Source organism: Ochotona curzoniae, unplaced genomic scaffold (genome assembly GCF_017591425.1).
Source record: "Ochotona curzoniae isolate NIBS_2020 unplaced genomic scaffold, NIBS_Ocur_1.0 contig_430, whole genome shotgun sequence".
Lineage (NCBI taxonomy): Eukaryota > Metazoa > Chordata > Mammalia > Lagomorpha > Ochotonidae > Ochotona > Ochotona curzoniae.
The window spans coordinates 29,506,095-29,650,273 of record NW_024466219.1 but is presented as its reverse complement, the minus strand read 5'-3'; the positions used below and the strand labels follow the sequence as shown (position 1 = coordinate 29,650,273).

Sequence of the window (144,179 nt, the reverse complement as noted above, 5' to 3'; positions counted from 1 at the left end):
TACAGTACCCAACACTGGGCACTGCCTCCCTGTGCTTTGACACTGAATGTTTGAGCTTCACCTGAAAGACCACAGGCAGAAATAAAAGGCATCTAAAGAGACCTGGGACTCTGACACATGCTGAGAAGTCTCCACGCTCACTCATGGAACACATGATGTTGACCTGACGCTTCCATCTGTACTTCCATTCTTTAACAGCTCCCATCCCTCCAATCACACTCCAGTGGTTTCAGTCACCCATGCCGGGGAATAGAGAGGAGATTCAAGTTTCCAAGTCCTACTTTTTCTGTTTGGTTTTTAATTTTGTGACATAATTTTGTGACATAATTCCATAGACTCTGGGATTGCCCTTACACCCTTCCCAAATTACCCTTTTCCCCCTAACCCACTGATTGATTTCCCCTATATTATTATAATAATATAGTCCTTCATAAACAGTCATAGGTCCATCATTCTGCTATTTGTTTATCCTAATATTACAGCTACAGAGTCCAGCATCCTATTATCAAAATATGTTTAACAGTTCTATTGACAGTCCATCTTTGATTTGGAAGTAGAGATGTATACTGCATTGTATCACCACATCTGGATATGATGGTCTCTATTACACAGTTACTATACATCCCCTTAATTAAAAGCCATAAAACAAAATAACAGCAGGAAGAAATTTTAAAAATTAAAAATGCCATGGAGCTAAATAACGTGTTACTGAACGACCAATGTGTCATTGAAGAAATGAAAATCAAAAACCTTCTTGGAGAAAATGATGCCACTGTATGCAACTCCTGCTTTTTTTAAAAAAATACATGGAACCTGAGGTCAGGACAGAACATTCCAGCTACAAAAGTCAGAAGGAGAGGTGGGAGTTTGAACTAGCAGCTAAGATATCCATGTCCGTGTGCCACATCGTGGCCTTGCTCTTCACTCCAGTTTTCTGCTGCTGGGAGCAGAAGTGATTTATGAGCTGCTTGAGTCCCTGCTGTCCACGGAGCAGACCTGGACTGAGTCCTGCTTTCATCCTGGCCTCATCCAGGATGCTGTAGGCACTGGGGGAGTGAACCAAAAAGTGGGAGGCTTTAGGGGAGGGGAATCCCAAATCTTAAAAAAAGGGTGTGGGGGGGGTGTCAGGGAATCTTTTTATTCCATTTGACAAGTGCCTACTGGATAATTCTTCTAAGATGTGCTCAATACTAAGTAGAATGCACTTTCTCATGGGAAATCTCTCAAGATATTGACAGGCGGGGACAGTAAGAATACTATTACAAGAGGAAATAAGCAGAGTAAGACAGGGACAAGTCACAGATGACAGGCAGCATTCATAGGAAGAAAAAAAATCATTGTCAGAAAGTAAGCTGCAAAGCTTCGCCTTGCAAAAAAATTAAAAAATTGAAAGACAAAAGCTCAAACACAACTCCTGATGGATGAGAATCAATATGCATAAGAAGGAAAATTTTAAAGATATTTCTAGAACCAACAGTAAATACATAAGCAAGCTCATATAATACTGTTACAGATCTAATGCTGAAGCAGAGAAAAAGTTGCAAATGTTGAAGGGATCAGGCCAGCAATGAAACAGACTTAACAAGAGACAACGGACAGTGGCAGGCAAGAAAGGCGGCTGCCTTGGCACACAGACCCGCAGAGAGCATATCTCTATGATGGAGACACGCCCGCACCTGACGTCTATACATAACTGAAAAGTAAAACTCGCTTTGTACAATTGTTTTTGCTGTCACTGCAAGAGAATCTAGAAGCTTTACATTCAAATAGGACCTGCTTGGGACTGCCTTTTGTGCCACAGAGGGATAAGCTACCAGTTGAAGCAGATGTACCCCATCAGCAGAGTGCTGGTTGCAGTCCCAGCTGCTCTGCTTCTGATCCAGCTTCCTTTCAATAAGCCTGAGAAAGAGCAGAGCACACCCTAAGAACATGCATCCCTGTCACCCACTTCGGAGACCCCGAAGTCTCAGGCTTGCGCCTTCAGCCTGGTTCAGCACTCGCTATTCTGAACATTTGGGGGTTTAACCTGCAGGAGAAGCATCTGTCTCCCTTGCACAGCAGCGCAGTGGCCTGGCAAGCTGCGCCTCCTGCAGTGCTGACATCCCATAGGGGTGCCAACTCAAGCCCCGGCTGCTCTGTTGCTGATCCAGCTCCCTGCGTGTGATCTTGGAAGGGCAAATGAGGAAGATGGCTCAAGTCCTTGGACCCCTGCAATCACGTCAGAAATGAGGAGGAGGTCCCTGGTCCCTGGCTTCAGATCGGCCCAGCTCTTGCCACTGTGACCTTCTGCGGAATGAACCAGTGGATAGAAGATTTCTCTATCTCTCCTTCTTTCTTTATAACTCTGCCTTTCCAATAAAAATAAAGAAATTTTTTAAAAAAAACTCTCTTTCTGTCACTCTGCTTCAAATAAATAAATCATTTTTAAAATAAATAATAAAATTTGACCTGCTTTGTATGTTTCCTAGTTGGTACACAATACACTAATAAATATACATAAAGGGAAAGAAAATTTCTATTACAAATAAATAAAATAGGGCCTGGTACAATAGCCTAGTGGCTGGGGTTCTCACCTTACCCATACCAGAATCCCAAATGGGCACTGGTTCTAAACCCAGGGGTGCCACTTCCCATCCAGCTCCCTGCTTGTGGCCTGGGAAAGCACTCAAGGGCAGCCCAAACCCTTGGGACCCTGCACCCACGTGGGTGACCTGGAAGAGATTCCCGGTTCCCGGCTTCAGATCGGCGCAGCACTGCCTGTTGCGGTCACTTGGGGAGTGAATCACCGGATGGAAGATCTTCCTCTCTGTCTCTCTTCCTCTCTATATATCTGACTTTGCAATTAAAAATAAATAAATCTTCAAAAAAAACAAAGTTCGGCAAGACAAATGTACTCTGAAGAAACGGATCCGTTCTGAGCGTGCTGAGGCCAGAAAGAAACGAGGCCATGGTGAACGGCACCAGCACCTTACCGTCAACCACAGACTCTGCACTGACAAGAGGAATAAAAATAATTCCAGAATTCACATTAAACGGAATGCAGCAGCTGACGGTTCAAGTCGTTGCATCTGCCATCCACCATGGGAGCCCTAAATGGAGTTCCTGGGCCACAGCTTCAGCCCAGCCCAGAGCCAGTCCTTGCAGGAATTTGGGGACGTGGGGTGGGAGTTCTCTCTCTCTTCATGTCGGTCTCTATGCTTATCAAATGAATTTTTTTAAGATTTATTTATTTTTATTGCAAAGTCAGATATACAGAGAGAAGGAGAGACACAGAGAAAGATCATCTGTCTGATCATTTACTCCCCAGTGACCGCAATGGCCAGTACTACGCTGATCCAAAGCCGGGAGCCAGGAGCTCTTCCAGGCCTCCCACAGGGGTGCAGGGTCCCAAAGCTCTGGGCCGTCCTCGACTGCTTTCCCAGGCCACAAGCAGGGAGCTGGATGGAAGTGGGGGGCTCATATGGGATTAGAACCAGCGCCCATATGAGATCGCAATGCGTTCAAGGCGAGGACTTTAGCCACTAGGCCTCTGCACTGGGCCATCAAGTGAATTTTTAAAAGTAATTCATCAATTCACACATGGAGAATTCAAGGCATATTTAAAAGGGGGAAAAAAAAACTAGTTGAGACAGGTATTGTGATGCAGCAAGTTAACTCACCATTTAAGATACCAACACCCTGTATCAGTGCCTCCACTTCCTGTCTGGCTTCCTGGACTGCACACGGGAGGCCAAATGATGCTCAAGCACTTTAAAACCATGAGGGAGATCCAGACGGAGCTCCTGGCTCTGGTTCAGTCTCTCCCAGGCATTTGGAGAATAAACCCACAGATGGAAGATCTCTCTCATTCTCTCTCTTTGTCTTTCTGTCTCTCTCTCTCTCTGTCACTCTGCCTTTCAAATAAAAATGAATAATTAAATGTGGCTTTATGTATTTTTAAAAACTGCTAATTAATGATTTACATTTAATTAATCATAAACATTAACTGATACTGAAAGCTATAAAACATGACAGAATTAATATAAATCATGAAAGAAGGCTCACACAATTTTTAAGTAATGATTTTGTTAAGGCTGTCATGATAGCTCAACTGGTTAATTATCTGCCTGCAAATACCAGCAGCCCACATGGGCAGGGGTCAGATCCCAGCTGCTCCATTTTCCATCCAGCTCCCTGCCTGTGGGCCTGGGAAAGCAGTGCAGGACAGCCCAAAGCCTTGGGACCCTGTACCCAAATGGAGGAAACAGAAGAAGCTCCTGGCTCCTCGTTTTGGATCAGCTTTGTTCCCCCCCCCCCATGTGACCATCTGGGGAGTGAACCAGCAAATGAAAGGCTACCTCTGTCTCTCCTTCTCTCTATAAATCTGCCTTTCTAATAAGAATAAATCTTTAAAAATAATAATTGTATGATAACATATTGGGGGAGAAATTTTCAAAATGTGCAAAACACCAAAGAGTAGTATGAACAGACAGTATCTGAGCATATGCTTTCCATATCACATGATCATGGTTCATTTATGAATTGATTAGGAACTGCAAGGTAATTCTAGACTACTGGACTTCTGCTTCTAGTTGAGACGGATTAACGAGGGCTAAACTTAACATGCGCTGAAACCAACTTAAAAAAAAAAAAACAGGAAAAACATATAAAACAGTGATTTTGACAGAAGGAAACCAGAGTCTTACATTGGTCCACCTTGCTGAATGGCAGAGGGACAGAGAGTGCTCTCATCAGCAGGTTCACTCCCCCTGATCCTCGCATGGCCGGGGCTGGGCTGGGGCCCATGCCAGGAGCCAGCAACACAAGCCTGTTCTCTGACATGGGTGGCAGGAACCCAATCAGTACAGCCATCCCAGTTACCTCCCAGGACCTGTGCTGGCAGGAAGGTAGAGTCAAAAAACAAACTGGGAAGTGAACCCAGGCGCTTAGTCTTGGGATATAGGGCTGTAGGCCACACGCCCACTCACTCTGGAACTTTGAAGACACTCCCCAGGCTATGGCACAGAAAGACAAAGGAGAGCCAAGTGAAAGCCTGTGGTCAACCTGCATTTAGGACCCTGATGTGGGCACAGAGGAAGGTCAAGGTGGCTGTGACCACAAGACACTGCACCACAGGCAAGAAAGCTGCACAGAGGGAAAGCCCCAGAGACCACAGGGGTCCTCACCGCATCCTTAGCTGGGTGCTGACCTGCATGTGTGCGTGAGGAAACTGAAGGCTGTGCAGGTCACAGGAATGGCTGGGAAGAGTCCCCATGAGTCACACCTCGACAGGAGTGGTTCCCACCCCTACCAGACAGAGTGAAAGCCTCATCAACGCCGGGGCATCTGCACTGGAGGCACAAGTGCTCAGCGTCAGTAACCAGGACTGAATGCTGCTCTGGACCCAAAACTAATATTAAATCTGAGATGTGCGAGAATGAAACTCTCACCGGGTAACCAGACACATCCCATGCGACAGGACCAGTGGTCCCAACAGTCTCACCTCCACTTTGCTGTTCCAGCCACTGTGTTGTTGCAGCTGGATCTCATGTTGATGGGTCAAGCACTGAGCCCCTCAGAAAGTAATGCCAGTCAAGACCATAAAGGCAAGGAAGGCAAACCATGCCTGTCTGGTACAGCTTACACAATCCACTGTGCCTTCCGTGGTAGAAGGGGTCCAATGCAATCAACCTGAAACCAACTGGCTGCTTGATCTTCACACAAAACAATTTCATATGAAGTGTTCGGCATAGGTCTCCGTTCCTGGAGACTGGCATCATCTAGACCAGGCTTGGTGTATGACAGTCCAGGTACCCGCTGTGCCAGCACTGAGGCAAGCAGTGAAACAGGCCCGCTGGCATCAACTGGCCAAGCTATTCTGCTAATAAGTTGTTAAACACTTCTGTAGTAGACTCCACGAGTCAGACCTCAGCCAGAACATTTGCTACCTTCCCCTTTTCTTTGCCACTTCCTCGTTAGGAAAAAAAGGGGTGGGGCTTTTTTTTATTATTATTGGAAAGTGAAATACACAGAGAGAAGAGGCAGGGAGGAAGATCTTTTGGCTACTGATTCACTCCCCAAGTGGCCACAACAGCTGGAGCTGAGCCCATCCAAAGCCAGGAACCAGAAGCTTCTTCCGGATCTCCCACGTGAGCTCAGGGTCCCCAGGTTTGGGCCGTCCTCCACTGCTTTCCCAGGCCACAAGCACAGAGCTGGATGGGAAGTGGGACTGCTGGGATTAGAATTGGTGCCCATGTGGGATCCTTTAGCGGCTAGGCTACCGTGCCGGGCCCTGACTCTGTGCTCTTTTAAACAACTCCATAGCGCCTCAAGGGTCAGGCCTTCATGGCTGTTACTCTGACCCCGTTTCTCACTGTAATAATAACACCACCCCCCTTTGCTTCCGATAAGCAAGTACCACGAGCCGACCTGTATGATTCGGTGGTCCCGTCATCTTCACTGCTATAAGAGAACCCTGTCCTGTAACGGTATCTCCTGTTGATATGGCTTTAGGCAGACAGTTCAGGGTCACTAGTTCTGAGCCACACCTCCCCTGCCATGTAATGCTTTTTGCCCACCTGTATATCAAAGGAAAGCATGGCATCATTACCTGGTACCTGAGTGGGGGAAGGTGGGGTATGCTGCCTTGTTGCAGAAACACTCCCCTCTCAAACTACTTCAAAGCCCACGTCGGGGAGGAGCTCATTCTCTTGGTCCCATGCTTCATGCTTGTCACTCTCACGTCGTCTCTATCTCTCGCATGCTTCAGCTCTTGGCCTCTTGTGTACCTGCTTGCTCTCTTGTTTCCCGAGGACGGACTGCAAGAACAGAGGTAGCAATCTCTTTCCTTTGCCTTTTAGCTTTCTGGTCTACTCTCCCTGAACATGGACCACATAAGCCTGTATTCTTCATCTTCTGAATAAACTTTACCACTTGCTTAGGCCGTGTCAATGCCCGTATTTAAAATTTTCTAGCTTCTTGCTTTTTAAATAAGAAGCAAGAAGCTAGAAAATTAATATCTGGCCCAAGGCTAGACCACAACACTACTGTGTCGAAGAGAGGCACCACGGAGCTGCGCAGGGACGTGCAAGGACTCCTGCCTCTAGCACCTTCCTTGTTATTGTTTCCAAACCTGTGCACTAAAGAGCAGTCACCAGTGAATTTTCCAGCCTTAGAGAACTTTCCTCTCCAGCACACAACCCTATCCCTGAGCACTTTGAACCCTTCTTTCACTGCCAACAGCAGCATTTTTGACATTCCAACTTCACTTCACACGAGCCTTTCTAAGCTTCAAAGAGCATGCTAGCAACATATCAGCACATCCCCCAGAGCCCCACCAAGAGAAGCAGTCCATGTTGGTACAATACCGTGGTCCAACTTCATATTCTCTTTTGATTTGAAACTCTCAGCATCTTGTCCCAGCCACACTCTCCTGGCTCTTATCCATCTGCTCCTAGGGGCTTACACACCCCCTGGAGTACAGTGCCTGACCCACCACAGGAGACCTGATCCTTCCACAGACAGGCATGCCACAGTTCAACCCCCATCTGTTGAAGAAGGAGGGAGTTCTAGTTTCAACAGAGAGCCGGCCACTTCTGTAGGCTAGAGGCCTCAGAGGAATGTAGAAGTTCAAGATCTTGTCCACCCACATGTCCACCCACTGCAGATCTCAGAGCTGCACTTTGCTCAGCTCCAGGCCCCGACCTTGGAGCAGCAAATTGCCAAAGCTGAGAATTCTGTCTCCCCTGAGACACTGCTCCTCTCATTAAACTCTGAGCTGCGCCCACAGCCTCTTCTGCCATCTGGCTGCAGGTTGACATTCAGGTCTTGAATCAGTGATTAATCACCCCTAGTCTGCACTATCTTCCTTCAGTGCATTAATTGGTCCCATCTACAGACATCCAATTCCATGGGGTCATGTTTTAAAATTACCATTTGCCCTGAAATTGGTGCAACTGCCACCGCAATGTGAAATACTGGCTTCATACATGGAGGGATCACAGAATGTAAGGTTGCCGGATGGTTGGATGAATAGAAAAAGTGATGGGGTGCTGCTGGACCTGAGAAATGGCTCAGCTAATACTGAAGACCACTAGAATTTCCCAGCCAAGCATTTTCCTTTAAGGAGAGTAAGTACTACACAAACTTCAGAAATAGAGCAGTTCTCTGGGGCCATCTGTGTTATCAGTGACAATAAATCAGTAAAATCACAAATGAAATGGACAGCCATGGCCAAACATGACTAGGAGACATGTACCAGAGGTGGACACTTGGCAGAGATACCATTTGGGATGCCTGCACCCCGTGTTGTAGTGCCTGGTTCAAGTTTCGGCTCCACTTCCATTTCAGCTTCCTGCTAGTGTGTGTCTTGGGAGGCAGCAGGTGGTAGTAAGTTGAGTAGTTCTGTCCTGTTAGTCATATGGAAGACCTGGGTTGAGTCCCTGACTCCTGGCTTCAACCTGGCCCAGCCCCAGCTTGCTCTCACACCTTCTGTCTCTGATAAATAGCAAATAATTTTATTATTAAATTTTAATAACTTTAGTTAGAATAACTGTCCGTTCAGATCCAAAGGAGATCCCGTGGCTCAGATTTGAGGCCTAACTTCCTCCCACCAGGCCATAGAACACAGTAGGTTACAGGTACCTATGTCACTCGCACCACCACTCCTTGTAGGATATTTTGCCAGGCTGGGTTTATGGCACAATTAGCAAGTAAAGCCCAAATATGGGAAAGGGAAGGATTTCTTCATATGGAATAACTTCTGTTATTGTGTCCAGATAAATCCAGTGTTGTCAGCACTCCCGACACTTCCTCAGTCATTTGTCAAATTGCCAAGGAAGCTGGGATTGCTTCCACGTTAGGAAACCTTTCTGTTCTGGAGAATCCTAGCCCTCTGTTAACCTAGCCTCTTGGAAATGATGGGCATGGGTGTGCCACTTAGCTAATCACCATCTTATCACTATCCATTACTACTTCAAGCATCCTAATTATGTGACTCAGTGTCTTCCTTCTGACTTCTGATTATTACATGTTGTGTTGCTAAAAATAGGTGTGCTCCATCCAAGGCCCAGCTGTGCTCCATGTCAAAGTCGCCCCATCACTGCCTCTTTGGGCCTGGTGTTCATTGAGTGTCCCCGGAGGGCAAAAGGGTGTCATGAGTGCACCTGTGTTTATCTAACACAGTCAAGGCTTCTGCTTGACCTGAGGATCTCATGCAAATAGGAAGACATGCTACAACTCCCAAAGGCCAAGGGGAATGAAGCCTCCCTGCACAGCAGACTGAACAGGGGGCATTTTATATCATTTTTCTCTGGAATCTGTATTCAAAAATATGCTGACCTAGGGCCGGCCTGCAATGCCAGGATCTCAGACCTGTGCTGGTTTGTGTCACACCTGCTCCACCTCCCATCCAGCTCCCTGCTAACATACCTGAGAAAGCAGCAGAAAATGGTCCAAAGCCTTGGAGCCCTGCATTCATGTGGGAGACCCAGAAGAAGCTTGTAGATCCTGATTTCAGACTAGCTCAGCTCCAACTATTGTAGCCATTTGGACAGGGAAACAACAGATAGAAGATATCTCTCTCTGTAAATCTGCCTTTCAAATAAAAATAAATCTTTTTTTTAAAATGTACTGAAGACACACTAGAATCCCAGTGAGGCTCCTCCTTTTTCTTTATTCTCCTAGAGCTGTAGATTCCAACTCCGTCCTTCCTCTGACTGCCTCTCCAACTGTCTCCCCAACACTGCTCAGGTTCATCTTTCATTCTCTCCCAAAACTTGCAATGGGCTCTGGTCTCAAGCCCCAGTGCTCCTTTTTTGTATTCCGCGTTAAATGATGGCACCAGTTTGCCACCTGGAAGGCAAGCAGCATGGGAGAGCACAGATGCAACGTCTGACCACATTCTATCATTCATTTTTGTTTCCAAACCATTTCTGCTCTTACCAAAGCCCCCTGAGAACAAGTGAGGGAGATGATGGGTTAATATATTCAGATTTTGCTTTGAGTAGAACTTCCACAAAAGAGGCACTCAGATAGACAAGAAAGAAATAAAGCTTGGTGTTATGGACTGAATTGTGTCACCCCAAAATTTATGTATGGGAAGTACTAACCCCCAGTTACTCAATATAAGACTCCATCTGGAAATACAGTTGACCCTTGAACAACGCATGGGTTAAGGGCACAGACTCCTGCACAGTTGAACATCCACACAAAATTTTTTTAATTTATTTTTTCATTTATTTGAGTTATAGAGGGAAAGATAGAGTAAGAGAGAAAAATCTTCCATTCCCACAATCTCCATTCCAATCTCCCAAATGGCCACAACAGCCAAGGCTGGGTCAAACTGAAGCAAGGGTCTCCCCCAAGGGTGTAGGGAGGAGCCCAAGAACTTGGCCATTCTCTGATGCTTTCCCACGCTCATCAGCAGATTGCTGAATAGAAGTGGAGCCACTGGGACTCAAACAAGAACCCATATGGGATGCTGGCAATACAGTCGGTAACTTTACCTGATACACTACAATGCTGGACCCCAGCACATAATTTTTGATTCCCCAAAAATTCAATTACTAACAGTCTGCTGTTGCCCAGTCATTGCTAATAACATACACAGTACATAGCATATAGCAACAAATTTTACCTTTTACCAGAATATAAAATTTATTGCAGAGACGAAGTGTTCATACAAGGATGACCACTTCATAGGGTTTTGTTTGTTTGTTATCTATTTTTATTGAAAAGGTAGATCATATTTATGGACATAAGGAGAGACAGAAAGATCTTCCATCCTCTGGTTCACTCCCCCAGTTGCCGCAATGGCCAGAGCTGAACCAATCTAAAGTCAGAAGCCAGGAGCTTCTTCTGGGTTTCCCATGCAGGTATAGAGTCCCAAGGCTTTGGGCCATCCTCTATTGCTTTCCTAGGCCGCAAGCAGGGAGATAAATGGGAAACGGAGCAGCTGTGTCATGAACCGGCACCCATATGGGATCCCAGTGTGCAAGGTGAGGATTTAGCATTGAGTCATCACAGTGGGCCCCCTCACAGGTATTTTAAGTGGATCCCCAAAACCCTGCAGCTCACCAAACCACAGCAAGTGACACCAGTTAACTTCACACAGTTATAATTCAGTACTGCATTTTAGCATTTGTTTACATTTCTTCCCACTGCAAATAGCAGCAAAGATGTTCAATTTGTACATAATAAGTTTGATGAATATTATCCTTTTATGATAGATTTGCACTAACTTTATTGTAGCAAATGATAAAACAGACCATTATCTACATACATTTTGCACATTCCTAATGTAATTTTTTAATTATCTCAAAATCTACATCATGCAGTTTGCCTGCAGGTTTCAAATTGTCACAAATTCCCCACACACACACACACACACAAATCCACCTGTGAGTGAATTCACCAAGTCACCACAGGCTGCCTGGCTGGATAGCCAGGTCCAAGTTCTGGTCCTGCTTCCCATTCCAGCTTCCAACAATGAGCACCCTGGGAGGCAGCAGATGACGGCTCAAGTACTTAGAGTTCTGTCATCCACATAGGACAGCTGGATTGAATTCTAGGTTCCTCACCTTGGCCTGGTCCAGAACCAGCTGTTGCAAGCAGTTGGGAAGGAAAACAGCAGATGAAAGATCTTTGCCTGTCTCAATTTATTTCAAATAAAATTAAAATAAATAAGTAGAAATTTCAAATAAAGAAAACAAGCTACAAACCTGGGTGGCAGCAGAGAGAGGGCTTTAATATACCAGCTAATGCCAGGGTCCACAAGCCAGAAAGCTTGTGCAACAAAAAGAACTTCCAATCTTCCAACAGTTATGGAACCAATCCAGCCAAGAATTCAGATCTAGGATCTGATCCTGCGGGCTGCAGAATTATAATGTACAGACTCACTAGGTCTCTCACATGACAGATGAGTCAATCTATCAATTAACCATCACATTACTGTTCTAGGTCTTGGAGACAGAAATGAACGAGACCAGTAATGTTTCCATACTCAGAGCAAAGTCCACACAAAGATCAGAAGATAAGGCATTCATTCTATGCAAAGCAAAAGGCAGGTGTATGTCCCTGAACTCTGCCAGCATCATGTGCATCAGAAGAAAGACCACTGTGGCTGGAATCTAACAATTTAGGGAATGTGGAAGAGATTAGGGATGGGGCTAGAGGGACAGCAGGGCTCAGGTCTGGGTAAGGCTGCCACTGATCCCAGAGTTCTGTTACTCTGATTTAGTAAAAGCCACTGGAAAGGTTGAGCAGCCAGTGTAACGTGAGTCTGTCCTGACAGCAACAGCCGGACTCAGCACAGACACCAGCAATTAAAGAACCATCATACAATCAGACGACTTTTCTTATGCCAATCAGCGGTATGTGTGCAGGTCTCCAGACCACCCCCACTCCTGACCTACTGGCTACACAGGCAGTGTGTGTGTGACTTCGCAGGTTCAGTCACTCACCAGAGAAGCTCACTGAACTCAGGGAAAAACTTCATTTGTTGTTTCAGATCAGACCAGCCAAAGAAGAAAAACCCAAGGCCGGCTCTCAGAGGGTTCTGAACCTGAGCTGCTGTGCCTTGACCTGGTGGGATCATGCCACCCTCCCCACCCCAAACTACTGTACAGAGTTGCTGCTTCCTGTTTGTGGGTCTGTTTGAGGATTATTTATGACAATAAATACATATTGGCTGCCTTTATTTATGTTATGCAAATAGTTAAAGGGAAAGTCAACACAGTTCATTAGAAGAAGCAGGAATCAGGCACCTAGTTTTCTTGTTCTAAAGGAGAATTTTATGCTGCTTTCAAGTTGTTACTAGAAAATGTCATTTAAAATGTGGCTTCTGTGAATGCTTGCCACTTTTAGTGATGTTTTGAAAAACCACATCTCACAGCTCACACATCTTAAAGGAAATTTAACATCGACGTGAACAGGGTAGCTGTAAGATTCAAACAGCCATGGAACTAATAGGAACACTGAACTATCATCCAGCATTTCAACAAAAATCTACAGAGGACTAGTGTGTGCCAGGCATCACACCCAGTGCTCATGGGTGAGTACAGTCACCCAGCTCTGCCCTCAATAAGTCCTCACTGAAACAGGCACACAATAGCTATGATGAGACTTAATACATGCAACAAAACCTTGCTCTAAAATCATCTCAGAAAATAGCCGTGTCGGGTTTTCTCTATAAAAATAAACCCAGGGTTTATTTTCCATCAGGGTTTCATTATGTGGACATGACTGAATGAATGCTCATGTGACTGAAGAAACTGCCAGCCTCCGTCCCTCCCTGGAACCCCCACGGTCAAGCTGATATCAGGTAGGTCAAAGCCACAATCCTCTAATCACAGGATGGGCCGGTCTGCCTACCCACAGCCTGAATCACCACCTCATTAGCAGAAAATGTCAGGATGCACCTAACAAAGACACTCCTAGTCTTGGGAAATTCCACTGGCTTTAGAAGCTTTTTGCCAGGAACTCAGGACAATGACCAGGTTCTTCATAGTAAATTAGTTTTAGAGGTTCATAATCTGGATTAAATTTTAAAGAAATCATTGCAGCTACTACACGTACTACAGGAGGCAAGAGTGGGAGGAGCTTGCGGTAGCAGCCAAGTTATATCAGCCCAGGGGGTCACCGGGCTGCCTTCTGGCTGCCGAGCTCTCAATCTCTAACCCTTCAATGATTGTATGAGTTATATAATGTCCTTGTGATAAGTATTTTCTGCCTAAGCTAACCAGAATTGATTTCTATTGTTTTTCTACCAAAAACTGCAGCTATAGTGCACCCGGTCTTTTCCTTTCTACCAGTAGGTTTTGTAGTTTATTTTCCATAAAATAGAATGTGGCTGATCCACAGTTCCTAAGTTATGTGTTCCAGTTCCTGACACCCACACTGGTTTTCAGTTCCATTTCCAAACCCTACAGAAAAGAAAAAAAAAAAGAAAGAAAAATTCAATCCATCCCATTTGGGTCACAAGTACTGTCTTAGTTCAACCACACGTGACAAGACAGGTAGCACCAAGTTCTGAAACATGATGGGTAGGGTCTCATGTGTCTGAGGTTATAAACAAGGCTGACAACTTAAATATTGTTTACCACAAATAGGTGGGATTCAGATAGCCCAGGAGTATGATTTTCAAGAAGCAAATCATGAGTCTACTTTGCACACAAAGGATGCAATGGCTATGGGTTTTGTTTTGTTTTGTTCTGATCTGTTTTGTTTTGTTTTGTTTTCAAACAGCAAGCACCTAATAGGAAATGGGAAAGACTTGGGCTTAGGCAGGAAGGATTGAGCCCTATTATGAAGGTCTCAAACACACGACAGAAAAGCTTCAACTTGTGTAGAAAATTTGAAGCCTTTGAATGCTTCCCCCTTGGGGAAAAGTCTGACATAGAATGCTGTTATTTGATTTTATTTATTTGAGAAGCAGAGAGACAAACAAGACAGACATGGAGCTCCCATCTTCTAGTTCACTCCCCAAATGCCCACCAGGGACAGAATTGGGCTAAGCAGAAGCCAGAAGCCAGGAACTCAACCCTGGTCTCCCAGATGGATTGGCAGGAACCCAACTACATGAGCCATCACCACTGCCTCCCAAGGCCCCATACTTGGACTTGAACTCAGGCATCCTGATATTCTCATATTCCCAACTTCTAAGCCAAATACCCACGGCTGATAAAGCATTATCTAAGCTATGGTAGCAAGCTAAACTGCAGGGGTCATGGGTTTGGGTGGACTTTGGAGGTGATGAAGAATGAGAGACAGGTATAAATTTTTTTAAATAGGATATGATAGCTTTCTTTTTATGGAAAATGAAAAAAACAAATGACTCAAAATTTTGCTTTGACAAAAATCAAAGTGGCAAATGAGAAATTGGAGTGATGCCTAAAGCATGCGGAGTGAGCCACACTGGGTTCCACCTGTGCTTTGACCCTGAGAGCCTGTGCCCTTGAGGGCAATAGCAGGGCCTGTTGCTGCACAGGATTCCCAAACCCAGGCAAAGAGCTTTTTCCTTCTTTAAGGGGGCTCATACATTTTGGCTGGCTCAGCACAGTCCAGTCAATTCAGGGAAGTGGTTTTTCCTTTGCCTGTACACCCTCCATAAGAGCCTTGTTTTGCCTCTCATCTAGCTTCTGCTTAATGATCTCAGGAAAAGACCCCTCTTTGGCATCCCCCTCCTCCATCTTTCCAATTTTGAGCCAATCAGAAATGACCCTAATCATGAATGATGAGTTTAAAGCAGTGCCAGTAATCCATCCAGATGAGGGGGAAAAAGAAGGGTACACATTTGGAAGTGGGACTTAATGTCATGAAGGACCAACAGCACCACAGTAAAAAGCCTTGGAAAGGACCCAAATTTCCCTCCTGAGTCTCCCCACAGTACTCATCCATAGTCTCATCCTTTAATTAAATCTGCTTTTCCTCAGGCACCATAATTTAGTAAAAAATGAAAACCTTTCTTAATAAATTTCAGAGATGGGAGATTAAATGACTTACATAAATGCTAATATTGCAATGGAAATGTTTTCTTACTACATTTGCTTGCAAGTATACCATATGGCATCAATATTATGAGTTGAAATGGCTTTAGCAGGCTAGTCTGGGTACCCTGCCACATTTATAACGGTATTTTTACGAGAAACGGCATTCTATCTTCAAACAAACAGACTTTCAGGCTGATTTCTGGAAATTCCAGTTTTTTAAAGTTGCACACCACTTAACTCAATAAAAGGATTCTAATGAGGAAAGCAAAATTATGTAATCCTTTTCAGTATAGTAATAGAGAATTCCAAAATGCAAGTTCAATGCAAATGACTTCCTTTTCTCAATATTTAATTGGTTTTGGGAAGCAGCCAGTTCTCTATTTGTTGTTTTTAAGCTGTTATTATGAATTCTGCCAGCTCAGAGTGAAAAAAAGCTAAGCTAGAGGTATGGGTTTTGCTGCATGCATTTTACAAATATATTTATTAATGCTGCTTAAGTTATCCTCAAAGCTGAATGTCCCTCTCAATTCCCAGTATCTTCTCATGGAGTTTAGCAGCACGGTCTCACTGGTATTGTCCATACAGCCAGATGCAGCTGCACTTATTTACATATTTTTAAATGAATGAAGCTCTCCACTTGTTGGCATATTGGAGAGTCTAGAACAGTCACACTTAAAGTCATCCACACAACTACATCCCACTCTGCAATGGCCTTAATTTTCAAGAGAAACATTTGTATGAAAATGAAAACCTTATGAAGTCTTTATCATTGGATTGCAGACACATAACAAACTACGTTGGTTGTGTTGCAAGTTTCCCACTGAAATTTCAAATAAGGGCCATAAGACAAAATCACAGGGGTGAAAGGGAACGAGGGGCCAGCTGCACTGCCGTATCCGAGTTCCCATTAACTACTTCCCCCAGAAACTACATTGTGTGCTTTTGAACTTTCGGCTGTAGTGAAGACCAGAAATTCTGAAGCTCTGATTCAAGGTCATCCTAATTTTATTGTACAATGTGAAGAGCATCCATTCATTCATCAGTACTTTTTGAAAACCTACTACAGGGCCCAGCATGATAATATAGCATTTAAGGTCCTCGCCTTGAATGCACCGCGATCCCATATAGGCGCCAGTTCTAATCCCAGCAGCCCCATTTCCCATCCACCTCCCTGCTTGGGGCCTAGGAAAGCAGTCAACGATGGCCCAAAGCATTGGGACCCTGCACCCACATGGGAGACCTGGAGGAAGTTTCTGGCTCCTGATCGGCGCAGCACTGGCCGTTGCGCTCACTTGGGGAGTGAATCATCAGACGGAAGATCTTCCTCTCTGTCTCTCCTCCTCTGTGTATATCTGCCTTTTCAATAAAAATAAATAAATCTTAAAAAAAAAAAAAAAGAAAAGAAAACCTACTACAACTTGAACGACTGTACGCACTGATAAAGATGTATAGCCCATTGCCCGGAATGCCAAAACTTTTGGCCCCAGTCATGAGCCAAAACTCCTTGAACAACCATAAAAACTTAATACCCTTGAGCTGGCATTGAAGTGCAAGGGGATTGTAGCTCTTGCAATACCAGCATCCTACATCAGAGTGCTGCTTTGAGTTCCAAACTGTTCCACTTCTGATTCAGCTCCTTGATAATATGTAGCTCAACTACTTGTACCCCTGCCACCCACATGGGAGACCTGGGTAGAGTTCTAGGCTCTTGGTTTCAGCCTGATGCACTCCAGCTACTGCAGGGATTTGGCCAGTAAAGTAGCAACTCAAAGATCTCTCTCTCTCTCTCCCTTCTCACCCCCACCCCCATTACTCTAGCTTTCAAATAAATCCGTGAGTCTTAACAAACCAACAAACAAAAAACCCACCTCTATATCCCAACCCATTTACTGCAGACAAATCCAAGAAAAACTTGCCTTTCTCTTGCTACGCCCGCTAGGGCAAGCTGCCGCCCTTGTGAAACAGGCCTTCAGATGACTCACACTGGTGTTCAGTGCTCTTTTCTTCGGCAGCCCACGCTGGAGGTGATTCCAGCTGCAGGTTCTGAGCACAAAGCAACATCTGAACAGCCCTTTTCTCATTGCCGTCTGGCTCCCCCTGCCTCTCACGCTCTGCAGTGCCCTACAGAAACCTCTGAGATCTGAGGCCCCATCACCTGCCCAAGTTTTTCTCCAGATCTTTCTCCCCACCAGCCACAATCCATCTTTGTACTTTTCCTGAATCACATGATTCTTTTTAACCCCATGCCAGGTCATGACCTTTCTTGTAACAACCCTTGGCATCCAAGAGTGTAGGATCGCTATTGTTCATGCCGTATTTGCTGGGTTTCTCATCTCTATGTGTGCCCCAGGGCCTTTGAGCATGAGAAGGATCTACATGACTTTAAAGATTTATTTGAAAGTCAGAGTTACAGAGAGAGAGAGAGAGAGAGAGAGAGAGAGAGAGAGAGAATGTCTTCCATTTGCTGGTTCACTCCCCAAATGACTGTAACATCTGGGGCAGGGCCGTCCTACGCCAGGAGCCAGAACTCCTTCCAGGTCTCCCCTACAGGTTCGGGGGCTAAGCACTTGGGTCATCTTCTGCTGCTTTTCCAGACACCTTGGCAGGGAACTGGATCAATAGTGGAGCAGCTGAGAAATGAACAAGTGCTCATATAAGATGGTGGCACCACAAGTGATAACTTTATCTGTGATGCCATAGCTTCAACCCCAAAAGAATCTACATTTGAACCTACTATTAAGAGACAACTAACTTTCACAATTAAAAAAAAAATGTGCTACCAAAATGCAAATGTGCTTCAAAGAGGAAAATTTTGTAACAGACACATCCTTGAAGAGTAAAATCAAAGTTGGAGAGAGAATGGCTATTCCTGGCTGGCTCCCAGGCCCATCTGTCACTGTCAGTCACATGCTCCAGCCCCCCCCCTCTGTCTGGGAGCCCCACTCTCTCCTGCACCTAGGCTCCTGACCTGCATAGTCTGCAGCCACAATCTTTATCCTCCAGCTTCTGACTGGGAGACGCCAACAAAACACAGAGGAAGGACAGAGCAAGATCAAGCATTCTACCCCCTGGTTCCTCCCTGCTTCATTGCAGCTAACAGTGTTCACCTGCTACTGTCCACAGAAGGCCTCAAATCCTGCTGGGCAACCATACAGTTACCACCCTCCTCAGCTCCAGAAGGAACTCACACCGCCAGCCTAGACACAGTGACATGGTGATGACACCCAATGCTGCTAATCCTAGTGATTGGCCCATCTGTCACCATCTCTGCAGGTCCCCCAAGCCCTGTCTACATCTCTCCAATCTCCCCTCATTAAAGCCCCCTCATTAGGCCCCATGTGATGGCCTAGTGCCTAGATCCTCACCTTGCATCCACAGGGATCCCTCTTGGGTGTCAGTTCTAGTCCCAGCTGCTCCATTTCTCATCTGGCTCCCTGCTTGTGGCCTGGGAGAGCAGTGAAAGTCGGCCCAAGGCCTTGGGACCCTGAACACATGTGGGAGACCCCGAAGAGGCTCCTGGCTCCAGGCTTCTGATTGGCTTAGCTCCAGCCTTTTGCAGCCACTTCAGGAGTGACCTAGTAGAAGGAAGATTTTCTCTGTATCTTCTTCTCTCTGTAGATCTGCCTGTCCAATAAAGATAAAATAAAATAATTTTTTTTTAAAAAAGTCCCCCATTTACAGTCACATATCACTTTACAATGGGGAACTGCACCCTAAGAGCATCACAGAGGGACCTATCACACACCAAGGCTGCAAGGTAGCTACCACTGTATGTGCTGTCAGTGACCAAAGCACTGAAATGTGGCACATTTGAGGCTGTCCTGCCATACAAGCTCCCCTTCCAGGACATGCGATGCCCAGCAGCCCCGCATACACTGTAACATGCCGCCAACATTAGTTAAGCCCCTGAGGATTCATTTGTTTGCAAAGTTAGCTCAATAGAAAACAGCAATGCAAGAAAATGAAACCTCACACTGCTAAACATTGACAAAAGGGACAGTGCACTGGTTTTCCTGGGTGGCAGGCACTCAATGTGGTACCCTGAGCACTGACAACAGACATGTATTCTCTCCCAGCTCTGGTGGCTAGACACCTGTAAGCTGGGTGCAGGCAGGGCCGTGCTTTCTCTAACTTGTATGGGAGAGATCTCTCTGAGCCTCCTCAGGCCCCTGATATCTGCGGACGCTCTTTGCTTTGCCAGGTGTCAACCCCACTCCTCCGAATTTCCAGTTTCATCATGAGAAGTGATTCCAGCCTTCTGTTTTAAGTTGATCATGAGAATACAAAGAAACTACCAGTGCTGCTCCTTTGGGCATTTTTTCTTATGATGAGCAGGCTAGACGGCACTGCAATTCCAGCCTTTCGGGGGATTATGTCTGCACCCTCTGATTAACTGTTAGCTGCTCTTCTATTCTTTTTTTCTTTTTTTTTAAAGATTTATTTTTATTATTTTTTTTTATTGGAAAGGCGGATATACAGAAAGGAGAGACGGAGAGGAAGGTCTTCCGTCTGATGATTCACTCCCCAAGTGAGTGCATAGTATCGGCCGATACTATGCCGATCTGAAGCCAGGAGCCTCTTCCGGATCTCCCACGCGGGTGCAGGGTCCCAAAGCCTTGGGCCATCCTCCACTGCTTTCCCGGGCCACAGGCATGGAGCTGGAAGGGAAGCAGGGCTGCCGGGATAGAACCGGCGCTCATATGGGATCCCGGGCGTGCAAGGCGAGGACCTTAACCACTTGCGCCACTGCGCCGGGGCCCTATTCCTTTTTTTCCTAAAAAACTGTGCTTAAAGGATTCAACCCTCATAGTTTCTCAGGTTCTTTTTCCTCTCTTAGAGCCCCCTTGCTCGTTGCCATGGTCAGAGGTTTCTGATTTAAGTTACGTCTTGCTTTGCTCACTGCTTTGTCCACATGGAAATTCGTCTTTGATGTGAAACAAGAACCGAGGTTGACTCCTTCACACCTTTTTACCTGCTAATTGCTTGGCACCCTGGCCAGATCCAGTTTCAATCAGACTCCAGCTAAAACTGATTGTTTTGCCAGACAGGTGAGCAGGAGGGGTGCTCCCACTTCTGAAAACCTCACTGTCCTCGTTCAGTAACTTTGCCTCTCTCTCTAGAACACCAGGCCCCTGTCAGCGAGCTACAAGCAGTTAGTGTGGCTGTGGGGCTTAACACTTGCTGACTAGGCTAGAACAACTCCCTGGAGTGAGACTCTGACCTCTCTCTCTTGGAGATTGGCCCTTCACGAGGAACGGGAAAAGGCCCTGGCTTTGTCCAGATTTACTCTACCAACTCCATTGCTGCTACTTCCTGTTTCACACACACACACACACACACACACGTATGTGTGTGTATGTATATATATACATACATATATATATACACATACGGTCTTTTCTGAGACCACAGGCCTGCTGTTTGGGTGTATCAAGCTGGCAAACAGTATTTTTAACAGCCATTTAATTTTTTTTTATAGAATTGAGGTTAAAAAATCTGAGAACATCTATAAACAGATTTAAGATCTAAAATCTTTAAATGTCAAACTATAAACTTTAATTTTCCACTGCTTGGGCCCAGCACAGTGGCCTAGCAGCTAAAATCCTCACCTTGCATACACTGAGATCCCATATGGGCACCAGTTCTAATCCTGGCAGCCTTGCTTCCCAACCAGCTCCTTGCTTGTTACCTGGGAAAGCAGTCGAGAACAGCCCAAAGCCTTGGGATGGGACCTGCACCCATGTGGGAGACCTGGAAGAAGCTCCTGGCTCCTGGCTTTGGACTGGCACAGCTCCGGCCGTTGAGGTCACTTAGTGAGTGAATCATCAATCAGACGCGAGAGCTTCCTCTCTGTGTCTCCACACACACACACACACACACACACACACACACACACACACACACACACATATATATCTGACTTTCCAATAAAAACAAATAAATCTTAAAAAAAAAAAAATTCCACTGCCTGGCTCCAGCAAAGCAATTCATCATTTAGGTAACAAACTTTACACTTGGACAAAACATGTTGCATCTCCTCACCTGACATTTCAGATCCTCAAGCCATCTCTCTTAATTAACTATGAACATAGTTTCTATCTAATTCCATGCCATTCATTTGTTCATTCAACAAAGGATCAAATTGCCTACTATTTGCCTAGCAGCAGTATGAGTTGAACTGTGTCTCTCAAAAAACCATGTTGATGTTTTAACCCTTAGTACCTGTGAATATGACCTTATTTGGAAATTTGACCTTTATGTACATGTCATCAAGTCAGAAGGAAGTCACACTGGAATAGGAGCTCTGGGGCTGCTGTGGTGGTGTGGCATAGCAAGCCAATCATCTTCCTGCAGTGCTAACACCGGTTCACATCCCAGATGCTCCATTTCCTATCCAGCTTCTTGATTGTGGCCTAGGAAAGCAGTAGAGAATGATCCCAGGTCTTGGGACCCCGTACCCATCTGGAAGATCTGGAAGAAGCTCCTGGCTCCTGTTGCAATCGTTTGGGAAGTGAACCAAAAGATAGAAGTATGTGTGTGTGTGTGTGTGTGCATCTCCCTTTCTCTTTAATGCTGACATTCAAGTAAAATAAAAATATTTAGGGAAAATAAATAAATATTTGGGGGGGTGGAAAGAAGCCCATATGAGAAATAGAGACAAAGCAGAGATAGACATGGCAGGAGTGCCAGTGGGTGGACAAGGCCACCATCAGGGGACACATCCACAAGTGAAGGGAGGCCGAAGACTGCCAGCAAGCCCCACAACAGAGCAAAGACAAGGAGTGCGTCCTCCCTGGAGCCTTCAGACAGAGCAGAGCCGTGCAGAGCCTGCCAATACTTCAGGTTCTGGACTAACCACCACCTCCAGAACAACGAGCAAGCAGACATCTGCTCTCTAAAGCCCCAGATGCATGGTGGTCCCTAAGGCTTCCGGAGGAAACCAAGAGAGCAGGGAGGACCACTAAGGTCACCCGAACTGAGCCCCTTCTCTCTCTTAACACTTTAAACTCCAGCCCTACTTTATGACTTCCCTGTAACACGTCCCTCTGGTTAGAAAGTCCAGCCTTTGGGCCTGGCACCATAGCCTAGTGCCTAAAGTCCTCACCTTACACACACTGGGATCCCATAAGGGCGCCAATTTGTATCCCAGCTGATCCATGTCCCATCTAGCTCCTGCATGTAGTCTGGGAGAGCAGTTGAGGATGGCCCAAGACCTTGGAACCCTTCATCCGTGTGGGAGACCTGGAAGAGGCTCCTGGTTTCAGATTATTTCAGCTCCAGCAGTTGTGGCCACTTGGGGAGTGAACCAGCAGACAGATCTTTCTCTATATGTAAATTTGCCTTTCCAATAAAAATAAGTAAATCTTAAAAAAAAAAAAGAAAGAAAAAAGAAAAGGTCCAGCCTTTGTCATAGCCTAACCCAGGCACTTCTCTGCCCTGTGAAGCCCCTTTAATGTCTCTAGGCCACATCAATCTCTCCTGAACAGATTAATTTAATACATATTATTATAATGTGTATTATACAAAAACTGCCATTTAGTCCTTCACTATACATCTTGGTATATTCTCTTCCTCACCCCGTATTATCGACTCAATTTCCTGGGCCTCAATTTCCTTACCTAGAAAATGGGAAATCATAGTTTAGCAAAATTCATCTTGCGGCAAGAAGAGTCTAGGCAGTGTTAGGCCAGGGGGCTCAGGAGACAGGAGCCCTTTGCAGTGTGGAGGCTGTGAAGGGTGACCAAGCCAGGTCAGACTCAATGCCCGGGACTTGGCCCAAGGACACCGTTACCACACCGTGACCAAGTCCTAGGCTGTTAGGCAGCCAATGCACCCACTGGGCACCCAGGTTCTGCCTGCTGGCCACCCAGCAGTGAGCTCTAGGGTTTTTAGGGTATATAATTGCCGCCTAGGGACATCCATGGATAAGGCCAGTGTGAGTGTAGGTGAGGGATGAATTCTGGATGATGCCCAGATGGGGTCACGGAACTTGCTTGCAAGTGTGGGGACTGAGAACTGGTGGTTTGGAGGGGAGAGTCCATAAGATCTCTTGGGCCAGACTGATTCAGCAGCCCACATGGGAATCCTGAGATGGGCTGTCAGTGTAGAGCATCACTGACTACCACACTAACAGTCCATACAAAAGCTATGACTGTGGGCCTGTCTGGCAGGGCTAGGTACCAGCACCTGACTAAATGGTGGAACAGGGGACAGGTCACACTCGACAGGGACAAGACACTAACACGTGAGAGAACCAGGTCCGGGGGTAGATTCTGTGGGGGATATGTGGGCCAAATGCTGTGGAAATACAAGTGATGGCCTGAGCTAGGTGTGACCAAGGAACCGGCCATCACTCACAGGTAAAGGAACTGACAACAGTCTAGGCAAGTCAAGGCGCCAGCACCCGAATGTGCATGCTAAACAAAACAGGATGTGGGGTGGGCCGAGCTGCAACTGGAAGGGGGCAGACTGAGCAGGGCCGAGTAAATCTCAATTCGTGAGGAAGAACAGAAATCACGATGTTGCACAGGTCATGCAGAGCTAGACTCTTACACCAACTGCTCTGCATGAGCCAGGCATACTAGGCCAAGCATTGAAGGAAAAGGCTGAGACAGGTGAGGGGCTAAACCAACTGGGTCAGAGCAATCACTGGCACATATGTAATCTAGGGCTGGGAACAGGCCCATTTGGGGAGATTTGAGTGTACACCTTGGCTGGGTTGGGGTTTCCACTGGTAAGTGTGGGGGCCGGAGTGGGGACTGTGTTCTGGTCTGGATATGGCTGCAGTCTTCCTTGGCATAAGTGTGGATTGGGACTAGGCACACCAAGCCTGGCTAGACTACAGCACCATTTGGGGCTCTGGAGAACCAGGGTAGATGTAGGACAGACTAAGCTAGGTCTCTGCCCCTACTAAGCCATGTGTGAGCTGTGTCTGCGTATGGATAATCCTTGACTGGGCTGAAACATCCAACAGTATGAACCGGAATGGGTTGAAGGCCAGTAAAGAAAGGCCACTGTTACTGCCAGGCCAGGAAGTAGACTAAGTAGGGCTGGCTCATGGACCCACCAGTATGTGCAAGATCTGGCACTGGGAGAGGTTCTGACGGAGGAGCTTGGGAAACTCCTCTGTTGGGACACAGTCTCTGCAGGTGAGCACAAGAACCACGATAAGGACCAACCCAAACCAGGCCAGGGAAAGGCACACTGGCATACATTTAGCATAGGTCAGAGGCAAACCAGGCTGAACAAGTTCACATCACCCACGAATCCGAGCACCAGAATAGAGTGTGGGTCGGGCCAGGTTCAGTCGTAGCACATACCAATGCACATTACAGCTTGGATTGAATGCCTGCTGGGCTGGGTTAGGCTGAAACCCTCACCAACGTCAGCTGGAATTGGGGGTGGGCCGGGCCAGGCCAGGCTACAACACCTACTGGCAACGCCAAGGCAAGGTGGGCCGTACCAGACTGGGCCACAGCACCCAACCAGCACGTGTGAGAACCAGGGAGGAAGGGGACAAAGCCAGCAGGGGGAATGTGGAGGGCTCCCCTGCTGGACAACCACTCCAACTGGAAAGCGTGGGCTGGGATGAGGGCAGACCAGACCAGGCAGGGCAACAACACCTGTGGGCATCATGTGAGCTAGATCAGGGAAAAGCCAGGCTGGACTGACTGTTCCGACTGGTGCAAGCAAAAAATCAGAGTGGATGAGGGTTGGTTGGGCTTTGCCACAGCATCAGCTGGCAGAGGCTGGCACTGGGGGCTAATTCTGTCAAGTTAAACTCCAGAACAACCTGGAGAGTGCACAATCCAGGAGTGGGAGTGACCCAAGAGGAAATAGTGGACACCTCCCTCTTGGGTTACCATTCCTACTGGAGAGCATGAAAAACAGGTCTGGGGCCGGGCTGGCTAGACAGAATAGCACCCGCCAGCACGGGAGTGGACTAGATAGTAGGACTGGTTGGGCTGAACTAGACTTCAATGCTCATTGACACGTATGAGAGCTAAATGGGATGTGGGAACGACTGAACAAGTCTGTGGTACATAGTGGCAAGCATGGGAACCAGGGTAGGGGGTAGGCCTGGTGGGGGGTTGGAGGAGTCGCCCCAACTAAGCTGCAGCTCCTACTAGGTTTGCGTGAGGACTGAGCATGAAATCACTCTTCTTTCTCTAAATCTGCCTTTCAAATAAAAGTAAATAAATCTTTCTAAAAAGCTTTCTTCTTTTAAAAAGATTTATCTTATTATCTTTATTAAAGAAACAGAAAAATCTTTGTCTGCTGGTTCACTCCCCAAGTGGCTACAATGTCCAGAGCTGAGACAATCCAAAGCCAACAGCCAGGAACTTCTTCCAGGTCTCCCACATGGGTACAGGTCCCAAGGCTTTGGACTACCCTCTACTAATTTCCCAGGCCACTAGCAGGGAGCTGGATGGGAGGTGGAGCAGCTGGGATACGAACTGGCACCCATATGGGATCCTGGCAGATGCAAGGAAAGGATTTAGCCAACAGGCTATCACACCGCCCTCCCACCCGAAAAAAAGGTTTTGAAAACCAAGCTACTACTATTTACCTGCTCTTGTGACTGCATTTTACTATCTATTCCACAGTCACAATATATCTTGCGAGTTAGAGCTCAAACTCAGAGTCCAGCTGTTTCTCTAACCTCTGCTGCCATCACCCAGCCATGATCCACCATCAGTCCTCAGCTGTCAGAGCCTGTGCTAGTATGTGTGCTCCCCCTGACTCCCTACACCTGACCATGTCACTGCACATTGCCCTGCCACTTCAGATCTTCCACTGGCCCCATCTCAGTACCCACATCCCCAAGCCAGCTGTGCTCAGCCTCTCTTTACTCTCTGCCCTTGTCCTAACCCTGGTCTCTGTGTGCCCCTCATGCACATGTCTAGAATATGTACACTCCCCAGATACCCAGGGAAGGATTTACTCATCCAGCCAGGATGGAGAATGGAACAATGGGAAGGAGAAGAAAGGAATGATGGGGAAATGTTGGATTTATGTTCAGAAATGGAAGGTTCAAATTCCAGTCCTGCATCGTGACACTGTGTGGTTTTCAATGCCTTGGTTTTCATATCTGTAAAGTATGGACAAACCATCCCTAAATCACGGGCCTGCTGAAGCATACATGAAACTGTAATATGAGAACATTTCATAAGCTCTAAATTCTGCAACATGCAAATGTTAGTTAACGCTGTTAACTTACAAATAATTACATTTCAACAGCCAAAATGCAATTTGGGACTATAATTATGGGGCTTAATTGACTCCATACACAATAAATAACTGAACAATCACTCGAAAATAGAGGCACATGGAAATTCTACAAACCAAATACACTACTCCCTAACTATTAATGCAGACATGCTCTTACATTCTTGTCCATTCAGTCTTCCCCCTGCAAATGACCTTATCCCAGGCTCTGGAAAACTGCAGAGCATGTTAGACAGAAACTTTGGCCAGGTTCTAGGCTTCAGAGATGTATAACTCTGCTGCCCCCCAAAACAGACTTCTTTCCATACCTCACAGCACAATGCGGCCAGTGCGCATAGCAGGTGCTCAGAAAACAGGCTGCTTTTCCCACCCCACAGCACAATGCGGCCAGTGCACACAGCAGGTGTCTAGCAATGCCAAAGGGGCTTCCCTCCAGGGTTCTTCAGGTTCACTATGGCCAAAGCAGCGTTGGCTTTTGCACTTACATCAGCATGCCAATGTTACATTTATTTATTCAAAGCGCAGAATGGCAGACAGACTGAGAGATCTTTTACCCAGTGCCTTGTTCACCAAATGTCCACAACGGCCAGAACTGGAAACCAGTAACTCCATCCTGGTCTCCACACAGGTGGCAAAGATGCTAGTACTTGGGACACTATCTACTGTCTTCCCAGGTATATTAGGAGGAGCTGAATTGGAAGCAAACTAGCTGGGACTCAAACTGGAACTTAATATGGGATGCTAGCATTGCAAACAGCTGAATCTATTGTACCAAATGCACACTGAGCCCACGCGCAGATATTTAGAATCACATCCATAACTATGTGCTCATCCCCTTTTGGGAAAGCATGAAGGTAGAGTTAATGATCAGACAGAAAGAAGTACTTGCAGCAGGTAAAGCCTAACAACGGAGATCAAAGGAGTATGCCAAACATCTCTTCTTTTTCCCCATGGAGAAAACACAAGGAAATAACCTTCCCTTCTCTGCCTCCCTGCCTCTTTGGCCCTTTAGTTTCTGCCGCCCTCTCTGCTGCTCACTGGTGGCACATGAGCTGCACGTGGTAGGGCATCACCAGTTCACTGCTCTTCTGGGTCTGTCTGGACAGACGCTAGGTCACTCTGAGGACTCAGAGTGGCACATCTCCAGCACAACCCTTTCTTCTTGCTGATATCAACCACAGTGGTAGAACTCCTGCCTGCACCAAAGAGGTGAGGGCGTCCTTGCTCACCACTCCACGAAATGTTCAGTCTGCTCCACATCCTAACATAGTCATCTCTTCTTGTAAATTTGCTGATGAATGCTGGCAGGTTGATGCAGATGGATGTCTCAAAGTGGAAGAGCTGCTCCTCTGTGTCCCAGAGGCCACCAGGACTTCAGCAGAGCACAAAGTGAGAACAAAGCCGAACAGCTGCTCTGGACCTAACGGAACTGGCAGCCCTGGCTCAGGAGGCCATCTGACCGCCTGACTCGCCTTCCCTTACTGCTTCATGTGAGAGCAGGAGGAACTGCCTGAGAGATGTGTCCTGGATGACTGCCCCTCAGTTCCCATCTCCCCAGCCCTGGCTCCCAGACCATGAAATCAATGCTGTCAGCAACCTGACTCCCTGAGGCATGTGGACACTCTCAGGAAAACAGCCAAACATCTTAAATTCCTGGTTCCAGCCTTAGCCTCCCAATGACCATGAACAAGCATCTCTGAGAGGCAGGGAATTTGGGTTAAGTGCCACACATGGATACAATCATGTCAAAAACACATCATCATTTTAGAAAAGCTGGAAATATAAAAGAAAATCAGATTCCCTATAAACCTTATGGCCTAAAGGTACTCATTGTGAGCATTGCGCATTTTCCTTCTAGCCTCACACATGTGTGCATTTAAATGTGGCTACACGTACCTGTGTGTATCAATGGACTCCTACAAAGGGTCTCTATAAAGTTGTGGGGAATGAGAACTGTGAAATAATTGTGCATGGACTTCAAAATGTTTTGCACCAAAATAAACTCATCTTTTTTATTTCAATGTTTTTAACAGTAAGTGGAATTTTTTTTTGAAGAACCTTGGTGTGTGTATGTATAGGGATATATAAAAATAGATGGTTTTTATAACCTCTATATGTTGTATCCTTTATGTCTTTATTGACTAATGATGCATCGCTGTATTAAGGTCAATTTTACATGATTACACAAGTCTTTTTTGGGAACTGTTTAGTGTGACATTCTCTGTAACACTGCATCCTAGACTCTTAGTTAAATCATGCAGCGCCGTAAATACCAACGGACTTGCTGGGAATGAAATGTTCATCGCACAGCACGGTATCTGCACGTGCCGGTCCCTGTTTTAGGGTCTGCTGCCTTTGTGACAATCACCAACGCTCCTTATTTTATTCAGCAGCCATTTTACTGGTGCTTTTGTGACATAAAGAAGGTAAAGTCTTCTGCAGTTAAGAGAAAGTGTGTTCCCTCTTCAGGAGTTAAAACCTTATCTTAGTGGTTCACAGGATTCCTTGAACAGATGGGTAATAAATAACTGACTGTTTACATTGTCAGTCAGGCACAACACTGATAGCAAGCTAGAGCATACTACTGCCCCTCCCCTAGGCAGTGCTAGCTCTGGGTGAACCTGTGGCAGGATTCATCTCTGGGTCCCTCCAGGCACCTGCCCACGTGTACTTGCAGAGAGGACCCAAGATCAGAAAGGGAGGCAGGCGGTGAGTACCTAGAGAAGCTTTCAGCCACTGGCCACTGAAGGATGCTCATATTCTAAATCAGACTGTGTGGAATTGATGGCTTGGATGGAGTTCTGGGCTCCTGGCTTCAGCCTGGCCCAACACTGACTGTTGCAGGCAGGCATTCTGGGAATGAACCCAGAGGTACAAGCACTCCCCTTCCCCTCTCCTTCTGCCTTTCAAGATGAAACATAACAAATAAACATTAAGAAAAAGACAGATTTCCAACCCATTGTCTTCTCATTTAGGTAAGAAAGGCTGCACGGCACCAAACACATGTGAAGCCCAGGAAGGGTTTATGCATTTCTCATTGCTGAACTTGACCCTGGGACTCTCAGTCCTGGGTTTCAGAAACCCAACTGATATGGCCTCAAGCAAAATGTAAGGTGTTTTTGTTTATTTGTTTGTTTGTTTTTGGTACACTGAATTAAAAGGTAGAGAAGTGGAACTGTTGCCAGAGCAGGGCTAAGAACATCAAACTTGCTCCTCACCCCCATCACCTTCCATTTTCATTTCTGTGGGTTGCATGTAGGCAGGCATTTCCCATGCAATAACAAGATGGTCCTGAATAGCTCTGGCTATTCCCAACATCTTGAATGAATGGAAAGGGGGCTTCTCTTTCCCAACAGATTTTTCAAAACCTTAGGAACTGAGGAGTGCATCGTGGCACAGCAAGTTAAGCTGCCACTTGGGTGGCACCCCTCCCACATGAATTGCCTGGGATGGAGTTCTGCCTTCACTTCTCACCCAGCCTCCTGTTGAAACACACACCATAGGAGGCAGCAGGGGATGGCTCAAGTACCTGGAACCCTGCTACCCACATGGGAGACCTGAACGCAGTTCCTGGCTCTGGGTTTCAACCTGGCCCAGTCCCAGCTATGGCAGGCATTTAGGGAGTGAACCCGTGAATGGAAATCTCCCTCTCTCTGTCACCCTACCTTTCTAATTAAAATAAATAAACTTTTTTTTTTAAAGCTCAGTGATTGAGTCCCATAACATGGGGTCCTGGCTGGGCTCACTCGCCTCTCTCTAAATCGACTTTGCTCACAGAAAGGGGTAAATCACACAGTCTGAGAGTTGGGAGAACCTGTTTCCCCAGCAGAAAATCAGGCTGCTATATCATAAAAGGAAGATGTTGCTACTTGAAGAAAAAATAAAATGAGAACATGCATCTATCATTCCCCTCTCTAGAGGCTATCCATTCATTATTATCTACCTATTATGTTATTATCGATATACATCATTTCTTCCATTTGTGTGACTTCAACAATCCCCATACCTGACAGGAGGTAATTATACCTAAAACCCAAATCATCCTCTCATCATGGATAACTCAAAATCATGCCCTGAAGACCCACAGTCTTGAGGTCTTGCAGATTCCTCTCAGTGAGGCCTGGTGAACAGTACCATTTTAACATCTTAGAAGCACCATCCCCAAAACACTCAGTGTACAAGAGAAAAGAAGAGATGATATCAGAATTTTCCATTTGGGAATGAGAAGGGGAAACAGCGTACAATCACGGGTCCTTTACCTGCGCCATGCTGTGCTACGAAGACAGCAAGGACACATGCTCTTAGCAACAGGGTGAAGCCCAAGACAACCCTACCCACTTACCTTGGATCTTCTCCTTGAGGGCCACTGTCTCCCATCAGCACAACAGAGAGAGGAGCCTGGAGAGGGTCTGACAGTGGCCCACCTACAGGTGTATGGGTTTGGAGATCGTGGATGGCCTGAGGGATGAACAAGACCCAGGCCCTTGTTAGTCATCCTGGGAGTTTTCAGGCAAAGCAGCTCTCTAAGAAGTCTAGTGCTCAGGACTCTTTCAGTCAATTTGCATCTGGTCATTTCATGGGATATTAACTAGCACATGAGGCCCTGTCCTTCATCTTCTAGACACTGGCCTGAGAGCTCTGTTTCTCTGCAGAGGCCTCAGGTCTCTACCCTTGGCCTCAGGCCTCAGCTGCAGGGTGGGGAGGGGAGCACTTTGTCCCCTAATCAGTGGAATTCAAAACTGGGACCAGAATGGGGAGACTCAAGGCTAATCTGGCTCTTGCCCTGCTGCATAGGATAATTACTGTTCTAATGAGTCACTGGTTTGTTTCCCACAGCCACCTCTATTCTTCCATAGTCTATACTTATAAGACTCTTCAAATTCTTGTTGACATACAGCAGACAAAGAAGTGCAGAATCCTGCAGTTCCAAGCTCCTCCCATGTGATGATACTGATTACAGAGCAGTAAACAACCAGTACCTCCCCAACTGCTGACATTCACAAGCTGGCATGGCCTGGACAAAAAATTAAACCTAAATAACATTCAGTGAACTAGCACAGCAGAAGACAACCTGCTCCCAATCCCCAAACGGGCACCAGCAAGATCAACGAACAAGACAACTCAGCAGTGGGTGACTTATGGTCGGGGGTGGGGAGGGGTGGAATAGGGCAGAAATAAAACAGTTTCAGAACAAACATGAACTCCTTGAATTGGAGTCCTGTCAAAGATTAAAGGTGAGTCATCATTAACCCCAATCTAAGCCTTACATCAGGACAGCAGAAAACCAGAGAAATAAACAGAAGCCCCGACTTAGCCAACATATTGCTGAAACAGCTCAAACCAGGTGAGAGGGTCTCCTGTACCACCCCGTGCCGCCCCAGCCTCTCTCCCACAGAGGCACCACATTCAGCAAGCATATGAAAGAGAGTTAGGAAGGAATGGAGAGAAATGAGTATCCTAAGAAATGGAAAGAAGAATTTGCATGTAACTCAGCCTATTCATCTTCCTAGCTTATATCATACACTTTCACAAAAATAGAACTTGCCAGCCAGGATTAGTCCTGTGGATTAAATCGCCTGCGATCATTGTTCCTGCAGTGAGGAAGGGACCGACAGAAGACAGAAACAGAACTGTGTAGGACTGTGTGTGGAAAAGCCAGTGCCCTCCGCCCCGGGGCCCCATGAGGCAAGGCATCAATTACCCTCGTAAAGGCACTGGTATCTTCCACCCTGACCATTTTCCTGAACCTGCCTCAAATTGGGTCCAGTGCATACAGTGACAAATATTTGTCCTTGGGGCTTTAATTGGTTAGATTTTCTTTTCTGTGACTATTCTTGGTTTTTAAGCCCCTGTTTTCCTATCTGAAATCCTTGGTCTCCTCAGTTCTTTCTTATTGGAAATCTTAACCTTCCTGGGGCTTGTGGTCTGTACCATAGTGTGGGACAGGATTAAAGTGAAGCTCATTCACTACCAGGGTATCAAGTTGCCCCATCAGTGACATCAAAGATCCTAGCTCCCAGAACAAAAACATCACACAGATCTCCAGTACAATCAACACAGGGGCAAAGGGATATATCCTCCAAGCCATGAGGAGCGGAGCTCAAGCAAGAAACACTGGCAAACATGTCCAATGACAAATTCCATTCATTATAGATACCATTTCCTGGGCACCTCCCTCGCATCTCTGAGCCTGGAGTGAGGCAAGTTTCATCACCAAGTCACAGTCATGACTGTCACTTCTTCAGGGCTCACTAAATGCCCAAAGCTGCGCCCAGCGTGCTACAGACTTATCCTGCTGCATTGTCAGAAGAGCCCAGCGCTGCAGTGGGTACTGCTGTTTTTACAAGCAATGAGACAAAGACTGCAGAAGGTCATTCTTGGAGACCATGCATGGTTCCGAGAGATCTAACCCATAGTGCCAACTGTGGCTAACTGCTAACTGCTATCCCCACCCTCCCCCCCACACGAGAAGTGAGAACTGAATTCAGAATCCGAAGGCCAGGGGCTAGCACTCCTTCATGAGTCATCTCTTTGGTGCCGAACACTTGTTTCATATCTCTGAACCCGAGCTTCCTTTTGACAAAAAGAGGCTGGTTCTTCTGCCCCATATTTGTCACAAAGTTGTCACGTGACCACAGATTCCCACCTCAACTTGCAGTCCCCCGCACAGCATTTTATATTCAATAAATGTGGATTAAAGGAACACCGCACCCCAAAGCACTTAGAAAGCTGAGGCATGTCATAAAATACAAGTGTATGATGAGATTCATAAATTGCTGCAGCCCATGGCCACCTATGCTGAGGCCCAGCTCTGCTGCCGTGACCTCCCCAGGAATCCAAGTCCTCAACGGAACACCCCTTGTAGTCTTTCAACTCCAGTAAAGCATCATGCTGAAGGCCCAGCACAGTAGCTTAGCAACTAAAGTCCTTGCCCTGAATGTGCCGCTATCTCATATAGGCGCTGGTTCTAAACTTCCCATTCAGCTCCCCGCTTGTGGCCTGGGAAAACAGTCGAGAACAGCCCAAAGTCTTGGGACCCTGTACCCACATGGGTGACCTGGAAGAGGCTCCAGGCTCCTGGCTTCGGATTGGCTCAGCTCTGCCCAATGCAGCCACTTGGGAAGTAAATCACGGATGGAAGATTTTCCTCTTTGTCTCTCTTCCTCTCTGTGTATCTGACGTCACAATAAAAGTAAATAACCCTTAAAAAAAAAAAAGAATCATGCTGAGTATCCACTCCCCTAGAACAGCTCATGTTCGCCCAAGTTTATGATGAGAGAATTTACTGTGGGACTGATACTGTGGTGTAGTCGGTAGGGTCATTGTCTACAACACTGACTTCTCATATAGGCACCATTTCAAATCTCAGTCATTCCACTTCCAATACAGCTTCTTGCTAATATATCTGAGAAAGCAGTAGAGGACAGCCCAAGACCTTGGGCCCCTGCACCTATATAACAGACCTAAAAGAAGCTCCTGGCTCTTGGCTTTGGCCTGGTCCAGCCCTGTACATTGCAGCCATTTGAGGAGTGAACCCATGAATGGAAGATCTCTCTATCTCTCCTCTATAAGTCTGCCTTTCAAATAAAATTTATAAGTAAGTCTTCAAAAAAAAGTCTGCTGTGTATTCCCGAGCTCCTCACCCTCAGTGTCTCACACCATCCCCTAGGCCTAGCATACACCATCTTAGCATCTTTGCAGGTTGTCATAACATCGTAGTGTTTCTCCAAAGGGAAGAGTTGCTCTAAAACGAAAGGAATAGGTTTGCACTCAAAGAAAATGCTCTGAAAAGCAAGGCACTGGATGTTGATGTAAGGGGATAAGGAAGCCTTAGTGGGGCCACCATAAGCCCAGCCTACAAAGATGCTGCATCTGCCTTCCAGAATCCTGGGTTATGAGACAGCATAGCGTAACTGCCTCCCAGTCAGGCATTAGCTACATACACACACCCCAAGGACCTGAGAACATGGCTCCCCTCTGAGGTGTGCCTACTAGCTGCCCCTACTAGCCTGGCGACTCAGGGCTGCAGGCTCCATGAAGGCTTCTCCCTGCTACCAGACACATCCTCGCTCAGGTCAGAACCAGGACTGGTGAAAGCCCCCCCACACACACACACTCCACAGCCAGAACAGTCATCTGGCCCACTCATTTTGCAGGCTGCTCCAGCTTCAGGGTCCAGGTGAGAGCCCCCACCTCTGCACTCTAAAAAGAGCTCTCGACTTCCCAGTCCCTGGAACACCAGTGGGACTGAGGCAGTGGGTGGAGCCATCTGGCCTATACCTTTGTCTCCTGAAAAAAAATTCGGACGAGGCCCAGGAAGGCCCCCCAGGAGCACTGAACGCCTGCAGACAGATTGTCTGACAGGGATGATGCAACCATGGTAGAGGGTAGGGGAATGTGCTGCAGGGTTTGCAGTCCGCCCCATCTGTTCAGCACTACTCTGGCCATGGAGGCACCGAATAGCTCACCAGCCAGGAGCCATGCTGCCTGAAAGAATCTTTAGGGACAAATCAGACCCTACTGTGTGGGGGGCTACCAAGGGCTTCCACAGGCTCAGAACAAAAGCCAAGACACACATGACCCCTCATGCAGCCCACTGATTCTGAGGTCCAAGAAATTGCCAGCCCTGGCCTTGAGCAGCGCTCAGGACACAAAACGATAGACAAGATACCACGGCTGCCCCCTGCAGGTCACAGGTTCCTGGGCAGCCCATGACTGCAGTTAAATGGGGGGACGCTGAATTGATGGCCAAGAAAGGCTAACTCCAGCTGGACTGTGAAGGGCTTTCTATGCCAAGTCAAAATGCTTACATTTTATCTCTACATTTGTGAGGCACAGGACATGATCCAGCGTGCACAGGAAGAAAATACGAACATGTTTCATCTTCATACAATTAAATATAGGGAAGTCAGCTTTGCTAATATCTACCATGTGCCAGGACTGTCACCGGGATCCCTCATTCGCCGTCACAAGTCATCCAGGCTTCAGAGACATCCCAGCAGGAGGTTGGGCAAAGAGTAGACGTTTCACAGTGGACAGAGCTTGACTGTGGCTCCCTTGAGTGTGACCCGTTACAGACAAGCCTGGATTATGCGAAACTAAGAGAGAACTTAATTTTTAACTAATCTAACTATCCCCCAAACAGAGAAGTGGCTCAAATATTTTTTTCTCCCAAAGAGAAATTGTGTGTGAGATGACTGGCCAAGATGAGAACCTGACAAGTCCCTAGCCACATTAAGAGGGAAAACAACAACAACATAATCAGATCTCACAAATCAGTCAGAGAGTGAGTGAATTACCAAGAAGCTTACTTGAAACACAGCTTTGCATAGACCGGTGATAATAAGGGGTCTGATCCTAATGTAAATTGTGCTCAAGACATTAGCTAATGACAGTAATGAAGCCACTGCAATTAACAAGACATCTAAGAAGCCTGTTTACTTATCTTCACTGAGGTACTTTTTTTCAAATTAATATTTTTGCAGGCTTCATGATGAGCAAAACTCGTTGGTATGGTAATGCAGGTAGAAAAGCACAAACAAATGAGACTTAAGGATGCCTGCTGGGAGTGCACACACAGCACTCTCCACAGCCCACTGCTGGGAAGCCACCCTAGTGAACAATGCAACTCAGAAATGGCCTCAACCCTCATCCAGGCCCTACTGCTCTTTCTGAACACGTCTTTAGCTTTCACCCCCAACGACAGACAGAAAAACACTCAAACAGAGGCTCTCGGGAGCTGGTATTGTGTGGCAGAGACTAAAGGCACCTCCTGGGACAGCTACATGTGTTTCAGAGCATCAGCTGCCCATGCTCAGGAGCTGTCACCTGCTCCTGTGTGCTGAGAGGCACCAGGGGATGAGGACGTGCGTGGTTGGGCCCTGCCACCAACATGGCAGACCCAGATGGACTCTGGGCTCTTGGCTTTGGCCTGGTCCAGCCCTAGTTGCTGTAGGCACTGGGGGAGCAAATCACCAGATGGAAGAGATCCCTTTCTCTCCCTCTTTTATACTCTCCCTCTCTCGCTCTACCTTCCAAATAGATGAAAATAAATATTTCTTTAAAAGATTTCAAAACACAGAGGGGAAATGGCTGCCTTCTTCCAGCTTCGTCAAAAAACACTGATCCTTCCAATCCAGCTCACTGTTAGTGCTCCTGGAAAAGCAGCAGAAAATGGTTGGAGTGCTTGGACCCTTGCTCCTATATGGTGACCTGGAAGGAGTTCCAGCCTCTTGTTTTGGTCTGTCTCAGATCTGGCTTTACAGCCATTTGCGGAGTGAACCAGCAGATAAAAGGTTTCTCTCTGTCTCTGTCTCTCTCAGAGTATATGTCTATCTATAATCCTTCCTTTCAAATAAATTTTAAAAAAAAAATTTTTAAGATGCCAATAGGAGACCATCGTGGCACAACAAGTTGAGCCACAGCCTGTGGCACTGGCATCCTACATGGGTGCCAGGCCTCCAAGCACTCAAAGGGATACCTCCTGTGTCTTCCCACTCCAATAGGGAATCCTGCTGGGTCTCCACTCCCCTGGGACAGCTCCAGATCATCCAGGTTTGTGATGAAAGAGTCTGGAGGGACCAGCACTACAATAAGCATAGCCAGTAGGGCCACCACCCGCAACACCAACACCCCATACAGATGAGTCAAGCTGTTCCACTTTTTTTTTTAAGATTTATTTATTTTTACTGGAAAGGCAGATATACAGAGAGAAGGAGAGATAGAAAGAAAGATCTTCCATCCACTGATTCACACCCCAAGCAGCCACAATGGTTGGAGCTAAGCTGATCCAAAGCCAGGAGCCAGGAGCCAGAAACCTCTTCTGGGTCTCCCACGCGGGCCCAGGGTCGCAAGGCTTTGGGCGCCCATATGGGATTCTGGATCTTTCAAGGCAAGGACTTTAGCCATTACGTTATCGTGCTGGCCCACTGCTCCACTTCCCATCCAGCCCCTGGCTGATGAACCTGGGAAAGTAGTGGAGGATGGTCCAGCTACTTGGACTCTGCAACCCACATGGGAGACCGATATGAAGGTCCTGGGCCAGCACTCACTATTGTGTCCATTTGGAGAGAGAACCAACAGGTGAAGACTTTCTCTCTCTCTCTTTCTCTCTAATTCTGCCTTTCAGGTAAATAAATAAGGGGTCAGTACCGTCACATAGTAAACTAAACTTCTACCAATAGCACTGGCATCCTATATAGGTGCTGCTTTGAGTCCCAGTTACTTTACTTCCCATGCACTTCCTAGTTAAGATCAGGGAAAGCAGCAGAGGATGGCTCAAGTCCTTGAGTCAATGTGGGAGACCTGGAAGCAACTCCATAGTTCTGGCTTCAGATGAACTCAACTCTGGTCACTACAGTCATTTAAGGAGTAAACCAGCAGGTGGAGGACCTCTCTCTCCTTTCTCTTTGTCTTTCTCTCTGTAACTTCACCTTTCAAATAAAAATAAAATAAAACAAAGCTTTAAAACTAAATAAATTGGGGCCCAGCATTATAGCGTAGCGGTTAAAGTCCTCACCTTGATATGCCGGGATCTCCTATGGGTACTGATGCTAGTCCTGGCAACCCTGCTTCCTGTCCAGCTCCCTGCTTGTGGCCTGGGAAAACAGTCAAGGATGGCCCAGGGCTTTGGGATCCTGCATCCAGGAGAGAGACCCAGAGGAAGTTCCTGGCTCCTGGCTTCGGATTGGCTCAGCTCCAGCCATTGCAGCCACTTGGGGAGTGAACCACCAGACAGAAGATCTTCCTCTTTGTCTCTCCTCTTCTCTATATATCTACCTTTCCAATAAAAATAAATAAACTTTAAAAAAAAAAACAAAATAAATAAATGTTTTTTTAAAAAAGATTATTTTTATATTAGCTGATCCAAAGCCAGGAGCCAGGAGCTTCTTCCAGGTCTCCCACACAGATGTAGGGTCCCAAGGCTTTGGGCCATGCTTGACTACTTTCCCAGGCCACAAACAGAGAACCGGATGGAAAGTGGAGCAGTTGAGACATGAACCAGCACCCATATGGGATCCCATGCTCGCTAAGGGAGGATTAGCCAATTGAGTCATTGTCCTGAGCTCAAATAAAAAAATATATATATATATATATTTTAATGCCAGTGGACTACTGTTTTTAAACACAACAACAAGGAGTACGTAGCAATAACAACATATGAGAGAAACCTATACTAGCAGATCCTTGTCTTGTGCCGGGGCCTGAAATTCTGTGATGATTCTTGTCTCATACACATACAAACTAAAGTACTGTAAAGTCCTTCCAGTAGATCACAGGAGGCAAAGCAGCGCATCCCAGCTCTGACAGACCGTCTGCCTCTCCTGCACTCTGGCCTGATTTATGATGAACGAGGTGGCTTTTTGCCCTGACAGCTTCTGCCGCCGTTGGAGGCAAGGTCAGGGTTAGAGTTCTATTTGTTTGTTGCTTTAATAAATAATGCTCTCCGTTGCCACGCCACTGTGGGAATCTAAACAGCTTACAGAAAGGGTGGTGAGCTAGCAGACTATCAGGAACTGTCGCTGTCACTCACCCGGACTCCAGCCTCTCCAGCACAACTGTGTGGGTTTGGTGCCCCCTGCTGTCCCTTTCTCTTTTCTGCCAGAGGCGGACATACCGTCCATGGAGGCTCAGGTCACCAGCAGCAGCCTGTGACAGCTGGGAGAGCCACAGTCTTGCAGAAACGCATCTGAAAAGTGAACAGCATGTGACTCAAGACAACAAGGAAAACAAATCCAACAAGGCAGTTCTGAGTCTCCCCCTCCCACCTATCACTCTGAATTCTTGTGCAACCAGAGGGACAGCAGCAGGACCTGGGAGGGACAATGTACCAGCCTCCTCATCGGGGCAACTGTCTTCTGCGTGCCCTGGAAACACGCCTGGCGTTGGTACCTACCCTTCAGTGCATCTCAGCTGACACTGGGAAACAGGCCCAGTCATTTCCATCATTTCTTCAAGAAGCAAGTGCTAAGCCTCTCCACCAAGCCATGAGGCTCCAATCACGGCACAGAGGGCCATAGGCTTGGGACACAGGCCCTGCTCTCAAATGCCTTTCTGCCTAGAGAGCAGGGAAAAAAGAGAGAAAATGACATACTATGGTTAATAACATGAGCTGCCATTTATCGATCCTGCCACTCTGTCATGATTTCCAAGGTTAACAGCAACCTAGAGGCTAACAATTACCATGGTACAGATGGACACAGGACACCTCAGCAGGGGCAGGCCTCCAGCCTGGCCAAGCTCCCTGCTCTGTAGCTTGGTCTGCTGCACACATGGGTAAAACTGATCCATCTAATCGATACACACACACACACACACACACACACACACACACACACACACGGCTGCACAAGCAAGGGAAGCCTCTCACACCACGGGCCTGGGCATGAGGGGCGTGGGGTGGCATGGGGTGAGGGCGAGACAGTGTCTTACTTCATTTGCTTCAAAAACAAACAACATTTGGGCTGACATTGTGGCACAGCAAGTTAAACCTCTGCCTATGGCACTGGTATCCCAGACAGGTGCTGATTCAAGTCTGGGCTGCCTCATTTCCAACACAATTCCATGCCAATAGTCTGGAATAGCAGCAGAAGAGAGCCCAAGATGACCAGAAGTTCCCAGCTCCTGGCTCTGGACCAATCCAGCTCCAGCCATTGGAGGCATCTGGGGGTGAACCAGGACATGGACAACATCTCCCTGTGTCTCTCTCGCTAATAAATCTTAAAAGCAAAGCAAAGCAAAAAGATTTAAGGCTCACAAATATCTCATAGAATTATGTGAGAAAAATACTGTTAAATGCTAATGAAATTATTCATTGTAAAAACTGCCAATATTTGCTCATTTGGGTAGGTGAATACACGGTTTTTCATTATCTTATTCTCAGTAGAATCCTCTGTAGTTTTCAAAATTCTCCTAAAGTATATATTTTTAAGAAGAGACAGACACTGGGAAGAAATGAGTGTTCTCCAAGGATCTGAATGTGAAATCAGAAACAGCAGTTTGCCCACTTAACAATCACACAGGAGCCTGCCTAGGAACCCACTCGCGTATTCAGCAGCTCGCATCTGGGGATCTCTGGGTGCTTCACAAACACCAATTAACTGCTCCTGTTGCTCCCTGCAAGATGGAGGTGTGTTCTGCAGACTGTTAAATGGAGTTCTGGGAAAGCCAAGTGTCTGATCTCACATTGCACTGTGAGTTAGAGACTGAGCTGAAAACATAACTTTACAAGCAAGACACTCAGCCCCGTGGCTCAGCCACGGCTACGAAGGCGTCTCATAGAGCTGAGGCGACCTCACCTCCACCCCCACAACACTCATCCCCTCATCTTTGATTTAACACGTCCAGCCAGGTTTTTCTAGAAGGAATGAAATCTCTCCCCTTCCCCTTCCTGTCTTCCACCACTCAGGAGACACAGCCTGGGGTCAGTATCAGAGCCAGCACAGCAACTGTGTACTTCACTTTTCTCAGGAGTGAGCACTCTCCTTAGGACGCCCACATCTCACACAGGAGGGTCTGGGGTCTGTCTTTCTGATTCCCACTCCCTGCTAATGCCCACCCAGGGAGCCAGGAGACGACCCTTGGATGTCATCCACCCACGTGGGACATCAGGAAGGAGTTCCTCGTTCCTGGCTTCCACCTGGTTTGCAGGAATTTGGGGGAAATGAACCTGCCAATGGAAGAGAGAGAGAGAGAGCCAAATAAAATGAAAATAAATAAATCAGAACTAAAATGCAAGCAACAGCAAATCCCCTTTTGGAGCAAACTCTTTCTATCGTGTGATCCTGGAGCTCAATTCCTCTTTGAGCACCTCTAGGCTGTCCACATGATTCCCAAGGCATCTAGGCCAAGGGCTGACCCAGACACTCACAAGGTGCCAGCCTGATCAGTCTCCTAACTGGCCTCCATAGTTTCCAGCTACTGGTGGTGATATCCTACATGGCCATGTCATGTGGCCGCTGAAAACAGGACCACCACACTGGAGGAGAGCTAAAGTCCTTCGCAGAGAGTATGGGACAACCGGGACCCCCTCCTCCTCTGTTCCCCCTCCTGGAAACAGAAGCCCATGGTGGTCAGCAAAGAAGAAGGGGCTGATGTTCAGTCACCAAGTATAAACAAGGTAGGATTAGAACCCAGGGCCAGCAGTGAAACTGAGAGGACCTCACAGGAAGTGAGTTGAGAAAAGGTCTGATATCTGCCCACAGCAAGTGGCCTAACTGGCACCCTCTCTGGGTCCTGTGGGCAAAGGCAGCAAGGCATTCGGGAGGACACACCACAGCCTCCCAAGGGGGAGGGGCTTTCCCAGGTGGGGCAGCCACGCCTTGCTGGTACAGTCCCCTGGGACCCTGAGGAAGGAAGGACCCTGCTGTGGAAAAGCTAAAGAGCCAGGTTGAAGCACCAGCATGATGCAAGCTCCCTCGAGCTGTGGGACACAGAAGGCCAGAGCCTGGGGAGCAGGGAAGTCTGCCTGCGGCGCCCACATCCCATATGGGAGTGCCTGAGTTTGAGTCTCAGCTTCAGCTGTCTGCTAATGTGCATCCTGGGACACTGTAGATCCCAATCCAAACCTTTTGTCTCTGGCACCTGTGTCAGCCAGGAAACGTTCCCAGCTCCTGGCTGCAGCCTGGCCCAGGCCCTGGCTATTGTGGACAGTTGGAGAATGAACCGGTGGATGGAAAGTGTCTCTGTGACTCTCTTTTTGTTTCTGCTTTTCAAATAAGTGAACACAACATAAAATTTAAAGAAAGAAAGAGGAAAGAAGGAAGGAAGGAAGGAAGGAAGGAAGGAAAGAAAAAGAAAGAAAGAAAGAAAGAAAGAAAGAAAGAAAGAAAGAAAGAAAGAAAGAAAGAAAGAAAGAAAGAAAGAAAGAAAGAAAGAAAGAAAGAAAGAAAGAAAGAAAGAAAGAAAGAAAGGTAGATTGATTCAGGCCAGAAACTGAGAGTGAGTGTCCTGGTAACAGGCCTACATGTCCCCACCCTACCCCCACCTCCTGAGTTTGGGTTCATCTGTGGCCAAGAGGGAGCCTAGAGGCACCCCTGGGAAGCCATGCACCAGGTCAGGGTATGTTACAGGAGCTACTCTGGCAGCTGCCACGGGGCAAGGAAGAGGATGACAACAAGAGTCCAAGGCAGGATAAGTCGGGAGAGGGGCCTGAATGGACCTGGGCACTGGGTTTCCTACAAGGGCTGAGGATATGAACAAGAGGCAAGCGTGGAGCTGAAGGAGACAGCAGAAACTGCAGGGAAAACTCACGGATACAAAGCTGGGTTTGTATTTACCACACAGTGCAGCAGACAGAACTGGTTACTCCTCTCAACACATTTTACCTTCAGGTTTTGCTAAGCTGTGAGTCAGACTTAGCCACAAAAATCTTACATGGTGGCCCTGATCAACAGGTTAATTCTCTACTTGCAAGCACCAGTATCCCATATGAGTGCCAGTTTGTGTCCCAGCTGCTCCACTTCCCATCTAGCCTCCCTGTGTATGGCCTGGGAAAGCAGGAGTGAACCATCAGATGGAAGATTCTTTCTGCCTCTCCTTCTCTCCGTAAAACTGTCTTTTCAATAAAAATAAATATTTTTAAAAATCGTATTAATCTTTGAACCTCCAGGGCCTAACACTGTACCTTCTCCCTATTAAAAGGTGCCAAATAAACAAGATATGATTGGCTAGAATGCAGAAATATTTATAACTATAAATAGCAGAGCTGATGATGCTTCATCTGAACTGCTTGGAGACAGAGGTGTTTCAGATTCCACAATTTCTTGGCTTTTTTTTAATATTTGCATAGAAAATGAAATAATCCAAAATCCAAAAGTTTTGAGTGTGCTGTTGGCACTAAGCTTCCAATTTTGGAGTATTTCAGATTTCTCGGCTTTCAGAGTTCTGCTGACATGCGATGATGACTAATCCTACTGGGTTAGTGCAAGGAGCTGCAAGTTACCATCAAAGCATATTTTATAGGCTGCATTCAATATGAAGTTGTTGAGGTTTTATAAGAGGGAGAGAGCCATTTGAATCAGAGCTATCCTTGGGAAAACTAAACTCTCCAAGATGTGCTTAATGGGTTCAAGCAGGGAGCAACTAGTAGCGAGGTCAGGAAAGCTGCATCCATGTTTCATCTTAAACAGTTTCTGCCCGGAGTGTCACTAGTGGTCCACGGCCGCATTCTACAGGCTGTAAGCTAACTCGCTTCCTAACCATTAAGTGAAAAAAAAAAAAAATCACATCTTAGGGATTTCAATTAAGTCAGACACACATGCAGTATAAAGGCAAACTGTGCTATTCGGATCCAAATATTTCCATCTTTGCTGCTAGCATCACCTCCTTCAGATGCCAAAAACCTCCTCAGCTCCCCCAGAGTGGAGCCTGTGCCACGCTGAGTACGAAAAGGCCCACATCTGGCTTGAATGATCATTGTCCATAGAAAGAAACTTATCTCCAGAACTGGAGAAGGAAAAGTTTGTTTCAGGGGAACAAAGAAAAAGATGCATTTTATCTCAAGCCATCTTGCTTCAATTTTATAAATTTCCCCCCTGCCAAACACATTTCAGGCCAAGTTTCTTACAAAGTTCACATGTCCCAGAAAACGGGACTCCCAAAAGAAAATGCCTCCTATGGATCACCCTGGTTTGGCAGATTGCCTCTCCTGATAACCAGTAAAACAGACTCTGCTCTCAGAGGGGAAAGCCTGCAAAACAACCAAGCAGTGGTCCACGCTACTCAGAACAGCTGAGCATCGCCTGAGCACGTGGAATATGGAAAAACAACACTCCCGAGCAGGGACCGGGACCAGTTTGCGTTCACATCACTACAGTGCCTTGTGCAGAGTCCACGTTTCTACATGTGAACACACACTTGCATATGACCAGGTTTATGAAACATCTCAATTCCTGAGGTACAGCCCGGGAGAAGGCATTCCATTCATTTTCAGAGTAAGGTGTTTAGCTGCAAGTGGACAAGTAGCCTGCACAACAGATTGCAACCCTGGGGAAAGTTACAAGCAGCCAGCTAGCACAACAGCGAGGTCACACCCAGACAGCTCTTAGGTGACACAGGAGGGCCTAGGTGGCCGACATAGCTGAAGCAAATACGGGAAGATTGTTACCCAGCAGTGCTCAGCCAATGAGCAACTGGGGAGGGGCCTGTGTGCCAGGAAATACATCACTTGGTGAAACTGCACCGGCTGTGCCCGCCTGCCCACCAAGAACCCTCTCTTGCAAGATCATTAATGAACTCTCCCTTTGTACTTCGCGAGCCTGATCCATCCTCAGAGTGGAAGGGGACGCTATTCCTCACATAATCATCAATATGTCTCCCTACTATGGAAAATTTGTGGGGTTTCTGCCAATCCTCAGGAGTCCAACCACAGAACACGACACCATGCGCCTGACACACTGTGTTAGTGCAGCAGAGATGAGGGTGAGTTTCGGAGCTTGGACTGTGTTATGCTCAATGCCTTTCGGTTTAACTGTGAACCTCTGGCTGGCAACTAATGCTGCTGCATCAAATACCATGTTACATGTGCAAGTATATGTACATGTATGTATACATTATGTGTTATAGACATTCGTTTTCTATAACACACACATATATACACATCAAAGAAAGGCACAGATACAGGCAGATTTAATATTTAAATATAAGTGATTATATGCCAGGCACTATTTTGATCACTTTAAAAGTATTCACTCATTTAATACAATGTTTATAATCCCAGAATGAAACTGCTTTTTATTATCCTCATGAACAACTTTATCTGAGACATGGAGAAGGTGCATGACTATTACATGACACAGAGTTAAGATTAGAACTGAGAGGGCCCGGCGCCGTGGCCTAGTGGCTAAAGTCCTCACCTTGAATGTACCAGGATCCCATATGGGCGCTGGTTGTAATCCCAGCAGCTCCACTTCCCATCCAGCTCCCTGTTTGTGGCCTGGGAGAGCAGTCAAGGACGGCCCAATGCTTTGGGCTCCTGCACCCACGTGGGAGACCTGGAGGAAGTTCCTGGTTCCCAGCTTCGGATTGGCGTAGCACCGGCCGTTGCATTCACTTGTCTGTCTCTCCTCCTTTCTCTCCTCCTTTCTGTATATCTGACTTTGTAATAAAAATAAATAAATATTTTTTTAAAAAAAGATGAGAACTGAGAGTCGGGTGTTTGGTGGAGCAGTAAAATTGGTTAAGTTGCACCTCGGGAGCCCTGCATCTTGCACCTGACAGGCAGCAGGTGGTGGCTCAAGCACTGGGGCCCCTGCCAGTCATATGGGAGACCTGGTGGAATTCCTGGCTTCAGCTAGCCCCAGCTCTGGCTTATTGTGGGCATTTGGGAAGTGACCCAGTATAAGGAAGACCTATGCTTGCCTATCTGCCTTTCAAATAAAATGAAAATATGAGGTGTTTTTTTTAAAAAATATATTTATTTTATTGGAAAGGTAGATGTACAGAGAGGAGGAGAGACAGAGAGGAAGATCTTCCGTCCAATGGTTCACTCCCCAAGCAGACGCAACGGCTGGAGCTGAGCCGATCCGAAGCCAGGAGCCTCTTCCGGGTCTCCCACACGGGTGCAGGGTCCCAAAGCTTTGGACCATCCTTGACTGATTTCCCAGGCCACAAGCAGGGAGCTGGATGGTAAGTGGAGCTGCTGGGATTAGAACCAGCACCCATATGGGATCCCGGAGCGTTCAAGGCAAGGACTTTAACCATTATGCTATCATGCTGGGCCTGAAAATATGAGTTTTTAAAAGTGAAAAAATAAAAAGTACTTGATCTGTATCTTTTTGTTAAAGATTTATTTATTTTTATTAGAGTATCAGATATACAGAGAGGAAGAAAGACAGAGAAGATCTTCCGTCCACTGGCTCACTCTCCAGGTGACTACAACAGCCAGGGCTGAGCTAAGCTGATCCAAAGCCAGGAGCCAGGAGCTTCTTCTAGGTCTCTCATGCAGGTACAGGGTCCCAAGGCTTTGGGACATCCTCAACTGCTTTCCCAAGCCATATGCAGAGAGCTGGATGGGAAGCAGGACTGCCAGGATTAGAACTGGTGGCCATATGGAATCTTGGCAAGTGCAAAGTGAGGACCTTAGCTGCTAGGCTACCGCACCAGGTCCTCAGTCTGTATCTTAAAGGTAATATCAGACCTCACACATCTTTCCCAGGTTGCTATAATTCTCTATTTAATTTATACTCCAATTCAAGGGATATGCAGGGGCTTCAAAAAACCCAGAGAAAATTCAGATTATTTTTAAATTCACCTTTCCTTGGACTTTTCGAAGCCCCATGACATGCACCTGTGGCTATGACTTTGAGCAGCGTGCTTCTCTAGCGTTATGAGTAAGAACACTGCTCAAGCAGCTGGTGGGTTGCCGGAGAATCAAGCCACCGTCACACTCCCCCAAGCCCAGTGCTGGCCATCACCTAACTGCCTCGAATCCCAGGAAGAAAAGGGCCTCATACAAAAACAACCAATTCAGTTTCTGGCTCCCCTCTGTTCTCATGTTCTTACCCAAAAGGTTTAACTAGAGACAAAGCAATCTCGGTCCTCATTTACCCTTCCCCCCTTCCATATGTACAACCGAGTAACCCAGGAACACACAAAAGCAGCAAAGCCACTACTGGCCACAGACCTTGGGCTACTGTGGCCAGGAGCAGGGCAGAAAGAGCAAAGTCGTGGTGCCTGGCAGAGGGGCCCAGCAGCCCGAAGCAGGGGCGAGACAAGCCTGAACATGCTAGCTTCCCTCCTTTGCCCAACTCTCCTACATGACAGGGCTCTTTAGACAAAGAGGAGTGTCTGTGTGTGTGACTGAGTGTGACTGCGTGTGCTGAATGAGAATGAGGACCTTGCCCTGGTGCCTCTGGCCGCCACCATGTCGCTGCCAAATTTCGGGGTTTAAGGAATTCCCGAGAGGGGTTTATGCCGCACGGGCCCCCCACCCACCAAACACCCCCGGCCAGGGATTCAGTCTTTCAAAATCCCCATAGTTCAAAATTCTAGAAAAGTGAGATTATTTTTAAACCAGAAAACTGCCTGTGGACCTTGGGCACCAAAATCAGCCCGCACTCTGGCACCCTTTCCAGCTGAGGGGAGGGGCAGGAGCACTCTTAGGATGACAAACAAGATGAAGCCTCCGGGCCAATCATCTCAAGAGAAACAGTCAAAGCCGCTGTGCCGCAGGTCCAGGGATCAAAGTGCTGCTTCGGTGAAAGCTCTGGCCGGCTCCAGGTGCTCTGCGCCTCCCCCTTTTTTTCTTTTTGTAATCCACTGGCATTTTACCAAGTTAGCTGAACACTAAGGGTTGGTATGCTGTGGGGGTAAACCACAAATAAAACTAAAATGTAGAATCTGTCTGCAAAAACAGTGAAACTGAAAGGTATGACAATGGAAAAACAACGAAATAAGATCTGGGCTTCAGACAGACCTGACTTGGACTCCCTTCTCTAGCAGTGGCACTATCCAGGTCATGTTCATCTCTCTTGAGCCCTAAGATTTTCTCACTGGTAAAATGAGGCTAGGATAATTATGCCTGCCCCAGGAATTTGATTTTCTTGCGAAAGTTTAAAGAAGATAACACGTGGAATTGCGCAATGCCATGTAGGATAGGTGTTCAATAAAAAGAAGTTCTTCCTGGTGAAAGGGAAGAGCAATATGGCAGCATTGCAACCCAACACCATTCTGCAAAGATCGTTTAACCCAGACTGGGGGGAGGGTTCTTCCCCAGGCACTTCACTGTGAACCCAAGATGAGAGGTCTTCAAAAAGTGTGTGGAAAATGCATGTTTTGAAAAAAGAAAAAGCATGGGTTTCAAAAATTTTGCACCAAAAAAACCCTCTTTTAATGCAGATACTCTCATACTTGCACATGAGAGTTCGTGTTATGATAAGAAAAGCTAAGACATAAACTGCTTTTAAACAGCTTACAATCAAGGCAGGGAGGCAAAATGTCCATATTAAACACTCAATGGTGTTATAAATAAATAAATAAATCCCGAGCCTGCTGTAAGCACCTGTCATGTGTCGAGCCTCCAGTTGGAACAGGCTGCATCTGATCCTGCTAACAATCCAAGGAGGTGGTTGTTGCAGTTTCCCATTTCCCAGATAGGTAAACTGAGGCTTAGCAAAGTTAAACCACTCGCCCAAGGTCACAGAGCTCATCTGTGGGGCTTTGAATTGGAGCTGTCTGGATCCATAGGCACCAGCATGTGGGCAAAAGATTAAGGTGGGGCTGGGCTGTTAACATGAGACTTCAGAGTTGGATTCCAAAGAAAAGAAATTGGATTTGGAATGGCAGAAGGGAGGGGCTGGGAGGCACAGGGAGCAGTCCCTGAAGGAAGAGGCAGAAGGGACCATCCTTGGGGGAGACAAACCGGAGCAGGATGGTTTTAACCTGTCCTGCCTGGGGCCCAGAACTCCATCGGGTCCACCTGTCCATGCTGTCCTACTTAAAGCAAGGACATGCTGCAGTTTACACAATGCACGCACAATACCAGCCTGTGCGGTGATGTCAGCAGGCCACCTTTCCCCACCAGCGTGAGGGGAGAGCTGGTCCAGGCTGCTTCCCCTCAGCATCTCCCCACGACACAGCAGAGGCCAAGGCTGGCTGAGCCAGGTCTACCTCCCCGGAGGCAGGATTCTGAAGCCTGCAGCCCTCTGAGCAACCTCAGGACACGGCAGGGCAAGCACCTGTGCCCATTTTTCAGAGGAAGAAACCCAAGTCCAAAAAACAGAGAGGAACCTTCAGTAGTTCACTAATAATTAAACAAGATGACACTGAGTCCTGGCCCCACCCCACCCCGCCCCTGTTTGCCTGCCCGCCGAGCCCCTTGTTATTCCACAGAGCTGGCACAGAGGGCTGGGCCGGGCTTCCTGTCTATCTCGCGGCCACAGCTGTCCCGTCGCCAGGGAGAGCCGCCCGCCCCTCCCGTCCTGGGAGGGCTCCCCCCTGCTAAACAGCCGGGGCTGCCGAGTGCCGCCCAGGGTTGTGCGAGGATAAGATTAGGAGAGGCGGGGCAGTGAGGCTAGACCAGCTCCCACACCAGGGCTCCCCAGGGCCTCTGCTCCAGGCCGTGGGCTTACCCCTGGACCGGGCACTGGGCCCCCAGGCTGCCCCTCGGGTCACAATAGAAGGAACAAGGGAAATGAAAGGGAGGAGGCTGACAGAGACAAAGGGCTGGAAGAAGAATCCACAGGAGGGAAAGTGGAAGAAAGAGGGAGGAAGGGAGCCCTTCCCCGGCTGGCTCTGAGTGGGGTGGACATTCCGGCCCAGGCTCCGTGCAAGCCAGGCTCGTGGCGAATCGCATTCCACACAGCTCTAGTGCGCTGGGCTCTAAAGAGCGCCTTGGATTTCACCACAAAGTCAAGGCCATCTCACCTCCTCCCCACCCCGCAGGCTCCGGGGCCCCACCTCTCCCTGGGGCTGCTCTCTGCCTGGCTCCCAGCGGCTCTTGGGCTCTTCGCTCGCCGTCCCTCCCCCTGCACCGCACCTGAGCCCGACTTGCAGCAGAAGCCTCCAGCCCACACTCTGGCACCGTCTTCCTAGGCCTTGCCTTCAACCTCTCCATCTTTCTGGCTCTGTCCCTCGCCATTCATACGGTGTCTAAACCCGCCGCTTCCTTTCCGTGGTTAGAGAAGGGATAAAGGCTTTCCTTTGTGTTTGCCAAGGTTTCAATGACTTCTGAACACACCAGGCGGGGGGGTGGGGGGCAGGAAAGGGCTACAGTAGTCTTTTTTTCCAGATGATTGTTTATGTAAAACTTGGCAGGGCCTGGCAGTAGCGGCTCACTGGGGAAGGAACCCCCTCACCTGCCCACCCGCCCACCTGCCCCTGCCTCTGTCCCCGCCCCCGCCCTTCCCCGCCACCGCTCCCCAAGGCTGGGCAGCCTGGGCAGGGTGCTTCCTTGTGCTCACCAGAGCCAAGACCTCTGCACGGAAGAAGCTTTCAACTCCAGCCATCTGGCTGTGCCTGTCAGCAGACTCTGGCTTCTCTGTCCTTGGCCATGGCCGCAAACCCACTCCCCTACCCCAGCTCTATCCCCTTGAAATTTCCCTAGGGCACCACCCCAGAGAACCAGCCCTGCTCTCACCCAGCATCCGGGACCACAGTCTCACAGGACTGACTTTGTCCTACCAGTTGTCAGTGGGCTTCTAAGTTCCATTTCCTTGGTCCAGTACAATGACTCTGAAGATCCCAAGAAGGCAAGGGCCTTGGTCTCCAGGTGCCACACTACAGCCACCCTCCTGGATTCTGTCCTAAAGGAAGGCTTTTTGGTAAGACTTCCCCCAACAAGGCCAGAGCTTCCTCGGGGCACCAGCCCCTGTCTCCCCCACCCCCTCCACTCTTCACCCCTCCATGGAGCCCCTGATGCTGCTCAGGAACTGCAGCCCCAGCTCCTTGCCCTCCACCCTACCTTGCCACAATCCCTCTTCAGAAAATCACCTCTAATAGGGACGCATCCTTCGGCAAAGTGTCAGGGTGCAAACAAATGTCTGTGTAAAACACCACAATGCTGAAAAACATACATTTAACAATCCAAAGAATACTAGATTCAAGCCTCCATGCTGCCATCCACTAACTATGCAATCTTGAGCAATTCATTCACTTCTAGCACTTTTTTCAAGATTTATTTATTTTTATTGGAAAGTCAGAGATACAGAGAGGAAGAGAGACAGAGAGGAAGATCTTTTATCCAATGATTCACTCCCCAAGCAGCCGCAATGGCCAGAACTGAGCCAACCCAAAGCCAGGAGCCTGGAGTCTCTTCCAAGTCTCCCACGCAGATGCAGGGCCCCAAAGCTTTGGGCCATCCTCGACTGCTTTCCCAGGCCACAAGCAGGGAGCTGGATGGGAAGCAGGGCTGCCAGGACTAGAACTGGTGCCTATATAGGATCCCGGTGCATGTAAGGTGAGGACCTTAACCGCTAGGCTACCACACTGGGCCCGCTTCTAGCACTTTTTAAGACAATGCTTATTTATTCATTTATCTAGGAGGCAGAGAGACAAAAATCACTTGACTTTCCGGTTCACTCAATACCAAGCAACAAGTCAGGAATCAGGAATTCAGTCCTGGTCTCGCAGGTGGGTGCCAGAGACTCAAGAACTTAAGCCATCACCTGCTGCCTCCCAGGGCACACAGTAGCAAGAAGCTGGAAATCCAAAGCAAAGTGGGGAACTTCAACCCAGGAGCTACAGCATGGTTTTAGGCATCTTAACCTCTAGGTCAGATGCCTGTTGCAACTCTTACACTAAATTCCAGGAAGGTTCCTTATGTGCAAGTTGTGTTTGTTAATAATAGTACTGAGACTAAATTCCTATAATACAAAGGCAGGACCCAGCCCAAGGTGTCCTTGCTTGTCCCTTAGCAAAAGGATTTCACTGACTTGAGGAAGTGGTACAGCTGGCCCTACACGGACGGTTCTAATCACCACACTCAGAAAGTCACTTGCTTCTGCATTAGAGGATTTGTTAGGAGGAAATCCAGATCCAGGCAGGACAGTTTCAGGTTTGGGACAGAAACCTGCATGGAACCCCCCAGCTCCTGGATCAACTAGAGCTCACCTGGCCATCATAAAAATTCCCTAAACACACTGACCAATCAAAAAAAGATCATGAGCACCACTGACCAACCAGGAACGTGCACACGAGCTGAACACTTCACAGCTCTAACTTCAATCTGTAGGAACTTTGACCTCTAACTCCTCCAAGAGCCAGGGATTAAGCAATAGCTGCCCAGCTCCTTGCTCTGCACTGCACAATAAATTCCCACTTTCTCCCACCATCCCAATGGCTGTGACTGGCTTTCTGCATGTCAGACCAATTAATCCAGGGTTTGGGGTTCTCTAGCAATACCTCCAACTAGTTTGAGAGAAGGGTTGTGTAACAGCAACCATGTGATAGTGTCGTCTCCAAGATTAAACCAGATAAAATAAAATTAGGTGAATGAACTTTTTTTTTTTAAATAATCTTAGTTTATTAGGGTACAAAGGGTCAAGGGCTACTGGGTGAAAGTGGGTAATATCATTGTTTCCACACTAATATAATCATTTTGCCATCTGGGGCTAGGGAAGTAACAAAGGGAAAAGCTCCACCCTACCTCCCACCCATCCCCGATCCCCAACATGAGGTGCGCTCCAAGGGTCCTGCTCAAACAGTTTTGATAGTTCATCAGTTCTGGATTGCTGCCAATCTCACCGTCCCAACCACAATGAAACCTATTCAGAGTCCACTGGCTGACACTCTCTTGATGGTTGGGGTTCCAAGATCAGCAGTTCAGTTGGAGAGATATCCAAAGAAACTTCATCTGAGTTGTTCCCAGATCTGATTCTTGAGTGAGTTTGCTAGTACAGACTCCAACACCGTTCGTCACACCAATCAGCTTATGCATATGCTGCTCGTTGCGATTGCTGGGTCCATTCGGCTTCCAGCCCTGTCTTCCTTGTGAACCAACGGGTGTTGTAGTCCAGCTTGATTCTACCCACTTCATACTCGGTCTAGGTGAATGAACTCTTAACAAAGTACTTTAACACAATAAACTTTCTAACCATATCCTTCTTTTCCATCAGCATTTACTCAGCACTCAGAAGCCCCAACAATGAACATGGCACATATAAACAACTGAGTATAATGCAAAGCCGAACTAGTAGATGCTCATTAGACATGGGACAGAAGCACAGGTGCTTTATGGGGTACAGGGATGGATGCAAGATGGATCCCTCCAGAACAGAGAGGCACAGAGGCTGAGATAACCTCCGAGCAAGCCCTGGAGGTGTGGCCAGAGCTGTGTCAGTGGGAGTAGATTGTGCCTTCGGGAGGGAAGGAATGGAAATGCAAATGCAGCATGCACGGGATGAGCAAATGCCAGCTGCTCCAAGCCCATCCTCCCTCCCAACAGTCCCATGTCCATTCAGGGTTCCACTCTGTTCTGGTGAAAGCCCTGAAGTAAAAGGAAATCTTGCAGCAGGCAAGTTCCCTCATATGACACAATCAAGTCTGATCAAGTTGTAGAAAGTTAGGAAAGCTGCAGCAAAGTCATACTTTCTTCAAAAACAAAGAAACACAATGCCGTAGGTACCCATTAGGCGACCCCAAGAATCCAACAGAAAGAAATTGGGTCTTTGGAAACATCGTCGAACTGCTGGATCAAGCCCTGCCTGAAGTTCACACCCACACCAGTATCGTTTTGACCAAGGAACAAATAATTCCTCTACTTTATAAGCCAGTTTGAGTCACATTTTAGCTTCTTGATATGCAATAAGTGATCCAAAATCAAACATAGCAAGAATGGCAGGTAAAGGAAGAGCTATAAGAGAAGGTGAATCAGAGAAATGCCTTGCTCTCTCTTCCCCATGCCACGGCGCTGGCTTCATGCAGCCAGCAGGAGACCCCTCTGAAAACCACAAGGGAGAGGGTGCAGTGGCATAATGTAATCTGTTTTAGAAAATTAATTCTGGAGGCAGGATGAGCAACAGAATGGAAGAGGGAGGGATTTGAAGCAAAAATATTCTTGATTAGCAATGAGTCTGGGAGAAGGAGGTTTTATCAAATATCCCCAGATGTCACCAGGGCCTGGAGTGGAGGAGGAGGCAAGCAGAAGCCCTGCTATGGCAGCCTTGCCTCCCATCACCAGTACCAAGGGCCTTCCCACGGCACTAAAGAGCATGCGGTGCTCAGCATTGTCCAAACCTCATGTGCAACACCTCGGGAGCTAGCTCGTTATGCTATGGGCCTCAAAGAATGGAACGAGGGACCGGTGCTGTGGTGTAGTGTGCAACAGTGGCATCCCACATGAGCCCAGTTCAAGGTTCCACTTCCAATCCTGCTTCATGTGCTTAGGAAATCAGCAGAGGATGGCTCAAATGCTTGACACCCTGCTCCCTCTTTGGCATACCTAGAAGAAGCTCCTGGCTTTAGCTCGGCCCAGGCCTGGCATTTGTGACCTGACCATCTAGGGAATAAATGAGTGAAAAGAAGATCTCCCTCTCTTTCTCTGTAACTCTGACTTTCAAATTAAAAAAAAAAAAAAAACCCTGAAATTAAAAAAAGAACAGGATACTTTTCATTAATAGATTTTAAAACAGGCCAATTTGAATTTAGGAATTTTTAACTAGTGACACTTCTAAAGGGTGGGTAGAATGCATCCCCAAAACAGCAGGGCATCACAAAGTATCTTGTTCTCCAAAGCGTGTGAATCACTGATCTAAAGTGACAACATGCCCGGCTCGCTGGCAGGAGCACCCATCACACGGCCCAGTGCCCTGGGCCCCAGGGTTCAAGCAGATCCACCCAATAACCGAAGACGTCTTGGAGCAAGGTAAGTGCTCTATCCGCTGCCTTTCCAAGGCTGTGAAGGTTACACACATGCACATACCTGTGTGCGTACACATCTATGTATATTCACATGTGTGCATATACACCTGTGTACACATGCCCATACACACACCTATGCACACACATGTACACACAGCTGTACACACTCACACCCCTACGCCCATACACACACATACCTACGCACTCAATCACACCTGCATCTTCTGGACTGCAGCACGTGACGACCTGTCTGCTCCCCCTGACTCATCCCCACAGGCACACTCCCACCTGCATTCCAAACTGACTGCTTCACTCACATAATTCTAATCTCTTTCCTTGCCAGGCTCCTGGTTTTGGTGAACTCCTAAACAATTTTTTTTTTAAGATTCAGAAGAAACAAAAGCCCAGCTCACAATCCCCCTGTACCAAGGGAGGACTCAAGGAAGCCTCTGTCCACTGCTTTCCCTTCTTGTTTTAGAACAGAAGGTTAAGACGCACCCAGTGGTTTGCAGCCACAGTCTCGTATAAGCGTTGGACCTCACTGATTTTCACCCTGGCGGTGAGAGACGAGAAGCAGACCCGGCAATAACTCATGACCACCACTCCTGCAGGAGCTGCCCTGGCCTCCAACTTAGCCTCATTCTATGCCAGTGAGAAACATGATTTGCTTTTTTTTTTTTTAAATGTTTGGTTACTTATTTTCATCTTATTTGAAAGACAGAGTAAGATCGAGAGAAAGTAAGGGACAGAGCTTCCAACCACAGGTTCACTCCCCAAATGTTGGCACAGCCAGAGCTGGGCCAGGCCCGGAAGCCAGGAGAACTCTAGCTCTTCCACATGGCTGGCAGGAATCCAGAAAGCATCTCCTGCTGCTTCCCAGGATGTACCAGCAGGAAGCTCTGACAAGGGATGTGGGGATCCAGGGATCCTAAGCCCTAACCAGCTGTGCCACAGCACCTGCCCTTCCTATACGTCATCATTGCCTGGATCTGAGTCCTGGAGAATTTGAGGGTGCCAGGAAGGTGCCCATGCATCAGAACTTCCTTCTCTCCATGAGGCTGTGAAGAGCCTCCTCTTGTCCTTCCTTTAAGGATGCGAATACAATGCCAAAGGGCCACTCACATGCTCAGCAGGGGATTCGAGGGGTGAGCTCATTTTGGAAAATACTCATCACCTGAGAGCAGAGGATGGACGGGATACTGAGATGACGATAGCCCAAAGGCTGCCAGGCAGAAAACACAAACCAGTGTCACCAAATGTTCAGTCTTGCCCAGGACCTGGCATGACTGCAGAGCCAACACAGGGAACTCACCTGTTGGCCAGGGCCATGGTTCAGGGACTTCCCTGTTCCAAGACTGTCTGCAGCACACACAAGCTGCTTTATGAAAGCAACAATGACCCCTCCCCCCCCCCAAAAAAGGCCACAAGCCATGTCACCCCACAGCACAGACCGTCAGCACATCTACCGTGTGGCTTCATCATCATGGCCACCCAGGAGAGAACGCTGCTGCTGACTACCCTGGTGGAGGTGGCAGGTGACTGCACAAATTAATCTGACCCAAGTCTTTGGATTCAAAATTCAAGAGACTTCAAAAAGTTTGCAGAAAATGCTGAAAATGAAAAAAATATATATACACATACATGCAGTGATTTCAGCCTTTTTTTTTTTCACACCAAAATAAACCTATTCTGTTTTCCTTCAACCGTTTAGAAACGTACTTCTGTCTCACACATCCCAGTACGTATAACCTCGAAACTTTTTAGAAATCCAGATGTTGGGCCCGGCGCAGTGGCGCAGTGGTTAAGGTCCTCACCTTGCACACCCCGGGATCCCATATGGGCGCAGTTCTAATCCCAGCAGCCCCGCTTCCCATCCGGCTCCCTGCCTGTTCCCTGGGAAAGCAGTCAAGGACGGCCCAAAGCTTTGGGACCCTGCACCCACGTGGGAGACCCAGAGGAGGCTCCTGGCTTCGGATTGGCATAGCATCGGCCGTTGCGCTCACTTGGGGAATGAATCATCGGACGGAAGATCTTCCTCTCTGTCTCTCCTCTCTGTATATCTGCCTTTCCAATAAAAATAAAATAAATCTTTAAAAAGGAAATCCAGATGTGATTTAAGCAACACAAAATTCACCATTTTGAAGTGCATAATCCAGGGCTGTTTTAGTCTGTGCACTGCACTGTGCCACCCACAGGAGGACTTAATTCCCAAACATTTCTACCATTCCAGAACAGAACCTTGTACCAATGAGCTATCACTGCCCAGTTCTGTCCCCAGCCCCAATCCTGACAATCCCTCTGACAACTGCTCCTCCACTTTGTGTCTCCATGGATCTGCCCATTTAGTCATGTCCACCACGAGCAGAATCATACGATGGGTGGTTTCTGTGACTCACAAGAGTTTTTTCAAGATCCATTCACCTCTCAGTGTATGCGAGTACTTCATCCCTTCTGTGTCATTCACTATAATATTTGTCATGTGCCTGCTTTCAACAAGAATTTGCAGTCTCCTGGGTTGATATGAGGTGGCGGTTCCTCGTCCCTGGCTACTGGGACGTGTGGAAAGTTGTGAGTGGTTTTCCCCTTTGTTTCTCCCCTTCCCCCCGCCAGGAACAACAAGAAAAAATAGCAAATTTGAAAGCAATGAACTCACCCAATTTTCCCTGAACCTTGATCCTGCCTACCCTGATCAACCATGTAATTATTATTTTATATATATTTTTAGTTGGAATAGGAAAAAAAATTAATAAAGTTTCCAAAAAAAGAAAAAGAATTTGCAGTCTCCCCACCACGGTCACAGGCTGTCCCACCTTCCCCATAGCACCTGTCACCCTGAGTGGTCCTTCTATTCCCACACTGCCCAGAGAGTTCCTGGAGGGAAGGGACCCAAGAGGGATACGCTAAATGGTTCCTTTAATAGAAGTCAGCATTACCCACTGCACCAGACCAGAGCAGCTGCCTGTAGCACAGCCGGCAGGGCGTGAAATGTGTGGATGTGAGAGCTTTGTCAGCAGGCTCTGTGGGATACTGCACCAACCAGACCCCCTGATCCAGAGATGGTAGGCAATGAAACTCAAAAGAGACAGAGAGGAGGAATAAGCCACGGCCCCAAGAACGCAGACGCTCTGGCGGCCCAAGGAGGACGGGTACTTGCTCGGTAACCGAGGCACTGGCGAAGAGGAACAGAGGAGACATCTGTGCGGCTGACAGCACCAGGAACAAAGGTCTGCATTAACATGGGATCTGAAAAACTGTTTCACTTCCCAGGCTATACTGCACCGCATGAGAAAACAGTGCCTGTATTTTACTCTACTTCTTCCCTGTAGATGCCTCATAATCATTTTTAAGTTTTATTCATGTCTTTGAAAGACAGAGGGAAATGTTGCATCCATTGCCTCACTCCCCCACACGTCAAAGATAGGATCCAGAAACTCCACCCAGGTCTCGGGTAGGTGGCAGGGACCCAAGTACATGGGCCATCACCTGCTGCCTGCAAGGTGCATTGACGGTGGCTGGATGGGGAACAGGGGTGGGACTCAAACCTAGGCCATCTCACATGAACTGTAGGAACTCCAAACTATGTCTTCTGTTTTTTGGAAGATTTATTTATTTTTATTTGAAAGGCAGATTTACAGAGGGGAGAAACAGAAAGATTTTCCATCACTGGTTCACTTCCAAAGTGGCAGCAACAACCACAGCTGAATTGAACAGAAGCCAGGAACATCTTCCTGATCTCCTACATGGGTGCAGGGTCCCAACCAAGGTTTCGAGCCATCTTGTACTGCTTTCCCAGGCCAGAAGCAAGGAACTGGAAGGAAAGTGGAGCAGCCAGGACACAAACACCCATATATGGGATCCCCAGCAGATATAAGGTGAGAATTAAGCCACTTGGCTATCATACCAGGCCCCCAAGCTACTTTTTTTTTATGATTTACTTATTTTCATTGGAAAGTCAGTTATACAGAGGAGGACAGAGAGGAAGACCTGCCCACTGATTCACTCCCCAAGTAGCCAATCGGATGCAGCTGAGCCGGTGCAAAGCCAGGAGCCAGGAGTTTCTTCTGGGTCTCCCACAGGGGCATAGGGTCCCAAGGCTTTGGACCATCCTCAGCTGCTTTCCCAAGCCACAAGCAAGGATCAAATTGTGTCTTAACCCACTGTGCCGGGCCCAGCACTGTGGCCTAACAGCTAAAGTCCTCACCTTGAACGTGCCGGGATCCCATGGGGTGCCAGTTCTAATCCCGGCAGCCCCACTTTCCATCCAGCTCCCTGCTTGTGACCTGGGAAAGCAGTTGAGGACGGCTCAGAGCCTTGGAACCCTACACCCGCATGGGAGACCCGGAAAGAAGCTCCTGGCTCCTGGCTTTGGATCGGCACAGCACTGGCCATGAGGCCACTTGGGGAGTGAATCATCGGACGGAAGATCTTCCTCTATGTTTCTCCTCCTCTGTGTATGTCTGCCTTTCCAATAAAAAATAAATAAATCTTAGAAAAAAAACCCACTATGCCACAGCACCTGCTCCTCATATATACATCCGAAATTCAACTGAATTCAAACTAGAATTCTTTTTTTTTTAAAGATTTATTTTATTTTTATTGGAAAGGCAGATATACAGAGAGGAGAGACAGAGAGGAAGATCTTCCGTCCGATGATTCACTCCCCAAGTGTGCGCAACGGCCGATGCTGGCTATGCCGATCCGAAGCCAGGAGCCTCTTCCAGATCTCCCACACGGGTGCAGGGTCCCAAAGCTTTGGGCCGTCGTTGACTGCTTTCCCGGGCCACAGGCAGGGAGCTGGAAGGGAAGCGGGGCTGCCGGGATTAGAACCGGCGCCCATATGGGATCCCGGGGCGTGCAAGGTGAGGACCTTAACCACTGCGCCATTGCGCCGGGCCCCAAACTAGAATTCTCCATTTTTCTCCTCCTACTTGACTTCCCAACTCCCTAGCCTTCTGATCTTCTTTACCCCTGGGCTCCTTTGGTCCAGACAATTCGTCCATGACATGACATGCACTCCTCTTCCTCATTCCCCAGGCCCTCCTCTCCCCAACACACAGCAGATGCCCGTTCCTCCTGGAACTTCAGCTCAGTGTCACTTCCTGCAGGGCGGGAGGGGTCAGGGTCCTCTGGGGAACAATAAGTACCTCTATTCTCCCCCCTCAGAGCTGCATCATGTACAGCTGGCATGTAACCTACAGTTGTGACAAGCACACCAAGGAAGACTCCACCACAGTCTATATCCAGTGGGACCGTCCCCTCCTGCCCCAGGCAGACAACAGCTTGGCCCAGCAGGCAAAGGGGGTGGGTTCAGGATTAGACCCCTGAGGGGGGTATCAAATCCTCAACTGAGGTTTCTGAAGAGCCAAAATCTTGGTGAGTCTCAAGCTAGGAGCTGGGGACAGCTGAGACTACTTTTTTTCTCCAGGGAGGACAGTATTTGGTGGGGTCAGTAGAGAGTGTATATGTGTAAATGAGAATGCTGATGTGGGAGTGTGTCTTGAACTCCAGTCGCGAGGCAAGGGCTTGGAGCAGAGCCCTGATTTGCGGAATTGGAGGCAAGCGGAGAGGTCAGAAGAAAGCAAGCCACTTCCAAAGCATCCCACCAGAAAGTCTGTGAGGAGCTCGTGTAACCATCTGACCCAGTGCTGAGGTTAGGGGGAGGTTGTCGTAGACTTCAGAAGCAAACCAGTGAGGGAACCAACCGGTGGACACTCACAACTTAAAAATGTTTTCTTGTGGGCTGGCATCATGGCATAAGCCAGTATGTGTGATGCCAGCTGGCATCGTGGCACAAGCCAGACCTGTGATGCCAGCATTGCATATGAGCACAGGTTCAAGTCCCAGCAGTGCCTCACTTCTGATCCAGCTTCCTGCTAATGAGCCTGGAGAAAGCAGTGGGAAGTGATCCAATGCCACCCATGTAGGTCAGGATGGAGTTCCGTGTTTGTAGATTCAGCCTGGCTGTCGTGGCCATTTGGAGAATGAACTGGCGAGTGGAAAATGGTCCTCTATGTCTGTGTGTGTGTGCATGTGTGGTGGGTTGGCATGTGTCTCCCTCACTAAAATAAAATAAAATAATTCTTTAGGGCCCGGCATGACAGCCTAGTGGTTAAATCCTTGCCTTGCAACCACCGGGATCCCATATGGGCACCAGTTCATGCCCTGGCTGTTTCACTTCCCATCTAGCTCCCTTCTTGTGGCCCGAGAAAAGCAGTGGAGGATGGCCCAAAGCCTTGGGACCCTGCACCCGCATGAGAGACCTGAAGAAACTCCTGGCTCCTGGCTTTGAATCAGTTCAGCTCCAGCAATTGTGGCAGCTTGGGGAATGAGCCAGCAAATGGAAGATCTTTCTCTCTTTGTATCTTCTCTCTGTGGATCTGCCTTTCCAATAAAAATAAGTAAATGTTAAGAGAGAGAAAAAAAAAAACAGAAAGAAAAGAAGAGAGGAGAAGGAAGGAGAGGACAGGACAGAAAGCCAAGCCCAATGGCTTCTAGGATTGTAAGCCATTCTCACTGCTGCTGCAGAGGATCTGCAGAATCTTCCGTTCTCACTCTGCTCTGCCTCGTCAGGCCCATGTGCTCAAGTGGAGATGGCAGTGAAAACGCTGCAGCACAGCAGCTGGGCTCCTCTTGGCTCTGTGGCAGCAGGGACAAGCACCAAGTCATGTCCATAAGGGGATGCTGGCCTGTCTTTTAGAGGCTGCAGGTGAAATTCTGCACGGGGAGCAGTCGCCTCCGTCCTTCCTGGCCCTGTGCACACAGCTTGTTTGCTCCAGGCCTTTATTGCTGGGCTCCAGTGCCAGTGAGGGAGGGCAACCTGAATTACCTCCAATTTACATAACCGCAAATCATCGGTGAGCTCCAAGGCCTTCCCTGTAACTGAAAGGGAGTGCTGGCCAGACACCTTATGCCTCATCTGGGCATGTGGCTGGGGAGACTACGCAAGGAGCTGACAGATTTCCTGGAAATAAAAAGACCGGCCTCTTGGCTTTGCAGCTCTCCCCTCCCTGATCACTGAGGGGATAAGAAAGCTGTCTTAAACCCTTTGCAGTTCTGTCTCATTTAACATGCCAGCCTAGGTCTTGACTCGGAGTGCATTTGGGTTTTTATAATCATACCACCTTAAGCAAATAATGAAGAAAAATATACCTACAAAGATGGTGAGACATCATGAAAAAGGCTTATGATTCAATGTGGAAACGAAAAACATCACAATCAAAACTGCATAGAGCCTGACAGAGTAGTCTAGCAGCTAAAGTCCTTGCCTTGCATGTGCCGGGATCCCATATGAGTCCTAGTTTTAATCCCGATGGTCCGGCTTCCCATCCAGCTCCCAGCTCCTAGCTCCCTGCTTGTGGCCTGGGAAAGCAGTTGAGGACAGCCTAAAGCCTTGGGACCCTGCTCCCATGTAGGAGACCTGCAGGAGGCTCCTGGCCCCTGGCTTTGGATTGGCCACTTGGGAAGTGAATCAACACATAGAAGGTCTTACTCTGTCTCTCCTCCTCCATGTATATCTAATTTTCCAATTAAAAAATAATAAAACAAGTCTTTGAAAAACTGTATAGACATTGGGCCCGGCGCAGTGGCGCAACTGGTTAAGGTCCTCGCCTTGCATGCCCGGGATCCCATATGGGCGCCGGTTCTAATCCCAGCAGCCCCACTTCCCTTCCAGCTCCCTGCCTGTGGCCCGGGAAAGCAGTCGAGGATGGCCCAAAGCTTTGGGACCCTGCACCCGCGTGGGAGACCCAGAAGAGGCTCCTGGCTTTGGATCGGCATAGCATTGGCCGTTGCGCACACTTGGGGAGTGAATCATCGGATGGAAGATCTTCCTCTCTGTCTCTCCTCTCTGTATATCCACCTTTCCAATAAAAACATAATAAAAATAAATCTTTTAAAAAAACTGTATAGACATTGATTACGAACTTTAAATGACATAGACACCCACCTGATACAACTTTGGAGTAGAATTTACCAACAACAGCAATAGCAACACTAAGATGATGAAATTTGAGCAATTCTTTTACTTATCTCACTTCTCAAACCATCTAGAAAGATGTTATGATATAAATCCTATATACTATTTTTCAAAGCTACAAAATGTAAATGAAAATAACTGAAAAATCCTTAAAAGACAATGATTAAATTGTGCTATCAGTATGTATCTGCATGTCAAAGGGTTTAAAAGCTTTCCTATGGCCCATTAAGATAATGTCTAAATATTAACAACCAAAACCAGAAAGTCTATCTAATTCAGATGTGAAGAGTGACAGCAGTAAATTACAGTCGGTTTCCATGTGCCTGTGTGCAACTCTTGAGGCACTTTCTGTGCACGGGGTAGCTTGAAGCACAGGTTCAAACAGAAACCTCTCCCCTGCGTACTCTGCTCTACCTGGGGCCCCCCTTCTCCTCTCTGACACTCCTTCATATGTACTTCTCATTATTTTTTTACAAGATTTCTTAAATGTTGATTGGAAAAACTGATTTACACACAGAAGGATACACAGAGGGAAAGATCTTCTGTCTGCTGGTTCACTCCCCAAGTGGCCACAATGGCTGGAGCTCAGCTGATCTGAAGCCAGGAGTCAGGAGCTCTTCCAGGTCTCCTACGCGGGTACAGGGTCCCAAGGCTTTGGGCCATCCTCAACTGCTTTCCCAGGTCACAAGCAGGGAGCTCAAGAAGTGGAGCAGCTAGGACACAATCCGGGGCCCATATGGGTTGCTGTTCTTGGAGGTGCTGGATCAAACAGTTGAGCTATAGTGCTGGGCCCACTTTTCCTTATTTTTGCTTACACCAGTCATACCCCTACCTTGAGTTCTCAGGGTAGACTGAAAATACATGGGAAGAAGCATCCCAGGTCCCCAAAATATTCACACAATCTCTTCTCTCTGTCTGTCAACATTCATTCAAAAACCCAGGTAGGTCTCCTTGATCTCTATTAGCTAAAGACAACTTGGAATGCCAAGAAATGGCATGCAAATTTCCTTTCAGGTTCTGCAAATAAACAATGTCTGCATGTCTATTACACAAATCTGCCACCTACCCACAACCTCTTCATTAGCTATCAAGGCAATTTCATGCATAGAAACCAGCAAAATTACTTTCTACAGACTGATTCCTTTAAAAAAAAAAAAAAAAGAAGAAGAAGAAGAAAGGCAGATTTTTGTTTCTAGGCTTAAAATAACCCTTGTCAGCTGGTGACAAATAAAACAAGATCCTAAGGGACAATTAGAGGTCAGTGCCCTCACTCTCCCAGGAAATCACTGACCAAGTCCGTGTGAGTACATTAGGCAGCTCCTCCAGGCTGATGCTGTTGGTTGTTATAATAAAATCACCAGAGTTATTTCATCTTAGCATCAACAGATGGTGTCTGCTCTCCCCTCATGCTTGTCTAAAGGCGTCTGCTACAGATTCAGAAATAAAACGAGAGCTTGTTGAAGCAACCTGGGAGGATACGAGTAAGAGCCCAGCAGAGACTCATGCCTGAAGACACCAGACTAGACTGGAGTGCGGGCTTGCTGGTGGGCAGTGACGTCATTCCGAGACACCTGTCAGTCAGGACTCCTGGCACAGAACGCCCAACAACTTGGAGAAGGCAAACTACTGAGCTCTTGATCGGCAAAAAAGCTAATTTCCTGGGATTAAATGAACTGATGAATGGTGGTTAATGTCTATGTTTAGTGAATATATGAGGGAAAAACCCTTTTCTTTCCTCTATCTGTAACTGAAAATTTAACATGAAGTACCTGTAAAAACAAGAAGGAGACATGCAAATGGTCTATTGTTCCAACATCTCTTCTCAAAACTCAGCAGGAAAATAATTTCTTAAAAGAATTTTTAGTCTGTATTTTAACCTAGGAAAGTAAAAGAAAAACTTTATAATTTAATAGTTTGGGGACAGGCATTGGGGTGCACAAAGGTAAGCCACTGCTTGGGACAGCCACACCCTATACGGAAATACAGGTTCTGTGTGTTGTCTACGGCCATACCACCCTGAACGCGCCTGATCACGGAAATACAGGTTCAAGCCCCAGTGACTGTTCTGGGAAGCAGCAGATAAAGAATCAAGTGCTGGGGCCCAGCGCCATGGCCTAGTGGCTAGGGTCCCGCCTTGAATGCGCTCCGGGATCCCATATCGGCGCCGGTTCTAATCCCACCAGCTCCACTTCCCATCCAGCTCCCTGCCTGTGGCCTGGGAGAGCAGTCAAGGACGGCCCAATGCTTTGGGCTCCTGCACCCACGTGGGAGACCTGGAGGAAGTTCCTGGTTCCCAGCTTCGGATTGGCACAGCACCAGCCGTTGCACTCACTTGAGGAGTGAATCATCGGACGGAAGATCTTCCTCTCTGTCTCTCCTCCTTTCTGTATATCTGACTTTCCAATAAATAAATAAAAAAAAAGAATCAAGTGCTGGGACTGCAGTCACACAGATGGGAGGTCCAGGTGGAGTTCCAGATGCTGGCTTCTGGCTGGAGTGAGCATCCACACACACATGATCTACCTTCCAAGTGCATATAAAAATATTTTAAAATAGCTATGAAATAGGAATCCTATAGAATAGATTAGTAGAGTTTATGTTCACACTATCTAAAACAGTGGTTAACAATGGCTGGTTATTATTCCAAGTGCCTTATGCTTTATTTTCTATAATCACGTAGCTATGAACCGCCCTCTGGGGCTGGCACTGCAGAACAACACATGAAGCTGCTTCTTGTAACACTAGCATCTTGTGTCAGGGCACCAACTTGAGGCCCAGCTGCTCTGCTTCTGATCCAGCTCCTTGTTAAAGTTCCCGAGAAAGCAACAGAAGACAGTCCAAGTGCTTGGGCCTCCGCCACCAATGTGGGAGATCCAATGACGTCCCAGTCTCCTGGCTTCTGCCTGGCCCAGCCCCAGGTGTCTGTTACAGCCATTTGGGGAAGTGAATCAGTAGATGGAAGAGCTTTTTCTCTGTCTCTGCCTTTCAAATAAAATCTTTAAAAAAAATTCTCTTTCCTGTAATGCTGAACTAGACAAAATCTAGTCTGCAACGATAGCCATTACATAACTACCATTCAGATGGGAAGGACAATCGCTTCTCGGCCTTTTGGCTCAGATCAAGTGCAGACAGGTAGGACAAACCACCACAAAGGGGCAGGATGATGCTTCACAGTTCAGAGAATGTCCACAATGGTGGCTATCTATAAGTATGCAGCAACCTGTTCTCCAGAGGAAAATGACTACCGCTTTGTAAGGGCATTTGCCCATTTCTGGGGTGCAGGTACTCTCATCCTGGCTAGTTTCAGTTTGACATCACTGAACACACAGTTTGGAAAAATGATCCAACATCACACCATTATGAAGACTCTCTGGAGCGAGTTGTTTGGCATAGAGCATAAGACACCCATATCCTATACTGCAATCCCCAGGTTCAAGATCTGCCTCTGGCTCCTGATTCCAGCTTCCTGCTAACATACAGCCTGGGTGACAATGGTGAGCTCAAGCAGCTGAGTTCCCACCACCTCTGTGGGGCAGCTGGCCTGTGTTGCAGGCTCTCGGCTTCAGTCCAGTCCTGCTGTTGCTGGCATCTGGGGTGGCATTCATTACATGGAAGCTCTCTGTGTCTACTGTTCCTCTCCGAGTCTCTGATTCTCAAATAAATAAAAGAAGGGGTGGGTGTTGTGGTGCAGGAAGTTAAGTTACCACTTGGGATGCCTACACCCATGTCAGAGTGCCTAGGATGCAGTCCCACCCCTGCTTCTGCAGATCCAGTTCCTTGTTAACTAAAGCACACCCTGAAAGGCGGCAGGCTGATGGCCCAAGGACTTGGGAGTCCTGCCACTCATATCAGAGTGCCTGATGGAGCTCCTAGCTCTTGCCTTTGGCCTGCCTACACCTGACTGTTGCAGGCATTTGGGGAGTGAACCAATGAATAGAGGATACTTAAAAACATTTTACGTATTTTTATTGGAAAAGTAGATTTACAGAGAGAAGGAAAGACAGAGAGAAAGATCTTCTGTGCACTAGTTCATTCCCCAAGCAGCCACAAGGATCAGAGCTGAACTGATCTGCAGCCAGGAGCTTCTTCTATATTTCCCATATGGATGCAGGGTCCCAAGTAATTGGGTCATCTTCTGCTGCCTTTCCAGGCACATTAGCAGGGAGCTGGATCAATGCGAAGCAGCCAGGACACAAACCAGCAGTGCCCACAAGGGATGCTGGCGCCACAGATGGAAGCTTAGCCTGCTACGTCATGACACCAACCACTATTTGAAATATAATTTGTTTTATTTGTAGATTATAAAGTCTAATTTCTGATAATGCTCATTTTTAACAGGTAGCTTATAAACTTCCTGCAAATTAAACAATGAGTTTCTGTGTAGCAATAGGAGGCAATTCCAGCAAATGTTTCCCAAAGTAAAGCGGGTCTTAGCAGGTCATAAATATAACAAGCATAGAGGTTTCCAAAAAGATACCCTTAGAGTTACAGGAACTTCAGATCAAACCTCACAGAAAAAATGGTATGTTTTTTACTGCTTCGTTCAGTAGATGAGCTAATATGGCCCATGATTTAATTTTGACGCATAAAAGTAAATTATAAACATAGAGGATTTATGAGTTAAGTCTCAAACCAGAAGGCTCTGGTTTATTACCAATCTGTAACAAGATGTCATTGTGTATTAATATCTCTTCCATACCATGTAAATAAAGTAAAATCCCAAGTTATACTGAAGCAAACAATCTTGAAACAATTGATGAGGTCAAGCCTACATGTTAGAAGGGGATCTAACCATTGAAACTGAGAACACTCCCACTGAACTTCCTCCTACCCCAAAGAGGGGTTGGGAAGTACTTTGTACACAGAAACAGACAGACACACACACACACCCCAACACCAAAGAACCCTGGCAGGCATTGAGGCACCCATACCCTCTATCTTAGTACCTTCTAGAGTCGCAGCTGCTTCATTTCCAGCCCAGCTCTCTGCTTGAGGCAGCTCCAGAAGACAGCAAATGATAGTTCAAGTGCTTGACCCTGCCACTCATGTAACAGACCTTGATGGAGTTCCATGTTTCTGGATTCAGCCTGATCTGGCTGGTTGTAGGTGTTCAAAGAATGAGCTAAAAGGCAGAAGTTCTTTCGCTCTTCTTCTTCTTCTTTTTTTTTAAAGATTTATTTTTATTATTTTTTCATTGGAAAGGCGGATATACAGAGAGGAGAGACAGAGAGGAAGATCTTCCGTCCGATGATTCACTCCCCAAGTGAGTGCAACGGGCTGATACTATGCCGATCCGAAGGCAGGAGCCTCTTCCGGGTCTCCCACGCGGGTGCAGGTTCCCAAAGCTTTGGGCCGTCCTTGACTGCTTTCCCAGGCCACAGGCAGGGAGCTGGAAGGGAAGCGGGGCTGCCGGGACTAGAACCGGCGCCCATATGGGATCCTGGGCGTGCAAGGCGAGGACCTTTAACCACTTGCGCCACCGCGCCGGGCCTCGCTCTTCTTTTTTAGAGAAGATAAGCAAACAACCCACCGGTTCCTTTCCCAAATACCCACAACATCCAGGGAAGCCAGAAACTCCATCCAGGTCTCGCACATTGGTGGAAAGGACCCAGGTATTTGAGTTGTCATCCACTGCCTCCCACGCTACATCAGCAGGAAGCTGGATTACAAGTAGAGCAGCGGAACTGGGACTAGCACTCTGAGATGTGGGTGTCTCAGATCAACTTACGCTATAATATCTACTCTAATAAATAAACATTCTCTAAAGCATCATTCTACATAACTCTCATCCCCAAAACATAAAACCTTGAGGCATTCTAGTAGGACACCAACTCCTTTAAAAAAAAATGCCTGCTCCCCAACTTTCACAGTGATGTCTGAAGACAGGTCTTGATGTTTGTCAGGATTAAAATCATATGGTAAAAACCTGGTGTGTTTTCTATTAAACAAGCCTTGTCTTTCTAAAACCTACACACCCTTGCAAACTTTTTACAAATACAATTGTTTCTTAAATGCTTTTGTCTCCAAGTCTTTCTTTGGTCATAATTTGTTCCACTGTCCCTCTGTTTTGGTTCTACATATCTATTGATTGCCAAGATCTGAATGCTTGTGTTTCCCAATACACAGACACTGAAAATGCAATTCCCTGGTGTGATGACATTAAGAGGTGGTGGGAGCTTGGGGAGTGGTTAGGTCAAGAGGATGAGAGCCTCATGCATTTATAATGGATTTTTGTCCTTACAGAAAGGCCTCTGCAGGCTGCCTTGCCTTTTCCACTGGGTGAACACACAGTTAGAGGACTCCATCTGTAACCAAGCAGACCTTCACTAGACACCAGATCTTCCAGCACCTTGACTTTGGGCTTTCCAGCCTCTGGGAAGGGTTGTGAGAAACAGATGTTATTTATAAGCTGCCCAGCCTATGGGATCTTACTGCACCTACCCAGATGAACTAACACACCTCCATAGGCCCCTCTCCCAGTTATGGTCAAATCGCTCCTAACAGACCATCCTTCTCACACATAACAGCTACCAACTATGGACACCACACAAAAATGAGTATCTGAAGACACAGAGAAGCAACCAAGCAGAGAGATACAGAGGGGAAGTTGACATGGAGGGAAGCTGACATCTGGAAAAGAAAGGCACATGGAGAAATTCCCACTTTTAAAACATGCTTTATTTATTTATTTACAAGGCAGAGTTATAGAGAGGTTTTCCATCTGCTGCCTCCTTCCCCAAATGGCCCAGTCCTGGCTTGAGCCAGTAGCTAGCAACTCCATTGGGTACCACCCAGGTGGCAGGGGTCCAAGTACTGGCCCCATCACCAGCTGCCTCCCGGGATGCATATTAACAGCTAGGTGGATTGGAAGTGGAGCAACCAGAACTCATGCCAGGTACTTACACATTGGATGCCAGTGTCCATGGCAGCAGCTCAGGCCCATGCCACAACATCTGTTCCAGTTATAGGCTTGTTTAGTCCATTTTGTTTTAATAATTTATTATATTAACTTGAAAGAATGACAGAGAGAGGGAAAGACACAGCAGAATATTTTCCATCTATTGGTTCACTCCCCAGGTAGTCCATCCCTGGCTGAGCCAAGAGCTAGGAACTCCATCAACACCTCCACATGGGTGGTAGGCGCTTCTTCTGCTGCTGCCTTCTCATGCACATCAGCAGGGAGCAACTAGAACTTGAACTAGCACTTCAACATGGATGCCCACTTCACGGACGGCAGTTAAACTCACAGCACCATGACACCGGCTGGTAGGAATACAGTTTCTATCACGTAAGAGAGAGAGATATCTCATTGTTTCTTCTTGCAGGGTTTACAACACCCTTTGTTTTCAAATCTTCCCTAGGTAATCCACCATGATTTGACTATTACAACCCAGCACTGCTGCAGAGTGGGAAGGGAGCTCAGGTGGGCTTAGCTGGTATGGCCTCTACATAGCCCTTTCTGCCCGCCTCCCACCATGCTCATTCAGGACAGAGGGGAAGGGATGGCCGTCTATACACTGTCCACTATTTTCATCTTAAATTGCCTTTACCTCGCAGACAGAACAGATGTCCTCCTGGTAGCTACAGATTGTGACATGTGATGCTTTTTCACAAACCAGTAAAACAAGAGAAAGCAGTTAAGAAAGACCATTTCTCTACCTTGGGAAGAATGCACAAACGTCTGCACAGCTCTCCAGAAACTAGGGTGCATAGGAGCAATGAGTGTGTGTGTGTGTGTGTGTGTGTGTGTGTGTGTGTGTGTGTGTGTGACAGAGGAGAGACAGAAGTAGAGAGGCAGAGTAGAGGTGTTGTCTGTGTGACACCCCCAAGTGTGCCTCGGTCTGTTCACAACTGCCTGGGAACAAGCTGGGGCTCTGCAAACCAACCCACCCACAGGGAGCTGAGCACAACAGCCCAGCAGAGCTACCCAAGTCTCCCAAGCTCACTGCAAGCACAGCTGTGGGAGTGTGGACGTGGTCTTGGACACAGAGCCTGAAATTCAAGGCCTGGAATCATAAGTTCCCTTGAAATTAGCTGCTGAGACTGTCTTGTTTCACCCGTAAAGATAGAAGCGGAAATCTGACTGCAGTGTGTTCACAGGAGGCACCCCCCAACCCTCCCGCAAGTCCAGGAAGTGGCACTGATGAGTCTGGGGATGAATCATGAGTCTGGCACTGGCTCTCTAAGTGACTGCAGCCAGGAGTTGGCTCTCTCTGGGGCCTAGAGTGGGCCAAGCTGTAGGTGATCCTCTATTCCCCACTTCACAGCAGTGCTGCATCTGTCCTCACTGGAAGGGCTGTCATTTCCGGAGTTACCACTGTGCTCAGGCACTGAGAGCAGCACTCAGCCTGCACTATTCCGAATCCCAACAGTCACCCTGACCAAGGCTGTGATTCATGTGTAGAAGGCAAGCTTTAAAAAGCCACCCCAACTAAGACATGCTAGTGCCAGGATTCTATCAGGTGCCTTATTGCCTTATGCTCCTCTGCCTTATCCATTGTGCACGGTTGACGTAAGAGTCCCATATGCATGTATACATACCCTCACACAGGAGGAAAAAGAAGAAAAGTTAGGGACACATTTAAGGATTGAAAACCCAGGTGAAAGATGAGTTAGGCCCAAATCAACCAAAGTTCCAAAGCCACCCCTGAAGTGCACAAGGACAGAAGCCAAACAGCCTCACAGAACACCTTTCACGTATTATGAAAAATTACGTGGGCCAAGCACAAAGGCTTAGGGGCTAAATCCTCATCTTGCAGCACCAGGATCCCACATGGGCACTGGTTCAAGTCCCAGCTGCTCCACTTCCCATCCAGTTCACTGCCTGCGGCCCGGAAAAGCAATACAGCATGGCTCAAAGCTTGGGGATCCTGAAGCCTTATGGGAGACCCAGAAGAGGCTCCTGGCTCCTGGTTTGGATCAGCTCAGCTCTTTGTGACCATTAGGGGAATGAACCAGCAGATGGAAGATCTTTATCTCTGTTACTTCTTTCCTATGTAAATCTGCCTTTCCAATAAAAATAAATCTTTAGAAAAATCTATGCATGGACTATAAAATTTTTTCATAAACATAAATGTTTTTCTTCATTCTATTTTGTGGCAGTTTTATTAGGTACCCTAGTATGTGAGGTGCTATGGTAACCTCTGGAAATCACTAGAGACTCTAGTTATCATACTGCTTGCCTCCTGAAAAGGAAAATAAATCATGTCGAAGGGGAGCGAGTTCCTTCACACATCCCCAAAGACAAAAAAACCAACAACATTGTGCATTCTCTACCACATGATTTCTTATGTAACTTGAAAACAAATCTCTAAAACTTGCAAGTCAGAAGCATTAAAAAAAAAAAAAAAAACACCTGCAGTTTCAGAAGTTGGTGATTGTCAATAAGTACGTTCATTGTAGCATTGTAGCCGCCTATTCTTTCCATGCTCAGAATTTTCCATGGATAAACCAAAGAACAGGGAAAGGAAAAAGAAAAAAGAAATACAGCAGTGTTCATGGAATGCACATAAACAAAGGAGAAGTTACTTTATATTATTTTCACTTGAAAGGCAGACTTACAAAGAGAAGGAAAAACAGAGAGGTCTTCCACGTGCTATTCACTTCCCAAAAGGCTGCACTGGCTAGAGCTGAGCTAATCCGAAGCCAGGAGCCGAGCTTCTTTTGAGTCTCTCTCATGGGCGCAGGAGCACAAGGACTTGAGCCGTTCTCTGCTGTTTTCCCAGGCCATAAGCAGGGAGCCGGATGAGAAGTGGAACAACTAGGAAATGAATCAGCACTCGTTTGGGATACCGGTGCCACATGCAGAAGCTTAGTTTACTGTTATGCCAGGGAACCGACCCAAAAAAATTTGGGGAAAAAATTCATATATGAAGGAGATTCTTTCCCCTACTGATCAGTTGTTGCAGGGGCCTTGAGGGAGAAAACTTGAGGAAGACACTTCTATTAAAGCCTGTGAGTGTGCTTAGTTCTGCTAATTAAATAATAAAAACAATAAATAATAAAAATAAAATAATAAAACTACATCAAAGCACTCACAACTGGTCATGAAGAGGGAAAAAATTCTTGAAACAGCAACAACAACAACAAAAAAAAACACAGATTTCAAATATGAAGATGGGGGAACAGTGCTGTGGTGCAGTGGCTGAAGCCTCCGCTTCGGACACTGTAATTTCACACAGAAGAAGTGTTCTGCCTAGGAAGGCCACAGGTCTGGGAACTTGAATTCTAGCCACCTGTGTGGGAGACCCAATGGGTCTCCCTAGCTCCCAATGGAGCTCCCTAGCTTTGGGCTGGCCCAGCCCTGTGGTCATGTGAGAAATGAATTAGCAGTATATCTGTGGGTGTGGGTGTGGCTCTGCCTTACAAATAAATAAAACTCTTTTTTAAAAAAATAAAAATGTTTTCAAAGAATTTTTAAAAAATATCTCTCCTTCCCTTCCCTTCAGTACCAGACCAGCAGCACAAAAATTATGAAAACCACAAACAGGCTAGTCTGTTGCTTGGGATGCTCATGTCCCCTCAAGAAGCACGTGGGTTCCAATCCTGCTTCTGATTTCTCTGTCTCTGTCTCTCTCCTAGTTTATTTATTTGAAAGTCAGAGAGAAGAAGCAGAGAGAAAGAAGAAGAAGCAGAGCGAAAGAGATCTTCCATGTATTGGTCACTCTTCAGATGGCTGCAAATAGGTCTGGGACAGGCAAAGTTAGAGCCAAGAGCTTATCCGAGTCTCCCATTTGGGTGTAGAGGCCCCAGGCACTTGAGCCATCGTCAGCTGCTTTCCCAGGCACAGCATCAGGGAGCTGGATAGGAAGGGAGCTCGACCTGCAGTGGAGCAGCCAGGACCCCCATACGGGACACAGCCATCCCCATACGGGACACAAGTTCTGCAGGACGCGGCCCAACCTGCTTGCCACACCCCACCAGCTCAGTCTTCTCTTCTTTCTTGGCACTCGGGTGATTTGGATTGAGTTCTCATCTCTTGACTGAGGTTTGGCCGAGAACTGGCTATATGGGCATTTGGGAAGAGAAATTAGTAGCTGGAAGATTTCTGTCTTTTTCTCTGTATCTCAAATTAAAGGAACCCTGAAGGCAGGTGAAATACGACACTATATGCAAGTATGGCTCTAACCAAAGGAATGATAATTGCTGAAAATGGTTAATATGTGAGTAAAAACATAAGATGATCTATTATTACTTAAGTCTCTTTAAAGGATCAGTGAATACTCGGCAACATGTTAATAAATTAAATTCAGCTATGTATAGAAAGAATTATACATCATAACCAAAAGGAAATTATTGCAGGTAAGACTGATTCAATGTTTGCAAATCAATCAACACCATCAGAATATCTACACATGATGAAAGAAATAGTATATGATCATATTAATTGAACAGAAAAAGCGCTTGACAAAATTCAATTCCCATTTATTATTTTTTAAAAGATTTATTTATTATTATTGGAAAGTCAGATATACAAAAAGAAGGAGAGACAGAAGATCTTCCATCCACTGGCTCACTCTCCAAGTGGTTGCAATGGTTGGAGCTGAGCTGATCCAAAGCCAGGAGCCAGGAGCTTCTTCCAGGTCTCCCACATGGGCAGAGTCCCAAAGCTTTGGGCCATCCTTGACTGCTTTTCCAGGCCACAATCAGGGAATTGGATGTTATGTCTCAACTCAACAGAGAATCTATGGGGCCCAGCATAGTAGCCTAGTAGCAAGGATAGCCATGTTTATCAATCTCTTTTGCTTTAAAATTTATTCTATTTATTTGAAAGGCAAAGTTACAGAGGAACAGAGGGAGACAGAAGGAGAGGGAGAGCGAGATCCTTCATATGCTGTATCATTTGCCCAAATGGCCACAACAGCCAGGGCTGGACCAGACCAAAACCAGCAGCCAGGAGCTTCACCTGCACCTCCCATGTGAGAACTTGGGCCATTTTCTCTTGCTTTCCCAGGTGTGTTGCTAAGAAGCTGCATTAGGCACATAGCAGCTAGGACGAGCCAGCACCCATATGGGATGCTGGCATCACAGGCAGTGGCTTAGGAAAGAAGAAAAAAACAGATTGGGAAGTATAACAAAAGAAATTGCCCCTACTTTCAGATGACAACTTTTTACATTAAAAAAAAAAAAGTCAGTAAACTTTACTCATTTGAGATGTAGAGAGATGGAGAGAAAAACAAATAGAAAGAGAAAACTCCCACCCACTGGTTCACTCTGCAAATGCCCACCATGGCTGAGGCAGGGCTGCGGCCACAGCTGGGCATCAAGAAGGAAACCCACTGAGGCAGCTGAATCCCACTTACGTGGATCATCACTCCCAGGTCTGCAGCAGCAGGAAGGAGCAGTCAAGAGACAGGACTACATGCCACACTCTGATGTGAGACAAGGTGTATTCATTGCCAGGCTCAATACCCACTCCAGTAAATCTACTTTTTAAATTGCTTTTTTTTTTTTAAAGATTTATTTTTATTTTTTTTTTTTCATTGGAAAGGCGGATATACAGAGAGGAGAGACAGAGAGGAAGATCTTCCGTCCGATGATTCACTCCCCAAGTGAGCGCAACGGGCCGATACTATGCCGATCCGAAGCCAGGAGCCTCTTCTGGGTCTCCCACGCGGGTGCAGGTTCCCAAAGCTTTGGGCCGTCCTCGACTGCTTTCCCAGGCCACAGGCAGGGAGCTGGAAGGGAAGTGGGGCTGCTGGGATTAGAACCGGCGCCCATATGGGATCCCAGGCGTGCAAGGCGAGGACCTTTAACCACTTGCGCCACGGCGCCGGGCCCTAAATTGCTTTTTTAAAAAATAATCTGCAAAGGGACCAGCATGACAGTGTTATAGACTAAGCTTGAGCCTCAGTGTTGGCATCCCAGTGAACGCTGGTTCAAGTCCCAGCTGCTCAATCTAGTTCCCTGTTTGTGGCCTGAGAAAAAAAGCAGACTGTTTCACGGCCTTGAGAACCCTGTACCCATGTGGGAGATCCAGAGGAGCTTCCGGAAGGACCCCTGGCTTCAGATCAGCTCAGCTCCAGCCATTGCAATTGCTTTGGTAGTGAACTAGCAGATGGAAGACACTGCTGTCTCTCCTTCTCTCTGTAACTCCGCTTTTCAAATAAAAAAATAAAACAAATCTTTAAATAAACTAATAAATAATCTTCAAAGTCACAAGACACAAGAACAGCACACAAAAATCAACAAACAAATACACAAGTTATCGTTGAAAACGATGCATTTACAACTGCTCCAAAGGTAACAAAGACTAAGTTAAAAATGTAACAAAACATGTACAGATCTTCGCTGAAAACTACAAAACATAAGGAAAGAAATCACAAAGGATCTGAACATCTGGTGAGACATGGTACTTATGATTTAGAAAACGAGATATAAGAAAAATGTCAGTTTCTATCAAAATCCTAGCAAGGTTTTCTTTAGAGAGAGAGCACATTATTGTAAAGATGGTAAGCATAAAGAACCTAAAATCATTTTTTTAAAAATCGTTTAAAGAGAAAAATGCAGTATGAAGAATCACTCTAGACAACGTTATAGTTTACAAAATAGTTTCAGCAGTCAGCACAATAAAGTACTAGCAGGGAGATATACATAGATCAACAGAACATACTAAAGAAATCAAACTGGAGGCAAGCATTTGGCCTAGTGGTTAAACACCAGCCTGGAACACTCACATTCCACAGCAGAGCTGGCTCCAGCCCTGGCTCTGCTTCCAGTGCACACCCAGGATGGCAGGAGGTACCAGCTCAAGTAGTGGGTCCCTGCCACCCACAGGGAGTACCTGGATTGAGTCCCAGCTCCTGGCTTCAGCCCGACTCAGCTCCAACTATTGAGGACACTTGGGGAGTAAACTAGCACATGGGAGATCTTTCGGTCCCTGTCTCTGCCTTTCAAACATATTTTTTAAAATAAACAAAACATTTAAAAAATAAATGTTATTTGATGACAAAGAAGATTGCTAAGAAAAGGAGACAACCCAAAAGCTAGAGGGAAATCTTGGAAGGGTGTGGGCATTGTGGCACAGTGGGCTTAATTGCTACCTGTGATTCTGATTTAAATCCAGGATATCCTGCTTCCAATCCAGCTTCTAGCTATTGTGCCTGGGGAGAAAGCAGAAGGTCCTAGTGCTTGGATCCCTGCCACCCACATGAATGACCAGACTAGAGTTCCTGGCTCCTGGCTTCAGCAAGGACCAGCCCAGGCTGCTTGGTCATCTGGGAAATACAAACAGATGAGCATCTCATTCTCCCTCTCTCCCTCTCTCCCCCTCTCTCCCCCTCTCAGTTGTCCTTGCAAATAAATATTAAAAAAAAAAAACTTGTGAAACACACATTTGATAAAGGATTTGGATTCACATTATGTGAATAGCTCTCAAAAATTGCTAATGAGCAAGCAATTCTCTCCTTTTTGAGTTTATTTGTTTGAAAGAACATTACAGGAGAGATAGGGAGAGAGGAAGAGACCTTTTTCCCTCTGCCTCATTCCTCAAATAACCCTGACAGCAAGAGCTGGGCCAGGCTGAAGCCAGAGCAGGAGCTCCATGCAGGTCTCCCACATAGACAGCAGGGGCCAAGCCCTTAGACCATCATCCATTGCTTTCCCAGGCACATGAGCAGAGAGCTGGATCAGAAGCGCAGCGGCCAAGTTGCAAACTGGTGCTCTAATAAGGGATGCTGGTGACATAAGTACCTAATGAACACACTGTGCCACTGTGTCAACACCAACCACTTGACATTTAAAATGAGCAAAGCATTTTAGCAAAATTCCTATCACCAAACACTTCGCTAAAGAAGAGATATATGGTGGTTGAGAAAGTACATGGAAATGCACAAGGAAAAGAGCAAAGAAAATTCAGGGGGTTCTTGGCGGCTATTTGGGGCAGAAGGCAGGTCGCTGTTTGGGATGCTTACATTCCACATTCCACAGTTTGGGCCCAGGCTGCTCTGCTTCTGACCCAACTTGTAGCTAACAAGTAGTGGCACAAGTACGTAGGTCCCTGCTACCAACACAGGAAACCCAGATGGAGTTTCAGGTTCCTGGCCCAGTACTGACTGTTGCAGCCATTTGTGCAGATAGCCAGCAGATGGGAGATTTCTCTCCACTTTTCTCTTTTTAAGTAAAATGGAAAATAAAAATTCATTTTAAAATACATACAACCACTCCACATCTATTTGAAAGGCTATCAGAATGACTAAAATCAAAGACAGCCTGTCTCAAATGTTGGCGGAGTTACAGGGGAACTGTTAACTCATACGATGCTTGTGGGGTGCATTAAATGGAGCAAACATTTTGTAGAGCAGTTTAGCAGCATACTAAGAAGTTAACCATACTGCAGAAGTTTCTAAGGCAGTGAAGCCGTTTTGCATGAGGCTGTGAGAGTGGATGCAGGTTACTGTACAACTGTCTGAAGCCATAAGTAAATCATGGGTAGACTGCAGGCTCTGGGGGATGCTGAGTCAGCAGTGTCGGTTCTCGCACGAGATGCTGACCATGGCGAAGGCTATACCTGGAGCACGTATGTGGGAATGCTCTGCACCTGCCACTCAGTTTTTCTATGAAATTGAAACTCTTCTAAAAGAGTCCAGTACTGTGGCATACGAGGTTAATGCCACCACCCACAAGGCCGGCAATTCCTACAAGATCTCTCTCTCTCTGTCTCTTGTCCTCAATGCAACTTTTCCAGTAAATTTTTAAATTTTTCAAATAAATAAATAAAACTCATCTAAAAAATAAAGTCTACCAAAAAAAAAAAAAAAAAGGAAGGAATGACTATGGGGCCAGCATTGCAGCAGGTTGAGTTGCTGCCTTCAACACCAGCATCCTGCAAGAGTGCCAGCTCAAGTCCCAGCTGTAGAGCTTCTGATCCCTCTCCCTGCTCACGCATCTGGGAAAGCAGCAGAAGACAGTCCCAGTGCTTGGGACCCCGCCATCTATATAGCAGACCCAGATGGAGCTCCAGGCTCCTGGCTTCAGCCTGCTCCAGCCCTGGCCATGAGGCCATTTGACAAATAAACTGGCAGAAGATCTTTCTGTCTCTCCTTCTCTCTGTAAATCTGCCTTTCCAATAAAATAAATGAATCTTTTACAAATAAATAAACAGTTAAGCCAACATCCTTCCTCTGCAGCCATGCTGCAGTCAAGAGCGCAAAGGGCTGTCTGTACACAAATGGCCCGTAACTGGAAGGGATCCAAATGTCCATCGACAGGCAAATGATAAACAGACTGTGCCGGTGTACTGTGTCTGTGCCACGGGATGGTATTCGGCAACAGAAAAGAATGAACTGACCCACACTGAAAGATGGGCGAGTCAGACGTGCACGCTGAGAAAAAAAATGACAGATAAGACAAGAGAACATTTTGTGAGAGCCCCCTTATGGAAAACTGGAAAAAAAAAATTTAAAACCACAGTGGCCTTACATGGCAGGGCAGCTCAGTGACAGGGTGAATGATCACAAAGGGGTCTGAGAAAACTTTTGGGGGATGACACGTACCCGGTCTTACAGAGACGTCCAGTTATCCAAATCACACATGTGCAACCTATTGTCCCTCATTGATGGTCCTATATAGCTGTTTAACAAAATGATTCCAAGATAAAGAAAGACATGGGGCACACACCTCTATTGACACCACACCCATGCCAGGGGCACAGGGAACCAGGACCGGAGGCCCCTCCCCAGGCCTGCTTAATCTGAGCTTTGAGCCAGTGTATGCTGTACCAGGACAATCGGAGTAGACTGCCCCTTCCCTTCCCTGTCCCCCTTCAACCACACTATCCATATGAGAAAACAGAAACTCCAAGACACGGCCGGGGGCTTGGGGAACCCCAGCATGTTTCCATCCCCAACACATCTATTTGATTGCATGTGCAGTTCTCCCAAAAGTGTCCCCCATCGGAGTCGAGCTGCGTTCTGTTGTTTCTCTCTGTTCTTTCTTCAAGAGACATTTGCCCATTTTCTCTAGTGCAGACGACTGGAAAAGTTGTGGCTGCCACTGAGGGCCATACTATCTGTTACAAGCAGGCCCAGCTGCACAGAACAGAAAGGGGGGAAAAAAGTCATTTTATATGCAAGGATCTAGCCTCTCTGCCCTTCCTCTGAAGCCCAGAGGAAACAATCAGGAACTGCTTCGGCAATTCTGTGAAGTCACCGGGGGCCTTGGCCCTCTCCAATCTCCTCCAACATAGGACATCCATCCTCAGGGTCACATGACACCCGTTGATGCTCTGGGAGCCAAACGAGGGAGGAGGCAGGGCAGGCTAAGGGCAGGGCCTGATGCCCTGGGAGATAAAGAGCAGACAGACACAGGTGGCTCACGTCTCCTTCAGGTCAGAGATGGGGTGGGGTGGGGGGAGAGAAGGGAGGAAAACAGTGGAGCCCCTTCTGGGACAGCAGCGGGGTGGTTGTGCAGCTGGAGGGTGCCCCGGAAACAGCTGATCACTGGACACTGGGGGTAAGGACTCCCCGGGTATTGGGGACTCCTCTAATGTACACCTGCCAGTGTCGCTGGGCCACCGAAGCAAGCAGGCTGAAGGGCTGGGCACAAGTATTTGCTATCCCCAGACACACATCTGAAAAGTGGTATCGCCCCAGAAATGTGTGCAAGCAACTACACAGTTCTTAGAGAAAGTCGGCTCCACAGTTATCAGAGGACACCTGCCTATATCACACCCTGATCTCCAGGCCTTCAACCGCCCCAGCTGATTCTCTGCCTCCTCAGGTTGTGGGAGCCTGGTTCCCGGTGGCCTCACCCCCAGGAGTCATTGGAAGCTAGGAGAGGAAGAGCCCTGGGCTGTGAGCAGAGGCTGGGGAAATGGGCAGCCCACCCTGCAGCGTCAACACTAATGGCTGAGCCTCTTGCCCAGGTGCAGACGGTAACCGTGATTACTGGAGCAATGGTATCTTGTTTGCTCACAGTCTATTACTTAAGAGAGCGCTAATAAGTATAAACTAAGTCCCTCTGCTAGGATTATATACAGTCCCCGGTCTACCTTTCCAAAAATTTCCTATCAAGTGCATTCTACTGACTGCATTTGTAGGAATTTTAGTTGTAAATAACTCAATAACAACCACTTGGGGCAGGCACTGTAGTACAGTGCAATAAGTTGCCACCCACAGTGCCGGCATCTCACACACATGTTTGTTCCTGTCTCTGTTGCTCCACTTCCAGGCCAGCTCCCTGTTAACGCCCTCCATGTGGGAGATGCAGGGGCAATCCTTGGCTCCTGGCTTTGGGCTGGCTCCACCTTAGCCTTTGATTGAACCTCACCTCTTTCTAACTCTGCTTTTCAGATAAAATATTCTTTTAAGATAAGCACTAACGTTAGAAATGCAAAACGTAAAACTTAAAAATTAAGACAAAAGATCAATTGTCCCCCATTGCAGTTTTTCGGACGACCACCAGGTGTCAGGGTTATCAATCGTATTCCCCGATGATGACTGGAAAGTTACAAGGGGACAGGGAGGACCTAGCTGGGAAGGTCGGACCAGAATCCTCCCCAGCCCAATCCCTTCAGCTCTTTGACTGTCTAGTTAGCGCCGGGGGAGGGGCGGCGGGAGGCACCGATTTCCACTCAGGTGGGTACCCTTTGATCTTCACAACAGCGCTGTCAAAACAAGGCCTGGCAGCTTTGCAAGGCCGCCTTTGGAAGCTGCCCCAGCTGGATGACCAGAGGGACAGGGAACAGAAGGGCACCGAGAGGGAGGATTCGGTCACAGCCACGCCAATCTGTATGCAAGAACTCTTCCTATTTAACCTTTAAAGCCCTCGTCTCTTACTCACTTCCTGTTTGGTTCCTCACGTGGACTTCCCTGGCAGGGGCCTGACCTTGCCGCCTGCGGTTCTGGAACTGCTGGATTGGAAGCCGCGGCCCTCCGTGCTTGAGATCAGAGCTTGGGGCGGCTCCCTTCCCCATTTTCGGGCTGTTGTCCAGGCTGGTTACACAGTTCTTCCTCCAGACCCCAGCCTGGGCGGCCTTGGCTGTTCCAGCTGCTGGCACCACCCGCCCCCGGCTCTTGTGCAGGCAACATGCTTGCTTGCTCCAGTCTCCAGGTAACTCCAGCAGCAAGCCCTGTCCTGCTGCTGCTTCCCATCCGGCCTGGTGCCCACAGGGAGCCTAGCTCCAGGAGGAGCAGACCTCAGTGCTGGGGCAGCCCAGCCAGGGAGACTCCTTATGGCATGGCCTTATGGGCAGTGGACCAGGCTGTCCCCCAGGCGCAGTCAGAATCCCATTCCTGGGCCAGGAGAGTAGGGGAGGGATCAGGCACGCCTCAGATCCACTACACACAAGGTTTCTTCCTGCACAGAACTTGGTTGTGAACAATCACGCCAAGTTTGTGCCCCTTGGAAAAGGCAGCAGGTGGTGTGAGGGGAAGGGACAAGGGACAAGGGCTCAACACTCTGTGACCATGCTGTTTGTGGAATCCACTGGACACTGATTTCCATGACCCAGCAGGGGTATTAAGGCAACCTCCCCTCCTTGTTTTTAGTTGAGTGATCACATTTACTACTCTGGCACATCTTATGTAGGCCACATGGAGCAACAGTAATTATTTCAGTCATGATATACACTTGACACACTATATACATAATTTAAAATGATATGCCTACAGTGCCACAAGCATAATGAAGAGGCTGGTTATTATTAAAACCTAGGTGGTATTCATATTCAAATATGACGACGCATTATACTCGATGTTTCAAGCGTCCTATACAAGCTGAATGCTTCCTCACATAAACATAAAAGGGGACAAGACAGTGTTGACTTTGCCATACACATTAACCTGCTATGACTGGGATAATGACCATGGCTTTGATGGGCTGGCATGGGCCTGGGAGAGTAAGCATGTTGCTTCTCTCCAATACAATCCTATTGCCTGTCAGAATCGAGGGACAGAAGGACTACTCCTCGTATTGCTGCCCATAGGACAGTCCTGGCGATTTTGATGGCGGTGCTCCTCTCCCTGATGTGGGGCCGACTGAGCAAAGGGCAGACACCATCCAGCACCACCCACACAGGCCTCTGCCAGGGTCACAGGCCTGGAGGTTCCCCTGCCTGCAGACACTTAGGACACTGTGAGATGACTCTTGGAGTATCCTGGGCCCAAGGGCTCCTGGGACATCCAAGAGCATCACACACACCCCAATAGGTGTTGCTGTGGGTACAGGTTCTAGCTCATGAACCCATCTGGACAGCAAGGGGCTCATGAGGCTGAGGGAGACTTCATTAGTCAACATGTATTTTGAGATCTCCAGGCTTCCAGGTCCTCTGGAAAAGGAGCTGGTGATGGGGCGGGGGGGGGGGGGGGGGGGGGGGGTAAGGGGAAAGTTAGTACAAGGGGAGGGGATTCACACGGCCTCCCACCCAACACTGCCCCCATTCCTGCTCCCACCTCACAGCCTCTAATACCTGCTTGTTCCCACTGCCTCCCAGTTACTCGTGCTTGGGGGAGGTGAGTCAGCGAGGAGGCGGCTGGTTCTGTTTGCCTTCGCCATGTGTATGGGATCCTAATGGCAGCGACGCCTCCTCTGCTTAATCCTTGTTCCTCGGAGCAAGCCCAGCAGTAAGCCACGCAGAGAGCCTGGCTGAGGCACTGGCAGATGCAGGGGTGAGCTGCCCTTCTAGAGAGGCATCAAGAACACCGACAAGAAGCACACAGAGGCAGGACTTCCTGAACCACACAAGAAGTTGGGGTGCAGAGCTTGGCCCTGGACAGTCACGACACAGCATTCCTCACCTGCAGCCAGCTGGGCAGCTTCCCTGGTGGTGACAAACAGCCCTGCCTGTGGAAACTCCAGCGGAGACATTCCTTACCAGGTCACAGGCCAAGATTCGGGTGGCCGCGACGACGACAGGCAGGAGGAAAGTAAACAGGACTGCCCCAGTGGGAACCAGAGAGGACTGGTTCTCCAGCTCTCTGGACGGGTCCGCGACATTTCAATTGTGTTCAACACAATATCGCTCAATTACTTTTCACCTTCTGGAGCCTTCCCTGGCCTTGCCATAGCAGCTTTGGCTAGCAGTGTTAAAAGGACAGCTAGAAGCAGCAAATTGGGGGAAAAACTCCCAAGTGGAAATGAGCTCGGAAGGGGTACTGTCTGTCACAGTGCTGGATGGGGAAAGCACGGGCCCTTTTAACCACACAAGTGCAGGGCGTTCTGTTTATTTGCACTTTCCTCCTCGGAATCATTGAGCTCATCTCCTTCTACCAATTCTGCTGTCGTTCTGGCTAAAGGCAGAGGAGCCCTCAGCTCTGGCTTCCCCAAGTCATTGTGCTGCCATGACTCCCGAATCATAGCAGAGTTCAGACAATCCTGCCACATGAGGAGACCCTCAAGGCACAGCCTTCAGACAGCCTGACTTGGCATCTAAAACTGATCCTGGATTTAACAGCTTCGGGGAGGGGGAGGGGAGTGCTGGAAAGATCCCATTTCCCATTGCGCCACTTCTCCTCTCCATGCTATGCAAATGTTTAAAAAGGTAACTTGTCAAGGTATCTTGCAATTGTTCGGTGAGAACAGCATGCCCAGAGTTCCTCCAGTTATGCTTTAGAGTTTACAGGCACAGGAGTTGCAACCCCAGCATCTACAAGGGCAGCATAGATTTGCTTCATGAGATCATTTTACTAGATTTTTAACTTTTTTTTCCCAATTTCTTTGTGAAATATAGCCTACTCTTATTTTTACCATCAGAACTATACATGAGTGCAAGTGGGACTATAGGTCACAGTAAACAGTCAACCTCCATGTCTAGAAGACAAATGAGAGTGGTAGAGACTGTAGCGTGTGCACAGCGTATAGCCTGTCCAAAGGCAAAAGCCACTGTTTATGTCAGCTGTCTGTGTACACAAGGGCAGTCCCTAGTTTCCTCAAGGAAATCAGAAATCAAGGTCTTTGTTTTTAATATGGACTACCTTAGTCATCAGGTCATCATGTTGCTACCTCCTTTTACTGATTAGAGGCCACACGTGAGTGGAGATAGGAGACCTACCCTGGAAGTCAGGAACCAGAGACTGGTAGATCCGGCTCTGACCCCAACCCACCCTCATCCCCTGGGCAAGACATCTGACCATCTGAGCCTCAGTTGCCTTGTCTGAAAACTTCAGTACCAAATGATGGTTGTCAATGTAGTAGTGTATGTTTTCTGGATTGCCAGCTTCCACAGGCATAACCAGGAGTACAATCAAGAGGAAAACAAAACAGAGACTAGATCACGGCCCCAGAACAGACTCTGTTATGCTGTCTAGACGCTGCCTTAGTGTGGACAGGCTTCTCAGTCTAACTGAACCACAAGGATATCAACACTTTTCTCAGGCCAGACCTCCTGCCTGGTGCCCTTCAACCCATGGCAGAAAATTCACAGGGATTATCTCCAACATATCGTGACTGTGGCAGGGAGCACCCATCCACAAAACAGATCTCATTAGGGTTTCCTGAACCCAAGCCTGGGGTTCTGAGGGAATGTTTCAAGTCTGAGCAAAGTTGACCAACAGGCCTGTGCCCTGAGCCATGGCCTACCTGCAGTGAGCCCTGTGGTTGCCACATCACAGCCTTCTGCACAAGCCAGGAACAGCTCTCGTTATGTAACCCTCGGCCGGGGCCTGTGTGGTAGGAGTACATGCTTCATTGCCCTGCACCAAAGGACACAGAATTTCAGACACAGGGTACCCTGCTGTTCAGTGAGAGCAGGAATGGAATGAAAAGATTCAGTGGGAAGAGAGATGAGAGATGGGTCAACAAAGGGACTTCTCCCACTCTGGAGTTGCAGGGAGCACATGTCAGGGCAAGCGAAAGCCTTCACATTCTTGAGGTTGTGGGGTTTGAGCAAACCACAGGCCCCAGGACAAATGAAAGCCCAAGGGTGTCATGGCTGGGCAGCGCCTTCACCCAAGGAGTTGGCCCCAAAGGAGCAGGGGAGGGAGCACTGGGTCTCACATTCCGACTGCTTTTGTGTGCATCAGCTGGGAACAGCAGGGCCTTTTGCTTTCGTTACTAGCACCTTCAAGCCTAGGTTTTGTTTTGTTTTTTTAAGATTTATTTTTTTATCAGAAAGGCAGATTTACAAAGAGAAGGAAAGACAAAGAGAAAGATCCTCCATCCACTGGTTTACTCCCCAAAGGGCTGTAACAGCCAGATATGAGCCTATCTGAAGCCAGGAGCCAGGAGCTTCTTCTGTGTCTCCCGCATGAGTGCAGGGTTCCAAAGCTTTGGGCCATCCCCTACTGTCCTCCCAGATCACAAGCAGGGAGTTGAATGGGAAGTGGAGCAGCAGTGACATGAACCGGCATCCAAATAGAATGCCACACTTGTAAAGCAAGGATTCATCCTTTGCAACATCGCACTGGGCCCTTACTATGTGTTGAAGAATAAATTATCTTTCCCTCCAAAACCAGCCACAATCTATCCCTTCAGTTCTATTTCCCTTGGAGGTGTTCTCAATGTGCCTCTAACTGCCCTGGCATTTATTCTGAAGTCCCCATGTTCTTCCTCCAAGGACTCTGTATTGGTGGTCTCCTCTGTCCAGAATGTTCTTTGCCTTGTTTCCGAAGTGCATTCAGGTCAAGGGTACTCTCAGAGAGCTTCCCTTACTATGCAGCGCTGTGCGTCGTGTCCCAGGACCCTCTTGGCCCTCTTGTTTCTTCCTTTACTGCCTGTCTTCCCTAGAAGACAGTAGGTAAAACTAGAATGCAAGCTTGCAAGAAGATAAGCTATACTGAAAGAAACACTTTGTGTTATGTTTACTATGCATATCCAGAATCTAGAACAGTGCCTTGTATATAGAAAATGCTCAAAAGCTACCGTTGAAACAATGAACAGATAGATGGATGGATGGCTAGATGGATGAACAGGTACAAAGAATACATTCAGCAAGTATCTGCAAAGTGCCTATTGATTTTGTTTTCTGTGTTAAACAAAATCAGGGGCCCTTTCAAGAGCCAAATACTTCCCTTATATTTAAAATATATACCTTTATTTTTATTTGAAATGCACACTTACAGAGAAAAAACAGACACAGAGAGTATGAAATCTTCCAGCTGCTGTTTCTCTCCCCAGACAGTGGTGCATTGGAAATGCGACAAGTTAGAAGACCTTCCTCCCAAGATCCCAGGGTCTTCCGGAGAAGACAGCCAGCTCTGTAGTTATGTTGTTCTAGAAATGCCTATATCATGTATCACACTTCCACCGAGGTTGAATGTAAAGATAATGTCTACAGAAAGATAGGCATCAGCCACCTGAGGGCAAGGAGAGGAGTAACAGATGCCACTTACTCACCACAAGGGCTCCCCCACTCCCAGTAAGCAATCCTTGGGTTCCAGACAGGTGTCAAAAGCAAGGAGACCGGCAGGAAGGCCTTGAGAGAGCAGCAGGGGCCGATTCTTAAGGAGCTTCATGGGTCGGTCCCTGGCCGTTAAATTTTATCCTCTAAGCAAGAAAAATCACTGAAATAGTTTTAAGGAAAGAAGTCACATAATGATTTTATGTCTTGTGAAGGTAAGTTTGGCGGCAGGGAATGCGACTAATTAGAGAAAAGTACAGAGCATTTAGTAGGCTGTTGCCTAATCTAGGCCAGAAAAAAAATACATAAAGAATCCAAACTATTAATGGTTTGCAGATGAAGAAGAGGAGATAGATTTGAAAGCCATTAAAAGGGAAGAATCAATGGAGCTCAGGGACACAGGAGATGGGGAGGGGGATAAAGCAGGTTCTAGTTTCTGCTCCTGGAAGCGGGAGAGACTCTGATGTTCCCTCTCTCACAAAGATGGCTCTCACTTGCCAGCTCTGGAGCCTGAAAGCCTCTGGCTGTGATGTGGCTGCCTCGGAGTTCACTTGCTTACTTGAGCTCATGGACACTTGCCCAGGTAGCCATCTCTGGTCCCAGCACAAATGCGAGTCTATTTGTCTGCTGGACAAAGTTGCATCGACTCCCCTGTTACAGGGGTCCATCAGAGCCATGATGGGGATGATTTGTCTGTTCACAGACACGTGTTGCCTCTATGTGCAGCCGTCCTCATAGGCATATGCTGATCCATCACTACAGAAGCATGACTATTGGCCTAAATATAGATGTGCCTGTCACCTCAGAGAAAGAACAGACCAGAAGTCATGGCTCCACTTACTCTAAGGAAATTTAAGGGGATGAAAGTAGAGCATCAACTGGAACGTTTCTGCAGTTTGTAAATTAGATTTGAGCATCGGACTTGGATTACCTCACCTGTGTTTCACTTCTCCCAACTTGAACTGTTGATTTAGCATCCGGCCCCACCTCCAACCCAAGACACTTCCTTCAGACAGTCCTCTGGGAGTTGGCAGACAGACACCGGAAAGCAAGTTCAACGGCTGTGCCCCCTTGGCCAGGCATCCTGCAGGACCTCCTTTCCTTGTTTTTGCTCTCCTCCACCAGCCCCCACCTGCTGCTGTCACTTTATAGGCTACTGGATGTTAAGTACACAGGCTCTAGTGCCTGCCAACTTGGGTGTGAATCCTGGTATTGCCATTTATAAGCTGTGTATAGCTTGAACAAGTTATTTAGCCTCTCTGTGCATTGTTTCCCTCCTTATTAAAAAAAAAAAAAAACAGTGTGTACCTATAACACAGTTAGAACAGTGCCTAACACACAACAAGCTCTCCATAAACGTAAGCCACTATCCCCATGACCGCTGCTAGTGCTGGCCCTGGGGACAGCACTGGGAGGTATTGCTGTAAGGTGCCAAAGCCACCGGAGCACTGTCACATGGGACGGGACAAAGCCTTCCTCCTTCTGTAATATGATATCCAGGGGCAGCAAAGCAGTGCAGCTCCTATCCAGTGCTCTCGGAAAGCACCACTCCAAACAGTTGTTTACATTTTTACTGGCTGCCCTCCCTTCTAACACCCTCCTCCAAAGGACTGACACAAGATGCCATGAGCACCCAGGCTAGAAGACAAATGAGTGACAGACACCACCCGGCCTGCCTCGCGGCTTTGTTATGGGGTCAAGTGGGTCCAGCCTGGCTCCAGCTCCCCTAGGATGAGTACTGTCCAGGACACTTTCTCCTTCCTCATCCAAACAGATTTCAGAGGACGTCTCTTCTGCCCAGTTCTTCCCCAGGTTGGCGGGAATGGGGGTTGTTTAAGGCAGATACCTGAGAAACAACAGAGCACCAACTGTATTATTAGTGTATTTGTAAATGAAAAGGTGAACTATAACAACACAGTTAAATCAATTCTAAAGAACAGTCCTAATACAGGCTTCCAATTTGTGCTTGATGATGAAGTATCTGTCAACAGCCTTAATGTTAGGATAAGGAGAAGAAAATGAAATTTTAAACATATCATTTATATCAGCATCAAAAAAAAAAAAATCCAGTACCTTGACCTAAATCTATGCAAAATGTGTGTAAGGCTTCAATACAGAAAAGCATGTACCATTATCAGGAAACAGTGAAGAACACATTAAAGAAGATCTATGTAGGTAAGGAAATATGCCATATTGCTAGATCCAAAAAAATTCCACATTATATAGATATATGTTCTTCCTAAACAGATGCATAGATTTACTGGGATTCCAATAAAAATCTCAGCAATATTTTTTTGGGGTGGACAAGATATGTCTATATATTTCATATAAAATGCAAAGGACCAAAAAATAACTAGGAAACTCTTAAGAAAAAAACAAAGTTGAAAGAATTACGCTACCAGATGTCAAGACTTATATAATTACAGGAATTAAGTTAGTATGCTATTAATACAAACTATTGCCAACCAAAGCACAAAGGTACATTAGTAGACCTATGGGACAATGTAAGAGCTTAGAAGCAGAGCCATACATGTTCAGTTCTCGAATGCATAGCAACAAAGCCACTGTAGAACAGTGAAGGAAGTGGACGCTCTTACAGTATGGGTGGGTCAACCAGAGAGTGCACAGGAAAATTAGCAGCCATGACCCCTACCTCACACCTATCACAAAATTAAATTCCACAAGGACTGTAACAATAAACATGAAAGGCAAATCATTGAAACATCCAGGGGACCACATAAGGGAATACCTTCATGCCCACTGAGGACACGGAATGACTTCTGAAGTAGGACATGCAAGGCATAAGCTGTACAGGGAACACTGATGAACCATATTTTATTAAGAACTTCTCCTCAAGACACCATGAAGAGCATGAAAGCAAACCAAACAGTGAGAGAAATTGCAGAACATATATCCCAAAAAAGGGATCCAGAATATAAAAGATCCAGAATATAAAAAGAATTCCACAAATCAGTGAGGGTTTTTTTTAAAAAAAGTTTCAGAAGGGCAGCTAAAGGCTTTAAGGCTTTAAAAGGCACTTTTAAAGGCACTTTATTAAAGAAAACATTCAAATGGCAATTATTTACACACATAAATACATAACTGAATAGGTTCAACATCATTAGTCACCAGAGAAATGCAAATGAAAACTACAGTGAGATGCCACCAGGGTCCTGGTATTGTTCTATTTTAATGCCTGGGTGGTGATTTCATAGGTATACTGACTTTAAAAAAAAGAAGTCAGTTATGTCTAAGAAACTGTACACTCTATGTATTATATTTTAATAGAAAAAGCTTTACTAAAAATGGAAGAGGGAGAATTTAGAAGTACATTAACCAAATGCAATGTGTGGGCCTTATTTGGATCCTGCTTCATATAAGCTGCTAAAAAAATTGTGAGACAATTGGGGAAAATGAAACACAAGCTGCATATATGATGATAATGAAAGAATTCATTTTTTAGGTGTGATGATGGTATTGTGGCAATGTTTTCATGAAGAGTTCTTACCTGGGGCCAGCACTATGGCTCGGCACATAAAGCTGCTGCTCACAGTGCTGATAGCCCAGTGGGCAATGGTCCAATTCCAGCTGCTCTACTTCCTATCCCGCTCCCTGCTCAGGTGCCTGGGGAAGCAGCAGAAGGTGGCCCAGATACTTGAGCCCGGGTACTCACATGGGAGACCTAGAAGAAGCTCCTGGTCCCTGGCTTTGCACCAGCCTAGCTCTGGCCACTGGCAGCCATTTGAGGAACAAACCAGCAAAAATCTTTTTGTCTCTGTTTCTCTTCCTCACTCACTCTCTCCTACAAGTCTGCCTTTCTAATAAATAAGTAGATCTTTAAAAAAAAAAAAAGATTTCTTATCTTTAAAGCTCTATAGTGAAATAAAAATAGGCCTCTTATAAATCAAATACTTTGCATTCACTTCAAAATCATCAGAAGAGGGAAGACAGATGAGACAAGGATAGATGAGCTGATGGCTACTGCAGCTCGAGAGTGGGGACTTAAGAATTGCTCTATCATTGTCTACCTTTGTGAATATGTGAAATCATGCATAACAAAGGTTTTTTTTAAAGCTACAGCAAACCAAAGGTATTATCATTTTGGCCATTTATAACTCCCCTCTTCTACCCTTCCTCATGCTAATCAAGTCATAACTATGGAATGACAGTGGAAACCATAAACATGGAACCACTAGGCTACAGGGACCTCAAGAAGTTTTATTGGCCATACCCCTTTATCAAGCAAAGTCTCTAACACAAAAAAAGAATCCACTGCACACTGGCCAGCATAAGAAATACTGTGCCTACTCCCAGGGCATCTACTAAAAAGAAAAACATGTGCCCAGCATGATGGCTCAATAACTAAATTCTCACCTTGCAAGCACTGCTGGGATCCCATGTGGGCACCAGCTCATGTCCTGGCTGTTCCACTTCCCTTCCAGCTCCCTGCTTGTGACCTGGGAAAGTAGCAGCACCTGCACCCAAGTGGGAGATCTGGAGAAGCTCCTGGCTTTGGATCAGCTCAGCTCTAGCCATTGGGCCATTTCAGGAGGGAACCAGCGGATAAAAGAGCTTTCTGTCTCTCTTTCTCTCTGTAAGTCTGATCTGCCTTTCCAATAAAAATAAATATTTTTTTAAATTAAAAGAAAATAAAAAAGAAAACACAAAGGCCCCAGATAGAGCAGCCATGTACCCTCTTCTTTGGGGTTTATGCAGCCCAAGGGCTCCAGGCAGCCTGGCTGCACTGCCTAAAGCATCAGTCTCCTAACAGCAGCTCCTGTGGCCTCGCTGAGCTGACCTGCCCCATCTTGGCTCTCCATATTAGGTTACACTGTCTAGCCTTGCTCTCACTCAGGTAGCTGAGACTTCCCTCACCAGCTGACCTGGCTGTCACTGCTAATGGAGTAAGGTAACCAAGTATGAACTCCTGCATAAATCAAGTTCGGCTCTTTCTCATCCCAGCCCCCAGACCATTACAGCCCTTCACGGTTTAGAAACCCTCATTAGACCAATTCAATTGGTTATAAAAACAAACCTGAGTAGAGGCAGACATTTGGGTGATGGTGAAGGTACCACTTGGAACATCTGCATCTCCTATCACAGTCCCTGGGTTTTGAGTCATGGTTCCACCTCCCATTCCAGCTTCTGTGAATGTGCAACCTGGGTGGCAGCCCAAGTATTTGGCTCACTGCCTCTCACATGGGAGACCATGGCTTTGGCCTGGTCCAGCCCTGACTATTGCCAGCATGTAAGGAGTGAGCTAACAGATGGGAGCTCTGTGTCTGTCTCTTATTTTAAAGCAAAATGAAAACAAATACCTTTTTAAAAAAATAAATAAATCTGGGGAGGCACCCTGGTACAGTTTGTCTCCCAGGAGCCCCCAAGATTTGGAAACTTTACTAGTTCACAAAGAAAGAAAATGTACAGCTGCCTTCTTGCTCTCACTTGCCCATTTCAAGGTGAAGTGTCCTCGCGTGAGGAATCTCCAGGCTGCACTTAGCTTAGTGTGCCGTCCCCATCAGACAGATGCTGCAGCAGGGCAGCCATGAAATGGGGTCAATGACAGTACAGACCTCATCAGACTGATGAGTGAAAATACTGCAATGTATGTACAGAACCCAGAACAATGCCTGGCCCACAGTGCTAGCATGATTTTATGATGATGGAAACTCAAAGGCAATGAAACACTAAGGATGGAGCAAGCAGACATTAGCAAAGCGAATAGAGTGGTGTTGTTGAAGCTCTACCTGTTTCTGTACCACTGTATCTGTCAATATTGGGGGACAGACTGACAGTCTAAGAGGTCAGAGGCGTGGCAAAGTGGACGTTCTGACTTTTCAGAAATACGTGAGAATTGAGAAATGCAGCTCCTGCCCATGAAGATGCAAACCCTGCCAGCTTTAAGGTAGAGCCAGCAAAGCTCTTTAGTGCCATTGGCTTGGCTGAACCCAGCACCACTCCACTAACATCAAGAAGCTAGGAACTGCTTCCTTTGTTGTGAATGACTGGCACTTGTGGCTTCTCCATTTCCTATCCCCATCCCTCTCCTCTTTCAAGACTACAAAGCTTCAGGTTTCCTTATAGTACTTTCTATTTTTTTAAGTAAAGAATACAAGTGTAAAATAAAAATTAATCAAAGAAAGCCAGGGACACTTTCAAAAATTTTTAGAACTTTATTAAGTAGCTATCCACTGCAGTCTTTAAAATTTTTTGTTCTAAATGTCTAGTCATGGTTCCAGCACCACGGTCTAGTGGCTAAGTCCTCACCTTGCATGTGCCAGGAGTCCATGTGGGTGCCATTTTGTGTCCCGGCTGTTTTACATCCCATCGGCCTCCCTCCTTGTAGCCTAGAAAAGCAGTAGAGGATGGCCCAAGGCTCTAGGAGCCTAAACCCGTGTGGGAAACCCAGAAGTAACTCCTGGCTCCTGGCTTTTGATCAGCTCAGCTCTGGTCATTGTGGCCACTTGGGGAGTGAACCAACAGATGGAAGATCTTTCTCTCTTTCTCTGTGAATCTGCCTTTGCATTAAAAATAAATAAATCTTTTAAAATGAACAAACAGTGTGTAGTCACTAGTCTAATTCCTCCACCTGGGCCGTGTGCACAGATAGATACAGAAACCATGTTTTCTCATAATAATTAGGATGCAGTTTAATGGTCATGATGGTTTTGCTGTTGAGTATTATTTACGATTATCATAAAGCCAGAAGGATAAGCCACACACTTGAAACCAAACCTGAGCATGACTGCCCAAAGGGGCTGTTGTCCGTGCGGGGATTCCCGGGGCTATTAATTATTTATCCACTTTTCAAAGTTAATAAATAGGAATGTCTTTTTGCCCCTTATTCCCAGAAGAACTGAACCAAATGAGAGATGGAGGTGTGCCCGAACAGAGACAGCCTCCTGAGAATATAAAAGGTACAAGTCACAAGCGGAGATTAAAACAAAAAGACAAATATACTTAATGAAATACATGTAAGATTGCTTAATCTGGCATGTTTTTATTATGATTAGGCTCTCATGAATATTCTGATGGTTTCTGAGTGTGCTTTTACAAACATAAGTGCTTAAAAGCCTAACATTGATACAGAAAAGAAAGCCCAGTTAATTATAATCTCACAACCCAACAATCTTGAATGACACTTTTTAAAAATCCTTAGAAATATCCTTATGTATAATTACAAGATTTACAGACTGCAGAGAATTACAACATGAATAAGAACTTCCCTGCTTAGCACCCCCACCCCCTCACTTGAAGGTAAACCACTGTACACTTCTGACTCTAACAGACAAAAAGTCAGGTCTGCCCAGATATAGTTTTACTTGCCAGCAGACTCTCAGGCACAGTGCTTTCAAACATGCATTTTTCATTTGGTGACACATCACGTACTTGAACACATGGTTTCTGCCACTTTCATTTGGCTCTTCTAACGTATCAGTGAGTCTCTCTGCTCTGGTGGTGACGTCTTGCAGTGTAGCACTACCACAGCATCAGCGCAGGCAGTACCGACTGCTCCCAAGAGTCCAGCCCAGATGCTTGGTGGTAAAACAATCTCCTTACTGTGGGTCGCGTCACTGCTTCCAGAAAGCTTCCTGAGTCTGTCATGTACTCGCAGAACATGACTGCAAAACTTGCAGAACATGGATGTGGCTTCTGAGGAGAGGACTGTGTTTCGTGAGACGAAGGCAAGCTGGTTCCCGTGGCCATGCAGTCAGCCTCTCTGGTTCTCTCAGCCACACCCCTACCCTGCTTATAGGAGGCACTGAATGCTCATGGCATGAATGGAATATTTGCAGAAGACAGAAAAGAAGCAAGTGTTGTGGAGACACACACAGCAATGGGCAAAACTGCCAGACCACCGTGCCCTTCACCGCACACACACACAGAAACTGTCCTTTACATCTGGCCCTTAGCTGCTTCAACTCCTTCAGGTAATGAAAGATTTAATTTTTCATTGTGAAACACTTCAACATAGTCTTTTTCCAAATATTTGTCACATCCATGACTTCCCTTTGGCCAACACATCCACTCCATCAGATGGGCCTAAATGCTGAGGACCAAGCAGTGGAGCCCAGGGGCTTGTCCCAGCCAATAAGCTTACCAAGGAGTCTGAATCCGAGAACTGTGCTTTCCTGAGTTCTCTCAAGCCAGCCAAGGCCAACAAATCCAAAATTTGAAAAAATAAAAAAAAAAAACAAAAAACCAAAAAACTAGCAATGGAGCCAGAAATACAGAAATAAACATATCCCTCCTCATAACACAGATCAGATCCTGACAACTAACATACATGTAACAACTGAGTACTGACACCGCAGCACCGGACTGATATATATATATATATATAATTACCTAAAAGCCAGAGTTACAAAGAAAAAGGGAGAGACAGAAGACAGACAGACTTGCTGTCCAAAGATCCAGGCCCTGGATGGCCACAGCAGCTGCTACTAGGCCAGGCCTAAGCCATGTGCCAGGATTTCTTCTAGTCCACCCACATGGGTGCAGGGGTCCAAGTACTTGACTTATCTTCTTTTGCTTCTCCCAGGCCTTCAGCAGGGAACTGAATTGTAAGTGGAACAGCAAGGATTTGAACTGGTGCCCATATGGGATATCAGCAACACTTTTACCTGCTATGCCACAGCAATGGCCCCCAAACTTCAATTTTGATAAAAGACTGTTTCTACTAGTTTACAAAGACTTGGAAAATTTTGCTGTTATAATTTACTAAAAGTCTCAGACTACCTCAATGTTTCAAAGTCTAACAGGAGCTAACATTCTTTAATTTTTAATTTTTTATTTGAAAGGCAGTTAGAGAAGGGGAAACAAAGGGAGAGATTTTACATCCACTGATTCACTCCCCAAATGACCACGATAGCCCAGGATGTGCCAGGCTGAAGTCAGGAGTTCTCCCAGGTCTCCCATATGGATGACAGGGGCATTCGTTTTCAACTGTTGCCCAGCAGGGAGCTAGATAGGGAGCAGAACAGCCAGGACTCAAAACGGCACCCATGAGGCTTATCAGTGCTGCAGGCAGCAGCTCACCCACTGTGCCACAGTGCCAGCTCCAGGAGCTAACCTCAAAGACAATGCCTTGGACTGTGACAGCGACGTGTCATGTCCCGTGTATACCCATTACATATCTCCTCAGCTGTCTCCCAGTCAGTCAGGACTTTTCGATGAGTGTTTTTCAAGCATTTTTGGGAGTAAGCTATAGAAGCTGTATGTTTTACTTCGTCAAGCACAGACAGGTATCCAGTCCTGAAGCAAAAGTCTTGCAAAGTAATAATCATCTTCCTCTGAACGACTTCCTGGACAAAGTCTCTACATGTGTTTACTTTTCCATTTCATTTTTGAAAATACCAAATACAGGTCAAACTAAAATGATACTACAACCCTCAACCTCAACACATTGTCTTCGATCAACAATACACAGAGCTGGTCTTCATGGACCAGCTATGGTAGTTTGGAGTCACACACATGGTGCACAGGCATCACAGATGAGGAGGGCCTTCAAGAACCGTGGGTCCAACCACCAAGATGCCTGACAGCAGACACCTGAGAGCTCTGGCTCCTTCTAGGACTACAGCCGCCTCTGAATGGAAGCCTAGCACAGAGGCAGCCACAGACAGACCTGCTAACACAAATCCAACACCTCAACGTACACTCCGTTTTTTTCCTAGCCCTTTACTCCTAAATCTACTCACAACTTTTTCAGGAGGAAGGTGAAGCTAGAAGTGAACCAGAGGGGCTTAGCAGGTTATAAACAGTCTTCAGGACGCCAGGCCCTAACAGAGTAAGGGACAGAAGCTGGGAGGGCTCCCTGGGGAGCCCTGCACTTAGAACAGTGGATAAGAGTGCACCTGTCCTACTTTGGAGTATCACGGTTTGATTCCAGGTTTGTTCGTTTGGTTTTTTTTTTGTTTTGTTTTAACTTTTATTGCAAAGTCGGATATACAGAGAGAAGAGGAGAGATAGAGAGGAAGATCTTCCGTCTCATGATTCACTCCCCAAGTGACCGCAACAGCTGGTGTTGTGCCAATCTGAAGCTAGGAGCCTGGAACTTCCTCCGGGTCTCTCATGTGGGTGCAGGGTCCCAAGGTTTTGGGCTGTGCTTGACTGCTTTCCCAGGCCACAAGCAGGGAACTGGATGGGAAGTGGGGCCGCCGGGATTAGAACCGGTGAACATATGGGATCATGGTGGGTTCAAGGCGAGGACTTTAGCCACTAGGCCACGACGCCGGGCCCTGTTCATTTGTTTTTAAGATTTATTTATTTTTATTTATTGGAAAGGCAGAGAACGAGAGACAGAAAGATCTTGCATCAGCTGGCTGACTCCACAAATGACCACAACCACCAGAGCTGAATCGATCCAAAACCAGGAACTCCCTCTGGGCCTCCCACACAGGAGCAGGGTCCCAAGGCTTTGGGTCGTCCTCAACTACTTTCCCAGGCCACAGGCAGGGAGCTAAATGGGAAGTGGAGCAGCTGGGACACAAACTGGCGCCTATATGGGATCTCAATGTTTGCAAGGGGAGGAGCAGCCAAGTGAGCCATCCCACCAAGCCCTGATACAGTGTTCTGACTCCTGACCCCAGCTTCCTGCTAATACAGGTCTAGGGAAGCAACAGGGATGACTCAGCGGTTGAGCTTCTGCCACCCACCCGGGACACCTGGGTTGTGTTCCCAGGCTTAGCCATTGTCAGCATTAAGGAGTGAACTGACAGATGGGAGCATGTTCTCTCTCTGACCCTTAAACACACAAACACACACAAACTTTAAAAGGCAAGGAGGGAAGCAAGTAAGCCTTCAGTGATCAACTGGAACCAGAAAGGTGGAGAAGAGATGAGTGGGTATGGTGAGGGACTCAGAAGAGGAAAGGAGGCAGGCAGCACATTTGAGGAAATGCAAGCAAAGGGTTAGCTGAGAGGTTCAAGAGCCCTGCTCTGCGAGGAGGGCAATACAGAATCTAGGTTTTATACTGTAAGTAATGCGCTGTTGGGGAGTCCTTCTGGATGCGCTGAGTGGTGTATTAGTATCACTCATCTGCACAAGGCTTAGGCGCCAAGGCCTGGCTCCAGAAACTCCCAGCGTTCCCACTACAGGCTCTCAAGCCTTGTCTCAGCAGAAAGACGTGTGTGTACACAAGCCCTTCCCAATCTCCAAATTCCACTAACAGCAGCCTAGGTTAGCTGTGAATGGCATAGCTGGGATGTACACAAGTTCAGACAGTGCCGGTGTCTGCTGTCTTCTTCCTTCCAGCCCTTCCTCCTTGATGGGGAAAGGTGAGCCTCATCTGGAGGTACAGGGACATGATTACTTCCTTTGGGAGAGTCACAGGCTTTGTTCAGAAACATCCTCAGGCTTGCTGCGGGTCTAATAAATTCTCATCAACCATTCTGCTAACACTAAATTTTGCCCAAACAATGACAGCCCTTTTAATAATAAGGTTGCCTGAAGTCAACATGCAAGAAGGGGCCCCAAGAAGGTGTTAACTGGCGAGTCATTCCGGCTCTGCTGGCTACACTGACAATGCCCTCTGAACCTCTGTGACAACTCAGGTCTGTTTCAGGTGAACATAAACACCCCATGTGAGTCACCTGCCATTACAGCTGCCACCTAGAAACATATTAAGAAATGAGGCCTACGAAGCCAAATCTCCCTGTGAGATCCCACACTGGTCAGCCTCTCCCTTCTACCCTGAGAATCCACCGAAGACATCCCCAGCATCTGTATTATCCATCCAGACGGAGAGATTCAGTCTCCTAAGGTATTCATCACAAACCTGATTCCTCTTATCCACGTTACCAGTACCACATGCTCTAGTCGGGTCTACCCTCTCCTTCCAACCATCTCCAAGAACACCAGTCCACCTTGGGAGAAAATGTTTGTCCGTCTCAGGTCTCCAGCACCTCCGAGTAAATCGTGCCGTGCTGGTGAGCCCCATCGTTGGCCAGTGATGCAGGTTCAGCCCTGGGCTTTGAGGCTATACGTGTCTACTACCGAAACTTGGTAAGTGACGGTGACACACAGCTTCACATGCCACGTAAAAATTGCGAGCCCGGGGTCCAGCCTGAAGCCTGAATCATCCTTAAGATGAAAGTCTCGTGGAGGAAACAAGCTTGGTGCTTGCTACTGCTTCCTAAATGGGCAGTGACTCAAGAGGCAGCCGGGAGGGGGAAGGAGGTGCTGGCTGGGCAAGTGCTCAACAAGAGTGAGGCCAGGCGGCCAAGTCCCTCCCCTAGGCCACACACTCCACAGCCTTTTTGTGACTTCTTGTCCTCTCAACAAACACTCTTACAGAGCAGTGCGCCTTCTCTGGGCCGGGGTACCTCATCCTGCATGACCCCGGCCATGGCCACCGCATCAGGCAGTACACACTCATTCCAGTTTTTCCACCCTAAAATGGGGAGGTCCTTTTAAAAGCTTGATTTCCAATCCTCCACCCACCTCCCCCACCCCGTCCCGGTTACCGTGAGCCAGTTGAGCTGGGGCCCTACCGCCACCCTGTGTCGCTCAGTTCTCACTGCCAAACCCGGCCACCTGCTCCACTCCCACCTTCGGCCCGTGACAGCGGCTCTCTGGGGGTCGCTCCTCCGCACACCTGCAGCTCCCGCTCTGGGGGCACCCATCCACCCACCTCGACCCCGCGGACCAAAGCCTCCCCCTCCGGCTTGCCCCGCCGCCGAGCCCGCCCGACCAGGACGCTGAGGCCCGGCCCCGAGCGTCCGCCGTCTCCCCCCTCTCCGCGGCGGCCGGGCCGGGGTCGGGTCGCGTCCCGCCGGGCCGCAGGCCCCCTCCCCTCCGCCGCGGCCAACCCCCCGACGCACGTGCCGGGTGACAGGCCCCCCTATAGGTTCCATACCTGCCACCGGAAGTGAGTGAGGAGGGCAGTATAGGCATTTCCTGTGACGCGAGCGCCTGGACTCCATTAGGCAGCAGCTGGGGGAAGAATCAACACACCAGGGAGCAGAGCGGAGCGGACCCGAGGACAGAGGCGGCAGCTGCCTCCGCTGCCGCCCGCCGCCGCCCGCCGCCGCCGCCCGCGCCTGGGCGCAGCCCCAGCGGCGGGCCCCGCACCCCCGCAGCCGCCCCGCGGCGCCCCCCGGCGCGACCCCCCGGGCCGCGCACCCCGAGCTGCCTCCGGGAGGGGGGGGGGAAAGGGCCCGGATCCTCCTTCTCCCCCTCCTCCTCCTCCTCCTGCTGCTCAGCCCGCTCGCCCCCAGCCGCCTCCCTGACCCCCGCCCCGGCGCCCCTCGCCCCGACCCCCGCCCCGGCCCTCGCCTCCCCTCCCCCGCCTCGCCCCACCGGCTTCCCACCACGGCCTCTCTCGGCGAGGAAACTCTGGCCTCCGCTTCCTCCTCCTCCGACTCGGACACCGGCGGAGCCTCCCCGCCCCCGCGGAAGAAACCCCGAGCCTCGGCGGCGGAGGGAGCAGGAGAGCCCGGGGCTTCGGCCGGCAGAGCAGGCCTCTCCCCTCCGTCCTCGTCGTCCTCGTCCTCGTCGTCTTCCTCGTCCTCCTCCTCCTCCTCGGTGGTGGTAGTGGTGGGACTCCCCCCGGCTGCTGCCCCTGCCGCCGCCGTCCCCCACCGAAGTAGCGGCCACAGCCTGGTCAGCGGCAGCATCATGCAGGCCAACGGGGCAGGAGGAGGAGGAGGAGGCGGCGGTGGCGGCGGCGGCGGCGGCGGAGGGGGCGGCGGGGGCCAGGGACAGACCCAGGAACTCGCCTGCCTGTCGGCCCAGAACGGGGAGTCGTCCCCCTCGTCGTCGTCTTCCGCGGGGGACCTGGCCCACGCCAATGGGCTCCTGCCTTCCGCCCCCTCCGCCGCCAGCAACAATAGCAACAGCCTGAGTGTCAATAACGGGGTTCCCGGCGGGGCGGCCGCCGCAGCCTCCGCCACCGTCGCCGCCGCCGCCGCCACCACGGCCGCCTCGTCTGCCTTGGCCACCCCGGACCTGGGCAGCAGCCTCAAGAAGAAGAAGCGGCTCTCGCAATCAGATGAGGATGTCATTAGGCTAATAGGACAGCACTTGAATGGCTTAGGGCTCAAGTAAGTATCCGTCGTGGGCAGCTGGTGAAGGACGGACGGAGGGACGCGGCCGCCGCGGAGCGGGGTGGGGGGTGGGGAAGGCCGCCGGGAGGAGCGAGTCCTCTCCGGGACCGAGAGCGAGAATGACGGGCGAGCACGCAGGGCCCGGAGGCCGCGGCTCGGTGGGACTGCAAAAGAATGACACCCCCCACCGCCGCCGCCGCCCGGCCCTTTCTCCCGGCCCCGCACACCTTGGGAGCTTAATTGTCTGTCAATAAAGACAGATGCGGGAGGCTGTCTGTGTCGGCGGTGGGGGAGGGGTGGATTAGAGCCGGTGGAAATAATGAACCTTGGAGGATTTGTTTTTTCAAGTGTATCTCAGAGGCATCTTTGTGGGACACCTCCCCACCCCCAACCATGACAGACAACAGCCCAGGCAAACTACCAATCAGGAAAGACAATCACCTACAAGTGTTTAGAGGAGCCGAGGGGCTGGGATCATGTGGAAGGAGGTTGTGGAATAAATCTGGTGGGAATAAGGCAGGCAGCGGCCTTGGTGATGCCCCCGAAAGGCCCATATGTGTACCGGGAGGCGCAGCACCAACTAGTCCGAAATCCCAGTTGGAGGCCAGGAATGATTGCCTCTCCACACGGGACATCTGATCCCGTGAATCGTTTGTTTTCTGATCTGGCTCAGATGGCCTTGGTACCTCACCTTTATAGGGTGAAGGTAGACCCGCGACCTTGGCCCTAAACCACCGTTTTTTGTATAAACACAAAGAAAAATTGGGCCGGGGTGGGGGGTTGGAAGGTAGAACGAGATGGGTGGGAGTGCCCCGGAGTCCATGGGGGAGGTGCCCGAGCCAGGAGAGGAAGAGGCTTCAAGGCGCAGATTAATATGAGCGCCTGGCCTGGCCAACAGGCGATTTTGGATTTGTGGATTTGGTGGGAAGTGGGGAGAGGGACGGCACCCTCAGCACGTGACATATTTTGATTTTCTGGCAGATCTTTAGCACTGTTCAGTTGAAAGAGCTGGGTGATTCTGTAGAGACAACTATGTAGGAGAAGGTTCTTAGAAGCCTTAATAACTGATAGAGGAAGCCGTATTTGATCAATTTTTACCGCTCCCAGTGAACTGTATCCTAGGAGGATTTTATTTTGTTCCGTAAGGAAAAGGATTAGGATGAAAACAGATTCAGTAAATGCTAACAGAACGTCTAACTTAAGAGAAGCAGCAAGCTGACAGCAGCAGGAGGAAATAACTCGTGACTGTTTGGAACCTACACCATAGTAAATTTGCTATTTTTAGTATAGGGAGAAAGGAAATGATTTTTTGTTGCTGGCTTTATTTTAATCTAAGGGATTGACCTATTAGAATTTGTACCTGCATGTAATACTCTGATGTGAAGCGCTGCCTGGCACAGGTCATCTTTGTCAGCCGTGTAGAGCGCCCTTTTTTTCTTTCTAGCTTTTAACTGTAGTACCATGGGTGGCCTATAGATCCTGGCTAAATCTGCTCAAGTGTTTAAAACACTTTTTTAGGAGTTTCATACCCCTTGAACTCACTCCTGAGGTGTTAAAAAAATAAAAGTAGGAATTAGCCTGTCTTGATTCTGGTTTCCAGGAAGGTTTTTGACATGACTTTGAAATAAAAGTACATGGCCGTTGTGCATGAGCCTTATTGAAGCAAGTCCGTTAGAGCCCACTTTTCCTTCATATGAGCTTTGGGACTGTTTTTGTGGAAGGCTTGAGTTTATTTGGAAGAGTAACACCCTCAAGTTGGTCAGGTCTTTTTTACACTGTATCTCTCCTGCAGCCAGACTGTTGATCTCCTCATGCAAGAGTCAGGATGTCGTTTAGAACATCCTTCTGCTACCAAATTCCGAAATCATGTCATGGAAGGAGACTGGGATAAGGTAAAGTAGGGCGCATAGAACTGTGTGACTGCTGCTAAAATTACATATTTGATGTGCATTTTGTGACATTCCTGTTTTTCTTTTATACCAATTTTTGCAGGCAGAAAATGACCTGAATGAACTAAAGCCTTTAGTGCATTCTCCTCATGCTATTGTGGTAAGAGGCGCACTTGAAATCTCTCAAACGTTGTTGGGAATAATTGTGGTAAATACACTTTCGTTCTTAGTTTCACATTTATGCTTATTTTAGTAGGTTATTGATAACTTCTAGACTTCTGCCTATTATAATGAAAGATAAGGCCTAAAAAAAGTTGCATTGCGTATAATTAAGTTTGTAACTTAGGAAGAGTGTTTATGATGTTTTAAAAGATGAATTTAAATTTTTAAAGATCTCTGTTGAAATGTGTCATTTGAACGTAGTTTATAAGTTAAGCTTTTTACAGAGGTTATGTTGAAAGATGTTGATGCTTTCAGTGCTGGTATGATTTTTATATTTATGGTTACAGATAAATTATATCTTTATACTTACTGAGTGTGCTGGTTAAACATAAAATGTGTTTGGAAATGCATATATCCACATAGCCTTAAGCTGATATATACATGAACTGTAATTCCCAAAGATTTTTTTAAGAACAAAATTCAAGCCAACTCTGTTGGTGTGTTCACCATTTCCTTCCTATTCTTGAGTTCCAGTTTTGAGAACTAACTGTGTCAAAATCTGTATCATCTGTATTACCCTGGCAGAGGTTTGTATGGGCTTGCTCACTGGCCTGCTTTCCCTGACAGAAACAGCTTGCTGATTTCCCGGCTATGAATCCTTTACACTGATGGGCTCTGGTTCCTCTGGAGACCTTGTGGAGGGAGAGGCAGGGATCAGTTTTGTGTTGTGCTGTTGATTAGGAGCCATGAAGAGCTGGTGGCTGCAGGCTTCTAACTTCTAGCTGATTCATTTGTTGTCAGAAGCAGTTTCCTGTCTGTTGGGGGAGGGAATAGGAAGTGAAGTAGGGAAACCAACTTTTTTGTTAAATATTAACAAATGACTGCTAGATTTCGATTTTTGATTGGATCAAGCAATCTTTTCTGCCCCTCTCTATAATCTAGATTTCTTCTTTTAAATCTTACTACAAAATTTTTTCAAGATTGTAGGTCTTCAATTATATGATCATAGGAAATGGGCTTAAGGATGAATTAAAGGTACAAATGAGTGGACAAATATAAATTTATCTAAATTGACAATATAGAATGCTTTTTCAGTAAATACTTAAAATTACTACAGAGTCAGCTGACTGATAGCAGATCAACTTATGAAATAGTTAATTCCAGAGTAAAATTTTAAAATAAAATAGTTAAGCATATATATCCAAAGGGATTATTATTTTTTCTAGCAACAGAAATTTCACCACTTAGGAATTTAAAAAAAGAAAAACAACTTTAATTAGACAACTTTTCGTAAATTTTAGCTCTGACTGAATAAGCTAAAATAAAGACAATTAAATGGCCAAAATAAGAATTGGGTTTCCTTCCCACTGTGCAAGTTGGTGCTGCTTCCGTGGGCACAGTGAAGCGTGTGCCTGTCGATGGTCTGAATCTAGTGGGTGTGATTTCTTCAGGGTTGCTTGTCATAAATTTGGTCCAAATGACTCTAGTAGTGAGGAGTTTGATAGGCTCACTTAACTGGGCTCTTTTTTTTTTTTTTTTTGGTAGTTTTAGACTTCTGAATTAGATTGAGATTATAAATATCTTGTTGGAAACCTTCATGATTTAGAAAGAACACATAAATTGAAGAAAGTTGTAGATGGTAAGGAGAAATCTTTTCTTTTTACATTCTGCTCAGTTTGTAGAACATTCTAGCATCTAATAAAAGACGAAGATTAAATCTCTGGCTGAGCCTCACACCCTGAAATTGTTTAGGTATTTATACAATGAAAAGCCTTCCAGATTTTATCTGAAAACACTCATGAATCAATTGCTGTTATAAGATTCAGCTCAGCACTGTTTGAAGGTGCTCTTAGCCTTTCCCATTGTGTTTAGTCTACTCCTCTCCCCACTGCATCTCCAGCAGAAGATAATCTGTGAGCTCATATCTTTAACAATACCACAGAAGACAAGTACTTGGAGTTTTTAAAGCATGACTATTGTAATTGTATGCCCAAACACATTTCATGACTTAGTCTAGACTAAAATTATTTTATTTTTAAAATCTGAATGTTATATTGATCCAATCTGTTCTTGCTATCCCTCTGCTTAAAATGGTTTCCAGTCACATGACAGAATCATAGAAGTTGCTCTAGATTTTCTGGAAGCTGAGCACATGAACTAAAATTTTTTTTAGTTTGGGTTCAAAAAGGCTTAGCTATGTTCTGCAGTTTGTATGGATATCACATTAATAACAAAACTTTTCTAAATCTTAAAAATACCTGTTTTTTTTTGTAATTTTTTTAAACATAGTTGAAACATACTTAGCAAACAAGTTCAGATACTGCCTTGATATATAAACATTATGTTTTGAAGTCAAGTAGGCAATAGTGTTGAACCATGGTTTAAGTATGATTTCCCCTTTCCTCTGAGTCATTATTTAATTGTTGCAACTTGGTTTTAACTTTATTCGAGTTAGAACCATGGCTAAGTTAACTAGGAGGCTGTCCTCAATAACCAAATATTCTGTGTATCCCACCTTGTGAAGTTTTTTCCAATATAGAGTTCATTCTAAAAAAAGGGAGGAGGAAAGGGCCAGGGAATCCAAATGTTGTATAAGGAGCACAGCAAAATTTAGTGTGGAGCCATTGCTCAGACTACCCTAGGGACTTAGCAATTTTAAGATATATTAGATATTAAAAAGGGGATACAGGAACCAGAGATGTTGAAAAATCGTTAGAGATTAGAAATAGCCTGTTGGAGGTCTAATTGGGAATTGAGGAAAGTTATAGCAGGGAGTTTATTTCCTCACCTTTTTTTTTCCCTTGGAGAAATTCATGGTGTTTTTGTCTTGTTTTTATAAACATTAGTAGTGTTCAGTTCTCTTTTTAGCAAGCTTCAGTTTTGTCTAACTTTTAAAAGTTTGTAATAATAAGCATCCTTTGTGAATTAAAACATGTTTATTTTCTTGATTATAATCTAGCTTTTGCTTTAAGTTGGTGGCACGGGGCAGGAGGAGTAGGTAGAGTTTTACTCGCCTTCTGCTTCCTGTGTCAGATGCTTGAGTTGGACTAAACCTTAGGAGAAGAAGCATTTCTTTCTCAACCCCAACTCTAGCTTTGCTTGGCCAGCAGCATATTATTTGTAATGCACAATACCAAGATTTGCTGTTTAAAGATGTTTCTTTGATCTGGATAAAATGTTCTTATACTACTTTTATAGCATTCCCTGTATATACAGAAATGTGTGTTTACATTAGTTTAGTTTGCCTGTTCCCTCCTGCCCTGTCTGTGCCCCATAGAAAGAAGGCTTGCTCTGATTTTTTTTTTTAATTGGAAAGGCAGATTTACAGAGAAAAGGAGAGACACACCTTTCATTTGCTGGTTCACTCTCCAAATGGCTGCAATGGCTAAGGCTGAGCCCATTTAAAGTCGGGAGCCTCCTCCCTGTCTCCTATGCAGGTACAGGGTCCAAAGGCTTTAGGCTATCCTCTGCTGCTTTCCCAGGCCATAAACAGGAACCTGGATGGGAAATGGAGCAGCCAGGACACAAACCAACACGTATATTGGGTGTCTGCACTTGTAGGCTGAGGGTTAGCCAACTGAGCCATTATGTTAACCGCTGCCCTGAATTTTTAAAAAGCTTTCCAAATTCCCACTTACTGAGAAAATTGAGTGAGCAAATTAAATCATGATTGGCCAGTTCCATGTGGTATGAAATGAAAGTTTTTAAACTTTTTGTTTTATTTTATTTTACGAACACTTCAGAAAAAAGCTAAATATGAAAAGTATTTCACAACAAGCTGTAAAACTGGTTTTTCATTTTGGGGAAGAGACCTAATAAGTAGTATTTAGCTAAATGCTTCAGCGGGTCCGACTGTTGAAAGTAACAAATACTGAAGCTTTCTGAAGACCTGTAAATTTAACCTTGCAATGTTGAAAAGAGCAGGTCAGCCAGCATTGAACTTGTCAACTGTAGTTACGAGATATTGTTTGTATACCAACACCTGACTCATTTGCTGGGTAATGCTTCTTAGTTTTGATCAGCCAGTCTCACACTTCACTTGCATACTGTGGCTCTGGTCTCCTTCATTTACATGATGAATTTTAAGTAATTTCCCCCAGTAACTAGTTTGTCCTCCCATCTTTTCAAAATTTATTACATAAAACCCCATCAGTGCCCCAGTATAGACATCAAACTTTTTGGAATTTCATTTAGAATCCTTGGAATTAGTTCTAAGTTTTGTACAAGAAATGAAATTCTAGGAGTATTTTAAGAACAGAATTCAGTTTTCCATGTTTATGTTTTGATCACTGATCTTGTCTGATTTGAGATTACTTACTCAAAAGCAACGTTTTATTAAGATTTAGAATTGCGCAAAATCACATTAACGCTATTAAGCCAAAATATTTTGAGTCATCTTGAAGCTTTATAAAATTATTTTTCAAAGGACATAGTGGAATGGTTTCTACTGTTCTGTTTAGGCGCAAACATTTTCTGAAACTTCCATCAACTTTTTTCCCCTGACTGCTGCTTTCTGTCATGTCAGAGGATGAAGTTTCTGCTGCTGCAGCAGAAGTACCTGGAATACCTGGAGGATGGCAAGGTCCTGGAGGCACTTCAAGTTCTACGCTGTGAATTGACGCCACTGAAATACAATACAGAGCGCATTCATGTTCTCAGTGGGTAAGGAGGCTGAGTTCTTAGACATCAGGACATGAGAGAGCTGTTATTTCCATGAAGTTCACCATAAAGTTGCAGCTCTTGAATATTTTTCCAAGATATAAGTATGTTATTATTGCCAGGGACTTATATAAAATCTGTCTGGGTCTGTTTTCATGTGTTTCAACTATTTGTTATCAAAAAAACTGTTCCTGTTAGAAGATTTACTAAATTAGTGGAAGGGGGAAGAAGTATGTATTGCCTGTGATTTGCTATTTCCAAATTGTAAGATCCTGTGGTATGGATAATAATACAATAAGCAGTCAAGTTTCCAGTGTGGATTCGATTTTTTAATGGCTGCTCACCATGTACTTAAACTCAGGTCCATACCAAGCCTTGAAGTTTTTGAAGATATTTCATATGCCCAAATTTCACATTTTTTGCATCAAAATCAATTTATCTTTAATTCTGCACATTTTTTAAGTGTCCTCAGTACTCTTTCTAGCTAATATTCTATATCATACCATATAATACTATGCATATGTTAATGGATTTTTTTAAAAAGATTTATTTGCTTTGATTGGAAAGGCAGATTTACAGAGAAAAGGAGATGTGGAACTTTCATTGGCTGATTCACGCCCCAAGTGGCCCTTTTCTTCTTGTTGTTCTTCTTATTTATTTATTTATTTATTTGAAAGAGAGGGAGAGAGACAGATTCCCATCTGTTGGTTCATTCTCCTAGTGGATGCAGTGGCAGGGGCTAGGCCAGACTGAATCTCAGAGCCTGAAACTGTCTCTTTCCAAGTGGCCAGAGCCCATGTGGGATGAAGTGTCAGAGTTCTGTGTTCAAAATAAAATTCTTTAATTTTTCTGCCTCTCTGCAGTTTCTATGCTATGCAGCCATAAAGCATCTCAGGATATTATGGTCATATCTTGCCTAAGTGTATTATCTCTACCCTTATTCCCTGTTAGTTATTTTATAAGTTGTTTACTACTTCCTTGCTTAAAAACTTGCTGGCTCTCTGGCGCACTAACAGTTTCTGCTCGATCTCGTGGGATGCCTGATTGTTTCCTACTCTCTTTGCCTTCTTTGATTACTCTCTAGTGAAACTAATATGCTTTCTGATCCTTAATTTGCCAGTCTTGAAGGCATTTGCAGTGCCCATCCGCTCCATCCTAAATGTGGTTCTCCCAGTTTTTGCAGGTGTATTTTATTTGTTTACTTCATAGTTATCTTTAAAATGCTTGTGTATTGGAAAGGTTAGTGGTTAAAAGCAGCATCTGCAGTTAGGTTGCAGCATTTCCATACTGCTGCTTTGCCTCTTCTAGGCCAGTTACATGAGATTTCTTTTACGGAGTTTCCTCAAAAGTTGAACAGTCAGGAACATGAATAGTAATGTTAGAATGTGTTCTAGAAATAGGTTAACCTATAATAAAAGGAAACGTCAAACACCCTGTCAACATGGAATTTAAGTTTATTCTAATGCAAAAACTTGAAAGCCATGCACGAGTTTTCATAGTATGCATTTTTTAACCTTTTTGAAGTCTTCTCATTTCATGTTTAGCTATTACTGTTTAACACAATGTTTTTGTAATTCTTTCCAAGTGCATCTTATATTAATGAACTAAATCCACTGTAGAAATTTCTTGAGCTATGTTAGTAAGAGCTGGATAGCTGAAATGCCAGTTATAGTCAGTGTTTTGTAACTCTTTATTCCAAAGGAAAGAGTTTGATAATTGTTGCTTTCTCTGTTTTACTTTTAGGTATTTGATGTGCAGCCATGCAGAAGACCTGCGTGCAAAAGCAGAATGGGAAGGCAAAGGGACGGCTTCCCGATCCAAACTGTTGGACAAACTTCAGAGTAGGATTCTTAATTCTTTGTTTTCTCTTAGGTTAGAAATAGATATGAGATATCAGTTGGGAGGCTTTGTTTCCAGGCAGTCTTACTAAGTGGTTGTAGGAGAGGAGGGGGAGTCTGTAAAGGAACACTGAAGCCAAAGATTTCCAAACTCTGCCTTGGAGGCTTGAGAGCTAAGAACTGGAGTCTGTTGAGGGGGCATTGATCCTAGAACAGTTTTCCTTCTATTTGTGTAATGTGGTGATGCTCCTCTGAAGATGTTAACTCTCAGAACTGTTGATGGAAAAAAATATGTAAACCACGGCTTTAAGCCGCAGATGTTTTAGAAATTATTTCAGTCGTTAAGATACAAGTTTCTTTAGGTAAATTTTTATTCCCCCCAAATTTATACCATCCAAATTGTAATGGTGGGCTCCTCTTTTGTCAGATCTTTACATATTAAAGACCTTCTTTGCTCTCGTGTGTGTTACTAATGTCCATGCCACGCCACATTCAAGAAAAAGCATATGCTATCCCATCGTTAAGATGGTGGTTAGTACATGTACACAGGCCAAGCAGCAGGATTGGACACAGGGTCAGTAGCCCAAAGGAGCACAAGTTTTTGTTGCATGTGCTTAAAAATGCAGAGTAGTAGGAGCTGAAGGTTATGGATGTCAACTGTCTGACCAGTGAACAAAGTACCGAGAGGTGCTGCCATCCTTGCAGAGCTCCTGGCTAGGTTAATACATGACCTCCCTGCCACAGTGAGGTGACCCTCACCGAACAGGAGCACATTGTTCCTAAGTCAGAAGAGGAGGTGGCTCAGAAGAAAAGATATTTCAGAAGAAGCTAAGGAATCAAATAATTTAATGACTTGGAAAAAAATTCAGCATAAAATCAGGTTAAAAGGAAAAAATATGTTCTGAAGTGTTATGCATGTTGGCATAGTAGTGCAGCACCTAAGAATCAACGAATCTTGCAGTTGGTTAATGCATATATCAAAACATCAGTTTTTCCCCGAGTTTCCATTGTGTCCTTGGCATTAGAAATGGTTTAATGAGAAATGGAAACTTGTTCTAACATTTGACTTGCTGCTTGTTTTTTATTTGATTTTTTTTAATTACTTATTCATGTATTTGAATGAAAAAATGATAGGCAGAGACAGACCTTCCATCTACTAATTCATTTCCCAAATGCCTGCAACAGGCAGAGCTGGGAACACAGAATTCCATCTGGGTCTCCCGCTTGGGTGGTAGGGACCCAAGTATGTGGACTGTCACCTGCCTTCCTGGGCTTATTATCAGGGAACTAAATCAGAAGTGGAATAACTGGGCTCAACCTAGCACTTGGGATAAGGGTGCCATATCCCAAGTGGTACCATGCCTCCCACGCTCCAGATTGCCCTTTGTTGAGTAGGGGTTTTTTTCCTTTTTTTTTTTAAATGCACATTTATTTATTTATTTATTTTAATTTGTTTTTATTGGAAAGGCGGATATGCAGAGAGGAGGAGAGTGGAAGATCCTCTGTCCGATGGTTCACTTCCCAAGTGACCACAATGGCCAGTGCTATGCCGATCCAAAGCCAGGAGCCAGGAGCTCTTCCGGGTCTCCCATGCAGGTGCAGGTCCCAAGGCTTTGGGCCATCCTTGACTGCTTTCCCAGGCCACAAGCAGGGAGTTGGATGGGAAGCAGGGCCACCTGGACTAGAACTGGCTATGATACGGAATCCCAGCACATGCAAGGCGAGGACTTGAACCACTATGCCATCGCGCTGGGCCCTCTTTTTTCTTTTTTTAAGATTTGTTAATTTTTATTTGAAAGGTAGGATTAGAGAGGAGAAACAGAGGTCATCCATCTGCTGGTTCACTCCCCAAATGGCCATAATGGCCAGAATCGAGTAGCCCAGAGCCAGGATCTTTCTTGGTCTCATGTGAGTGTGGGACCCAAATGCTCAGGGCATCTTCTGCTGGTTTCCCAGGCACATTTGCGTGGAGCTGGTTTGCAAATGGAGCAGTTTACACTTGAACCATTGGCTTGTGGAATATTGACCCCACCTCCACCAGAGACTTAGTGTGCTATGCCATAGCATTGACGCCTTTAAGATTTGTTTATTTGAAAGGCAGACATGCAAAGGAAGAGACCATTCATTGATTCACTTTTCAGATGGCCCCAGCAGCCAGGATTGGGACAAACCAAAGCCAGGAGTTTCATCTGAGTTTCACACATGGGTATCAAGGGTCCAGATACTTAGCCATCTTTGCTGCTTTCCCAGGCATGTTAGCAGGGATTCAGATTGGAAGTAGAGCCACTAGACTTAAACCTGTACCAATATCAGTTGCTGCTGGTGTAAGCAGTGGGTTTACCCACTAAGCCACAGTGCCAGTGCTAGAGACTTTTTTTGTATCTGATCTCTCTCTGCTATATGATTATCATTTGATTTTTTTTCATCATCATTTTTTCTTTTTGGTTGGAGTTTTGTTTTTTTTGTTTTCATTGTATCCCAACCTCAAGGCAGTATCATTTTAGCTACTGAGAAATATTCATAAAGCTTATGTATCACATTACCCAGAACTTCTCTATTGAAGGGGTACAGTGTTATTGGGCTGGAGGCAAGTAGGGAAAATAAGTAATTGTGTTACAGAAAGTTGACAGTTTATTATTATTTTATTTCTCTTTTTTAAAATATCTTCTATTAAAGCCTATTTACCACCATCAGTGATGCTTCCCCCACGGCGTTTACAGACTCTCCTGCGGCAGGCGGTGGAACTGCAGAGGGATCGGTGCCTATATCACAATACCAAACTTGACAACAATCTAGATTCTGTGTCTCTGCTTATAGATCATGTTTGTAGTAGGTAAGAGGAAAACTGCTTATATTCTGAAATAGAGTAACATTTTTACAAACTCAGTTGTGAAGCTTATGAATATGTTCTGTTTAGACTTTTCCCTAATATGTGGGCAGTGTTCTTAACTAAGCATTTATTCACAGGTAGAACTAAAACTGAATGTTAAGAGAAGTATACATGTTTACATAGTAAACCACAGTTTAATAAGTAAAGCTGGAGAGGGTTTTCTTTTTGTTGGCTGTAAAGTTTAGCTTCATTTTCTGACAGTTTGCTCTAAGTTACTGTAAAGAAACTTATGGTCAGGAAATAATTTAATGAAAGTTCTGCGTTTTAGTAGAAGATGGACTGTAAACCAAAAATGCTCAGGGTAACAGGTATTAATCTTCCAGGGTAAGTTGTTCTACCTACCCATGTACGTAATTTAGCATTTTAAGAATTTTGGGCTTTTCTTTTTTCTTAGTTGGTAAGAATGTTTTTAGTCTATGAAACTTTTTTTAATTAGTTGAAAAGAGAGAGCTAGACAAATGTCACATATGGTCATTTCAGTCAGGTCAGGCTGAAATCAGGAGCCAGGGTCTCCATCTGGGTGTCTTATGTGGGTGGCAGGGCCTCAAGCACTTAAGCCATCATCTGCTGCCTTTCCTGGCACATTGGTAGGAATCTGGAGTGAAAGCAGATAAGCTAGGACTCAGACCAGGCCCTGAGTTGTGAGTTGCTGATGGAAGCAGTGACTCAACATGTGCACCAAAATGCCTGTCCCTAAAGTACAGCTTTAAGATAACAAAATAAATTGTGTGATGTTTGAAACTCCAGGAAGGAAATGAGTTGGTTCTAGTGAACCAAAGATGAAGGGGAAATGGCTGAAGTGGATGTGCTCAGTTGGTTTTGCCCAAGGTCATCTGATGAAAATAGCATGAATAGGGAGGATAAAATTACAGCAGTGTGAAGGACGAGGATAACCACAAAAATTATGTATAAATGCATAACTATACTTTGATTTAAAATTTTAGGTGTGCGTAAACCACTTTGATTTGTAGTTGAGTTTTTACTCCCTTTTTAAATAAGTAATTAAGCTGTTGGCCTTAAATAAATGACTTCAAAATGTCATTTAGCTTAAAGTATAGGAGTACTGTTCGTTGCATGTCTTAAATGTTTTGTAAAGGAGTAATTAGAGATCCTTTGCTCTTATCCCTTTTTAGTCTTTAGCTCTATTCTGCATTTGATGAGAATTTTTAAGACTTTGGTTTAAATCAAATAGAGATAGTAAGGGACACGGCTAAAAAGACTGCATGGTTTTATGTTTCATGGTTCTTTAAAGAGATTTAAAGAAAATGTTCAAGCAGTGTGACCTCCCCCCATTGTTTTATATGTGGTTCATAAATTTATATATTGAAGAGTAATGACTAAACTTAATGGTTCAAGAATTATCTGTAGATTTAGAACTCACCTTTCTGTTTAGAAACTGAAATCTTGGAATATGTGATCCACATTTCATTACATGTAGAAAATATTTAGTGTAACCTTTTTCAACAGTGATGTCAGGGCTCAGGTTCCCATTCTTTCATGTGGGAAAGCACATGCTCTCCCTTGCCCTTTAGAGGAGGCCCCTAAAGCCGTTTCCTGCTATACAGTCAGAGTGTGTGCATCCTTTTTTTTTTCACTCTTCAGATTTCCATGGTACGTAGCACTTGAACAGCTAACAGCAGACCTGATGCTGGTATTGGTGTGGGGTGGCAAAGAAATGATGACTGTCACATAACAGTTAAGAAAAAAAGCCGTTAACAGGGCTGGTAATCTTAAAGATTTTTAAGTAATGACAAAAAAGTGACAGCATAAATACCACTCCAGTCATATATGTGTACAAATTTTCAGTAGACTAGATTATTTGTGCCTTATCATTTTAATTATTAGACAATCCTTTCTGAAAGGTATCTTTGCCACCCAAATTTCAAATACATTTTTTTACTCGGGCAGTTTTGGTCATTCAAATTACTGTACGTTTTATGCCTGCATATAAAGTGCTTCTCCTTTTAACTGACATTGCTATTGGTAAATTTGTAGGAAGAAGAAAAGATTTCTAAGATTGAAGCAAATTTTTTATTAGAATTTTATCCAGAGTTGTTTTTTAAAAATTGGATTTTATTGAATAACACTTGGAAAGAAAAGTGGCCTTGGAGTCGGCCATAGGTCCAGATGCTAAACTGTTACTTAGTGGGTTTATAACATCTTGTGCATTACTTACCATCAGCCTCATGAAAATTGAGATTATACTTCCTTTAATTATTAATATTTGTTTTATTTATCTGAATGCCAAGATGATAAAGACAGGGAGAACAGGAGACAGACATTCTACCTGCATCCACAGCCACAGGGCTAGGCTGGACTGCAGCCAGGAGCCAGGAAACCCATTGAGATCTTCATCTCAGCAGAGATAGAACTCAGCTACTTAATCCATCATTTGTTGCTTTCTGTCCACATTAGCAGGGAGCTAGATCACAGGCAGAACAGCCAGGTCTCAAACCAGCACTCCAGTAAGGGAGAAATTCTAATATCCCAGAAAGCAGCTTAATCCTCTACCCCACAGAGTTTTCCCCAACAGAACGTGTTTGTACATTATTGCTTTGAACGTAGATTTGAATGTTTATGCCTTATTGTCTGGATATTTTTAGGTAAGAATTTTAATATAATCCTATACGATCCAAGTAGTAGCCAGTAACTACGTAAGAGTACCCTTAAAAATGCAAAGCTATTCAAGTTAAATCAGTTTTTCTTTTTTTTTCTTTTTTTTTAAAGATTTATTTATTTGTATTGGAAAGCAAGATATACAGAGAGGAGGAGAGAGACAGATATGAAGCATCTTCCATATGTTGATTCAGTCCTCAAGTGGTTACAATGGTCAGAGCTGAGCCAATTCGAAGCCAGGAGCCTGGAGCCTCTTCCGGGTCTCCCACGTGGATGCAGGGTCCCAAAGCTTTGGGCCGTCCTCGACTGCTTTCCTAGGCCACAAGCAGGGAGCTGGATGGGAAGCCAAAGCCTGAGACAAGAACTGGCACCCAAGTAAATGTTCAGTGGAGTTATTCATTCTCACGTCAACTTCTTATTCTTTATTTGGGTAATATTACTCAAAAATTCTGGGCTTTGGGGCCCAGTGTGGTAGCCTAGCAGTTAAAGCACACACTGGGATCCTATATGGGTGCCAGTTATAATCCCAGTGACCCCGCTTCCCATCCAGCTCCCTGCTTATGGCCTGGGAAAGCAGTCAAGGATTGCCTAAAGCTTTGGGACCCTGCACCCATGAGGGAGACCTGGAAGAGCTCCAGGCTTTGGATGAGCACAGTTCCAGCCGTGGAAGTTACTTAGGGAGTGAATCAGTGGATGGAAGATCTTCCTGTCTGTCTCTCCTTTTCTCTATATATCTGAATTTGCAATCAAAATAAATAAATCTTGGAGAAAAAAAAACCCTTTCTAGCCTAGGTACTACTATTACTACTAATACTAAGCTGCCATTTATGAAGTCAAGCTCCATGTGCATGCGTCACACTCATGGTCTCAGCCTCTCATTTCAATTTTGTAGAAGATCAGATGTGCTTATTTTATTGTTGGAAAAAATTGAAATTTAGAGAGGTGAAATAAAGATTACAGAAGTACAGCTCTAGTACATGACTGAGTCAGAATTTAAGGCCTAAAAGTAAGCATTATGGTACAATAGGTAAAGCCACCACCTGCAGGGGCTGGCGCAATAGCATAGTGGTTAAAGTCCTCGCCTTGTACGCACCAGGATCCCATATGGGCGCCGGTTCTAATCCCAGCAGCTCCACTTCCCATCCAACTCCCTGCTTGTGGCCTGGGGAAGCAGTTGAGGGCGGCCCAAAGCTTTGGGACCTTGCACCCACGTGAGAGACCCAAAAGAGCTCCTGGCTCCTGGCTTCGGATTGGCTCAGCTCCGGCCGTTGCGGCCACTTCGGGAGTGAACCATCAGACAGAAGATCTTCTCTCTCTTTCATCTCTGTATATGCGCCTTTCCAATAAAAATAAATAAATCTTTAAAAAAAAAAAAAAAGGCAGCACCAGCATCCCCTGTGTTGGCTGCTTCAAGTCCCAGCTGCTGTACTTCTAATCCAGCTTCCTGCTAATTAACCTGAGAAAGCAGCAGCAGAGGGCCAGGGCAAGTACTTGGGCTTTGCACCACGTGGAGACCTGGAAGAAGACCTTGGCTTCAGCCTTATGCTTTGGGGGATGATCCAGCAGATAGAAGATCTCTCTGTCTCTAACTTTACCTTTCAAATAAACAAATCTTAAAACAAACAAAAAAATGTAAGGCCAGATCTGTCTGACTCTGCTTTTATTTTTAGCTTTTACTGTTAAAGTACGAAAGCTGCTGCCTTGCAGCGCACTTCTGTCGCCTTCCACAGTGTCAGCAAGAACATACACGGCTTCTGTATTTCAGGGATTTATGTAGTGGATTTTATATAAATAAAAATATAATGTTATCAATTCTAATACAATTAGCTGATGCCATCCAATTTAAACATATAAACATGAAGCCCTGATTATTAATTGTCTGTGGAAATGTATTTGATCATGCCTTTTTTTTTTAAGATTTTTTTTTTTATTACAAAATCAGATATACAGAGAGGAGGAAGGACAGAGAGGAAGATCTTTCGTCTGATGATTCACTCCCCAAGTGAGCACAATGGCCGGTACTGCTGTGCCTATCTGAAGCCAGGAACCAGGAACCTCTTCCAGGTCTCCCATGCTGGTGCAGGGTCCCAAAGCCTTGGGCTGTCCTCGACTGTTTTCCCAGGCCACAAGCAGGGCGCTGAATAGAAAGTGGAGCTGCCAGGATTAGAACCGGCGCCCATATGGGATCCCGGGGCATTCAAGGCGAGGATCTTAGCCGCTAGGCCACGCCGCTGGGCCTGATCATGTCATTTTTTAAGGTCTTATTAATGTTGGAAAGGCATAGGTAGAGGTAGCTATTTTTTTAGATATATTTATTTTTATTGGAAAGGCCAAATTTACAGAGAGGAGGAGAAACAGAAAAATCTTCTGTCTGCTGATTCACTCCCCAAGTGGCCACAACAGCCAAAGCTGAGCTGTTCTAGGAGCCAGGAACTTTTTCCAGGTCTGTTACTTGGGTGCAGGGTCCCAAGGCTTTGGGCCATCCTCAACTGCTTTCCCAGGCACAAGCAGGGAGCTGGGTGGGAAGTGGAGCAGATGGAACACAGACCAGCATCCACGTGGGATCCCTGTACATGTAAGGTGATGATTTAGCCGCAGAGCCATTGCACCAGGCCCAACAGTAAATTCTAAGTTGAAGCAGATTTTAGATTACTAACAGCCCCTGGTTACCTTAAGTAAAAAATTTCTAATGTTAGAATGTCACCTTTTTCAATGTACCAGTAAAAACTTTATTCTGAAGATTTGTAAGTGCTTTTGATCTTAACATTTGTGATATAATCTCCTAAATAATTATTTGTGGTCTTCTTTGTAGGAGGCAATTCCCATGTTATACTCAGCAGATACTTACGGAGCATTGTAATGAAGTATGGTTCTGTAAATTCTCTAATGATGGCACTAAACTAGCAACAGGCTCAAAAGACACAACTGTTATCATATGGCAAGTTGATCCGGTATGTACTCCACTGTTAATGTTGAGATTGCAAAGAGATAATTTTAAATCTAATTGATTAGTAGTGCATATTTTAAAAGTACTTGTATGTAAATAGCCTATTTTTTCTAGAGTGGGGGAGGTTTGTGGCCTCTAAGTTTCTCTTTGTTATAGAGATAACATAGAGATGGATATCAAAGTTGCTGAGTATGGATCATGTGCTGGTGATTGTACTAAATCTGTGCGTGCTGTGTCTGTCCTGAGATACTGACATGTCCTGTTTTCAGATGAGGAAACTGAAATCAAAATTAAATTCCTGGGCTCTCAAAGTTAGTAAATGGCAAATAAAATTTCTTTTCCAAATCACTGCTATTTTTTAAGGATGTATTTATTTTACTTCAACGTCAGAGTGACAAAGAGTGGAAACGGTAGAGAAAGAGCATTTTCATCTTCTGGATCCCTCCCCAAGTGTTTATAACAGCCAGAGTTAGTCTGATTCAAAACCCAAGAGTTTCAGGACTTCGTTGTGGGTATAGAGACCAATGCACTGGGCCCGCCTCTGCTGCTTTCCCAGGCCATCAGCAGGAAGCTAGATCGGAAGTGAGGTGGCCAGATCTTGAACCAATGACCATGTGGGAAGCCAGCATCACAGGTGGAGAATTAGCATGTTATGCCACCATGCTGGCCCCAAACCCACTGGTATTACTGTCTGTGTCAAGGTATGTCTTTCGTAGTATTTGATTTTCAGAGTAATAAAATGCCTGTTCTAAAAAGTGAGAAAAGACTTACTCTGTTTTCTAAAAGTATTCATTATCTTGTGTAATTTTTTTAATTCACTTATTTGAGAGAAGAAAATAGAAAGCTCCAATTCTCTGATTCACTCCTCAAGTACCTACAGTGGCCAGGCTGAAGCTATGAGTCAGGAGCTTAGTCCATGCTACCACATGGAAGGCAGAAACCCAGTTACTTGAGCCGTACCTGTGCCTCCCCGTGTCTGCATTAGCAGGAACCTGGGGTCCAAAGCCAGAGGTAGGTGTCAAATGCAAGCACTCTAATATGGGATATCAGTGTCATTAGGCCAAGGGCCCAGCCCCCGTTCTGTTTATAACTACATGACTACATATGAGTAGATATTAGTATGTTTTATCTTTTGTCTCTGTAAAATTGGTTTATTTCCTGGAAAGAAAGGGAAGAGACAGAGAAAGCAATCTTCCATCTGCTAGTTTTCCACAAATGGCCACAGCTGGGTCAGGGCCAGAGGCTTGTTTTATGTAGGGTTGCATCTTTGTTTTGGTAACACTATATCTGCAAAACAAACAAGAAAGATTGTCTACATTTTTATTCTGCAGTTATTTATAAGGTATCTGAAAGGGAAGGCAACAATATAAAAAAAACACTGCTTTTTAATATTTTTTCTTAATATCATTGTCTCACACTCTTAGTTAGCATTTAGTAAGCACCCACTGTGTGCCAGTTTTTGGCTCCACACAGACTGAGTACATAAGAATACACTGTAAAATTGTTCTATAATGAATGCTGCAGGAGCATACAGAAAAGGTCATTCTGGAACTGAAAAGCTCAGGAAGTAAGACAGTACATCTTAGGTGAAACAAAGAAATAAAGAACTATTAAAACTAGTTAAGAGTTGCCTTTGGCTAAATTAGAGTGTGCCTTGTCACTTGTATGGTCTGGGAAAGAGTTGGTGTTGAACTGAGATGATGCTAACAAACTAAGCAATAGATAGCCCAGCGAACTTTTGTGTACCTTGTTGAGGATTAGACAGTTTTTTGTTTTTAATTATTTGAAAGGCAGAGTCCACGGAGGAGGAAAGACCCATTCATCTGCTGGTTTTCTCCCGAAGCATCTGCAGAAGCCAGGTCAAAGCCAGGCGTGCTGTCTGGGTGTTACTGAGGTCTTCCTAAGGGTTGCAAGTCTTTGGGCCGTCTTCAACTACTTTCCCAAGCGTGTTAGTAGGAAGCTGCATCGGACACTGCACTCTAAATACAGAAGATTTAAAGAGCATGTTTTTAGATAGCTAAAATGATCTGGGACAGTATTATTTTTGCTTCCAGCATTGTTTTATGTACATGAAGCAGTTTTTGAGTTAATATTTTTAAAGGGATTTGTTATCACTTAAGCAAATCGTTGTTATCCTAGAACATTAATATGAACAAAAATTTGATCCTAGAAGATTTTGAGCTAGTCAGAAAAATGTAACTTGTCCAGTTAGTAAATAATACAGATGACTTGGCCCTAATGCTGCTGATAGGATCCATGTACCTCATGTCTGTCCCATCCCAAGAAAGAATTGGATATAATTGCAGTGTTAACTTTTGCTTTGTTAATATAGATTTAGAAATAGCTAATTTGTTAATAATAAAAGTAGAGCTCCATGGAGAAACAAACCAATAATGCATAATCATTGCTCGGAAAAATTTCAGCCTATTTTTCTTTTCTTAAAATTTATTTTTATTTGAAAGGCAAAATTATAGAGGAAGACAGGGAGAGAGAGAACTCTTCCATCTGCTAGTTCATTCCCCAGATAGCTACAGTGGCCAGAGCTGGGCTGATTCAAAACCAGGAGTTTCTTCCAGGTTTCCCATACAGACTCATAGGCCAAAGGACTTTGAACTATCCTCCACTGCTTTCCCAGTCCATAAGCAGAAGGCTAGATTAGAAGTGGAGCAGCCATGACTCAAGCTGGCACCAATATGGTATGCCAGCACACAGATGACCTGCCGCCTTTTTTTTTTTTTTTTTTTTTAAGATCTATTGTTGATTTCAATGGCATAGTTAGAGAGATTCCATTTGCCTATTCACTATCCAAATGACCACCATGGCCAGGTCTGAGCTAGGCTGAAGCCAGGAGCTTGATCCCTGTCTCCCCACTACTAGAGCCATCTTTTCATTTCCCAACTATGTCAGGAGGTGGATTAGAAGTGGAGCAGCTGGGCTTGGGATTGCGGCTCTGAGAGTGTTAGCGTCGGTACCACAGGCAGTGTCTAACCTGCTGGGCCACAGTACTAGCCCCTGGCCAACCTAATTTTACCAGACGAGTTGCAGATCAGTTCCTAATGGCTTATGGGCCATTGCTGTAATCACCACCTCCAAGGCTCAGGTAAACTCAGTGTATCTTCACACTAACTAAAATCTGACTGTTTCTATTTCTAGATTCTCTGCTCTTCTACTTCTTTTTTTTTTTTTTTGAAAGATTTATTTTCATTATTTTTTTATTGGAAAGGCGGATATACAGAGAGGAGAGACAGAGAGGAAGATCTTCCGTCCGATGATTCACTCCCCAAGTGAGCGCAACGGGTCGATACTATGCCGATCCGAAGCCAGGAGCCTCTTCTGGGTCTCCCACGCGGGTGCAGGTTCCCAAAGCTTTGGGCCGTCCTCGACTGCTTTCCCAGGCCACAGGCAGGGAGCTGGAAGGGAAGTGGGGCTGCCGGGATTAGAACCGGCGCCCATATGGGATCCCGGGCATGCAAGGCGAGGACCTTTAACCACTTGCGCCACCGCGCCGGGCCCTGCTCTTCTACTTCTTAAGATTTAATTGTTTTTATTGGAATGGAGGATGTATGGAGAGAAGAAACTGAAAGATCTTCTGTTTACTGGTTCACTCCCCAAATGGCCACAGCGGGCACAGCTGAACTGATCAGGAGGCAGAAGCTAGAAGCTTCTTTCAAGTCTCCCACATGGGTGCAGGGTCCCAAGTACTTATACCATCCTCCACTGCTCTCCAAGGCATATTAGTAGAGACATGGATCAGATCTGGAACAGCTGAGAGAGACAAACTAGTACCTGTACAGGATGTTGCCACTGCATGGTGGAGGATTAGCTGACTGTGCCACTGCCAGTCCCAGCTCTACCTTAATTTTTTTCAAAATTGTTTATTTGCTTGAAAGGCAGTTAGAGGAGGGAGAGAAGTCTTCCATCTTTTGGTTTGCTCCCAGAATGGCCTCAGCAGCCAGGACTGCCATGAGCCAGGAACTGCATCTGTACCTCCTATGTGGGTGTAAGCACCCAAGTTCTTGGGGTAGTCTTCCTTTGCTTTTAAAGATTTGTTTTTATTGGAAAGGCAGACCCACAGAAAGGAGGACGGACAGACAGAAAGATTCTGTCTGCTAATCTACCCCACAAGTGGCTGCAAGGCCAGAACTGAGCCAGTCTGAAGCCAGAAGCCAGGGGCTTCCTTTGGGCTATCCACAACTGCTTTCCCAGACCACAAGCAGGAAACAAGAAGGGAAGTGGAGCAGCCGGGACACAATCTGCAAACTGTATGGGCTCCTGGCGCTTGAAGATGGAAGACTAACATGTTGAGGCAAAGTTTCTGCCTCTAAAATTTAGTTCTTTAGCTTAGAATAAACAAGTCAGTTCTTCAAGCCTTGGTCTATTAGCACTATGTCCTTTGCCCTCTATATTTTTGCCTTTGTAAGCTAAGAGTGCCAAGCTTAAAATTAGACAATCCTTATTCACTTCTAACTCTATTTTGAACAGGCAGATTTCTGACTCTTCTGATCTTCTATTTCCTTCCTTATAATGTGAGATAAAAGGCAATACTGAGCTCTTAGCTTTTTGAGTGTTAAATGGGATATTTTTATGTGCCATTGATTAATACTAAGTGTTCACTTTGGTGATGGGAACATAAAATAGTACAGTCTCTTGAAAATAATTTGGTAGTTTCTCAAAACATTAAGCATAGTTATTATATGACTCTGGAATTTCACCCCTGTGTGTGTGTGTTTTTTTAAGATAAATAAAAGCATGTCCCCCTCAAAAAAACATCTTGCAGGATGTGTACAAGGTAGCAGTAATCCAGGCATTCATCAGCTGAACTACCAGGCATCTTGAGGGCAACATGGTGGGTAGGCTAATCCACCTGTGGCACTGGTATCTTCTATGGGTGCTGGTTCTAGTTCTCACTGCTCCATTTTCGACTTAGTTCTCTGCTTATGGTCTGGGAAAGCAACAAGATGGTGCAAGTCCTTGGGTCCCTGCGCCCTTGTGGCAGAACCAGAGGAAGCTCCTGGCTTCTGGCATTTGATTGGCTCAGCTCCCATTGTTGTAGCCATTTGGGTAGTGAACCAGCAGAAGGAAGATCTCTTCTCTCTCTGTAACATCTTTCACTTAAATTCTTTTTAAAAAATCTTTAAAAAGAAAACTGCTGGGCATCTGTGAAGTAGAATACTATTTAGCAATAAAAGTGACTGAAATCGTTGATGATTTCTCCATTGAAGATGAACCTTGCCTTGTGTTAAGTGAAAGAAGCCAATTACAAGACTCCACATCATGTATCTTTCCATTTCTATGAAATGGTTGCCAGATGCCACCGGGAAGTGAGCATGACTGCTGATGGGTATGGGATTTCTTTGGGGTTGATAAAGATGGTCTGAAATTAGATGTGATGATGGTTGCACAACACTGACAATACTCTGATAACATAAGTTGCACACTTTTCAAGGATGGAGTTTCTGGTAAGTCACAGTTCAATCAAAGCTTTAAAAAGTAAAAGTTAGCTCTTAATTATGCCTATTTTTTATTTCCTTGTCAGCTTGTTAAGGGTGATTTCTGTGTCACCTTTATAATTCCATATGGTACCCAGTGTATATGTAATATTTCTAGTAATGTTACAGTGTGATTGAGTCTGCGAAGAAAGCTTTTCCCGACTTGCTTGAGAGGACAGTTGGCATGAAAACATCCAGATTACTATGTTATCAGAGTACTTTTTTTACAGCTATTTAAGTTCTTGCGCCAGAAGACAATGATTTTTAGGGATGGGAGTAAACAGTGATCTGTTTTTCTTCCTAGGATACCCACCTGCTAAAATTGCTTAAAACATTAGAAGGACATGCTTATGGCGTTTCTTATATTGCGTGGAGTCCAGATGACAACTATCTTGTTGCTTGTGGCCCTGATGACTGCTCTGAGCTTTGGCTTTGGAATGTACAAGTGAGCGAGTTCCATCCTTGGTTTAGCCTTTATGTGACAAATGTCAAACTGTGTATATTTGTTGCAACTCTTTTCTTGGTTTGAAGAACAGAATCATTCAACCCATATTACCATAATGTATGACTTATAAAACATAATTCCTAAGGTGCAATCAAGTGTTTAGATTTATAAGTTATTCTGAATAATAGTTTTTTTGTCCAATGGGTTTTATACTATTTACTGTGGTACTTCTGGAACCATTTTACAACTCATGGTTCTACAGCATACACAGAACTACCTTTGCAGTATATAAAATATGAGCATTAAATCCAGTTTCTCTCACATCTTCTTACATGTATTTAATATTCTGAATTCATTTAATGAAGCTAAATGATTTTAGTACTTAATATTTTAATGACCTTACTTTTTTTTTTTTTTCCATTAAAAAGTCAGAGGAGGAGAGACAGAGAGGAAGATCTTCCATCCGATGGTTCAATCCCCAAGCGGCCACAGCAGCCAGTGCTGCGCCAATCCAGAACCAGGAGCCAGGAGCTTCTTCCAGGTCTCCTACATGAGTGCAGGGTCCCAAGGCTTTGGTCCGTCCTCAACTGCTTTCCCAGGCCACAAGCAGGGAGCTGGATGGGAAGTGGAGCTGCCGGGACTAGAACTGGTGCCCATATGGGATTCCGTGCATTCAAGGCGAGGACTTCAGCCACGTCGCCATGCTGCTGGGCCCACCTTTACTATTTCTAAATTAAAAATTGAACTTTATCCAGAGTCCCATTTTAGAAAACCTCGGAATAGATTGTTGTATTAAAGATTTTATTTATTTGAAAGGCAGAATTAAAAACAGAGTGATATTTGCATCTGCTGCTTCATTGCCTAGATGGCTGCAATGGAATGGACAATCCCATGCCCAGGTGGGGAGCCAGGAATTGTTTTGTCTCCTGTGTGTAGCAGGGGCCCAGAAATTTGGGCCGTTTTGTACTATTCCTGGATTGGAAGTGGAGCAGCTGTGAATCAAACTGATGCCTTTGTGAGATGCCAAGTCTCGGGTGGTGGCTTAACCCTCTGTGCCACAATGCTGGCCCATGTAAGACTAGATTTTCTCACTGCTCAACATATCCATGTAGCAGTCCCAGCTTTTAAAAAAATTTTTAAATACTAAGAAAAGTTGAGTGTCAGCACACAATGACTCAATTGGCTAATCCTGTGCCTTAAAGCGCTGACATCCCATATGGGCAGCAGCTCCACTTCCCATCCAGCTCCCTGCTTGTGGCCTGGGAAAGCAGTCGAGGATGGCCCAGAGCTTGGGGACCCTTGACCCATGTGGGAGACCTGGAAGAATCTCCTGGCTCCTGGTTTTGGATCAGCTCAACTCTGGCCATTGTGGCCATTTGGGGAATAAACCAATGGATGGAAGATCTTTGTCTCTGTTTCTCTGTAAATTTGTCTTTCCAATAAAAATAAATGAAAAAATTATACTGATCAGAGTTATATATATGATTACTTCCTGAGATTAAATAGTTACTGATATTTTATGTTCATATGCATGCATAGATAAGTACAGACATGCATATAAGCATGTACATATGCAGAAAGCCATATCTAAAACATTTGAAAGTAGAAGTATATTTTGCTTCCTAATACTTACATATCTCCCTAAAATGAGACGCTATGTATTCAAACTGTATTAGCTTTGAATACCTAAAGATCTTAACTAAAATTCTGTGGTTGCTAATGTTGTTTTTTTAAAAAAATCTCCAATTGTCCCCAAAATATCTTCCCAGCAATTTTTTGAAAACAGTGTTTGCGAGATCAGTGTTGTATTTGTGATTGGTTTCAGGGAGTTGGCAAAACAGAGTAAACCGTTTTCTGTCAGTAAAACAAAGTTTGAAATGATTTAACCTAACAGACAAAAGAATTACTTCTTCATTAAAATTTTCATTTTGTCTTCATAGGAAGGAAGGAAGTGTATACTAATTCTGTGATACAGTCTTTAAATTTTAATGCCTATTTTGTGTTCCTTGGAGTCAATTTTAAGTTTCTGGACAAACTGTGTTTTTGTGTGACTGTTTTCCTCAGTGTGCTTTGTCTGCTGAGACTTGCTGTACATGGATGATTTTCTCATGAGGTGTGAATGATTCCTAGGTGTTTGGAGTAGGTTCTAGTAATCTGACAGCCGTACATACGCGGTGTCCTTAGCGTGACAGGAAAGACCGATTCTGACTTTAAAATGCTATGTGTTAGCATTTTTGTGAATTAAAATTCTCAGGGTCTACCTATTGCATGTGTATGTGTGCTTGTAAACTTTTAAGTATTTATAACAAGTAATCCCCAAAAGTATTTAGGTTAGAGTAGTTAGCAGTCTGGGGGAATAATTTAAGATTGTTAAACTCTTTTTCAGGTTAAGGGAGATAATCTGATTTTCTGCTTTTGTGCCCTCTTTGCTTTTATTACTTGGCCCCATTGCCTAATCATAAAACCTTTGTTTTCATTCTTTTATTTTTACTTTTGATTACCCATTTCTCACAGGAAAATTATGCCCATGTACTTTTTATTATACCAAGGGCAGCTATTTCTCTCAGATCCTGTTTCTAATTCCTGAACAAAATGGAATCAAGACTAGAGTAAATGGTATGTGTATACCTTCTAAGTTGAATGACTTAGAAATGTAACAGGAGGATATCTGAGGGTTAGAACCACTAAATATTCTTGCTCATTTGGAGATAATGTAGAAGAGCTAGGTTCAGCAGCACACAGATCTTTCTTACTGAAATATAGTCAATGTTAGAAAAAAATCCATTTTATTACTTCCCATTTCCCTAATGTGTTCTGCCTTTCTGTAGCATTTTTAGATTTATTTATTCATATGAAATAAAGAGAAAAAGAAAGATACACCAATCTTTGATTCACTGGCTCACTCCCCAAATGCTCATGACAGCTGGGCTTGTGCCAGGCAAAAATCAAGAACCTATAAATTTGGGTCTCCCCTGTGAGTAGGGAGGTGCACAAGTGCTTGGCTACCATCTGCTGCTTCCCAGGGGACTGAAGGAGAAGCAGAGTAGTTGCAGACTTAAACCAGCACTCTGATAACAAGATGTGGCTCTCCCAAGTGGCAATTGAATGGCTGCACTGGAATGGTTCCCCATTCTGTATTTTGGTAGAAAATTTAAAATAAATTCCATTGCTCTTCACCTAGCTTAAGGGCATAATTTTATTACCCATTAATCCAGTTTTAGAATAATATATATAAAACTTTGGGCTGAGATATGGAATCTCAGAAGAAATGGGTATGTAGCCTTAGGCTTTATCATCGTGCTTGGGACAAACTATATGTTCATCAGCTGTAGCTCATGTAACAGGAGGGACTTGTTTGAAGCTACATTCTAATATCTACTCTTTAGATACCTGTGCTGGGCATTGTTCAACTCCTGGGTTTTCTTTCAAGTCTTAATTTCTCATCTGAGTGCTGTAGTCATTTTTGTAAGGCCACTTGAAACAGTTGATATATCTGATTAGGAAACAACTAACCAAAATATTTGGATATTCGAGTTACTAGTTCTTTGTTGTCTTTTGTTAAAATAAGCCCTTTCATGAATTATTTAAAGGTCTTATCCATTGTTTTATTTCCTTATAGACGGGAGAATTAAGGACAAAAATGAGCCAGTCTCATGAGGACAGCTTAACAAGTGTAGCTTGGAACCCAGATGGGAAACGTTTTGTGACTGGAGGCCAGCGAGGCCAGTTCTATCAGTGTGTAAGTATCCACTGCCCCTTCCCAGCATGTGCTTGTTCCAAAGCACATTTAAGTGTTAGTTTTGTTTTATTTATTTATTTTTTAAAAGATTTATTTATTTATTGAAAAGTCAGACACAGAGGAGAAGAGACAGAAAGATCTTCCCTCTGATGATTCACTCCCCAAGTGAGCGCAACAGCCAATGCTACGCCGATCCAAAAAGGATGGGAAATGGAGCTGCCAGGATTAGAACCAGCGCCCATATGGGATCCTGGCGCATTCAAGGCGAGGACTTTAGCTGCTAGGCCATGCCACAAGGCCCAGTTTTGTTTTATTTAATAAAATCATTTATCTAGAAATTTTGATAAAATGCACTGTATCAGTACCTCCTCTGCTATCCTGCTAAATAAGTTTTGTTGCATGTAGTGTTCTTTTAAGATTTATTTATTTTTTATTACAAAGTCAGATATACAGAGAGGAAGATCTTCCATCCAATGATTCACTCCCCAAGTGGCTGCAATGGCTGGTACTGCACCGATCCAAAGCCGGGAACCAGGAACTTCTTCTGGGCATCCCACACGGGTGCAGGGTCCCAAGGCTTTGGGCCGTCTTACTGCTTTCCCAGGCCACAAACAGGTTGCTGAATGGGAAGTGGAGCTGCCAGGATTAGAACTGCCGCCTGTATGGGATCCTGGTGCGTTCAAGGCGAGGACTTTAGCCACTAGGCCATGCTGCCAGACCCTGTTTCTTTCATTTAAAAGAAAAATATATCATTTCAAATGTTTATACACAGTATAGGCCTTGAGTTGAGAAAACAATTTGTTTTAGTCTTTTTAATATCCTAATTCATTGGAATGGAAAAAAATAGTGTTTAATTCTGTTGGAGATTTTTTTGTATTTTTGTAACCCAAAGGATGCTGAATTTCTCGAGCAAACAGCCTTAAATAACTGAAGAATAGAAGTGGTGATACTTGGGCCTGGCACAGTAGCCTAGCGGCTAAAGTCCTTGGCTTGAACGTGCTGGAATCCCAAGGCTCCTGGCTTCGGATCAGCACAACTCCAGCCTTTACAGTCGCTTGGAGAGTGAATCAACAGATGGAAGGTCTTCCTCTCCATCTTTCCTCCTCTCTGTGCATCTGACTTTCCAATTATTAAAAAAAAAAATCCTAAAAAAGAAGAAAGGCAGTGATAATTGCTTCCGGAGAGCTTTTCAGTGTTTGAGTTTTATTTTGATTAGTAGCTGCTGTTTTTGTTTTGGATGGTTTGAATGCTAAAAATAAGTAATGGCTAAGTAAGCAGGCTGTGGTATAGGCACCTCATCTTTACTATCCTGTGTATATTCTGTGTCCTATATCTTTGCCTCAGCAGGGTTCTAATACGCCCTTCCAGATGAGTTATAATCATTTTATGTAGCTTAAAGATAATTTACTGTAAGGATTTCTAATGTAATCATTATGAACCACCAGTTTTATTAACCTTGTTTGAAACTCATGGAATTCAATGTCTTACCATGGAAGCACAGTTTGTGTTTTTTAAGATCTGTTTATTTTATTTGAAAGAAAGTCTCAGAGGGAGAGACAGAAAGAGAAATCTTCATGCACTGGTTCACTCCCCAGGCAGCTACAACAGCTGGAGCTGGGTTGATTCAAACCAAGAACTTCTTCAGGTCTCCCACGTGGGTGCAGTCGCCCAAGGCACTGGGCCAGCCTCCTCTGTCCTGGCGGAGTTTTGGGGGAGCTGGAGTGAAAGTGGAGCAGCTAGAATACTGGCCAGCACATATGTGGGATCCTGGCACTGCCAGCACATGATAAGCTTGTTATATCACCACCCTAGCCCCGGCTGTTTATTTTGAATCCTGTGGAAACGAGACCATGTGCATTTCTGCTCATTTTCTGCCCTGTGCAGTTTTTAACTTTCTGGATATAGAATTTCACAGTTCTCTAATCTGTAACCTGGGAATGGTGATCCCTCTCAGAGCTTTGAGATAGTGACTTTAAGAACCTAAGTCCGTACATGGCTCTTTTTTTCTTGAATACATTTCAGTCCACAGTTGGGGAACCCAAGAATAGGGAATGCTTCAGTTATTTTCTAATAAAAATGAAACTTTACATGGAACTTAAAGATTATTTCTTTATGATTGCCTTACTTACACATGATCATCTAGTGAAGGGAGAAGAGAGCTTTTAATACAGCTGAACCTGAATTCAAATTCTTGCAGTTAAGAATACTTATGGAACAATTATGTTCCAGGGTGGTTTGTTTTAAAAAGAATCTTTGTGGGCCCAGCATGATAGCGTAGCGGCTGAAGTTCTCACCTCTAATGCACCTGGATCCCATATGGATGCCAGTTCTAATCCCGGGAGCCCCACTTCCCATCCAGCTCCCTGCTTGTGGCCTGGGAGACCTGGAAGAGCTCCTGTCTCCTAGCTTCAGATTGGCTTAGTTGTAGATGTTGCGGCCACCTAGGTAGTGAATCGTCAGATGGAAGATCATCTTCTCTGTCTCTCCTCCTCTCTATATCTGCCTTTCCAATAAAAATAAATAAATCTTTTTTAAAAAAAAGATTCTTTGTGTTTTGGGCTTTCTGAACCATGTGTATTATGAAGTTAACAGTGTCTTCTTGCTCAGGATTTAGATGGTAATCTCCTCGACTCCTGGGAAGGAGTGAGAGTGCAATGCCTTTGGTGCTTGAGTGACGGGAAGACTGTTCTGGCATCAGATACGCACCAGCGAATTCGAGGATACAACTTTGAGGACCTTACAGATAGGAACATGTAATTACTTTTCTGTTTTTGTTATACAACAATTATCTGATTTATATACTAGAATGTATAGTAGTGATTTTTAAAGATACATTCATTTTTACTGTGGGTTTTTGTTGTTGTTTGTTTTGTTTTTATTATCCATTATACAACTTTGTAGGCTTAGTGATTCCCCCCTTCCCTGCCTCTTCTCGCCTGCTCATTGTCCCATGTATTTTACAATCAGTAGTCTTTCATCTGGGACTCTCAAGTGCTTAGGGCATCTACTGCCGTCCCAGGCACATTAGCAGGGAGAGGGATTGCAAGTGGAACCACCAAGACTCAAACTGATAGCCATATAGAATAATGACATTGTAGCCAGCAGGTTAATCCACTGTGCCTCATTGCCATCCCATTTGATCATTTCAGTTTGTGGACTCTTACTGTATTGCTTCTGACAAATTATTTTCTGCTTACAGAGTACAAGAAGATCATCCTATTATGTCTTTCACTATTTCAAAAAACGGCCGGTTAGCTTTGTTAAATGTAGCAACTCAGGTATGTTAATAATACAATTCTCAGAAAATTTTACCTTAGCAGAAATTTTAATTCTAATTTCTTAGAATTCATATTAACACATATTAAAGTTCTTTAACTTGAAACAGAACATATGCTTATGTTCTCTTTTCCCTGCAGGGAGTTCATTTATGGGATTTGCAAGACAGAGTTTTAGTGAGAAAGTATCAAGGTGTTACACAAGGGTTTTATACAATTCACTCATGTTTTGGAGGCCATAATGAAGACTTCATCGCCAGTGGCAGTGAAGGTAAATAATATTGTTGGGTTTAAAGTTCTATAATTTTTTTTTCTCAACACAAGTAATTATATCTTTATAAATCCTAGAATTCCAGATATTAAAATTCTTGTGCATTATTTATCCAACACATTGATCGTTCTGCTTTTTTCAGGGAGGAAAGAAATGGCTTGAGCTCTCATTATTACATTCTGTATTCTGATCCCATAAAGATGTATTTGACTCTTGGCTCAAATCAAGATCTAGTCAGATCATCATGCTTTCATGTGTCCTGCATATTGCTTAAGAGGTTATTCAGAATTAGTATAGACTTTTTTTAAAAAATCAGATTTAGTTAGGATGTTATATAATTGTGTCTATGTATTTTTTTCTCTTACATTCCTTCCCCACCACCACCCCCTAAAATTTATTACATAGGGAAGAGATCAGGTCCCATCCTGACGCATTGCTCAGGTAGCCAGAGTGGTAAAACTGGGAGCCTGTTTGGGGTTTTTGTTCTGTTTTGTTTTGTTTTGTTTTTTGGGTTACTTCTTTGAAAGGGTGACAGTGTGAGTGTCGAGAAGAAAGGCAGAGGTTGAGATTGTTTGTCTGCCATTCACTCTGCAAATCCCTGCAGGAGTTGGGGCTGGATGAATCAGGTTGAAACCTGGAGCCAAGAACTCCAATTACGTCTCCCGTGTTGGTAACAGGAAGCCCAGCATCTGGGTATGCATCTGCTGCAACACCTTAGTAAGGACCTGGATCCGAAGCAGAGTAACCCTGACACTCACAGAGGCATTCCAGTCCAGGATATGGATAGCCCGAGCTGTGGTCTCATTTCTCTGCCATGCCTGCCCCTCAAAATCTGTTTTAGTCCAGGTCTGTTTAGTGGATAGCAGGAGTCCAATTAGCTGAGTCATTAGTAAGCCTCCCAGGGTCTGCATTAGCAGGAAGCTAGAATCTATTAAGTATAAATAAGTAATTGTTTCCTGTCCCTACCTTGATTAAAAAAAATTCATCTCAATGAATAAGAGGATCTTAAAGGGTTTTTCCTTTAAGAATGAAGTTTGTTTTAAAATTGTTACCAAAGACATTTAACAATTTTATTTTAACATCAAGCATAGCAATTTGTATATTCTCTTTCCTCAAAAAAGAAAAAAAGTATGTCAGACAGAATTGTTGGGAGGAGAGAAGAGTGATTCACTGTGGATTCATTCTTTTCCAACCAAATGCTTTTTTCCTGTGTGTTCATGTCTCCAAGCTTGCTCACTGATTTCTAAGTGACTTTTTCTGTGGACTGTGTGAAGTCTTGTACTTGCTTTTTAGTTCCTCCTAGTTCTAAGAACTCTCTCCCCATGCTCTATTCAGTCTGCTTCTGGTGGGTATTTTCCCTCTGGGTTACATTCAGAATATCCCATGGTTCTAAAAAAAAATGTGGCTACCATTATTCCTCTTGGTGCCACCCTTTCCTCTTAAGGCCAGACTAAGAAATAAATGTGATATATCCTGCTTAGGCCTAAAAGCCAAAATGAGGCATGAATTAGAGATTTTTTTCTGAGGCTTACTCAAGTTATGTAGGATGGTTCTAAAAATGCTATGAACACCATAAGATGTGCTGACTCGCTGTCCCAAGATGATCACATTAGTGCATTTGCAGTTTATTTGCAATATATTTCAAGAACTCTCCAAATTTCCAAATAAAATAGAGCAACTTAGAAAACTTTCCCCAAAACATTGTAGCATTGCAGACTTCGCATTGTGCTGGCAATAGATAGGAAAATTGCAGAGTCTGTATGTATTCTTCCGACACGCACAGCCAGCAGAGCTTGATCATCAAGCATATCATTCTAACCGTGACTACTTCAGATCATGTTTTTGCTGCTGCTTCAGAAATATCCTTCTAACATGTGCTTACAAAAGCATTTTCCTTGAAATAAAGGCATATTCAGTTCACTCACACATTTAATATCTACAGTCTATAGATGTGTTTAGTTCAGGCTCTTTTTTTTTTTTCATTCTATGCATCTTTTTAGGAAGCATAAAGTTATTTCTTCAGTTAGCTCCTTCTGCCTTTTATGACAAAAGTTTTGAAACCAGGGCACATTGTCCAGTCTCCTCAGTGTGTCCAACAACGTCTGAGGGTTGACTGTATTGAGGACCCGCTCACAGCTTTCCAGAGTACCCTGGGGTCCAACCTGATGCTTCACAACCCTCTCCTGTACTTAGTTGAGCTTTCACAGCTGTTTGATCTGTCTGGAAAACACTTCATACACAAACTTACTTAATTTTTGTAACAGGATGAGGGAAGTATTTTCACATTTGGATGAAGAGGTTGCAAAGAATGAGTATATTTGCCTTTAAAAGAACACACTGATGTTGGGAAGTCTGGTTCCAAAAATTCCCCCGAGTCCTCTGAGCCATTGCTTTGGATAGTTTGGTTGGGGTTTTAAAGATTAGTTTATAATAAGCAAGTCTGTAGGGGATTTTGAGTTTTTCACTTCAAATGATTATGAATAGTTCTCTAAGGCCATATTTTGGTGCAGATGTGAGACTGTCCAGATTTGCTAGTAAGCTGTTGAGCAGGGCTGCCTGTATTTCAATGTCAGCTTCACTGTCAACTAGCTGATAAAGTACTTGTTGCCTCCTAGCTTAAAAGCACCTAATAAAAGTTTAGCTGTGCTATTGCTTTTTTTGGCATTTGAAAGGCTACTTTTTTGTCAGCCTTGTATTTCCTTAGAATATATCATCTGCATACTGGATTTGTTTACCTTCAAAGATGTTGGGTTGTTTATTATTCATGTATGTATTGACAAAATAACATGGATAAAAATTTTTGGTGATTTGGTAAGACCTGAATTTTTTTTTTTTAAAGTTCATTCAAATAGCTTTCCATAAGCTAATTTGTTTTTTTGTTTTTGTTTTTTATGTGTGTGTGTGTGTGTGTTTTAAAGATTTATTTATTTATTTATTGGAAAGTCAGATATACAGAGAGGAGGAGAGACAGAGAGGAAGATCTTCTGTTCGATGATTCACTCCCCAAGTGAGCGCAACTGCTGGAGCTGAGCCAGTCTGAAGCCAGGAGCCTCCTCCAGGTCTCCCATGTGGGTGCAGGGTCCCAAAGCTTTGGGCGGTCCTGGACTGCTTTCCCAGGCCACAGGCAGGGAGCTGGATGGGAAGTAGAGCAGCTGGGACTAGAACCGGTGCCATTCAAAGCAAGGACTTCAGCCACTAGGCCACGCCGCCGGGCCCTCCATAAGCTAATTTGTTAAATTTAATATTGTTCTCATTCTCCCTTTGTAGTAATAACTCATGATATGTATATAGTAAGTGATATATTTAGGATGATGGTTTTCTTAGTATAAAACAACTTCCTGACTTTCCTCTGAATTGCTGTGTTTAGATCACAAGGTTTACATCTGGCACAAACGTAGTGAACTGCCCATTGCAGAGCTGACAGGACACACGCGTACAGTAAACTGTGTGAGCTGGAACCCACAGATTCCATCCATGATGGCCAGCGCCTCAGATGACGGCACTGTTAGAATATGGGGACCAGCACCTTTTCTAGACCACCAGAATATTGAAGGTAAGACTGCTGTACCCTGTGTTCCCCAGTGAAACATTACTCTGCTTGCTGTGAAGTTGTAACATTTTCAGATAGTAATTTAGAGTATAGGATATAAATTATTTTCCTCTCATTTTTAGACTTTACACTGTCTGACCCTAGAAAAGAGATTTAACGAATGATCTGAAAGTTTTTGTTTTTGTGTGGAAGCAAGGTGGTGTAAGAGAATAAAATGAAAAGTACCACCCCATTAATAACCATACAGTGCATTTATAAGATGTAATTGAAAGTATCACTTCCTTATGCTGCCTGTTGTAATACTGCACTCAATGAATGCGTTTAATATACATGGGGACTAGCCAGTATACCCTGGGAACACCTCCCCGAGGTTGTTAATGCCTGTGATTATGCATTTCACAGTTGAAAAGAGGTATTTTTAATGCGAGTTAGTGTACCAACTTTAGTCACACTTGATTAATAGAGAAAGGAATTAAAACTAAAATTTACCATATTAATTACGTGATGGACTCCTTTTATGGAATCTTACTTAAAATATTCCTAGTCCTCAGCACTAGTTATATCCTTGTTCCCAGAGGTAAGGCAACTAAGCATGGCAGGAGCCAGCAGCTTGTTGGGTGCTGCCAGGTCTTCTAGGTCCGAAAAGTGTTTTCCACAGCTTTGAGATTCTTAGAAATCACAAAATCCCAAAGTAAGATTAAGGACAAAATTTAAGGACAAAAAATCAGTGGAATGCGATATCCATGCTAGAGAGAAGAGGTAATAAGAAATTTTATGTTGATGACTTATCTCTTTTCCAAATAGAGCTAGTAAAATGTTTTATTTGGCTTAAAGCAAAAGAATTTACCTAGAAACTTGTTTTTTGTTAAGTGTCTCACAGATGTTTTATAAGAAAGATGACTAACCATCCATGGTTAAGTGATTCTCCTTGTAGGAGTCACAGTGACTTGCTATCAAACAGCATGATTGGTTTGAAAGAGAATTCTCCTCAACTCTTGTCTTTTTGTCACGTGGCCCTGCCCATGGCTTCACCAGATCTGGCTGGCAGGCTAGGCTATGAGGATGTGCAACTTGAGCTGAGAGGAAAACTCATGAAACATAACACAGAGCCCATGGCCATGGGATGTGCTCTCGGCTGCTCAGCCAGCTCCTGTGGGTCCCCACTGTGTAGCAGACAAAGCTGAGGTCCTCACTTGTTCTTGGTGTCACCTTTAGACTTCAAGACCAATTCTCTGAGTTTTTTGTTTATTTTTATTGGAAAGTCATATATAGAGAGGAGGAGAGAAAGAAAGATCTTCCATCCGCTGATTCACTCCCCAAGCAGCCGCAGGAGCCAGAGCTAAACCAATCTAGAGCAAGAAGCCAGAAGCTTCCTCAGGTCTCCCACGTGGGTGCAGGATCCAAAGGCTTTGGACCGTCCTTGACTGCTTTCCAGGCCACAGGCAGGGAGCTGAATGGGAAGTGGGGCAGCCAGGATAAGGACCATTGCCCATATGGGATCCCAGGGTGTACAAGGCGAAGATTTTACCTAATAGGCTACCATGCCAGGCCCCAAGAGATTGATTTTTCCATCTGCTGGTTCACTCCAAATGGGGTTAATCCAGACAAAAACAAGGGTGACTCAAGGCACATGGGCAATCTATCATTTGTTGCTTTCCCAAACACATCTGCAGGAGCTGTAACAGATGGGATGACCACATTGATATTGTAGGCTTAAGCCTCTGTAGCTATGATGATTCGATGATTTGTCCTTTTCTTTTTTCTTTCCTTTTTTTTTTTTAATTTATTTTTATTGTAAAGGCGAATATACAAAGAGGAGGAGAGAGGAAGATCTTCCATCCAATGGTTCACTCCCCAAGTGACCACAATGGCTGGAGCTGAGCCAATCCAAAGCCAGGATCCAGGAACTCTTCCTGGTCTCCCATGTGAGTGCAGGATCCCAAAGCTTTGGACCGTCCTCGAATGCTTTCCCAGGCCACAAGCAGGGAGCTGGATGGGAAGCGGGGCCGCCGGGATTAGAACCAGTGCCCATATGGGATCCCAGTGCGTGCAAGGCAAGGACCTTAAGCACTATGATATCACGCTGGGCCCGATTTGTGCTTTTCTAATTCTGTTAATAATTTGGAAGCTGTTTCTTCACAAGATCTAATTTGAAGAAGTAGAAAAAATACTAGGTCAGGAGTTGCAGATGTACTCCACAAGAGAAAGTGTTTATTTCTCCACTATAGGAGAACGAGGCACACTGCAATTTAGTGTGCTGATCAATATGGATACTCTCTTTTCTGAGCAAGTACATTTTAACACAGTTACAAGATCTGGATCCAGGTCCAGTGAGGTAACTAAGCAACCAAAGTCCTCACCTTGAACGCACGGGGATCCCATATGGGTGCCTGTTCTAATCCAAGCAGCCACACTTCGCATCCAGCTCCCTGCCTGTGGCCTAGGAAAGCAGTCGAGGATGGCCCACAGCCTTGGGACCCTGCACCCACATGAGAGACCCAAAGGAGGTTCCTGGCTTCGGTTTGGTGCAACAGTGGCCATAGCAGTCACTTGGGGTGTGAATCATGGTGTGGAAGATCTTCCTCTCCGTCTCTCTTCCTCTCTCATATCTGACTTTGCAACAAAAATAAATAATTCTTAAATAAATAAAATAATTTGTTGACCCTTATTATAGTAGTAGGATTAACAAACTTGTTTTTTTTTTCTATTGTAGGACTTTGTTTTTGTTTTTGCTTTTTGATTTTTATTGGAAAGTCAGATTTATAGAGGGAAGGAGAGACAGAGAGATAAGATCTTCCATCCACTGATTTACTCCCAACGTGGCCACAACGGCCAAAGCTGAGCCAATATAAATTTTTGAGAGCTGCAAAGCTATTTGCTGCTAAGTGCTTTTCAGTAGAAATCAGAGGAAATACTGATAGCATGGGTTTTCCTGGAAAACAGCACACTTCAGGCAGATGCAAAAGACCCCATGTTGTAATTCTAATTATAAAGAAAAGGCCTAAGGCAGTAAATCCCATAGCTTGAAAATAGACTGATTTCTAGATCTGAGGTTAGGATTTGTGTGTAAGTCTACTGTAGTGTGGTCTAGCAGCTAAAGTCCTCGCCTTGAATGCACGGGGATCCCATATGAGCGCCGGTTCTAATCCCGGCAGCTCCACTTCCCATCCAGCTCCCTGCTTGTAGCCTGGGAAAGCAGTCGAGGATGGCCCAATGCTTTGGGACCCTGCACCAGCATGGGAGACCTGGAGGATCTCCTGGCTCCGGGATCCTGCTTCTGATCAGTGCAGCACTGGCCATTGCAGCCACTTGGGGAGTGAATCATCGAATGGAAGATCTTCCTCTCTCCTCCTCTTTGTATATCTGACTTTGCAATGAAAATAAATAAATCTTTAAAAAAAAAAAAGGATTTGTGTGTATACTAATAGATGATTAAAATGTTTTAAAATTCATTGTTAGTAGTTTTTCAGTGCTACAAACTATTTTGTGTTTTACATGGATGTATTAGGTAATATGCAAAATATGTCCCAGTAAAACTGTTAATACCATAAGTACCCAAAAGGGAGAAATATTTCTCTATTCAGCATTACTTACTCTAAGGTTAATTTAAGGATGAGACGCTTAATGTGATTGTTCACTTGGTTCCCAGTGTTCAGAAGTTTGACTCCTTAGCCTAAGAAGTGACCAATACATTGTTTATTGGCTATGTTATGAAAGAATTAAAAATTTGCTCTGAATTAATTGTATTTTAATGCCACTTTGTTTTGTAATATGAGTCTAATTTTGAAATTTTCTAACTGGTGATTTTTTCTCTCTCCCCCTTCTTCCTCTTCTCTCCTGTATGTCGCTTCATCTTCATTCAGAGGAATGCAGTAGCATGGATAGTTGATGGCGAATTTGGAGCAGACGACTTCTGTTTAACTTAAAATTAGTCGTATTTTAATGGCTTGGGATTTGGTGCAAACAGACATGATTGATAGCTGGACAGACATGCTCGTCATGAAAAAAGAACCATTTCTGAAGCCCGATTGGGGCCAAACATTTACACCTTGCTTCATAGTAACCAGTTGATGAAGCGCCTCATTAGAACGTTGTTGGACACCATGTTGAATTATCCCCCGTCGGTTGTGAAGAACTGTGCTACATTCAGGCTTACCCATTGAACTCAGTATATATATTTTTTTCCCTCCTGCCTTTTGTCTGGCAGGATACCATTCTTGTTGCTCTTCTGTGTAATGAAGTTTAAATGCTTGTTTGGAAAACTTTATTTAACAGTTTAGAAGGCTTGATAGGAAGAGTGCATTAGTCTGAAGAGTATACATTGGATAGGAAAGAATTTCCTTTTGTTTCTCCAAATCTTTCCGCCTTATTTAGCTTGAGATCTTTGCAGCTTGGTTCATGGATTCTAGCCTTGCCCGTTGCGCAGTATATACTGACCCAGAAGATAACCAGTGAACTATGTCAAAAGCACTCTCAATATCACATTTGACAAAAAGTTTTGTACTTTTCACATAGCTTGTTGCCCCATAAAAAGGGTTAACGGCACAATTTTTTAAAAATAAATTAAGAAGTATTTATAGGATTAAAGTGACTTCATTTGTATACATTTGGAATCTAAACCAGCTTAAAAACAGTTTCCTCTGTGACTTAGATACGCAGTGTGACTGATACTTCATGAGACACATGAAACAGTGCTTGGAGGGAGGGACACTGCACAGGAAACTAATACTTTGGCGGCTTCCCCCTTTTGCTTCATTCTTGAAAGAACATCAGTACACCAACTTCAAGAAATTCAAGATTTAAAAAGAAAAATATGCCAACATGAGAGATCAGTAGTGAGTTTAGGTTTTTAACAAAACTTACTCCAAGTTGTTCTCAGCTTGGAAGGTAATTTTGGTGTGATCTAGCAGGTATAGATGTAACCAGTTTGGCAGTTTATAATATAACTGAAGTTAGAATATTTAGCAGGTTCCAAACATACTTAAACTGAGATTCAAACCTCATACTCATTTCTCTTAATTTGCAATAGGAAACATAAATGTAAAGAATATTCCTTTACAGTTTTTTGATATTGCCATACAGAACCTCGTTCTAAACTGGTGCTGTGGATACTCTCCCTCTGTCCTCCCTTTTTGGTATAAGGAAAGGTTCCTTCAAGGAAAAACACTTTTAATTTTCAATAATTTAACTTAATGGGAGCCCACAGCCTGATGTTTGCATTGTATTGAGACCCCATTGCAGCTGAGTACCACCTCCTTTGTTTGCCTTGAAATTCCGTCCCTTTTTCAGTAGAGGACGGGGCTGGGAGGTAGCAGCTGTTATGTTGGCAGAAAGGGTTGGGGATGCCCCAAAATCAGATTCTAATGAAGAAAAATTCCTGTACTAAATTTCCTTTACACCTTGCCAAGTCTATAGTATGTCATTACTGTGACTAGACTCCTTGGCGATCCACACAGAAATGAAAGGTTTGGATGTCAGTAACTCTTTGCTTTGAAAGGGGAGGAAATAGTAACAGAAAAAAAGGGGGTGATCAGGGAAGGGGAGAAGAAGGAAAAACACATTTGGCCTTAAAATAGCATGTATTCTCCCAAAAACCCGTAGTAGGAGAAGATTACAGATCGAGATTGGCAGATTATTTTACACTTGATCTTAGCCAAAAGGCCGAGAAGCGATGGCAGATTATTTTATCAAATTGGTGTATAATATGGTTTCTTTAAGCTCCATTTTGCAGACCATCACTTAGAGAATCAAGGAATTCCTGTTTTGATACTTCTAAGGTTTAAAGAAAAAAAAAATGTTACCGTTTATCTGGTACTTCATTTTTCTTAAGTTACTTTTTACTTTAAGCTTGAATAAAAAAATCTTCATTGGTAACCGTCTATAATTTATAATTAAGTGACAACTTCTCTTTACCTCAGTACTGCTAAACCATATTGAGGTGTGGTTCATCCATGCCTTGAAGCCGATGATATATCCCAGTCTCGACAGTACCATCACTTAAAACAGAAGGTTGGCCTAGAAACTCCACCGCAGTTTACACCTGGTTTATAGGGGGCCATGGTACAGCTGTAACATGTGTGTCCATTGAGGGGCAATTTGGCACTCAGAATCTACCACTTCAACCCAGCCACCCTAGAGCTGAGTTCTCAGAGTGCTTCTTGAAGTGCAGTTGGAAGCACTTTTAAAAAGTGGAATAATGAGGTACATTTTACAAAAACATAGCTCCTGTGAAAACAGCAATAACTATGCAAAGGATTCTATAGCAGCTAGGCGAATTTGTTTCCCAGATTTGTCTTAACTGGCAACTTCCAACATACACTGGTATTTGGCTGTGCCAATTTGCTGTACATGTCTATTTCATACATTTGCCATGCAGTGACTGTGCTGGAAAGGGGAAATGTGAGGAAACTAGGATTTATGATTGAGAATCTGATGGCGGGGTATTCTGATGTCTGGTAGTGTTATAGATGAATAGCTGAGGTCTGAGAATACTGCGAGCAGCCACAAGATACTAACATGCAGAGAATGAAAAGTACCAATACTTTTTGCACATAGAATCAAAACAGTGGAGAATTTGGGCTCCAAAAATCAGGTTAGTAGGCTCATTTTCCATGTGCTTAAAAGTGTTTTTGTTATGTACTAAAGGTTAAGGCAAGTATGAAATTAAATGTCTTTTTCCTCCAAGTTGTTGGTTATCAGTGGTTAAATGTTGGCTTGGGTAATTACTGAGATTGGTGTATGGGTGTCAATAAAGATTCAGAGTAGCTGTTAGTTGGGAGGAATGAGGAAACCTTAGTTTTGATTTTATTAGTATTTGTACTAGTTGCTTTTTTTTTTTTCTCTCAACTGATCATGCCATATGTTACATAAAACCAGGTAAGTAGTTTAAATAGAGGGAACTATTTGCAAATGTCCTCTTAAAATTAGCCCATTTTATTGGGTGGGAGAACAGAAAGGAAGTCCCTAACTTGAAAATAACCTCCTAGCTAAAAGGATGAGTCCAATTTTTTTTTTTAATCTGAAAGAACACAAGTGAGTAATGTGAATTTTATTATTAGACATGTTCTGCCTCTGGAGTGGCATCCATGACATTAATAGAAAATCCTTGCCTACCCCTCCCCATCTTGAAATTTTCTCTTTTAGGATGTTGTTTCCTGCAGACAAGAACTGACCCTATCACCACCTCTGCCTCACAGTGGGTAAATATATCCTACATCTCTTGAAAGGGAAAGTATTCATGTCAGTTTCTTTCACAGCAGAAGAATAGCTCTTTTGAGTGGGGAGGAAATAAGACATTTTTCTTACTATCCTTTTTGTCCCATCTCTAAGATGTTTAAATACTATGATGCAGTTTTACTTTAGTTTCTCACCTAGATTTTAATAGCTCTTTTGGTTGCCCTCCAGAACATTAGTTCCATTTCCGAAACCGTATCTGATTGGATAGAAACTGCTAACTTTAAAAGGTGAATTTGCATTTCCATTTATTAGACATTTTCAAAAAACAGGGCTAACAATTAAAATTTCTTAGTGTTATTGAGCTATTGTTACAGTAGCCACCCCATAATTACAAAAGCAAATATCAAAAACACCCATCCCTGTCTACTTAATCCAGATAGCCTGGATAAATTAGTAAAACCTAACTATAAAAATGGGTGGTATGTGTGTGGGAAGTGCATACTTAATACATGTAAAGTCCTGAGAACAACTGTTCTAGGTTTTACTTAGTCTTGTGCACATGTAAAGTGCCCTCCCTGCGTTGGCTTGCTTAAAACTGACATATTTTTATAAGATTTGTGTCCCTATCTTTAACTTAAAACATTTTTCATTATCAGAGTTAATGTACTAAAACTGTTCATAACACTTTTAGGCACAGAAGGAAAAAAAATCTTGCTGGCTCTTTGAAAATGTGTGTGGGGGTGTGTGTGTGTGTGTGTCTGTCTGTCTGTGTGGTGAGGGAAATAGGACCACAAAAGCAAGGATGTGCTTACAAACCAAGCTGTAGAGATCAAGAAAAGAACTGAAGTGTTGATCTCAAGATTTCTAAATTGTCAACTTACATGGTATTGTGGTGGAACTAGTTAACTAGTTTTTTTTTTTGGTATATAATAACAAATTGCTATGGACTGATTAAATGTTTTAAAGGATTGTGTTCTTAAATTTTGGGGTTTTGTTTCTTAACTGCCTCTCAGATTATATTTAGTCATTTAAATTTCTTTATTAAAGTATATAAGTTTCAAGTGTCTGATATTTATTTTCATTTGTTCTCAATTATCTACAGAACATCCTTTGTTGCCTTTCATTTTATAAACATGTAGAATATTAAACTAAACATCTTAAATCTAATTGCAACAGTAACTTTGATTTCCTTTACTGGGATTTTTTTTTAATACACTTTCCATGTCAGCGCACAGCATTCAACCAGTCATTTGTATTTCCTTTCTTCAATCCAATAAACAGAATAAGTTGTTGATGTGCTGTCTCTCCTAATATCCATTAATCTGAGTGTTTATTTAAAAATACTGCCTTTACCTAACCCTGGTGGGCTGATTCTCATTTTGATTTCTTTACCTGGACTTTGTGAATGTTGTCAAAGAAACAGTGTTCAAGCCTGCTCGGTTTGCCATCATGGATAAATTGCTTAGTTTAAGATTTATTTTTATTAAAAAGGCAGGTGTACAGAGAGGAGGGACAGAAAGATCTTCCATCCACTGGTTCACTCCCCATGTGGCCACAATGTCCAGAACTGAACCGATTCAAAATGAGGAACCAGGAGCTTTTTCCAGGTCTCCCACATGGGTACATGGTCCCAAAGGAGCTGAATGGGAAATGGAGCAGTCAGAACTTGAACCAGTGGCCACATGCAAGGCGCTACCATACCAGGCCCCACTTTGTGTTAGATTTATAAGTCTACTTTTAACTGGGGGGAAAAAAAGGCTTATTTATATAGAGACATAATGGTAAGTAATTAATGAAACAATACAATTATACCAGCTTCCTTCCTCCATTTATCAGTCATCAGAAGCTAATTCGTATCAGAGTCTGTAAGATTGTTCTAATGACCAACAAACTAACAACACATCTAAGTTACTGCTCACGGCTCCTGCTACAGAATAGTGACTC

At 45.3% G+C, this 144,179-nt stretch overlaps 1 protein-coding gene and 1 long non-coding RNA gene across 3 annotated transcripts; one reads left to right on the top strand and one right to left on the bottom strand.

The window, feature by feature from the left end:
- Positions 1 to 26,418: 26,418 nt before the first annotated feature.
- On the bottom strand, positions 26,419 to 100,236 carry LOC121160067. The gene is made up of 5 exons (XR_005884487.1): positions 100,101 to 100,236; positions 39,592 to 39,753; positions 39,229 to 39,384; positions 31,039 to 31,154; positions 26,419 to 26,559 (listed from the first exon to the last, which is right to left on the bottom strand). It is a non-coding gene; the product is annotated as an uncharacterized LOC121160067 (long non-coding RNA).
- A 262-nt stretch (positions 100,237 to 100,498) lies between these two features.
- On the top strand, positions 100,499 to 141,743 carry WDR26 (WD repeat domain 26). Of its 2 annotated transcripts, none has more exons than XM_040985758.1 (14): positions 100,499 to 101,286; positions 103,082 to 103,181; positions 103,282 to 103,386; positions 107,866 to 108,002; positions 109,743 to 109,840; positions 112,514 to 112,670; positions 118,156 to 118,294; positions 124,084 to 124,224; positions 127,844 to 127,963; positions 130,571 to 130,716; positions 131,163 to 131,241; positions 131,380 to 131,509; positions 134,877 to 135,062; positions 138,923 to 141,743. In XM_040985758.1, the coding sequence occupies exons 1-14, from the start codon at positions 100,862 to 100,864 to the stop codon at positions 138,946 to 138,948; spliced, it is 1,989 nt and encodes a 662-aa protein (XP_040841692.1). In that variant the 5' UTR covers positions 100,499 to 100,861; the 3' UTR covers positions 138,949 to 141,743. The 2 variants fall into 2 exon arrangements, with proteins under 2 accessions (XP_040841692.1, XP_040841691.1); XM_040985757.1 differs by having other exon boundaries at positions 100,773 to 101,286; positions 103,282 to 103,338.
- Positions 141,744 to 144,179: the final 2,436 nt, after the last annotated feature.

Excerpts from the sequence above, each read along its gene's own strand:
- WDR26 (XM_040985758.1), top strand. The coding sequence starts at position 100,862 with ATGCAGGCCAACGGGGCAGGAGGAGGAGGAGGAGGCGGCGGTGGCGGC. Across the intron at positions 108,003-109,742 it reads CGCATTCATGTTCTCAGTGG|GTATTTGATGTGCAGCCATG; the intron begins GTAAGGAGGCTG and ends TTTTACTTTTAG. Across the intron at positions 124,225-127,843 it reads TTTGGCTTTGGAATGTACAA|ACGGGAGAATTAAGGACAAA; the intron begins GTGAGCGAGTTC and ends ATTTCCTTATAG.